This window comes from Myotis myotis, unplaced genomic scaffold, assembly GCF_014108235.1.
Source record: "Myotis myotis isolate mMyoMyo1 unplaced genomic scaffold, mMyoMyo1.p scaffold_m19_p_7, whole genome shotgun sequence".
Taxonomy (NCBI): Eukaryota; Metazoa; Chordata; class Mammalia; order Chiroptera; family Vespertilionidae; genus Myotis; species Myotis myotis.
In genome coordinates, this window is record NW_023416379.1 from 22,906,604 (window position 1) to 23,020,518 (window position 113,915).

At 39.7% G+C, this 113,915-nt stretch overlaps 1 protein-coding gene and 1 pseudogene across 1 annotated transcript; both read right to left on the reverse strand.

Annotated features, from left to right (window-relative positions):
* Positions 1–11,785: 11,785 nt before the first annotated feature.
* On the reverse strand, positions 11,786–88,550 carry LOC118660169. The gene is made up of 4 exons (XM_036317284.1): positions 87,914–88,550; positions 55,378–55,593; positions 17,042–17,117; positions 11,786–12,102 (listed from the first exon to the last, which is right to left on the reverse strand). The coding sequence occupies exons 1-4, from the start codon at positions 87,980–87,982 to the stop codon at positions 11,786–11,788; spliced, it is 678 nt and encodes a 225-aa protein (XP_036173177.1). The 5' UTR covers positions 87,983–88,550.
* Positions 17,537–17,646, reverse strand: LOC118660916 (annotated as a pseudogene).
* Positions 88,551–113,915: the final 25,365 nt, after the last annotated feature.

Sequence of the window (113,915 nt, forward strand, 5' to 3'; positions counted from 1 at the left end):
ACCCAGCTAATCCTCTGGATCCCACCCTGCCTCCCCTCACTGTAACTTTCGGCAGAGATTTTGTGCTCTTTGTTATTTGAATCTCAGGTGCCTCTCTGGACCTTGAGTTCCTAAATACTGGACAGTACAATTCATGTTTCTCACCTACCTAACATCCTCCAACCACATCCCTCTCTACTCGCCCTCTTTTCCCTCTCCCCTTTGTCCTCCAGGCTGATGCCATCCTGACTCTGTTCCTTTAGCAGCACAGCTTGTGTCTGCCTTGGGGACATTGTCTGTGCTGTAACTCCACCTGGAATGCTTTCCTCCTGATACTCACAGGGCTGGATCCTACCTGCCATTCTGATCTCAGAGTAAATACCACTTACACAGTGGAACCTAATGTAGGCAGCTGGCTGTCCTTTGTCACTCACCCTATTTCAATTCTCTGCATATTAGTCTATTATCTGACATGCTTCTTGGGTTTACTGTTTGTCTCCCCAAACTAGAAAGTAGTCTCTAGGGTTGGGATCTGTCTTATTCTCCATAGCATCTCTATGCCCAGAAGAGTGTCTGGCCCATAGGAAGTGCTTAATAAGTAAAATGGTTTAATGATATTCCCCATATATATTTCTGGGCACATTACTGCTTCTCAATTAACTTTAGTTTTCCTTCCTTCACATAATCAAGGGTACATTTCCCTTGCAGTCATTTTGTAACTCACTATAAAAAGCAAAACAGCCTGGCCAGTGTTGCTCAGTGGTTGAGCATCAACCTATGAACCAGGAGGTCATAGTTTGATTCCTGGTCAGGGCACATACCCAGGTTGTGGGCTCAACCTCCAGGGTGGGGTGTGCAAGAGGCAGCTGATCAATGCTTCTCTCTCATCATTGATGTTTCTATCTCTATCTCCCTCTCCCTTCCTCTCTGAAATCAATAAAAATATATTATTTTTAAAAAGCAAAATGAAATCAAAGCAAACAAAAACCCTTGGCTTTTAGCTATTTTATTACCTACTAGAGACCTGGTGCATGAAATTCGTGCACGGGTAGGGTCCCTAGGCTTGGCTGGTGATCAGGGCTGACCTGTGGGGCAACCGGTGGGGTGATTGGGGCCTGCAGGCTGGGGGCAGCTCCTGCATTGAGCGTCTGCCCACTGGTGGTCAGTGTGCATCGTAGCGACCATTCATTACACGGGTCCTTCTGCCGTTCTGTTGATTTGCATATTAGGGTTTTATATAGATAGATTATGCTACTCAATTGCTTCAGAAATCTGAGGGACAAAATTTTATGATATACAATGAAGATTTAAAAATTAAGGCTATTCTTTTAGTCCAAATGGATCATTAAACAATCATACTGAATAACCATTTTTCAAGAAAACTAAAGTAGATGCTGATATTTTTTACAGATACCACTGAATAGATACTTTGTCAGGTTCAGAGAGTCAAACCATTGGAAGGGAGGCCATCAAGGCTTTCATTCATCCAGCTTTCTTAAAATGTCAGGTTAGCCTCTTGTTTCAAGGACCACAGATAATCTTCCAAGGAGTCAAAAAGACATATCCTCTTTTTCTCTTCTTTTTTACATTGCCCCCCAATTCTCTTTTGCCCCCAATTCTTTGCTGTCTATAAAGATACATTTTTAAAATGAGAAGCCCATTGGATATCATGATTCCTTACTTCAGGTTTTAGCTGAAGGCCCTCTGGCCTATTCTGTTTATGAACCTCCTCAGTTTTGCAGGTGTGGGATGATCATATTTATGAAACATTGGCAGTTGACCAAGGAGAACTGCCTTTTTTAGAGTTTAAAGAAAGTGATAGCAAGCCATCTTCCCAAGAGTGTTCTAGCTTAGTCAGGGAGGCAGCCTTGTGCTCTGCCAGGTCCCCTCCCAGCTTTCTAGGATTATCCTGCATAGCTGTAGAAGCACATGTACCCTCAGTAGGTGATGATAGCAAAATGTCACACTGTATTTGCAGATATATCAGAATAAAGGGAGGGAAAACCCTCTTCATTAACAATACCATCTGAGTTTAATAGAGAAGAATGCTATCAGAACCTGTTTAACTTCTGTTCTTCAACCAACTTTCTCCACTTCTCACCCACGCTGAGGACACGGCATTAACATGGCCACATCACAGTGTTTTATTTCAATCTTGAAATTGTAAAGTTCTTCCATAACTCTCACATCATCAGAAAGCCTGAGTGAACATTTAATACAAAAGCCTTCCACTTTTTTTATTTTGTAAATATCCTTCTCTACACAATGGTAAGACATTGATTAAAGGGCCCCTATTGTGCAGTGCCTGGTGTGCAGTTTTAAACCCATAGCAGAATGACCATTAGGTTGAAAACCTATTAACCCTTATCCCAGAAGAGGATGCAAAGTCCTTGGGGGATGTTTACTCTTCTCCTTGATATCCTGTAACTGAAATACTATGCTGTAAAGTCCCTAATTCTTAAATACCATGATATAAAGTTAATACATTTTATGTTACATGACAAGGGGATAAGAGAGGGAAGAAAATAAAGACATTTACTTCATACACACAAACATATTCATAACAAGTAAGGAAGAGAGATTCATGACAATTATAATCCTTGATTCTATAATTAGTCATGTGGTCATAGCTGGTATTTTTAACTGTCTCCTTCCACTGTCTATTTGTCCTCAGCAAGCACCTCAACTGGTCATGGTTCTTTACCTAATGGAGTGACCCAAGCTTTCATTCCAGACAGGGTCTGGGCCATTTAGAGTCCTGCCTGGATTGGGCTGTTGTGGTTTTCCATTGACTTTATTTACAGACATGGTATTATTAAGAGACACCCTAAGAGGTCTCTTGTATTCCAAACATACTTTTCCTTACCTGCATTGTGGAGTGGCAATCCAAGTTATGGGTAGCCAGGACCAATCATCCCAGCCAGCACACTCCCTCCCTTCTTTGTCTGTTGATTTAGGGTCACAGAGAGCCCAGAGCTGGAGTAATTTCTAGCTCAGTGGAATCATTGTTGTGTCTCCCAGTGGAAAAATTCCTCCCTTTCAAACTAAGACTTCTAGGCGAGCAGAGCATAAGATTGGAGAGACAGGAAGCAAAAATGTTGTTAATAGGTCACTAGGGCTAATAGTGAGTGGCGCCACTCCTATTTCTACACCTTGATTTTTGGACCTGTAAATCCCAGCTATGGGAGAAACAGCACCAAATATGGATGCTAATTCAGAGTATAATAGACTTCCTGGAAAACCATGCCCCAGCCCTGCAAGGTATATTGCCACCTAGCTGGCACTGTAACTGAGTCTTTGAAAGGCCATGCCACCATTGTATCAGGCCAAGTTGCTTCAGAATAGTAGCATGGGTCCCCTGGCCTTACTTCATTCACTGTGAAGTTCGTTCCTTGATCAGAGGCAATGCTGCATGGAATATCATGGTGGTGGATGAGGCGTTCTAGAAGTCCATGAACAGCTGTTTTGGCAAAAGCATTGCACACAAAGAAGGCAAATCTGTATTCAGATTAAGTGTATATTCTAGTAAGAACAAAAAGCTGCCCCTTCCATGACAGGAGGGTTGAATGTAATGAACCTGTTGGTTGATCACTTTGGGAATGGTGTGATATTAGGGGCTCAGTGTTGGTCTCTGCTGTCAACAGATTGGGAACTAAGCAGTGGACTTCGACAGACCAGCCGTGGTTACTAGAAGTGCATGTTTCGGAGACTGTGCATAACACCCACCATTGCCACCAGAGCCGCTTCATTCGTTAGCCCATTTAGTGCTGATGGGGTGGGTCATCCTATCCACATGATCACTAAAACCTTCCTCTGCTGAGGTCACCCTTTTTTTTTTTGTTCTGTGCCCTTGACCGGAATCGAACCTGGGACCCTTCAGTCTACAGGCTGATGCTCTATCCACTGAGCCAAACCAGTCAGGGCAGGAGGTCACTCTTTGACAAGCATTCACATGGGACACATATCCTCACATTTCTTGCCCATTCAGAGAGGTTTATCCATATACCTCTTCCCCAGACTTCATGGTCCCCCAATTTCTAATCATGTTCTTTCCACTTCCAATTGCCTGACCATCCAGCCAAACCACAGGTCGCAGCCCATGAGCTGGTCTATAACCACATGTCTGGCCACTTCTCCTTCCAAGCAAAATGAACAAGCAGGTGAACTGCTCTCAAGTTCATCCCACTGAGAGAATATGCCTTCCCACTACCCCTCAGCTATGTCCCAGGAAGGGACTATAGAATTGCAGTTGTAATTCTATGTGACTTGCTGCTGTCACCCACAGCACAGGGCATGACACACAAACTTCATCTCACACAGAGGTATGAAAATGCAATAACCCACTGGCAGGATACTAAACACTTGGAGTTTTATTTCCTGAGTATTCTACATCTTCATTTACTTCTTTCTTAGTGATTAGTAGATTTGGGTACATTTTACTATTTTTAAAACATTCCTGGCTAGCTTTGATATTTAGGTTTTGTTGCTTTTCCTTGCCTTCCCACTCTCTTTTTAGCTAATAATTTGCAACATTGTTTGAAACCCTAAGAAAACTGGCACTGCATCAGTTTATCAAGCAAAAATTTAAAGAAAGACTACTGTGATGCCTTAACTACACTACCTGACCATCCATTTAATATATGTGAAAATGTTGAGTGAAAATGGATGGAAGGCATTGTCTTGGCATTAGACAACTTCTGTGGGAAATTCTCTTTAGGATTATCCGTTTCTGTAAGGTTGACAGGGACCCTGTAGGGCTCCCCAGGACTGCTATATCTTTTTTTCTTAAAACAGTTACAGAGAATTAGAATTAATATCACACACATTATATTATGCATATATGCACATTACATACAGCATGAATTGTATATTACATATTAAAATATTAATGTTTTTAAAACATTAGAAAGCACATTTACTTAAAGGTGCCATAACTAGACCACTTCTAGGAGTACAGTGTCTAGCACAGGTGTCCTTGTCGGAACATGGTGCTGCTGGATCTAACATCTCATCTTCCCCATATGAACCAATTATTTTTCCTAACAGAGCAATCCTTTCTGATTTTCACAGGTGACTTTTTGATAATTTGTCTCACAAAGAGACTGGGTGAAGGCATGCATGGGGCTGGATAATTGTGGACTCACTGCCATTTCTAAAAATAACTCAACCACCACGCACCTTAGCTCTATTGTATTCACATACTCATGTGTATGAAGACAGTTCAGTTCGTAGCCAGCACACCAAATGCCCATTTCCTCTGTTTTAAAGTTTGAGACTATTGTATATACATGAAAGTTGTTTTTTTTTTTTTTATTCGAATAGCACCGCCAGCCTCACTTCATACTTTTCATAGAATTGTCAATTCTATGAAAGATTCTATTAGTGTTAAAAATGAGGCAGTGTAGGAAAAAGCTAGGAAAATCCCTTGGCAAGAGGAATAGAGAAACTGAGGCAGATAGCTGAACAAATTGGCTGAGGAATGTATAGCTAAATATAGAAGGTCACCAGGGCAGAAAGCACCAGGTGCCCAGCAATGAGCAAAAGGAGCGCTGGACTTCACCCCCAGAGTGGCCTTGCTTTTCCTGGCATATCGCTGATCATGTGGTTAGACCCCTGACCTTCCATATCACTGATCATACAGTTCAGACCTCCTGACCTTTCCTCCCTCAATTTAACATGGAGGCCTCAGTTGTATTTCAGCTCCAGGCCCAGAGAAGCGGCAAAACCAGGACAAGCTACAATGACTAATGACACCCTGCCCTGGCGCTGACCAATCAGTGGAGACCAGGACCCAGAAAGCACACACCTGGAAAAGCCGATGAATATTCTATTAGGATCCTCCCCTATTTCCTCCCCTAAGATCCCAGCCTTTAAAACCTGCAAAGTGAAGGACCCAGAGTGTGTGCTTCTTCCCAGGAGCATACCTGCGCCTTTCCCTTCTCCCTCTTCTTCCCCACAGGTGAGCATCTTCTTAGCTCTAAGGGGCCCCATGAGACTTGCAACCAGGGGAGCACTGAGCAACAACAGCAGCTGTCCCAGGCTAACCCCCTGAACTCTATTTTCTCTGACTTTTCAGTGAGCCAAGCAGCCCAGCCTAGGCTCTCTCCTGTTGCTTCTTCTGTCCTATGTCTTCCTCGTTTCACTGTCCCCAGCTTTAATAAATGTACTCTCAAAATCATCTGGACTCATGTTATGAGCTCTTTCCTGCATGGAGTCAATAACACACAATACCACCACCCAAAGGCAGACCTGCTCTGGGCAGGTTCCTGTCCGGTAACAAAAGGACCTTAGGAACTATGAATATTCCTGATAACCATTTGAGCTCTCTTTTTTTTTTAATATATTTTATTGATTTTTTACAGAGAGGAAGGGAGAGGGATAGAGAGTTAGAAACATCGATGAGAGAGAAACATCGATCAGCTGCCTCCTGCACACCCCATACTGGGGATGTGCCCGCAACCCAGGTACATGCCCTTGACCGGAATCGAACCTGGGACCTTTCAGTCCGCAGGCTGATGCTCTATCCACTGAGCCAAACCGGTTTCATTTGAGCTCTCTTAATTTTTTCTCTAAAATTGCCTGCACTTCTAAGGCTATCTCTATCATTGTCAACTAGCATCAGTTGTTAGGGGCAGAAATAGAAAATTGGGGACTAACTATGAGTGATTTCTAAATAAGAAATATTAATCATGCTCTGTTAACTGTGTTGTTTTATTCTGATTAAAGAAAGCACATTCTAACCTGGCTGGGAGTTGTATGCCCTTGGGACCTGGGAGTCAACCTTGGAATGCAGTCTATCCCTAGTCAAGAACTACCTAATATCGTGGAAAGATTAACAACCTTGTTGCCCAAACAATGGAGTCCTGCCCCAGCTCCTCCCAAGCCCATGTTGCCTACTTCCCCATGCCTGTGATTCCTGCTCCCCCATGTAATCTTTGTCCTTTCCAATATAAGCAGCTGGCTTGGGGGGCTAGAGATCTTTGTGGATGACCTGCTGCTCTCCCATACTGCTGGCAGCATTGGAATAAATGCTCATATATGATTCAACACTATCTCCACCTAATTGGCTCAATTCCCATTGATTATCTGGTTTCAATATTGATAAGCAGAAATGAACATGGTCCTCTCTGTAACTGCCACAATTCAGTGCATCTAATCTAATATTAGACAAACATGGTAATTGACTGTACCTTCCCTACGCCTCCCATTGGCTAATCAGTGTGATATGCAAATTTGCATACGTAGGCTCCAAGCAGTGGAGCGGAGCCTGACGGCCCTGGGCCGGTGGAGCAGCGAGGCCTGATGTTTCTGGGGCCAGCTCCGGCCAGAACTCGGCCAGAGCGAAGGCCTGGGTCCCGGGTGCAGGAGGCAAACTGGTGCCAGCAGCCAGGGGAAAGGAAGGCCCATTGCATGAATCTCTTCCTGCAACAGGCCTCTAGTCTATTATATTAGCTAACACTCAATTATTATATTAAGTGGCAGACACTATGCTTTAGTGCTTTTTATGCAATGTCTCATTTAATCCTCATAATGACCTTATAAAAGCTGCTACTGTCCCTGTTATAGAATAGTAAGAAGCTAAGAAAATTCCAGGACAAGCAGAATAGGAAAACTAAGTTAAACAGCAATTTGCAGCCACCTAGTAAGTCCTATCTTCCCTAAATCAAGGGCACTCAAGAGTAAATGGTTTGTACCTCTTCTCCCCAACCAGAGGGTAAATAGCTTAAATCACCCTACTCTGGGAGACAGATGACAGAAATCCAATTAAATGCCATTTTCAACCACACCCAAGGACAGACAAATTTAAAAGAATATATCTCATTTTGGTTCATCAGCATAAAGCTGATGAATAGTCTATTGATCTGTCCCTAAGACTTCCCCTAAATGCCCAGCTTTTAAAATCCCTAAAAGTGAAAGTCCCAGTATGCCCATACTGCCCATACCATTCCCGTCTCCCATCTCCCAGCCCCATGATGCTTGCCACCAGGGGAGCAATGGGCAGTGGCAGCTGGTCCTGTCGTACAAGGCCCCTATTCTCTGACTTCCCAGTGAGCGAAGGCAGCTCAGCCTAGGCCCTTCTGCCGCTTCTATGCCCTTCATTGTTCCACTCTCCTAAGCATAGTTTCGCTGCCGTCAATAGATTCTCGCTTGCTTTTCTGCACTTTGTCTCCTAATTAAAATCTTCCCCTCCAGAAAACAAGACCGAGGCCTCGTCATCTCCCTGACAACAGTCCCCTTATACATTCTTATGAGGCTTAAAGAGGTAAACAGTTCTGAGACACAACACAGCTAGTAATGGCAAAACCAGGATGCAAAATCTAGGTTTTTCTGGCACCAAAAATTCTGCTTTGAACCCGAATTTCTGATTCAAATGACAGTCTCTCATGAATCTGTAGGTAGCTGTCATTATGTTAGCTTATGCTTACATGTGTTTTATTCATAGTCTACTTGTGTCTGGCTAGGGTAGCTCCCTGTGTTTTCAAAGGCGAAAACTATCTCCTCTATAGAACCTAGCGGAGCACTGAACAGAAAGGGACATGCTATTTCTCACTCCTGTAAAACAAACCCTGCATTTGCCTTAATGTTCCCCTTTTCCCAGCTCACCAGTTTACATCTCACCCTGTGTTTACTGCTCTTTCCCCAAACAACGGTGCCGACATTAAAGCTACTTTCATTGCAAAGCTTCCCTGTACCTTTTTGAAGCTGTAGAAAGAGAACTGGCGGAGTTTCCAGGAAATCTGACTTCAGTTCTGTCTTAGATTTTGTAACTCAGTATGTAGCTTTGGCCAGATCACGTAATAGCTTCAAGTACCCTGAGGCTTAACAACCATTTTGCTAATCCAAAACCCACAGGGCATTTGGAAAGATCAGATGAGATTAGATATGGAAGAATAACTTGAAAACTGTCTGTTATGTAATTAAATACCTATAAGAGCAGTGCCGCTAAACTATTAATATAATTTTTTTTCTCTAAGAGTGAAAATTTTAATCAGTGGGAAAGAGTTGATTGCCTCATATTTCTGAGAAGAGAGGGTCATGGATTCCCAGAGCAACATTGCTCATTGAAGTCTATTTCAAGGGCCCTAGCCCACCCTGAACCACTTTTTTCCCCAAATCCTTCTAATTTTCTTTTTAAAGTCAATGTCTACTTCATAGTATAAAGGAGTTTCAGAATAAGAACCTTAGACTTGATTGGCTTCAACTTTTTTTTTATAAATGAGTTTTACCCTAAATTCTAATTCTGTTCCCATCTTGGAGCCTCCCAGGTTCACACTGACCTATTTCCCTGTGCTTCTCCTGCCCCCATCCATCCCACACCTCCATGCTTAATCCCTCACCCTCCATCCTGCCCCTGCCCTCCTCTGTGGGCCACTTCATTCCCGGGATAGCCTGTTTTCATTACTTGTCGTTGGCCTATTCTCCTTGTTATGCATAATTTTAAAGATGTAAATCAATTTTTCTTCAGAGTTTGAAAACTGTTTATGTATGACTAAGTAAAATGCTTCAGTTATTAAGGGCAAACATCCAAATGTTAATTATTTTTTGGATTTATTTATTTTTCCTATGGTAGACATATAAACTGAAATATTGTCTTATGTACTATGTAGCATGTATCATGGGACACTCTTTTTAGGCAAAAAGAAAGCTGTTAAAGGCTGAATATCCTTCAGCATGTTTAAAATAAAACACATTAGGGCATTTTAACATTAACTGCAACTAAAATTCTCTAGATTTAAAAAATCTGCTATTAATAGTCTGATGCAAACTAATAGAAGGGGAAAAGGCTTATTAAAATATGGGAAAAATAACTTTGCTAAAGGTATGAAGTTGTATTTAATCTACTTTCCTTGTATTTTTTATTTTTATTTATTTTTTAAATTTTTATTGATTTCAGAGAGGAAGGGAGAGGAAGATAGAGACATCAATGATGAGAAAGAATCACTGATGGCTGCCTCCTGCATGCCCCATAGTGGGGGGTCAAGCCTGCAACCTGGGCATGTGCCTGGGAATCAAACCGTGACGTCCTGGTTCATAGGTCAATGCTCAACCACTGAGCCATGCTGGCCGGGCTCCTTGCATTTTTTAAGTGAGAAAATTTCCTAGTGTTACCAGAAAGGGGTCCTGGCCCTGAACAGGGCCAACCCTATAGTGTGGGGTTCTTGACTTCACGTAGGAAAAATGTCACAACACAAGCCCAGGTGAATTTTAGAGACTCATTATTTATTAAAGCTGGGGACAGTGAAACAAGGAAGGGCTGGGGAAATGAGCCCAGGCTGGTCTGCTTTGGCTCACTAAGAAGTTAGGAAAAGGGGCCTTGGGGACAGGTTCGGGGGGGGGGGGGTTGTTTGGGATGAACTACCATAGACCATTGCTGTCCTGGTTGCAAGCCTTGTGGGGTCCCTTAGGTTTAGGAGATGCATGCCTGTGGGGGAAGAAGGTGGGGAGAGGGAACAGCATGCTCCTGGGAGGGAGAGTGAGGACTGGGATCCTTGTTTTGAGAGGGGTTTTAAAGGCTGGGAGTTTAGGGGTAGCCTAAGGGGGGGAGGGGACCTCAGTAGAATATTCATCAGCTTTATGCTGATGCACCAACATAAGGTTTATTCTCTTGACTTCATCTATCCTTGGGTGTGGGTGGCAAATGGCACTAATTGGACGTCTGCTGTCTATCTTCCTAAGTAGGATGATTTAAGCTACTTACCCTTTGGTTAGAGAGAAGTACAAACCATTCACTCTTCAGTGTCCCTGGTTTATGAAAGATAGGATTTACTGGATGGCTGCAAAATGCTGTTTAAATGTCTCAGTTTCCCCATTTCGCTTGTCCTGGCTTACTGGCCTGTCTCACTGGTACCACTGTAACCATAATAATATGTACTCTGGAAATCAAAGACCTCAGACATGAAATGAATGATTTGGATAAAAGGGGAAGAAGGAAATACTGTGTGAAAATATTTTAAAAGAGCCCTGGGGAATCAGAAAGCTCAGCCATTGTGAAACACTGTTAGTTTAGCCTTAAGTAAAACAGCAGAAATAACAGTAATTTTGGTCATAACAAAGAGGAAGAGAAAACTGAGAGGTCAACAAAGGCAGAAACAGCTTTTGCTCCAACGGTAAAGCTTCGGAAAACTACACTTTAAAGGTACACAACCCAAGGGAATAGAGCAGGGGGCTTCTCTGCTGAGCTAACCTGAGTAAGTGGTCACATGTACACACTTGGCAGTAGGACAATCACGAGTATCAGATTTGGCGAACTTCGCTGCCAGACATACTTAAATGCTATATGAGCATGACTCAGTATCTTTAAACATTTCGGTTTTGAAATGACATTTTGCTACTCACTGGAATAAATACAAGTCCATGAACTTGGAACCCTCTAAATCATTGTAATGGTTAAAGTCACGCAAAACTCGACAGATTTTAGCTTATGAAAGCAATATTTTATCTAAAGAACTAAGCGATATCTAAGGTTCTCGCTAGTTTGAGGATATTATGTCCAGCCGTATGTCTATTTTCAGGAAGCTTATCAGTCTGGGGCCTGAGACAACAGAAGACAGTGAATGATGAGCTCTGTGGTTCAGGGAGAAAAAAACAAGGTATAGATCTAGCAAAGTACAAAATAGTAACAGTAATGGCAAAATAAAACGTATAATTCTTTCAACCCATAGTTGGTAGTCCCTATAATAGAGCAGGTTTGTATAAATGATATAATTCTTTCTCCAAATAAGAAGCAGGGCTAACATAAATTGACCAGTAACTATATGCTACATACAGTTCTAAGTACCTTTCCCAGCATTATCTTCTTTAACCCTCACAAACCTCTACGATCTATTACTAATAGTCTACTGTTGCAGGTGCAAGAAAAGGAAGCATAGAAGGGTGAAATCATATGTCCAAAGACACACAGGTAGAAAGCACTGAAGTTGACAGCCAACTCAGGTGGCCTTACTCGAGAGTTCAAGGCACTAAACACAGCAGATGGCAAACTGTTGAGCAGGTCCTGCTGCTCCACCCGGGGCTCACTGGGAAGCTTGGCCAAGTGGCTGGCGGTCAGCTCTGAGGGGAGCTCAGTTGGCTGAAGGAGATGCGGTTCAGGACATCTCCTGAGGATGACTGTGGCTACCTGAACTATGACAGAGGGATTGAATACCAAGTTCAATTTTGAAAAGTGAGTTGGGGAAGTAAGGAAAGTCAAACGCAGCATAAGTGCGGAGTTCCTCTGACTGTGCCCTGTCCTTTCTAAAGGCCATGCCCCTTTCTGCTCCCACTCACAGCATTATGCGATCTTCGGAATTCTTCACTGTGGGTAAGGTGACTTTTATTACTGAGATAGCCATCTTTTTTAGTAGTTAGGACCTCAGTAAATGAGGTCAGTCTGCTTAAAAGATTTTCATATATCCATAGATTTTTAACTCAGTGATTTATCTCTAACAGCAAGTGGCAGAATCTACACAGGCCACCATATATCAGATGGAAAGTTTCCATGTAAACAGATCATGTTTACCATTTGTCATATTTTTCTTTTTGGTTAGATAATGCCATACTTTGAGGGATGAAGCAATTGTTCATTAGGTATAAATATGAGAGTGTTTTTGCTTTATTGAAAAAAAATTGGAAATTATGTTTCTTCACTTAAAAACTCTATATAATGAAGTCCTTCCTTTTCTTATATTAATTCAATGTTCTAATTTAATATTCTCAGAAATAATAAAATATTTCTGTGGCCCATCTGTTTCCAAACCAAATCATTTTATTTCTCCATTTGGTACATAAACTATTACTGCTCCCGAATAAATATGAATATACCACTTTGTAATGATTTCTGCATTTCCAGAAATTTGGGCTGAATTTTAAAATATGGTGAATCACTAGAAAATATCAAGAAACAATGCATAATCTTGAAATATAAGCAAAAACTAAATTTTATCTCTGGGAAAAATTTTGTACAAGAATGATTCATTCTGTTTTCTTGAAAGAAATATAGACATTTTTAACATCGCAGTGCTACAACTGCATGTTCTTATTAAAAGGAGACTTCAAGTAAAAGCCCAGGGAGGACATCAGAGACTTACTTATATTTTCACCTGGCAAAATGAGTGCCGGGGTAAAATCATGGCCCTTGCAAAAGAAACCTTATTGCTTAACCATTTCATTACCTGACTTCCTCTAAGCAAAGAATATGATCTATGTTGCCAATAATAGTACTGGGAAAAACACACATTCTGAAAGTATGGGGAAACCCATCCTACCTTGAAATTCTAATTTAAGAGGATGTTACAGGCCATTGTGAGTACAGCATATGAAAAACAAAGGTATGCAAACTCAAATTTTATAGCTGAAAAACAAAGATAATAGAAAAGAGCCTAAACTTGTGCAGCCTGTTTGCGTATTCTCAGAACAAATGCTGGGAATGCATGAGAGACTCAAGTCCAAAAAAAAAAAGTATGGGAGGTAGGATTATGGGTGATTAATTTTCTTTCTTTTTCTATTTTCCATTTATTTCCTATGATAAACATATGCTACTTTTATATTTTGTTTTAAAAAAACTTTTTAAATATTACTTTTGTTTCTCCAACTATCAATATCTGCATATGGCAACTGAGCATGCCAGGCCTGTTCTCTGGTAGTTGATGCAAAAAGAGAGTGAGATGAAAATCTAGACAATCTCACCAGATTTCAGGGTGAGTTAAAACTTCAATAATTCCTTACATTAACACAAAAATAATTTTTTAATTTAAATTTTATTTTTATCAAGCAAAGTGGACAAGTTGCCTCTAATATTTAAGTCTCCTTAATCTATGTATCAAGAGACCATAATATTAGGTTAAATAAGTAAAATAATTTCTGATGATGTTGGCTTTGACTGGAAATATTCCATTTACTGAAATATATTTTCCATGGAAAATTATGGAATTATTTTATCACAATTATTTCAGGAATTGAAAAGGTTACCATAATAAAATTCATATTGTGACTTGAGTATTGCCTTTGTAACGAATGCATTTACAGGCTCATAAATTTGCATGTTGCAGAAGGATGGCTGTGGAGTTGCTTTAGCTTGTATTTGCATTGAACAAAATGGAAGGCATTTAGGAAAGGTTTTAGTTAGAGTGCTGATATGCTGAAGAAGAAAGGGCACACTGCTGTGTAGAAATCACAATGGAAACAATCGCATCCCTCATTCAAATTCTAGAAGAATGTTTTAACTTCCTAAACCTGAAGGGTATATATCTTAAAATCATAGATCATAGTCTAAACACATTACAGTCAAACTGATAAAAACCACAAGATTAAAAAAAAAATTAAAACATCCAGTGAATGACAATACATTACATTCAGGGTAACAATAATTTAAAAAATCACTGACTTCTTAGAAACTATAGGGATCAGAAGACCATGAAAGAAAAAAAGAATATTCAGAATTCCAGATCTAGAAAACATATCTTTCAAGAATGAAAGATATTTTTTATTTACAACTGCATATCATTAAGAGAAAAGAGAACTAAGAGATAAACATTTCCAGAGAATCATTGCATTATAAGAAATGCTAAACGAAGCTTTTCCACACTAAAAGAAAATTATCCCTTTGGGAAACTTGGATTGTCAAGAAAAAATGAAAAACATCATAAATGGTAAACATCAGAGTAAATATAAATTATGTTTTCCCTCTTGTTTTTCTTGAAATACATTGTACTATAGGCTTTATTTCATATGTAAAAGTAACATTTTTGAAAACCGTAATGTAAAGGATGGGAGGGGGCGTGAGGAAATGGACCTATGCTGATTATTTTTTTAAAAAATATATTTTTATTGATTTTTTTACAGAGAGGAAGGGAGAGGGATAGAGAGAAACATCGATGAGAGAGAAACATCGATCAGCTGCCTACTGGGGATGTGCCCGCAACCAAGGTACATGCCGTTGACTGGAATTGAACCTGGGACCCTTCAGCCTGCAGGCTGACGCTCTATTCACTGAGCCAAACCGGTCAGGGCTGATTCTTGTTTCTATAGTAGTCTTTGAAAACTTACAAGTTATTCATTGTAATCCCTAGAGTCACCACTAAGTCAATAGATAAATTAATATTGATTTCTTAAAATTTTTCAAATAATCTCAGAGAAGTCAGGAAAGGAAGAACAAGCAAATAAAGAAGAGAAGGGATATGAGGAAAATAAATAACATGATGGCATAGTTTTTATCTAATGAGGTCAACTATCACATTAAGTGTAAGTGGTCTAAACATTCCAAGTAAAAAAAACCAGAGATCGTCAGAATTTAAAGGAAAACCTAAGTGTATGAGGTCTGTAAGAGAAGCTCTTTAATTACAAGACACAGGTAGGTTGAAATAAATGGATAGAAAAGATATATCATTGAAGAATAGGCATAAGAAGACTGGCTTGGCTATATTAATATCAGAAAAAGTAGAGTTCAAACAAAGACTTGTACTAAGATAAAGAGGGACAAATCATGGCAATTGAAAAAGTATATATGTGCTTAATATCAGAACTTCAAAATATATGACACAAAAATAATTTTTAAAGAAATTTTTAGATGAGTATTCCTGTTTCCATTTCTTTACATGTTCTGCACTAGTGTTTCTTGTAACCATTTCTCCAGCTCTGAAAAGTGGCCGAGTATCATTTTCCTGGACCTGTCCTGTACAGATCCCCCTCCCATTCCTTTTTAGTTATGGAACTTTGAGAACCATTTATTTTTTTAATTGTAACGTTTTATTCTCCACAGCTTCTTCACAATACATGTGCTGTGGCTCTTAATAGCAGTCTTAGCCAGTGGATGGCTTGCTTATTTTGTGGTTGTTCTACTAATGGACCGAAATGATGGCATTGAATAGGCCAATTCACTTTCATGTTTATTCATCTTTCTTCAAAAGACATAAAACAAGACAGAACAATTCTGTTGACAGACGAAATTGATAATAACTTTAGACCATAAGCCTGGTCTTTGAAAAGAAGGCATCAGAGAGTTTTTTACTCCTCTCCTGAGCCCCTCTCGCTTCTGCTAATAAGCGTGGTCTCTGACTCTCTTTTATGAAGAAAAGATTAAAGCACAAATTTAGCCCACGCTGCTTCTCACAAGAGCTGCTTCTTCCTAGGAAGTGAAATAAAGAACTGGGCATGCACGCTCTTAGTCTTACTCCTCAGCCTCGCATTTTCTGGTTATGAGCTTTAAAGAAGTCGGCTAACCCCTTTCAGCTTCTGATCTCATCTCTCACTCAGGGAGAGGGAGGACAGGCTGCTCTCCTCTTTCATGGGCCTGCCATAAACACTGAATTAGCTTTTTTGTGAATGTGCTTTGTGAAGCTAGGAGGCTTAATACAATTAATAGGTGTCAGCACTGGTTCTCCATTTAATTAGAAAAGGTGAAAGCACTAGTAGCACTCTCTCAATTACTTTAGCTCTTTTTGCTCAGCCTCCCCTCTTCATGTTCAATGTCTTTACTTGATGTAATTAGGCCTATGGCTCAATGTGTTTGTGAAAAGGAATGAAAAGGTATCTTCTATTTCCTATAAGAATTTCCTATTTCCTTTATCTGAGTATAATTATACAACCTGAAGCATATTCTCTGATCTTAGAAAGTGGCATTCCTCTGGTTCTGATTAGATTTATACAACTGGATTGATGGAATAAGTCATACCTGCCCTACACGAAGCATTCTGAAGCGTGACTTACCTGAGGATTTTTAGTCCCTTCCTTTCCCTGGAAGACAAACTGGGATGGGTTTGCTTGCCCTCCTTATCCTGTTTCCCTGTCACCCACTCCAGGAAACAAACTCATTTCTCTGTCCTCCCCCTCCCCTCACAATACTTGAATATACTTTGAAATCCAGAAAGCTGCACCTGATGGTATATATGCTTTAGCTACTGAAAAAGATGTCATAAAGGGTCCTATATCATTAAAAAAAAAAATAACTGTGAAGTATATTCAAGTGATGGACTAGGTATAAACAAGCAAAACCCAAAATTTCCCTTAAGCCTTGTCTTTGTGCAGCACTTTACTACAGAACACTTTCTGGGCATCGCAGGACCAGAGAGCATTTTCCCAATAATACCTGAGTCATCATTAGTCCAGAAGGTTCTGTGATCAGGCTTGGTCAGGATGTTGGCATGAGTACATGGTTCTTTCACCTTGAAAACATAAGGAGAAAAGAAGTAATGTAAAAATGGTTTCATGATTGCAGCTGTGTTGGGAGTACAGTTCTACAGGCAAGATTCCAAGGTTGACCCTAACACACATGGCTCATCTCTACCCCAAATAGGTGAGCAACCACCCCAGGTTGACCAAGACTGACGTGCTTCCCAGGATATAGGGTTTTTAGTCCTGGGCACTACCAGGATGGTTGGTCACCCTAGGTTTGATGCAGTTTTACTGTCAGGGCTCATGGCTGGGTAAGCACATGGGGCTGGGGTTCAGTCCCAACGCACACCCTCCTCATTCTGTGCTTTGTGCAATCTGCTGTATGCAGAGGCCCTGAATAATTAACAAACTTATTAGTGTAAGAACACTCATCACATACAAAAAAGTGTTTTGGATTTCTGCCTAACAACAATGGTACTTGCTTGGAAAATATATATATTAAGGAAGAACTAATTTTAATTCAGTAATGCTTTAAAATAAATTCTTCACTTGATCTTAGCCAAAAGGCCGAGAAGCAATATAAATTCTTCTTTTATAATCATAACTAGTGGCCCAGTGCACGAAATTTGTGCGGGGCGGGGGGGGGGGGGGGGGCAGTCCCTCAGCCCAGCCTGCACTCTCTCCAATCTGGGACCCCTCGAAGGATGTCCTACTGTTGGTTTACAGGGAACAGGCCTAAACTGGCAGTTGGACATCCCTCTCACAATTCGGGACTGCTGGCTCCTAACTACTCACCTGCCTGCCTGCCTGCCTGATTGCCCCTAACCACTCTGCCTGCCAGCCTGCTCACCCCCAACTGGCCCCCACCACCGGCCTGCTCATCCCCAACTGCCCCCCTGCCAGCCTGCTTGCCCCCAACTACCCCCCCTGCTGGCCTCCTCACTCCGAATTCCCCCCCCCCCACTGTCCTTATCACCTCCAAATGACTCCCACTGATGACCTGCTTGCCCCCAACTGGCCCCCCCTGCTGGTCTGCTTACCCCCAATGGCCCCGCCCTCCATCAGCTTGATCACCCACAACTACCCTCCCCTCTTGGCCTCTAACCACTTCTACCTCAGCCCTGCCACCATGGCCTTGTCCAGAAGAATGTCTGGAAGGTCTCCTGGAAGGTCTCCCAGTCTAATTAGCATGTTACCCTTTTATTAGTATAGATAGAGGCCTGGTGCATGGGTGGGGGCCATCCGGTTTGCCCTGAAGGGTGTCCCAGATCAGGGTGGGGTCCCATTGGGGTGTCTGGCCAGCCTGGGTGAGGGGCTGATGGCTGTTTTCAGGTTGGCCAAGCCTCCCAGCAGGGACCCTCACCCCATGGGGGTGTGGCCAGCCTGGGTGAGGGGCTGAGGGCCATTTCCAGGCTGGCCACAGCCCGTTAAGGGTGGGAGGGGGGTCCCACAGGGGTGCCTGGCCAGCCTGGGTGGGGGGCTGATGGCCGTTTTCAGGCTGGCCATGCCCCCCGGCAACCCAACCTCCCAGATTCTCCTTTTTTTCTTTTTCTTTTTTTTTTCAGTGCCTCTTTGAGCGGAGGCCAGGATGGGCTGGAAGCAGGTATCTGGGATTTATTTATCTTCTATAATTGAAACTTTGTAGCCTTGAGTGGAGCCCAGGGCCAGTAGGGCAGGCGGGAAGCTTGGCTTCCTCCATCGCCGGGGGCAACCCAAGCCTCCTGCTCGCTCCAGCTCCATGGCCAACGCCATCTTAGTTGGGTTAATTTGCATACTCGCTCCTGATTGGCTGGTGGGTGTAGCGGAGTGGCGGATTGATGGTTAATTTGCATGTTTCTCTTTTATTAGTGTAGACATTGTATATATATATATATATATTTTTTTTTAATCCTCACCTGAGGATATTTTCTCCTTGAGTTTTAGAGAGAGTGGAAGGGAGAGAGTGAGAGAGAGACAGAGAGAGAAACATCAATGGAGAAAGACATATCGATTGATTGCCTTCCCACATTCCCTGATGAGGGCTGGGGATTGAGCCTGCAACAGAGGTACCTGACCAGAATCAAACCCAGGACCCTTCAGTCCATAGGTTGATGCTCTTTCCACCGATCCAAACCAACTAGGACCAGAATCTATATTTTTAAATAGTAGCACATGTATATATGTAATATGTATTATTTTTTTATAAAGGTTCTGCCTAGTGCACATCCAACTAATAGATTTCTTACAGTAAGTTCCAGGGAGCAGCAATTATCCTTTCTTTTTCAACTCTCTACTATTGTGATGTGTGCTTTTTCAAACATATTCTTAATCAGGGAAATATAAATCTTATTGTTCAAAAGGTCTTTCCATTTAAATCTACTTTATAGTGAGATCATTTGATTACTGTTGAAGTCTCTAGTATTTATTATTTATTGGATAAATTCCTTTCATTACAAAGGACTAAAAAATGTTACGATATATGTTGTTTAGTTCCATTGACTTGTTTTTCCATAACAAGTCTTTATTGATGAGGGAAGCAGTGCATCAGTTTACAATCTGGCACAAACCCTTTCTCCTTTTGTGAACAGGTATCAAAGAATGTGTGGAAATCAGAATATTGAAGAGTTATTTGCACTTTCAGGTTCACTGCAGCATTATTCACAATAGCTAAAATGAAGAAACAACTTAAATGTCTATGGACACATGAATGGACAAAAATAATATAGTAGATACATACAATGAAATATTATTCTGCCTTAAAAAAGGAAACTCTACCATCCACATCAACATGGATGAAACCTGAGGACATTTTGCTAAGTGAAATAAGCCAGACATAGAAGGACATATATTGCTTATAAGAGGTGTCTAAAGTAGTGAAACTCAGAGAAGCAGGGCTTGGGAGGAGGAAGTGAGGAGTTGCTAGTCAATGAGCATAAAGTTTTAGTTATTCAAGATGATTAAGTTCTAGAAATCTGCTGAACAACATTGTGCCTATAGTTAACACTGCTGCATTGCCCACTTGCAAATTTGGTAAGAGGCTAGATTTCATGTTAAGTGTTCTTACAATTTTAAAAAATCTACATCTGCTAAAATATTAGATATGCACATAAAATATTTCACGCATAAAAATGTGTGGGATTATTAGTGGAATTTTATGATAATGTAAAATGTTCTTAATATATAGAAAACATAATTTTAGAAGTAAAACTGTGGTGGAAAATATCATCAAAATGTAAATCTCAAGAAAATCTCAAGCTGCAAAATATCTCTCCAACTTCACTAAGTAGCTTAAGTATAAATTTCTTTAAAGTATGTATGTATTCTACTAAAATATTGCTCCATATTGTTAGAAAGCTCTTTGTTCGTTTAACTGAAATCTGGTTCCTTGAAACTTCCTGCATTCTGATATAGAAAAGCAAACTGATTCTACATAGAACAGACCTAATCTCTGTTTTATAAAATAACTAGAGGCCCAGTTTACGAAATTTCGTGTCCTGGAGGAGGGGGAAGGGGGTCCCTCAGCCCGGCCTGCGCCACGCCCTCTTGTAGTCTGGGACCCCTCCCTCCTTACCGCCTGCCTGCTGGCCACTCCTTACTGCTGGGCTTGCTGCTCCTTAGAGCTGCTGCGGAGGCGGGAGAGGCTTCCACCACTGCCACTGTGCTTGCTTGCTGGGCAGTGCCCCCGCTTGTGGGAACGCACTAACCACCAGGGGGCAGCTCCTGCACTGAGCGTCTGCCCCCTGGTGGTCAATGGGCTTCATAGTGACCGGTCATTCCTCTGTTCGTTACACCGTTCGGTCGATTTGAATATTAGGTTTTTATTATATAGGATATCTCAAATATTTGAAGTAGCTATTCTGTGTCACCGTAGTCTCCCATTCCCAGGTTAGCAGCCCTTTTCCCTTTTGCTGTTCCTTATGAAATGATTTTGTCTTGTTACTGAGATCACTCTGCACCAGAAGTTATCCTCTCTGGCATGTGAGCTAATCCCCTGGGAGTTCCCAGGCAAGGCCAGATAACAGCCAATAAAATAAGGAATTGGTTTCGAGAGACAACTCTTGGGGAAGACTATAAACATTATTTCCAGATGTGAGTAATTAAAATTTTTCTAAGAATTATAAACAATTCTCTATTACTTAGCCACTTTTTAATATTTTTTATTCCAAAAAGTCCTAATTGATTTTATAGCTATAGACCCATTTAGGAAAACTGCTGCATATGAGCATTTTTTCTGCATTGAGCTCTAATTACCTTGTGTCCTTGTGTCAAACAGTTGTCATTCTTCCAAATCTCATTTACTTATGAACGATTTTTTGTCACTATATGTTTGAAATATTTTCTACAGGTTGAAGCTGCTCCTGTTAAATTCAGGGCCATGGAGAATTTATTCTTGCTCTTTGGGTTTTTATTGTGCAATAGAACATGCGATTCTCCATGAACCCCAAGCTCCAAAGTACCTACAGCAAATTATCTATAAAGTACACATAGTGAATTTTCAGCAGGAGTTTATATAAACCCATTAATTACTGTATATACTGCAACAACTTATCAACAATGCCCTACAACTGACTCCTGTAGTTTTAGGTGCTTCACATAAGTGAGAAAATTCATTATCGGCTGTCAATCCTGCTCAGTCTTCACAGACCCCTGTGGCTGAAGAAGTGACTAGCATCTTGAATTTGACCTTTGATCCCTGGCTGAATCCACAGTGGGCTCTTTGGTTCTTTCCTTCTTTTCCTAGGAAAGGATATACAGCAATATATATATACCTTGGAAGTGTGATAGAGAGGGGTGAAAAGGTAATAATATAACAAGAACAGCAGAACATTATGGAGTGTTCAAACATTTCATTATGAACAATTTCAAGCATACACAAAAGTAAACAATATAATATATCTCTATGTAGCTATCATCTAGTTTTAACAACTATCAACATTTTTTCAATCTTATTTCATCTATCCTCCCTTTTATAGAATGGAACATTTTAAAGCAAATTCCAGAATCATGACATGTCATCTGTAATTTCTTTAGGAATGTATTTCTAACAGAAGATATTTTTTTTTTTTTGGCATAACTATCATGCCATTATTACAACTAACAACTTCAACAATAATTAGATTTATTAAAGTTTAATGAGGGTCATTAAAGTTTATTTATTTTATAACAGCATGTGCAGTCTGAAAAAGAAAATAAGTACTTCCACTGTTTTGCATACAGAACCATTTGAAACTAATGAATAAAAATGATCCTTTAACATTGTGAGTTCTACAAAGACAATGGAACTTCTGACTTATGTAAATCCTTATAGGTTTATTTTGGGGAGCGGGAAGGAGCCATCATAAAAAGTCATTTTTCTAATAGAAATGGTATACTTTTTCAACTTATTTCCAATGCATCCTTGGAGAGAAAGGAGATAAAATTTCCTTGCTTGGTAGAATTGAAAGTGTTGGAGTGTGAAGGTGGAAGGAAGAGGGTCATTTCTGGAGGTCACTGTTGATTGCTTAATCCCTATAGTTTTGAAATCCAGAGTGCTTTAATAAATTATTATAACATCGAGTCATTAGAAAGATAGGGGCAATTGAATAAGGAGAGAAGGATTATAAAATTAAAATGAGGGTATATCAGAATATCACATGTAGGGAGATGTGAGATATCCAGAAATTTTGGATAAGCTCTGGGAATAAATCCTTACAAATTCCACTAATATGAGAAATTAACCAAAGTATTAATTCTACAAAATGCCTACAATTGTTGGCAAGTTGCAATATTGGTAAGATTGCTAGAAAGGAAACAGTTATGATCATCTTTCTCTGTTCCCTCTTACCCTGATTTAAAGAACATTGGTCCAAAATCATTAAATATAGATGCCTATCCACATTTAAATGCTGATATAGGAAAAATAAGTCAGAACATATGGACTTCTTCCTGATTTACTTTTGAGTTAATCATAATAATTTGTATATGACTTTCCATAAATCATTTTAGCAGTAAATGCTAAAGTCATTAGTCCTTCTTAAAATATAAACAGAAATTCTCAAAATGCTTGTCTCTTATTAGCCAAGGCAGTTGGTTCCCTCCCATCTCAGGTTACCTGATGTTCAAAAGCAAGCAAGGACTCTTTATATGTAGGAAAATGTAATTTTGCTTCTCAAACTGCTTTAATGAGGCTTTAGAAAATGTCCCCTGAACACTATTACAGGATGTAAAGTGATCCTGCAAATACTAATTTGAATTCAGTTCTGTGCATTCAGGAGAAAGAAAAGTCCTCCTTGATTGTTTGTCTTGGATGGCTTCAACAAGTCTTTCAGGAGCATTTGTTTACTTCCCAAATGCTGCCCTGGTTATTATAAGGACACAAGGGAAACTTGCTGATTGCTAGGACTTTACATTCTGATTTGGGAGCAAGACATTAACATAGAGAAAGTGATGTGGAACCTGATATTAAGTACCTCTAAACTAGTATGGTAGTATGAAGAATAGTAGTATAGCTATTAAATTTCGTCAGCGTTGAAAGGAGGAAGCAATACTGTGGGGAAAGTCATTGAGCAAGGCTTCGAAGTAGAAGGAGGATTTGAATCAGTTTTTAAAATTCTCACAGTATTTGGCTTGGTAGGCAGGCAGCAAAGAGGTATCCAAGGTGAGAGGGAAAATGCAAACAAAGGTCTGGAAGCAAAACTTAAGAGGCATGTTTAAGCAACTGCTGATTGAATAATTTCCTGGAAATAAGAGGCTCATAGGAGAAATGATCAGAAACTAGGTAGAAGCCAGCTCTAGCTGGTTTGGCTCAGTGGATAGAGCATTGGCCTGTGGACTGAAGGGTCCCAGGTTCAATTCTGGTCAAGGACACATGCTCAGGTTTTGGGCTCAATTCCCAGTGGGGGGTGTGAAGGAGGCAGCTGATCAATGATTGTCTCTCATTATTGATGTTTCTATCTATCTCTTCCTCTCCCTTCCTCTCTGAAATCAATAAAAATATATTAAAAAAAGAGAAAGAAACTAGGTAGAAGCCAGGTGGTGAATGTCAATGCATCCTTTACTTTGGGGGAATTTAGCAGTTTCTATGAAAGACCAGTCAAAAAAGAACAAAGCTGAAGAGATTAGGAGGCTGCTTGTACCATCAGAGGAAAATTGTTGAGAGCATGGTGGGGACTGTGAAAATGGAATGAAAAGGATGGTGGAAAGGATAGCTGGAATGATTTGGTAAGATTTAACGAATGACTGAAAATGAAGGATGGAGGAGTCCCACAATTTCTGAGCTTTGGAACTGGGTGACTAGGAGGATGGTCTAATGCGGTCACAGCTGTCCATAGTCTCTGGCAGCTAAAAGAACCGCCCTGTAGTGTACGTAGGTTAGCACGGCAGGCCTGTCGTGCACATGTGGGCCCCTTTTCATGTCTGGGTCTGCAGTCCTTTTGGGAGCACTGGCTGCATCTCTGACCACCCCAGGCCATATCACCCTTGGGTGCTTAGTGGTGTGGCTTCACTCACAGTCATGGGCATGTTGGGTTCTCTAGCCCCTCCCTCTGGGCTACAATCCTCCCTTCATGCATGGCAGGGTGAGACTCCATCCACACTATTTCACTACAGCAAACATTCCCCAGTCTGTGTAACTGGCATCACTAACCCCCACTCTCATAAAGCTGACTGTTTAGACAAGGACAGCAGGAGTCTGGTGGGCTAAGGAAGGAATCTCATCGGAGATCATAGGTTGCTGGGGTCCAACCCCAGCAGGTCCAGGGGTCCCCAAAGGTGTGGACGGAGTCGGCGAAGAAGGAATGACACGGAGACAGCGTTCAGTTGATCAGCAGCCTAGCCAGGATCTCTAGCCAAGTTCTGGTTAGGATCTCCAGCCAAGTTCTGTGTCCATGTTTTCTTGCTAGGTTCTCCAGCCAGGTTCTCCAGGTTCTCCAGCCAGGTTCTGTAGCCATGTTCCCTGGCTAGGTTCTCCAGCCAGGTTCTATCCAGGTTCTCCTGCCAAGTTATGTTGCCAGGTTCTGTCCAGGTTCGGTAGCCATGTTCCCTCGCTAGGTTCTCCAGCCAGGTTCAGTCACCAGGTTCTAGTCAGGTTCTCTTGCCAATTTCTGTAGTCAGGTTCAGTCCAGGATCTTTTGCCATGTTCTCTCGCTAGGTTCTGTCTCCAGTTTCTGTTCTCCAGGATCTTTTGCCATGTTGTCTCCAGCGAAGTTCTTCTGTCTCTAGGTTCTGTGTAGGTTCTGTGTCTAGGTTCTGTGTCTAGGTTCTGTGGTAGGTTCTGTGTGTCTAGGTTCTGTGTCCTGTTGTCTTGTTACATCTGTATTTATACCAGTTGATTCCAATCCTATCAATCTCTATTCCAAAGGTTAGGGCGTTTCTTATCTCCATTCCAGGGAGTAAAGATTATGTAGCTTAAGCATGATTGTTCGTAGTTAAAGTGATTAATTACCCGCCTGGTACTTAGTTAAGGGGTTTTATTCCCTCCCTAACTTCAGGGGAAAATCCCTACCTGGGGAAACAACCTTTCTCGGAGAGGTGACCTTGGTTAAAACACATAGTGCCAAGAAGGTGAGCAAACATATTAAGAACAGTATGCTATATACGCCAGGTCCCTTGAAACATATGCTGTGCAGATGTTTCTTTCCTGCAGCGACTGTGTCAAGCAGCAAGGATGGACCGGCTTCCGGCAATAGGTCTTAAATTTTGATCCCTGCGAGCTAATGATTTATCCTCATTTAGTTGCTTAACATTTATTACATCCATATAACATGGCGCATAGGGACCATTCCTGGCCCCTGAAGAGACTGTGATCCCAAGCCACTAGGCACATGTCCTTCCTTTTGCGGCTTTATTTCACTTGTACTCTTATTGGTTCTTGATATTTTTCAGTTTGGTCCTTGTGACTATGAATTGCTTAAGGCAATTTGCCACCCAACCCACTTATTTCTGATTCCTGCCTGGCCCAGCAAGTGTCTCAGTTTCAACCTCTGGCCTACATAAAATCAAGATATCCGGGTTAAACTTTATCAAATCAAATGTTTTCTGTATTCTATCTCAGTAGTATAGTTCAGAGAAACAGCAATTTGGGGAGCTGACAAAGATCTTTTCTCATCTCTCCGCTGAAGACTAGAGGGCAAGGTACCTTGTTAGTGATGGAATGAAGGTCAGAGTCTAAGTTTGACTGTTATATTTCAAGATGCCAGTTGAAACTGGTATTGGTTTCTTAAAGCTTGGAATTTTCCTCAGTTTTGAAATTGATTCAGTTATACATTTAATTCAAAAATATTTGTGGATAACCTGTTGTATAGTGGGCAATTACTTAGGCTGTTTATAGTACATCCACTGTAGTTAAGAGATGCCTCCTTACATTTCCTTTAGAGCAAAGTTGATGGAAATCATTAGATATCTCTTTAGAGCATGGCTTTGGAGTCAGACAGACCTGCAATAAAAAATGGCAGCCCTACACTTCTATTCGGCCCTGGGCAAGTTACATAGTAATCTTTTTTTTTTTTTTTTTTTTGCCTTAGTCTCTTTGTTGGAAAAATTGGCAAAATTGGAGTTATGGTTAAGGTTAGCTCCTTCAGGGGTCAATAATTGAAGACTTATTTATTATCTCTGGTCATACAATAAAAAATGTTAATAGAAGTATAATGACTTAGAATGGAGGCTAGAAGAGATATAATCTTTTGATAGAAAAAGTTTGCTCTCCACCCTCACTGGTTTGATTCATTGGATAGAGTGTCGGCCTGCAGACTGAAGGGTCCTGGGTTCGGTTCCAGTCAGGGGCACATACACGGGTTGCAGGCTCGATCCCCAGTAGAGGCCATGCAGGAAGCAGTCGATCAATGATGCTCTCTCATCATTGATATTTCTGTCTCCCTCTCCCTTCCTCTCTGAAATCAATAAAAAATATTTTTTTAAAAAGAAAAAGTTTGCTTTGTTAATGGAATTACCATATGCAAATAAGATTGACAAAAGTAAAAATACTTCTTTCCAGGCATAGTGCTTGCGGAGCACTCGGGCCAGAACTTACTTTGCTCAGATAGCTCATAACTCTCATCTCCTTCAGCTATCTGCTTAAATGTCACCTTCTCAGCTTCTGCCAAACAGAAGTAATATGGATTAAGTGGTATTTATCCACTAGCTACAGGGAAAAACTAAATGTAGCTATTTTATGGTCATATTACCATATAAGGGTAATATAAGAAATGATTCCCAGACCTAAGTTAGACGATCAACAAACATCCACTCCTTGTTATTAGTAATTATTATGAAAATCAACAACTCCTTGATTTTACTGGGAAAAGGGAAATGTTTGAATATCTCTCATTGCACAGAACAATATATTCCTTAGTATTTTTCTCCTTGAGCTTACCTCCAAAAGGGTATTTGACAAGAGGAGAAAATTAGAAGTTTGAATCTGAATTTTATGTGAGGTTCTAGGAGAAATGTCCCACAGTTTCCTTACACAGAAGCTATGTGAGATTCAAGGCCAATGTGATTACAATTTACTCTCTGCTATAATTCTTGATGTTTAGTTTTCTTTTAATAAAAATGTCTGATACTCAGTCTTCCAATAACACTTTAGCCAAGTGCAATTGCCAACAAATGCAGTTTCTTTTTGCTTCTGCAAATGGAACGAGACATCTCCATTTAAATACCTACTGTTTGTCTCATGCGGTAGGCTAACAGTACAGTACTTAATGGTCTACAGGTCTAACAATATTTCTTATATGCCTTGGCTTGCACAGAGTGCTTCTGCAAAACCAGTTAATAATCTGGCCATCGCAAGAGTCCAGAATGTTGAGTTAACTTTTTTACAGAGGTTCCCAGATGTGCTGGAAGACTCACTCCTACCAGATCTGGCCAACATTTTTTTAGATTTCATTTGACCTTCCTTGTATCTGATATGAAACACATGTTGAAAACAATACCTGGCCATTATGAAATGTATTTTTTGCATAAGCAAAAACACCATGAATACATCTTTTACAAAGTTTTGAATGGCAGAGATGGGAGGTTTTCATTGCGAAACTGTGTTAGCAGTTAGCCAAGTTAATCATATGTCTTGACAATGATTCCTTATCCAACATCTCTTTGGTATTCAGTGGGTAGGTCATTAGACCCATGGAGAAATAAGTGGGAGAATGTCCAGGGAATAAAAAAACATCTATACAACATGTGGAGAAGTGAATACTTTTACTAAGTACTGAATTTCAACTTCCAGAGGTGCAGGTTCTGATCCCAGCCAGATCACTTGAGCTCTTAACTTCTGGGAAGTAAGCAGAATAACAGTGTGAGGCTGTGAGGGTTCCAGAAGATCCTGCATTAGTTGTTTCCCTTTGCAAGCATTTTCCACATGTGGTTTTTACTTTGACCTTTTTTTTCTGCCTTGATTTTCTTTTCTATTTATTTTTCAGTGGGCTTTGGAAAGTTCTAACATAAATTGAGTTTGTATCTTATCATTTATTATAGAGATCCTACAATATTTATGAAATATAATTGTAAATCCACAGTTTGGCCAAGGGTTAAAGAAACATTCTAGATTTTTAAAGGCAAGAGACTGCTACTGAGGAATGAATGATTCTACCTTTACCAGTTTTTATTTTATTTTTGTTGTTAATCCTCACCTGAGGATATTTTTTCTTTTTCTTTTTTCCAAGGATATTTCTTCCATTGAGTTTTAGAGAGAGTAGAAGGGAAGGGGGAGAGACAAAAAGAGAGAGAGAGAGAGAGAGAGGGAGAGAGGGAGAGAGAGAGAGACATCAATGTGAGAGAAACACTGCAACCAAGCTACATGCCCTTGACTGGAATCAAACCCGGGACCCTTCAGTCCTTGAGCCGACACTCTATCCACTGAGCTAAACTGTCTAGGGCAGCCTTAGTGTTTTTGTTTGTTTGTTTTTAAATCTTTGATTTCTTTATTGGTTAAGGTATTACAAATGTGTCCTCATCCCCTCATTAAGCCTTAGTAGTTTTTAAAAAGGAAGTAAATACTACTGTAATCTGGTATTAAAGTTTGTCCTAGACCTAAAATCTCAAGCATTTAGTCACACCAAATTTTAACATAATAATTACTAATAATATTTTTATGGAGTGTTTATAATGGGCCAGGTACATTTATTATATCATTTAACTAAATTGATTACTGAGGGGAAAGGTAATTCCTGATTATCTGATGAAGAGCCTAGAGAAGAGATGATCTGTCCCCAGTACCACACCCTAGTAATCAACAACAACATTTTTTCGTGGGTTCTTCCGGAAAATATTCATGCATATATACCCAAATATAAACTGAGTGGCCAGATTAACCCAAGTTCAAAGGCTGTTAAATCACGTTGTTTACCCATATCTTCAGGAAAATATCACTTCTGTCGTGGTAAACAACCTGCTTCCCTATTTATAATGGTTTGGCTCTCTAGCAACTTCAGTGTGAAATTATAGCTAATTTGCCTACAAACGTCAGGTGGTCATAATAATCTGGCCACTCAGTGTATATATGAAATAATTTCTTGTGTGCATGTGTGCACATGTGCTTGCTTACACATACATCTCTGGGTTTTATCCTCTGCCGAGAATCACAAGCATGAACCCTCAGGGTCAGGAATAGGGAGCTAGGTAAAAAGAAAGGAAAAGGCTTACTTAGGATCTTTCTAATTTATTTCTTGAACTCATCACTTCTTCTGTCAACACCTTGGTTCCCAATTAAAGCCACTAAAAATTCGAATGCAAGATGACATTTAGTTCAGGGCATAAGAGTTTGTGGTGATAATGAAGAGGACGACCTTGCAATATAGCTGCTGAGTGTGGCTGGAAGATTAGCAGCTCAGAACACAACAGTTTATGTAGCTCCTCAAGAAGAGACAGACTAACCGTTAATGCTACAGAAAATCGGCCTGAGATTATTGTGGCAGATCATAACTGAAGATCGTGCACTGGTTTATCACCACACTCCTCAAATAAGCCAAGCTACCTGTGGAAACCCTAAGTGGTGAGTGCTTTGTCCATATATTTTAAATAATACATATTTGACTTTTTCCCCATATGAAAAAATAGAGTTAGCAATGATGTTACTTTGTTGGGATATTCATGCTTAAAAAGAAAATTATCTATATATATAAAAAGCCAGCAACTGTAATGCAGTAACAACTGGAACGACCGGTCGCTATGACACCCACTATGGCCAGCAAACGGCCCGATCAGGAGATGGGGCTGGCTGGCCAATCACCCGCAGCCCCTCCCCCCCAGCCAGCCCAGCCCTGATCGGCCCTGATCAGGGTGGGCTGGCTGGCTAACCTCTCACCATCTCCTCCTCCCGACAGGCTCAGCCCTGATCCGCCTCGATTAGGGCCGGGCTGGCCAGACCACACCCGTGCACGAATTTGTGTACTGGGCCTCTAGTATTTATCATCATCTATGGAACTAATTTTTAAATGGCAATATTCAGTGTTGGCAAGGGTTTAGTAAAACCTATATTCTCATAGATTGATCACTATATTTTAATTTTTGAAACATTTTCTGAAAGCAATTGTAGTATATTTTAGATGCTCAATAGTTTTACCCCATTAATCTTATTTTAGATAATTTATCCCACATAAATAATTCTTAAATCTAAATGTACAGACGTTGTCTTGACATTAATCAAAATGACAAAACACTGGAAGCAACCTAACATTTAGTGGGGAAATGATTGGGTAAAGAATGGCATAGCCACTATTCACATGGTGTCCCTTAAGTATTTTTAGTAGTAAGAAAAATGTTATCTATATTATGTTAAATAAAATAAATCACAATATATAATTGCATTTCAATTGTGTATAGAAGGACAGACAAGTCAATGAATGAAGCAGTGTTTATTGTTTCACTGTAGTGATAATATGGATGCCTTTCTTTTTTTTCCTACTTTTTAAATTTTAATAATATTTTATATTATTGTCATAATTTGAAAATTATCTAGCATATCTACCTATCATCTATCTCTCCTGCAAACAGAACAGATTTGCCCAAATCTAAGAAATGGAGTGGAGGGATAAATGTCCTAATGATTGGGAAAGTTTCTGATATAAAGTGTTACTATAAAAAAATAAATAAATGATAGGCATTTGGTGGCTGTAGTCTCATATTCTTTCAGCATAGAATTATTGATGAACTTGAATGCATGCATTCCCTACCTTCAGTCTTCTAGTTTGGGGTTCTCAAGTTTCTCTGGATTGTGCAAAGATAAGGCTCTCTAGTAAGAGTTCATGACAGATTCTTTATATGGCACTGGGAAAAGGGGAACAGAGAGTGTCAAAATCCCCCTGTGAATATTTTCCTTTACATCTTATGGGCCTTCATCATTGTTTCTGTTGCCCAGTTTCCCCATGGACCTGGTTCTTTCCCAAGGTAAATAAAAATTCACAAGCCAGGGCAGCACTTTGTTGAACTTCCCAAGACTAGTAGTGGAATGCCAGATAGGGTTATCCTTTCTGAAGGCCTGAATCTTCAGAGGGATAAATGAGATTAATAAACTACAAGTTACATACTTCCATATGTTGTAATTATTTTCAGCCTGCTTTCAAAAAGAAAAGAAAAAGGAAAACAATAAACCTGGATGGAGAAATAATCCAAAACATTCCTAACGCTCTAAATTTGTTCATAATCAGACTGATGCCAAACTAAATTGGCATAGTTATTGTATTAGTATTATGCAGCTAGTTTCTGACTCTTTTTTTTTGGCCAGAAACTTGCTGGAAAATTCATCCAAGATTAAATAGAGGAAAGATATTAGACAAAATATTAAATGAAGAAATAATAAAACTATTTTAGCTACAGTTCTAATTTCTATAAATGCTTCTTGAAGAAAATTTACATATGTATCAGTATTGCATTAAAATGTCAGCTCTGTATAGATAGATACCATTATCCAAAACTAATAAGTTCCATAAAAAAATCCAAATCTAGACAAAAAATTGTTTTTAATACTAGGACACTTAAAAAGACCAATGTAAAAATAAATAAATGTAAAATGAGAGTATGATATGAAGGAGCTATTAGATAATCTCAATTTAGTATTATTCTGAAATGTGAACTCCTGAATTCCATGTTTAAAGGCTGATTGGAGAACTTGGAAATTATTTAGAAGGCAACCACAAAGATGGCAAAATGATTCAAGTGTTGGAAAATAAGACCGATGAGGAGAGGTAAACAGGACTGATATTCATTTTCTTGAAGAGAAGGCTAAATGGTTATTGAATACATTTTTTTGAGTATATGGAGAGTTTTTTTTTTTTTTTTTTTTTTTTAATAAGGAGATGGTTGGCTATGTGCATTGAGTATAAAACAAGGGAAACAGAACACGTTTGGAATATGAAGGCTTTGGTTGTTAGAGCAGTAGCATTTAAATGTCAAAATGAGATGCAGGTTGAGGTTGTGCAACCTTCTCTAGAGCCATGAAAAATAACCTTTGTGTGGCATCCTCTTTAGGTGGCTCTGTTTAGAGGTGAGAGATGTGCAATGTGAACCTTCTCATCCGTGCTAGGTCTAAGATTCAGGTCCCGGTAAGAAATCTTAGAGTCAGGGTCTTAATGTAAACTCTGCAACCAAGTTAGCTGAACCAGTAAACAAAAGAGAGAAAGCAATTAAGATCAAGGTGAAATTATAGCCCCAGGCCCTTTTCAGAAAAAAAGACAATAAGGAATTACTTAAAATAAAATTCATTATAAAAAACATTTAGATAAGTATTGACAGGAAGGAAGTAGAAAAATAGGTATTTAAAATAAAAAACAAAACCAAGTTTTAAACTACAAACTACATAATCAACTCATTTTTTCAAACATAGCATTAGGAAACAACTTTGAAACAGGGAGAGTTTAGGTTGGCCTCCACTTGGAGGCCCTATGCTCAGTGTTAGCACAGGGCCACACATGTGTCCGGCTCCTTAGTCAGTCTTATCTGATTATTCCATTAGTCTCCAACTTTTCTGTATAAATTTTAATGTATAGTGAAAGGGTCATAGTACTGGCAGGTTTGTCCCAAAATAGATTGTGAGTTAGAAAGATTCCAGGAACTAGAGTTTAATAGTGAAGTAGTTTTAAAAAATTACATATGACTCAGTTCCAACACATTTTACATACTATTGGGTACTTTCACTTCCCTATAATTGCTTCTATTGCTTTATCCTTAAAGTTTATTTTTTCTATCAATAGCCTTAGATAAGTGACTTGAAATAGTCATTAACAAATGACTACTTGGGGGTAGCTTGCCAGCAACTCAAATATATGAAATAACCTTATTCCAAGTACTGAATGTTAGTTTTTTAGATAATTATATTAATTGCAGAATAAAATGGTTCCCTACTAGTAGAGTTCCAATTCTCCCCTTCTCAAAAACCAGGAGGCTATTAACTCCCAAGTGCTAATGGGACAGAGTTAGAAGCCACTGCTGCTATTTCCAGCTTCCCTACGCTTCCCACCAACATTACAGCTGAACAACAAAGCACTCACAGCAAGCATCCAACACTGTTATTAGTTTATTTATAAATAAATTCACTGTTGAGTGAATTCATTCCACTGGTGGAATTCATTTTCATTGGCCTTATTTTCATAAAATAAACTCAATTTCATTTATATATACTTTTTAGGTAGGTGTTTTTCCAGTTTTGTTTTCTACTAGCTTTTTTTTTTTTTTTTTTATGTTCTATTGCATAGTCTGACTCCACTGAAATAGCTTGCCACCAAAATATTCTCTCTCTCAAGCAAAGGTATACTGAAGGGAGTAAATGAGTTATGTGTTTGTAATCCCAAAGGATCTAAACGGGAATAAACTTGCCATTGAGAATAATATACTGTAAAAAATTCACATAAATCACAACACTTTATATCAATAAAAGTGTGATTAAAAATCTTACTCTCCACTAGGATGCTCCCTCAGTTTATGTGACTTAATAATTTTTTAAGAGTAGAATTTTTCTGTAGTCCAGAAAATTTTTAAAAAGTGCTTATCTGTATCTCTGGGAAAGGATTGCTTTCCAGCTGGAAAGATAATCTTTCTTCCATTCTCACACCTTTTGCATAGAAAAGTAAGTAACCGACTTCCTGCCTGAGCACACCTGGATTGTTTCTCAGGAGAGTGAGAAATGGGTTGATTTATGAATTAGGACAGTGACCGACTGTAGGTTTTAGAGAATCATGGACTATAGATGGGGGAAGGATCTTGGAAATCTGTTTTAACTTCTTCATAAATGACAAAAATTAGATTAAAAGAAAACAAACAAACCCTGCTTCTGAGAACCCTATTAGCATCAGAAGTGAGGTAAGTCCCTTTTCAGCATTAATTACACTAACTGCTGTATAACGAAGGGGGATTCTGGCAATGAACTACTTCCCAAATGGCAGGAATCCAGAACAGACCTGAGACCAAAGAAGTAGGGTTGAAAGTCAAATGCACTGACCTAAAAACTTGTTTGTTTGTTTGTTTTTAATTAGGACTTCAGAGTATTAATATTTTCACTTGATTCCCAAAGTCATTTTTTAAAAAAATTCCCTCAAAACTTTCATGCATCAAAAGATGGTCCTGGGGTACTAGCATGGAAATAATTAGTACTTTTAATTAGTACAACTGGGAAATAAGGCAGACAGGCCTTAATAAGGGTCTCCAAATCTGGAGCACATTAAAGTAAAAACATTTTTTTCTAATATCAAAGCACATCCTCCTGACGAACACACAAAATGAGTTATTTTGCAAAATGGAAACAGTATAATTGGATTCAGAACAAGTTCAATGTATTAAGAAAGGAGACGCCTGGGAACTCTGGGACCTGGGAATTAGACTGTCTCAGATGTTCCCCAATACATTTCTAGAACCCACAATTCAGACGGAAAGGTTTTTAACTACTTAACCTCTAAATACCTTTACATACTGCACAAGGCCTATTTTGCGGTTCAGAAATTAAAATGGAAAATTAGCGAATATATTAGAAGCAAGCCAAACAACATATCTGAGTACCATCTCACAGCCGAACACATACTTGGCAAGAAGAGAGCTGCAGTCACATTACCCCAGATCGACAGTAGCAGACACATCTGGAATCTTAATGATCCCAGGAGCTTTAGGGCCTTTGGGGGACAGCCATCTGGTGCAAAGGAAATCTGGACAAAGTGTCCCACCCAACAGAAAGGACCTCATTGTGCTGCTATGAAAAGCAGTCGGCCCTACTTCCCTCTGATAACACACAAGTTTCTCAACTAATGAGTGATCAAGAGAAATATATGTGTACAGAGTGTTCACTAACAGACTTAAGTCTACAACCTGGCAGAGAAGAAGTAGTCAGGAATATATTCTTGAAATAAAGGCCTGTTCTATGACTTTTATCTAATTTTTCAGCAATTTCTGTTTACAGGCTCCTCCAGGCCACAGTTTTTTATTTGTAAAATGAAGGGGTGAGCCTGTATACATTTTGTGGCCCCTTCTAATCCTAATATCCCACAAGTTTGGGATTTTACAGAATATATTCTGGGCAGCAAGAGAAAGGATCACTGAGGAACAAGGAATTTGAGGCTGTTTCTGGGAGAGCATGTTAATAGATGGCATCAGATCTTTGGAGAGGAAAGCTGTGCTCAGAGATGACCTCTCAAATGATTATAAATGAGTTTTATAATCCTGCCAGCAAATTAAGTGGGCGTCGCCTTTGCTCTAAGCTATCTGCAAATTATGCACAGTTTGTGGGGTCCGCCACACATTAAACACACAGCAGGAACTGCCAGTGGATGAAGAGCGGACTTACAGCTTCAACACACCATAGTGGCATCTTGCGTGCTGAAGCGCAGCAGTACAAGGACAATGACGGGAGGGCACGATGAAGGAGAAGGGCAGACAGTGGCTGTGAGTGAGATCAAAAGGCAGAAAGCTTTAGTCAAGAACTAACTGCAAAGTTTAAAATCTTGGAGAAAGAGCAGTTCACAATAATTAGAAGACCCAACAAATGACGGTGGCTGTAGGTTGATGAAAAAGTGAAGCTAGAGAGATGTGGTGGAGCTAAAGAGTTCGAATAACTATAAAGTAGGGGAAGATATATTAGATCATTTAAATATGGCTCTGAATCTTGATTCTACCACTTAATATCCTGTATATTCTTGGACTTGCTAAATACTGTATTTTCTTCATCAGCAAATTGGAAGCATTGGTATCTCTTTCTTACAGTGGTTGTGGAGATTAAATGAGATAATGCATGTTAAGTGTTAAAGATATTTATTGGTGCACAGTAGACATTTCAAATTATATCATTACTATTATTGTTATTGTTAGCTGAATTATGAGTGTAAATATTGAATTTGCCCATAATGATTGCTTGTGAAAGAATAGAAAGGAAAATTATAGCATCAGGCGCCAGTGGTTAAAAGGTAGGAAGAAGTGTCTTGAATGGAGGTTAATAGATGATAATAAAGGCTGTAGTATTTTCAGGTCCTTTGTCTACTTTTTGATTGGGTTGTTTGTTTGTTTGGTGTTGAGTTTTATGAGTTCTTTATATATTTTAGAGCTTAATCTTTGTCGGAGCTACTGTTTGCAAATGTCATCTCCCATCTGGTTAGCTGTCTCTTTGTTTTGTTGTCAGTTTCTCTTGCTGTGCAGAAACAGTTTTAGTTTGAAGGGATAAAATAATGCCATTTGCAGCAACATGGATAGACCTTGAGAACATTTTGCTAAGTGAAATAAGTCAGTCAGAAAAGGTAAGAGCTATATGACTTTACTCATATGTGCGATATAAAACTGAAAGTCATGAACACAAACAGCATTGTGGTGATTGGCAGAGGGAAGGGGGTGGGGAGAGAAGAGGGTCCTAATATTTGGCAACAGGAGATTTGACTTTGGATGGTGGGTACACGGTGCAATATATAAATCCTGTAACACAGAAACCCACACCTGAAACCTATATGTTCATGTTGACCAATGACATCGCAATAAATTTAATAATAAAAGAAATAAAACATAAAATTTAAAAAAAGTCTGTGGTTGAGTAAAAGTGGTGAAGTTCTCAAAGGCTAAGTTAGAGAGTACCTGCCAACCTCTTGGCCTCCAGCCATTTCTGCTTGAGGTGTGGCACAAGATGTCGTCATTAGATGTCGTCAACCCAAATATCAACTAAGGCAGCACTTTCCTGAAGATGTTCTTTAAAAGAGCTTTTTGGTCCAATGTATCTGGGGACCAGCTCAGGCTCTGTCTTCTTGGGGATTCACAGAGCACATTGCCCAAATGAAGGCTCTGGGAAGTCTAACTAACCTGGCATTTTCAAAGCATACTTGGCCAACAAGCTCTGTTTAATATATGGCACATGTTATGATCTTGTAGAACAAAGTGAGAGGGCAGAAAGGAGGGTTTTGAGGAAAATTTAATGATTTAATGGAGTTTACTGACAGAAGTCCCAGAGGATGTTGTTTAAAGGGGAAGCAAGGGAATTAATGGTGTTGCTGAGTGAGAAAAAGGATAGACCCGGGATGAGTGGGATTAAGACTGTGAGAGGGATGGAAGGAGCTGAAGTGATTGCCAAGGGAATGGTACTGAGGAATCAAAATTGAAGAAGAAGAGCAGTTTGAGGAATATGGTGGCTGTGTGATGCACTGTTAGTCCAGATGTCTGTCCATTTCAATCAGTGTTGAAATGGAACTTTGAAAGAAGGAAGAGTGAGGGAGATAGGTGGTCTGGGCCAATGGGGAAGCTATTTTGACCAATGTCACCATGTGAAATTTATCCAATGTTGCTTTATAACTCCTCATTTAGAAATTTTTAAAAATTATTAATCTGTTCTTGAGTGGGAACTGGGTTACATAGTGACAGTCTGAATGGGTATTTGAACTAGTGATTAAAAAAAAACCTTAAAAAGATTCTCATGTCTTCCAAATAAAATACTTAAAAATGTTGTTATTGATAGGTTTCCTTATTTAGCTTTTGCCTTCTGGTATAGGAAATACAGAATCACGGATTAACATCTGAATAATAGAGAATATCATGCCATCTTCAATGTACTAATGATTGTTTTATTTCTAAATTGCCTGAATGGAGGCATATTAAAAGTAAACTATATAAGTATAACTGAAATAATTCATTATATATCAAGTTATAGCCTTGTTATTTTTATTGTAATTTACAGTTTTAAAGTAAAATCCTTAAAGAAATTCAATTGCTAGTGATTTTCTGATTTATATATTATCTGGCTTACATTCAGAAAGCTCAAGATGATGCTCATTCATACAAAAATAATTGTTATTTACTCAGGAGTATATTTTTAAAACTCTATTGCATTTTTATCTTTATAGATGAAGGAAAATCAAGTCTTGATGAGATTAAAGTTTAAAATAATAAAATGGACTTTTAGAAAACTCTCAATAACAATAAAAATTCTAGGAGTTGTGGCTTTAGACCCTCATAATTTAGTCTTCTAGTCAGCAATTATCTCCCAGAATTAAAGATAGGAGATCTTGAGATGCCTTGTCCTGAGATTGTATAGAGAATCTGTCCTTCCAGAGGGCAGGGGGGCGTGTGGTGTGTGTGTGGATGTGGGGGGTGCAGGGATGGGACAAAATGCCAATGGAATTCTTTTTAAAAAAATATATATTTTTATTGATTTCAGAGAGGAAGGGAGAGGGAGAGAGACAGAAACATCAATGATGAGAGAGAATCATTGGTTGCCTGCCTCCTGCACGCCGCACTCTGGGGATTGAGCCCTCAACCTGGGCATGCGCCCTTGCCTGGAATCGAACCTGGAACCCTTCAGACCACAGGCTGATGCTCTATCCACTGAGCCAAACCAGCTAGGGCCCAATCGAATTCTTCTTTGGCAAGAACATTCTAGGTCACAGTGAGGGTTGGCTAAATAATCTGTGTGGTTTTTTTAATAGTAGATATTCCAAAAAGATCTAACCTTAAGAATTAGGGATGAGAATCTTAAAATTTTGCCCTAGAGAAATGTAAACTTGAAGACCTTCCTTCCAGTTTTCCTACTGGTTTAGCTTGGGAGATTCAGAAATGAGACATAACAACTGAGACTAGAAACAAGTTGATAAATACCTTGACTAGTAAAAAGCTCACTTGTCCTGCAAGTTATACTGACACAAACTCATTTAATAATGTACTTGCTTTGCAATCTCTAGTTCCTCTGCTGAACAGAAAGACATGGAGCATAGGCTTATGATTAACGTGTTGTATCCAATGGACTCAAATTACAAGGCAAAGAGAAGTAATAGATTGGCTACATTACACACAGTTCAGAATCCCCATATAATTTTCATTGTGTAGGCCTCTTTGATTTCTTTTAGGCTTGGGTTTGAGGGCGGATGGAAGCAGAGACAAATGAAGTAAATGCCCATACGCTCTCTTGTTTGAACCTCACAGCAACCCTTTTAATTTGTATTATCCGTTTTATAGATGAGGAAACTCATGGATATAGCTGGTAAGTGTCAGAGCTGGGCTTCAAACTGAGAGCTGACACAGAACCCATGCTTGATACATTGTAGGCCAGTTATTATTTTCACTATTGGTTTTTATCAAGTAGCATGCTCAGAGACAAGATGGGCTCACCAGAGTGTTCTGGGGGTCTTGTTCTTACTGCCCCTTTGTACCCCAGTGCTCGAACTCACCCTCATCCCCTATCCTTCTCCTCTCCCCATACAGTCACCCATGACAGGATAAATTATTAACTGTTTTGAGATATTTTTGTACTGTAGAGTAGAGGAAGGGGAAGTAAGTAATGTGTTCCAGAGCAGAGGGGAAAATCCCTCTTTTGATGAAACATCCTGTGTGGCAACTGCGAAGCTTGGATTTCCCCAAAGTGAGGTTAGGGTAGCATGCTGCAGCTAGTCACATGGCCTCAGTTCAAAGTCACATCTGCTGTGGCCTTCTGTAAAATTTACCTATATATGGTTCACACAAAGCCACAAACAGAAAACCCAAAATGTCATTCTTTTCTGAGATAATCAACAGAAAGAAATAGCACTGCTTTTATGAATTAAGTGCATGCATGTGCCATGAGGAGGAAATGAACCCTATTAGCTTAAATTTGCACATCCTCTCAATAATTGCAGTGGCTAAGGTTAATAATATGGTTATTTGTGTCTGGATATGAATGTAACCTGACTGATTGGGAAAGCAGGTGCTAGATTGATGCACCATGTCTGTGACCCATGAGTCACATCCCTGATTTGCAAGCTGTCTTTGCCATGAAAATGAAAGCCAGAGCCAACTCTGTGTCATACAATTTATGCCATTCACTGAAATTATAGATAATTTCAGCCTGTGCATTTGTAAAATAGCCTATGCCATTTTTGCTTTAAACATCTTTTGTACTTGGTAGTTCTGACTGGCCTAAATAAATATTATCACCCACAATAAGCATTACCAATCATGAGACCTTGTGAAAGTACATACAGCCTTTAGACTTAATCTATGAAATAAAGCCTACGACTTCTGCTTGTGTCTTCATAAACAGTTGAGTTCTCGCAGCTGCTATGATTTCAATTATGAAGAAAATTGGAACTTTTGATTCTTTGGTGGCTAAAAAATCACTCAAGAAAAACACTTCTTCAAATTCTGTTATTACTTTTCTTCATATGCATGGCAAGGCATGAGTCTGATTAACATAGTTGATTAGAGCATTGTGCTAAAATGCTAAGGCTTCTTGTTCAAGTCCAGGGAAGGTCAGTTAGATTAACCCTCCAAGTCTATTGAAAATTTGTTCTGTTAGTCTTCCATAAGTTTGGTCAAGAGAATATAAACAGAGAAGTACAAATTCAGTCTTTAATGCTAAGAAACACACTTAACATTCATGGTCAGTAATGTCACCTTCCCATACAAAGATTCATGACAGCCATGCAGAGGCATGTAAGGAACATCTGCTCTCCTCCACTTTCACAGCTGTGTGCTTACTCACACGCTCAATCCTAGCAGAGAGAACTCCCTGGCTCTGACTCAGGTGGGCATTGCCTTTTCTCTTTTACCTTTTCTCTTCACTCACTAAATGATGAGGAACTTGGCAAATGACACAGTTTGCTTATGGTTTCAGACTTCTCTTTTAAATCACTTTTCCCCCTACCCCCCATCTCAGTAATGAGAGCTCTTCAGTTAATGTTACCCTTTCTGAAATTTAGAATCCTTGTTTCTCTTTGCAAAACAAGAATTAAGCTTATTGCATTAAAAATCTCAAGCATACTTATTTATTAACAGAGTCAGAGCCATAAACCAAAAGCCAAAGCCATAAATCTCCAATGGAAGAATTTCTGGAATTTGGCCCTTTCCTATCCATTCCTTATGCCCAATGATAACACTGTTGTGACTAAAACATTTCAATGGATCTTTGTTTCCTGAGGACAGCGTATAAATTACTTAAATACCTTGCAAAAACCTTAAAGATCTGAACACTGGTTCCTCAATTTGGCATTACTTTCCTTCCTTCAAATTTACTGTCACTTCAGTCTTCAGACCTTTGATAATTTGTCCCATCGGTCTGGGCTTCTCTTCCCCCCCTTTCCCTACTTCACTAATTTACTCATCCTTCACTTAAAAAAATTATTTTGTTGTTGACAGTATTACAGATGTCTTCCATTTTCTCCCTTTTTGCCCCCCTCCACCCACCTCCCTACCCCAGGCCTTTCCCATACTATTGTCTGTGTCCACGGGTTATGCATATATGCATATATGTTCTTTGGTTAATCTCTTCTTGCCCTCCCTCCCCCAACTGAGACTGGTTATTCTGTTCCATGCATCCATAACTCTGGCCCTATTATGTTCGTCAGTTTCATTCTTCACGTCTTAGTTTAGTTATTCTATTCTGCTGAAGCCTTCATTAATCCCAAAATATGGGCCCCTTTTATGTGTAGGTATAGTTTCTCCTGTGGTAGCATGTATCATGTATTGTAATTGCCTGGTTCCTTATCAATATTTCCTGTCTCTTAGAAGTACTGAATGGGATACCTATCTTACAAACTAGCTGAGAGAACAAACCCAGGCTCCATGGTGAGCTGGGAAGGGATTCGGCAGTCTGATGCCCCATCACCATTTTGTATAGGTGGTCACTACCTGGAAGGTCTGCCTTCCTGCTGATATCAGATTGTTTTAAAAATATCTCAGTGTTGCTGATACATGAAATTCTTTTTTTTTCTTTTCTTTTTATAGTACCGCCAAGTTAATGTATTAAACATTTTCTATCTACAAAAACTCAACCACTTCACTCTGTGTTACATAACAAGGGATTCACCTGTCTGCTTCTTATCTAACCTGGCCAGAGGTGTTGAATTCTTGCATTTTCCCCCAAGTAGAAATCTAGGTGAATCTTTTGAAATGGTCATTTTATTTTATTTTTTAAAACTATACATATTTCTTTAAAAATTTATTTTGAGAGAGAGAGAGAGAGAGAGAGGGGAAGGGAGGGAGGGAAAGAGAAAGAAGAGAGAGAGAGATATCGATTTAAGTGAAATGGTCATTTTAAGATAAACTCAACAGGAAAACAACCTACCAGGGTGAAAGGGAAGAGGGAATTGAGAATAGAATTGTGTGTTTATAGTTAGTAAGACTGATGGACATTGGAAAAATAAACTAAAATTATAGATAGCAAGCTGTGGAGTTTGGCTTGACTTCAAAGGGAGTTTTCATATACAGTATATATTTTTTACCAATGCCTGCTATTCAGGGTCAACAAGAAGAGTTTAAGCCTCTGATGAAGTAATAGCTGAGTCACATGGTATTGGTGGACTTTTGCTGGCCATGATGAGTCTCTCAAGAGATAATGTCACCCAAATTGAGCTTTGTTAGAATCTTGCCTAGAACTAGATTGATTGATTTACTAGCTCACAAGGACAAGGGGATCTAACATAGTGACAAGTGGAAATGGAATGATTTATTTACCCTGAACACCATGGACAAATGTGTATCTTGGCACATTTAGGTGTTTTTCCAAGGTGCTCCCTGTAAGCAGAATGAACAAGAAGCAATTTACTCCATGTGATAAGGAAATATCAAGGTGACAGTAATCATTTTTACTCTTCTTTCTTAAGAGAATTTTATAAGAAGAGACTTTTCAGGCCCCCAAAAGCAAATTTTAGAATTAAGTTATACTGTCTTAAGAAATAATCATAAATATGTTTCTGAAATTCTTTATGTTTTTGTTTACTGTGTTCTTTAGAGAGTAGTTTACACCATAGGGATGCTACTTAATAGAATAAATTTTATCATTTCAATAAGCAATTCAAGGAAATACATATAATTGTAAACTTGGAGAAAACAAGAAATAATGCCCAAAAGTCAAATGGCATACAATTAAACTTCATTTTATTCCTTAAATTCTGTTCTTGCTTGTAAATTTTTAATAGTTTATAAGAATTCTTCTTTTAAAAATTTCAAAATCTCAAAACTACCAAGAAGGGATATTAGTTTAGTGGAAAATAGCCATATGGTTTCTGGGAAACACTGTACTAAAAGGAATAAGTTTAATTAGAAGCAGGAAAGATTTGGTTACATACAAGAGCCAAAACAATATGCTCCAACCCAACGGTAAGTGTAACCAAGGGTTAGAGATTTCCAGGAGAGGACAGGGAGCAACTTTCTTAGAATATTTTATGTCCTAAATAGCCTGGATGGAGTCCCTTATCTCTTCCTAGATTTATCGCCTGGGAAAGAGACATATGGTGGGATGTAACTCATAGGAGAGCTTAGGTAATAAAAAATGAAGCAAACTATGAGTGCAGACACACACTTGTTTTACCCTAAAGTCCTGATGCTAAAATTTAATCTTTGTGATTTGATTCATGTCTTTAAATACAGCAGAAGTGTTTGCCAAGTTGTGGATAAAGCAATCCTTTGGTTAGTGCCTACAGGGGAGAGAGAGTGACTTGGAGTCCATGCTGCCCCTTCCTGTGCCCCGCATCCTGGCAAGGCTCCCCTCCTGATCTAGGCCCTTGCCTCTGGAAGAGAAGGCAGCATTGAATCAGAGAAAGGGGGCCTCCTGGCACTAAGAGGCCTGGAAACAGACTGGAAACATGGAAATACTCCTGGAAGAGTAGCCAGCTTCCCGGTTATCAAGCTGTCTGGCCAGATCAAATGTGCATGTGGCACAGACAGAAAGCCATCATCACCCAGGACCTGGCATTCCTTCACATGCAACCTTTCTTTTGGCAATAGGACCTTTTCTGGGGAAGAGAGTGTGCTGATTTCAGCTTTAAGCTAACATTGGCATTCCCTCTCTAACAGTACAAAAAGCAGACCTGGTTCATTTTTGAGTGTGTAATAACCAAGAACTCAGATTGGGGGGGGGGGGGGCAGGAGGGAGGGGTGGGGGGAATCTGCCACAGATAGGATTAAAAGAAATTTTCAATCTACATTGAAATAATTCAGTTAAATTGATAAAATAAATGCAAAATTCCAACAGATAAAGAGGCAAGAATAGAATGAAACAATTCCCACTAGAAATTACAAGGAGCAAATTAAAAAATGGATAAATTCCTAAACTTTTTGGTAATCAAAGAAATGCATATCTCATCATTTAATTAAATTCACAAAAAATAAAAACATGCCCTGACCTTCAAAGGATGAAGTGCTAGTGCAGTAGATTTATTTAGATAATGCTGGTGGCATATTTTATTGAGTTGACTCTAAATTAGTCTCAAATGTATTTTGGCAAGAACCATAATTATCTTTAAACTGTACGCCACTACTAGGAATTTATATGAAGGTTCAATTTACCCTAAGATCATTCAAATTGAGGGAGAAAAATAACTTGAAGCCTTATCAAGAAGAGAAAAAAATAATAAAATGAAAATGCTAACAGTAGGTATGTGGTTGCATAAAATTATATCAATTTAATGCAATGTTAACCATAATGATAACTAAATATATGTTACAACATACAAATGTTTCCAACAAATGTTAAGTGAAAAAAGGCAGCTTCAATATCATATATACACTATGACAATAATCATGTACAAAGGAAATGCATGCAGGGAAAAGCAAAAAGGCTCCAAAAAAAATAAAAGCAGTTGGTATGTAAAGAAAATGAAATTGTTTATTTTTAAACCTCTCAATAATGCCATTATAATAATTCCACCTCCTAGCCAAGAAGAATTGCTTGAATTGAAAGCTACTTAGGACATTTCAAATCACTACGGAACAAAGGAACAAATATTGAACACTTCAAGGAGAAACCAGAAGAGTTTTCTCTATTTTACATACCCCTATCGGAAACAAACATCTTTTTAAATGCTGCCTTTTGAGGGAAAAGAATTCTAAGCTTTTCTGTGTAAAACTATCTTTTTTTCTAATTCTCCCTTAGTATTAGAATGATAATATTCAGATAAATAATAGAAAGAGTAATTACAGGGATTTTCACTATCCTAAGAGGGCAACTTCTTAAGTCATTTTTAATGTTTCCCAAGACATATTTTCCAGGTAGTATTATTGTTATTATTATTATTATTATTACTAGAGGCCCGGTGCATGAAATTCGTGCACTAGGGGGTGGGGTGAGTCCCTCAGCCCAGCCTATGCCCTCTCACAGTCTGGGAGCCCTGCAATCAATTGCCCCAAAGAGGTAGGCCCCGCCCATCTGCAGAGGGAGGCCCCGCTCACCTGCCACAGCGCCTCAGCTGGGTAGCCTGGGCCTCCCTCTTTGGGACGATCGTGGAGCTCCCCGATTGATTGATCGCCCTGCTGGCCGGTGGCCTGGACCTCCCTCTGCAGGGTGATCATGGGGCGATGGCCAGGCCCCCAACCAATTGCATCGCACCAGCCTTGGCTGGCCTGGCACCAGTGGGCATCATAGCATGGTCATCCGGAAGGTCGTCTGGATGGTTGTTCTGCTGTTCAATTGTTTGGTCGATTTGCATATTATGCTTTTATTATTATAGATTATTATTAGTAGTATTGTAATCACAAAAGCTGGGACATGTAGTGATGATTTGCTTAAGGCTGATTTACTTGCTTTAAGTCTTTTCAGATTTTAGTACCCTTAGGTGTATTTGCCAAACTAATAATATTTCAAATGATACTTACAGTTATTATTTTTCAGAGCTTCCACATGATCTCTCTCATTTGATCCCCATCCTCTCTCATCAGCTAAGTGAGATGGGCAGCACTGTGCTACTCAATACAATATGCAGGTAGGTGAGCCCCAGGAGATCAAATAGCAAGTGTAAGGTCACATGGTCACATGACCTACCAGTGAGGAATAGTTTCCATACTGACTTACTTTCATATGTAAGACAGTAGTTTCCATACTGACTTACTTTCAGTGCAGAGCTAGGTGCAGAACCCAGTCTTTGTCCTAGATAGCATGTCATCCCCTCCATCACATTCTAAGTATGCAGAACAAAAGAAAAGGGCATTTTCTTACTTCTTCTTTAGTAGTCTAATCTTTCATTTTATGCAGTGAGTGCTTCCTCAATGATTGCACGACTTAAAATGTGGTGCAGAATAAGGACTATTGTGGGTGATAAGCTTAGAAATCAGCAGATATCCCCCAGAGACCCTAACACATCATGTCAAGAGCAGAAAACGGGGAAGAGGGCAATTTGAAGCAATATTACTTTATTCCTCATAGCCTTCGTAAGAAAACATTTTTACTATGTAAATTGAAAGAAACCAGAAATCTATAAAGCCTGATTTAAGAATATATTTTACAACCTCTTCTTAAGAAAGATCAGAAAAACTCAAGACAATATGAAAGCAAGTCAGTATGGAAACTATTCCTCAGCTGACCACTTTACCATAAGCTTCCTGGGCTTCAAAGGCACAGCTCAATTTTGAGATGAAATCAAAGGTCAAGGCACACCTCCGTGGACGGTGGGAGCTACCCGATAGAGGTATGGCATCTGAAACACAACAAGCGCTGGGAGGCACACTCCCTCCCAGAACGGTGTGAAGTCAGTTTAGTTAAAAGAGCCTTCTATTATTGTCTTTGGGGATTTGTTGAAGAGGAAGGAAAGGAAGTAACCTTATATTGAATCATGTCAAAGACTGCATGTTCATCTTGCTATTAGTAGGGACTTGGTAATAACTTCTCCAAGTGGGATGGCTCCTCCCAGAGGCCCAGCTTCACTAAGCCTTAAAAAAAAAAAAAAGCACACGCTACCCTGGCTTCAGCCGTTGGCTGCTGACTCAGCGCCTTTCGAGCTGTCTTGACTTGAAAGACAGAGCAGTCTGAGGAAATCCTCACTCAGCCAAATCTATTCCATATGAGAGGGCGATCTTAATGAAAATCAGGCGTGTCTCTGGAATGCATGAGATTTACAGCCAGCACAGGCTGGAGAGTTTCCTCACTCTCTCCTTTTCATGTTAAAAAAACAATTTGCATGAAGAAAATTTCAATTTGAGCTAACAAAGGCAAAGAGAGAAAGAAGGCACATAACTCTATAACATGTATGTAAGGCCCTGGGAGTAGATAGGAAAATAAATACATTAGTTGTTTCTTTTAAAAGATAGGTTAAAAAATGATTAAATTGATTTTTAGAGAGAGAGGAAGGGAGAGGGAGAGAAAGAAACATAGAGGTGAGAGTAAGACTGGCTGCTTCCTGCATGTCCCCTATGGAGGATCAAACCCACAACCTGGGCATGTGCCCTGACTGGGAACCTGCAACCTTTCGGTGCACGGGATCACGACCAACCAACTGAACCACACTGGCCAGGGCAAACATGATACATTTAAGGAGTGCTGGGAGCTTAGAGAATCAATGGACACAGGGCAGGGCAAAATAATTGACAGAAAGAAGTAGAAGCAAGGTGCTGTGAGAGCATAATTATTGTGTGTTTTCCATTTTCTTGTAGGAGTTCTGTGGTGATGGAATGGTTTCATGGTGTGAAACCATCTTTATGATGGTACCTGACTTTCTACCAATAGGATTGAGTTGTAAATACTCATTTTCTACAAGTGAGTCTACTGGTGGGCTTTCTCCAAACCCACAGCTAATACAGTAATATAATCTTGAAAAATTCAATCAATATAGACAAAGCTAAAGTCCTTCTTGACTACTCTCTCCCACCTCATCACCTCTCAAATGTAATGTCTTGAAAGTGATAAGCACCACTTCAGTTTGATGTACATACTTCTAGATTTTTTTAGTATTTGCATTTATATACCACAAGCATGTGATACACAGACATGGAGAGAGAAATATAAAGTCTTAAAAGTATAACTATGATAATGCTAGATACATATTCATTTTTAACTGCTTTCCTGACTTAATATACCTTTGGGATATGTCAGTACGTAAGGATTTCATTTTTGAAAAATATTTTTTTTATTGATTTCATAAAGGAAGGGAGAGGGAGAGAGAGATAGAAACATCAATGATGAGAGACAATCATTGATCGGCTGCCTCCTGCACACCCTCTACTGGGGATCGAGCCCGCAACCCAGGCATGTGCCCTTGACTAGAATCGAACCCTGGACCCTTCCTTCAGTTCATAGGCCAACACTCTATCCAAACCGGCTAGGGCAGGATATAATTTTTAATGAGATTCCATCATATGAATATATCATAGTTAATAATCTCCTATGAGTTTATGATTTTGTTAGCCATATAGTATGAATTAGTATGACTATGCCATAATTCCATAGTATTCCATATATGAATATGCCATAATTAATAATTTCCTATGAGTTACAGTTTTGTTACCCATGAATGTTACCTTTTTTTTTTTTTTTAGCATTTCCAATATTGCAATGGATATCAGTGTACCCATCCTCATTATCACATAAATAAGTACAGAGACCTAGATTTGCTAAATTACAAGGTATGAGATTTGAAAATTTTAAATAGAAGAACATTGCCAAAAAAATCTTCACCAACAGTGTTTGCCCCATACTTTTACCAATACAACCTTTGACAATCTGATGGATTAAAACAAATGGGATTTCATTGTTTTAATTTGCATTTTCCTGGTGGTGATGTAAGCACTTAAATTAGTTTTTAAACTCCTTTTTTATTTTCTGTGTAAGCCCAGAGTTACCAGGAAGGGTGTTCGTGGACTCCAGGTGGATGGATTGTATGGGGATGACGGTTGGCCCTTTATTGTTCTTAGTTTCTAATTTTATCAAATTGTAATCAGCTAGTGTGTATGGTCTGTGTGATTTCTGTGTTTTGGAATTTGATGAGATATTCTTTGTGATCTAATTCTTGGTCAGTTTTTGTAACTGTTCCATGCATGCTTAACGTAATGTGTATTCTTTATTTATTAGAAACAAATCTCTACATAAATCATAGCTAGTCAATTGTTTTATTAAAATCCTCTACCCTTACATATTTTCAATCTTCTTGAACTGACAATTTCTGGGAGAATTATGATAAAAACGTCCCTCTGTGATGTGGTTTGCCAATTTTTCTTTGTATTTCTATAAATTGCTGCTTTAAAGATTTCCATGTTATGTTGCTAAGTGCATAAAGGTTTATGAGTGCTTTATCTTCTTAGTAGATATCTTTTATCAATGTGAAATATTCCTCTTTGTTCCTTTAAAAAGTGCTTTACATAGCACATGGTCTGAAATTTATATTGCTAAAACTCTTTTCTTTTTATTAGGCCTCCCCAGGAGCATCTTTATTTTCCAACTTCAAGGTCCTTTTGAATACATACGCTTGCAATATCCCCATCTGCTGCAGCAGTTCCTTGATGTGATCATTTTGGACTGTGATTTCCTCATCAATCTCATAATCCTACCAAAAGTTTTAATTATTCCTTATCCATACAATAGCATACTTTTTCTTTTCTTTTTAAAATTAAATCTTTATTGTTCAGATTATTACAGTTGTTCCTCTTTTTTACCCCCATAGCTCCCCTCCACTCGGTTCCCACCCCACCCTCTGCCCTCACCCCCACCGCCCCACTGTCCTCATCCATGGGTGCACGATTTTTGTCCAGTCTCTTCCAGCATCCCCCTCACCCCTTTCCCCCCAAGAATAGTCAGTCCACTCCCTTTCTATACCCCTGATTCTATTATAATCACCAGTTTATTCTGTTCATCAGATTATTTATTCACTTGAGTTTTAGATTCACTTGTTGATAGATGTGTATTTGTTGTTCATAATTTGTATCTTTACCTTTTTCTTCTTCTTCCTCTTCTTAAAGGATACCTTTCAGCATTTCATATAATACTAGTTTGATGGTAATGAACTCCTTTAGCTTTTCCTTATCTGTGAAGCTTTTTATCTGACCTTCAGTTCTGAATGATAGCTTTGCTGGATAAAGTAATCTTGGTTGTAGGTTCTTGGCATTCATCACTTTGAGTATTTCTTGCCACTCCCTTCGGCCTGCAAAGTTTCTGTTGAGAAATCAGCTGACAGTCGTATGGGTACTCCCTTGTAGGTAACTGACTGTCTTTCTCTTGCTGCTTTTAGGATTCTCTCTCTGTCTTTTGCTCTTGGCATTTTAATTATGATGTGTCTTGGTGTGGTCCTCTTTGGATTCCTTTTGTTTGGGGTTCTCTGCACTTCCTGGACTTGTAAGTCTATTTCTTTCACCAGGTAAGGGGAGTTTTCTGTCATGATTTCTTCAAATAGGTTTTCAATATCTTGCTCTCTCTCTTTTTCTGGCACCCCTATAAGTCGGATGTTGGTACGCTTGAAGCTGCCCCAGAGGCTCCTTACACTATCTTCGTATTTTTGGATTCTTTTTTCATTGTGCTTTTCTGGTTGGGTGTTTTTTGCTTCTTCGTATTTCAAATCTTTGATTTGATTCTTGTGATCCTCTAGTCTGCTGTGGGAACTTTGCATAATATCCTTTATTTCAGTCAGTGTATGCTTAATTTCTAGTTGGTCCTTTTTCATAACTTCGAGGGTCTCACTAGATTTCTTGAGGGTCTCATTACATTTATCGGCAGTCTCACCAGTCTTTTTGAGGGTCTTACTAAATTTATGGGCGGTTTCTAGAAAGTTCTTGAAAAACCTTAAAAGTGTGGTTTTGAACTCTATATCCAGTAGTTTGCTTTCCTCCTTTTTTGTCATTTGTGACCTGTTTCTTTGTCTCTGCATATTTTATGCTTCCCTGTGTTGGTAGAGTGGCTTTGTGTGCTAGGTGTACTATAGGGCCCAGTGGCTCAGCCTCCCCAATTAGATCTTTGTGATCTAATTCTTGGTCAGTTTTTGTAACTGTTCCATGCATGCTTAACGTAATGTGTATTCTTTATTTATTAGAAACAAATCTCTACATAAATCATAGCTGGACACTCTTGGTGCACCCCTTTGTGGGCTTTGTGCACAGTCTTGTTGTAGTTAAGCCTTGATTGTTGTAGGTATCACTGGGAGGAATTGACCTCCAGCCCAATTAGCTGTGAGAATCAGCTGTGTCTACAGTGGGAGAACTTCTGTGCCCAAGACACCCTTATGAGGCTAGACTTGCTTCAGTGGGGCTTTGATGCTCACTGAGTCTGCCCCCTGAGTGTGTCCCTTATGGATCTGAGGAGTTGTAATTGGATGATCCCACTCTGACCACTGGGTACACTGGCTCTTGGATCTAAGGAGGTGCTAATTTAGCCTCTGCCTGAGGCTACCCAGCAGGAGCTATGAGGAGATCTGCAGATTCCTCTTCCTTGTTTGGGGTTTGGAGGTGCCCAGATGAGGCCCGGCTGTGAAGCAATGCAAGCTTCTGTGGGGCCTTGGGCCTTCTCTTGGAAGTTCTGGGTCTGTCTGGCCCAGCTGCAGTTTGTTAGGTAATTTTCAGATTGCAAAGGGCCAGGGCATTCATATGCAAAAGCCTCTGCAGCCGCCTGGGTGGAGCGGGGTCTCAGGGAATCAACAAGGTGGAGCAAGCAGCTATGGTTGATCCTCAGCCCTGCCCTAAGGGGCCCCGAGTCTCAGTGTCCCGGTAATTGCTGCAAGCACCTTTGAGAGAAAGCCACCCTCGAGTTCTGAGTTCTTCCCGCTGACAGGCAGTCCAGTTTCTCCCCGTATGAGTCTGGGTCCCCAGAGACTCACCCGGAACTGGAGTTCAGAGCAGTCGGGGGCTTGTGACTCCCTCCTGATTCAAAAAGACAGCCATGTCTTTAGTTGCCAGCCCTTGCCGCATGCGCCTCTGTACCTCTGCACTTCCGCATGTCCTCTGAGTCTCAGTGTACTTTTCTCTTTCCTTCTAGTTGTAGAATTTCCACTCATCCAGCCTTCCTGTGGTTCTGGATGATGTCCATTTTGTCTTTTAGTTGTATTTTTGAATTTGTTGTGGGAGGCAGCAATTTCTGGTGTTTACCTATGCTGCCATCTTGGTTTCTCTCTAGCATACTTTTTCTTCTAGCACTATTATAAATTAAAATATGGTGTGTGTGTGTGTGTGTGTGTGTGTGTGTGTGTGTGTGTGTTTTCTGTCATTTAAGGCAGGAGGGAGAGATGACATTGTATGTTTAGGCTGACACCTTGATCCAATCCTATGCGTTGCCTAACGGATTTCCTTCCCCACTCCTACTCTAAAACATTCCTTTCCTCCCCTTCCAACTTGGTTGATCTGGATATTATAAGTGCTGTGAGAGATATGGTGCAGAACAGTTTGTGAATATGTTTAGTTGGCATGCACCCATTGAAAAACTAGTTTGGTTTCCATCTCTTTATGGCCTAAACCAGTAATGGCGAACCTATGACATGTGTGTCAGAGGTGACACGCGAACTCATTTTTTTGGTTGATTTTTCTTTGTTAAATGGCATTTAAATATATAAAATAAGTATCAAAAATATAAGTCTTTGCTTTACTATGGTTGCAAATATCAAAAAATTTCTATATGTGACATGGCACCAGAGTTAAGTTAGGGTTTTTCAAAATGCTGACATGTTGAGCTCAAAAGGTTTGCCATCACTGGCCTAAACATTGATTTCAGACTGAAATGCTACAACTTGAATTCCACTAGCATGCATTTTCAGTTCCATTTACAGAAAGGTCTGCTTAAGTCACAAATAGTCCTCTTTAGTAACAACTAGTAACATTGCAATATTACTATTCTTCTGGGTAATGTATTGGCAATACGTGTATCCTACTTTCTCCCATGGGTGACACATGTTTAAAGGCCAATAACTAGACCATTGGCAAGGCCTGGCCCAAGCTAACTGCAATGTAATGCAGAGATTGTTGGCCATGAAAGGTAGCATTTAGAATGTACTATTTATAAAGTCAGGAAAAAAGATTCCACAATTACTCATAAAAGACTAGTGCTTTATTTGCTGTCTCCATTATTTAAATTATTCTCACTTCATTTTCTATGTTTTATCTTGACACATCCAATACAGAGTTCATTTTTACTTTAGGTTATCAAATTCAAACTGTAGGATTTCAGATTTAAAAAGTTAATTAGGTTAGGCCTATCATCTGATATTTGAAAGGTTTTGTGACTTTTCCAAGTTCATATATTGACCTTGAGGTTGAGCTGGCCCCAGAATGTTGCCTGAGTCGAGCACTATTTACACATATGTTTACATTTACAAGAGATTTAAAAAACCCCATCTCATCTTATTGAGGGAACACTGAGAGGGAAAGATGAATTAATGACTTTCTTAAAATAATCCACATCAGGAGTTGTCAAGGGAACAGGTTGGCATTCTTATTATCAGGCCTCTCTACTTCCTAAAAGGAGAGAGGTACCTTCTCAAGGAAATATTTCATGGTTTAATCCCTACACTCACACAAAATATAGATTCGTTTTCAAACTGTTGGAATAGAACTGTCTTCTTGATTTGTGGTGACTTTAAGAAAAAAAAAATGTCCAGCAAAGCCAGAACTAGGTAATCCATTATAAATTGGAGAATGATTCACCTGTTATCCCAGATAAAGTAAAAGAATGAATCACAGTGTTGTTTTAAATTCTTTCCAGCTTTTTGTTTATTGTTTCTTCTTGCATGGAATTCCATTTATTCATTCATTTATCCCCAGCCCCTAACAAAGGGGGCATGTAGTAAGCCCTTAAGTACACATTTAATCCTAGGTATTTCTACTATGTATTATCTGAAGAGCTCTCTCTCTCTGCATCTGCCATGAATAGTTCTTTAGAATCTAAAGAGTTGGCAAACTTTTTTCAACTCTAAGAGTCTGCAAACTATTGCTGGTAGGCCAGGCACATGTTTCTGTAAATAAAAGTTTTATTAGAACACAACCAGGCCCATTCATTTGTCTATTACCTATGGCTGCTTTTCCTACAAGAACAAAGCTGAATGTAAGTGATAGATACTGTATGGCCTGCAAAGTTTAAAATATATACTATCTGGCCCTTTACAGAAAAAGTTTAGCAATCCTTGCCTTTAGAATCTATTTATTGCCTTTTATGGCCAACCTGGCATGAAGCCAGAGAATAGCTGAACAATAAATGCACATGAAAAATGTTCATCAATCAGCAAAGTGTTCACCTACTTGTGGAAGTCTAATTTAGTGTTATAAAGTCACAGACTTAGCTAATATATAAATTAGCAAACATAAGTACTAATGGTTTGTATTATAGTCAGTAATCTGGCCTTCTTGGGTTAGCAATATTAAGACAAAAAAAATTCTTGGAGTAGCAGAAGAAAATAAATTTTATAAAAATATGAGTATATATGAAAACATGGGCATATGATACAGTGCTTTGTTATGGGTCAAGTTATTTTGAGCTAAATATTTCCGTGGAAGCTACACACCTGTAGATGACTGTTATGATATATTTCTCACACCATACAGGCATTGGTCTCTGTGTGAGCAAAAATGAGACTTTTTAATGGACCAAAAAATTGCTGTATCAGTCTTGTAATGGCATAAAATAGTGCCGGATATTATATGATTCCAACTATATGGCAATTGGAAAAGGCAAAACTATGAAAAACAGTAAAAAGAATCAGTTATTTCCAGGGGTTTGGGGAGAGAGGGATAAATAAGTGGAGCACAGAGGATTTTTAGGGTAGTGAAACTATACTCTGATACTTTAATGATAGATACATGCCATTATAAATTGGTTCAAAACCAGAAAACATACAACACTAATAGTGAGTCTAATGCAAACTAAAGACTTTGAGTGATGGTATAAACATAAGTGCTAATGGTTCATCAATTGTAACAAATACACCACTCTAGTGGGGGAGCCGTTGCATGTGCGGAAGCAGAGATATACAGGAAATCTCCATCCTCTTTATTTTGCCGTGGACCTAAAACTGCTCTAAAAAATCCAACATATTTTTAAAAATTATTTCAATTGGCTAAAAAAAAAAAAAAAGCCAAATTCTATATTCTCTGAAGCTGAATGTACATTAAGATTTTTTCTTTTGGCATATTACAGCATAGATACAAACAATAACAATAACAACAAAAACACCCCCCCACCACCACCAAAAAAAAAAAAAAAAAAAAAAAAAAATCAAAACAAAGGCCTAGAATTCTTTTAGGAGAATTAATCCAGAGCGAAAATAAACTTACTTCACACCTGGGTTGAGTTTCCCATGGACATGACTCCTTCTCCTGAGGGAGAACCCCTCTTTGGAAAGCGTGGTCTCCTAGGCACGTCCGACACAAGGAAGGCTCTAAGTCGGGCTCCCCATGGGGGCTGTGCACCACTGAGGGGCCCGTATACTTCAGGCTGGGACTCTGATGCTTGTCCACACTGACCATTGGATTTTTGATCCATCTTCGTACCTACAATGTGCAAAAGAGAAGAATAAACAAATGCATTTGACCTCCTTTGATGTTTAATTGGGCTTCAGTGGGAAATATGGTGCATGGGTATTCATGAAAGGAGAATTCAGGCTCACAACTTCTCTATCAGGCTGACCAATGGCTTTCCAGGAGTGTATGTTTTTTGGCTTGTTGTTTCATCTCGCTGAGTCTGTCTCCCCATCTGTAGGACTGGGGAAATAGTATTTTCCTTCTTGTTGTTGTGAAGATGTTATCAAACGCCCAAGTGTTTTGTCTGGTGCATAGTATTCAGTAGATGATGACTATTTTACTTTGACTCTCACTATTATAATTATTCTGATAAAATGGGAGTTCATAAATCTCTAAGGTGGGTTATAGTAGTTATTCTAACTAGAGAAAGTACTAACTGCATAGCGTAAGATATAATTGCTGTTAAATGAGTTAACTTATATTTCATCATTGCAAAAATTTTATTACAAAAGAAGTTGCTTTTTGAGAGTTTTCATCAGTATTTCTTGCACTCCAGGGCCCCATAAGCATGTTAATAAGTGTAGTCAAAGTATTTATTTGATTCATTAATGAAAGTCTAAATGAAAATCTGAAAGTTTGAGACTACAGTAGAATCTCTCTTTGTTTTTAGTATCAATTATGTTTTTGATCAATCTAAAAAGTGCTAAATTTTATTAGAGATGAAAAATGTTTTTATTATTTTTATTTAGAGGGTTTTGAGCTTGATGTTTGGTAATTGTTCCTGATTAGTTGCCAACATTGTATTTTAAAAACAATCTTTTATTCTGGCTTATTTTCAATGTCTCTTTTGTCAAATAGATTTAACTTTGGGGTTACTATGAATAGAATTTTAAACAGATATATCTTCAAAAAATTTGTATGACCTGACTGATAAAGAGTCTAGGTATATTGAAATGTAAATCGTATATTTATGAATCACTATATATATATATATATATATATATATATATATATATATATATTTATTGATTTCAGAGAAGAAGGGAGAGGGAGAGATAGAAACTTCAATGATAAGAGAGAATCATTGATTGGCTGCCTCCTGCATGCCCCACACTGGGATGCCAGCTTGAAACCTGGGCATACGCCCTGACTAGGAGTTGAACCCTGACATCCTGGTTCATAGGTTGATGCTCAACCACTGAGCCATGCCGGCTGGCCAGGACCACTATATTTTAAGTAAATCTCATATAATATTATTTTACAATTATTCATTTTAATGGAATAATGTTCATGTGACTGAATCTAACCTTCATTAGGTTATAGAATGGTTTTATCAAAAGACAGAAATTTATATACATTACTAGTATATCCCACTTCAAAGTATACAAATGATTGATACATTTAAATGATCTGTTGGATATTCGAAATCAGAAGGATTAAGAATCTCATAAGGAATTGTCATTTTATTTGGTATCCAGCTAAGAATTCCCAAAATAGTTCATATGGCCTTGAGCAAAGCTGTCAAACAACCAACTGATTTTTTAAATACAATTTTAGAGTCAGAAGAGACTCAAAGATGTTAGTAAGTTGCCCAAAGTCACACTGTAAATTATTAGGTGGTCAAAACTACACCTCTTGGTTAAAGCAAACATTAAATTATTTTCTAGTAGGGTATAATTGTCAAACTGAATGCTTTCAGATGCTGGCAGGAACAGAAAGTTCATAAAGCCCTATGACCAGGGTATAAAAATAGGGAGTGGTGAGGACTGTGGCAAATGTCCCAGTTTGCTAAGGACATTTAAATTTAAATTATAAAACAAATGAAACCCCCAAGCAAACAAACAATGTTGGCCAAACAAAACCCTAGTCAAATTTACCCCACACCTTCATGGGTCACTGTCATAAAGTTATTCTATCAAGTAGAACAAGTATGAAGTGGAATTCTATGAAGTAGAAATAAAATGATTTCACATCTTCTAATTTAAAAAAAGGCACAACAAAAAGACAATCTAATGTTTTCAACATTTTAACTTTCATTTATTCATTCACCATTCATTTTTGAAGACCAACTATGTGTCAGGCATAATCCAGGCATCTGCAATACACCAGTTAACAAAACATCCCACATGGAGCTGGAGTTAGAGTTAAGGGAATACATTTATTTATTAAGGGAATACATTATTTATTTAATAAAATAAATAAACTATAATATGTAAGGAAGAAAACAAAGTAGAGACAAGTGATCAGTATCATTTGGGGTGGGAGGGTACAATTTTAATTGGATGAGAAAGGAAGTTCTTCCTGAGAAGGTGGCTTTTCAGTAAAGACCTGATAAGGCTGTAAGACATCTAAGTGAGCTATGTAGTAGGCAACTGGATCATCAAGTCTGGATTTCAGGGGAAAGATTCAAGCTGCAAATTGGAGACTTGAAACAAATAGCTATATTCTATTTAAATCTCTCAGGGGAAAAACAAACAAAGAAATAAATGGCTTGCCTGGATCTACGTGTGAAGTATGTGTCAGGTATTAAGTTCATATTTCTGGGGCTTTGATTATTATAATCTATATTTCACTTAAACTTACTGCAACATGCATTAAACTCAAGTCTTCAAAGAGTGGGTATGTGTTTTGTTTCCCTACCACATTCCACTGGGGGCAAGGTGTGGGCAAGGCAATCTTTTATTAGAAATGCCCAAGATTTGAATGACCTTCAATGAATAAATCCATCCTGAGCCTTTTGAATATTGGAAGATGATATTCCCTTTCTTTCCACAGAGAATGTGGCAGGGGAAGTGTAGAAATATTCAATTTCTCCAGAAGCATCAGGGAGAAAGGTGTTGCAAAAACAGAGTCATACATTCAGTAACAGCACTGTTCCTGGCATTAATTGCATGATTTGTCTTGAGATGGTTTGTCTGTTTTGGCTAAGTCCTCATACTGGCTTCAATGTGTACCTTCCCTGATACCCCTTCACACATTTCACTGGCTTTGTAGCCTCCCAAGTGGTTTTTATAGGCCAGTGAATGAAGGGTTTATGATGTTTACTTGATCTTGAGAGAGGCTGGTTGTCAGTAAACTCACCAGGCTCTCCTCTGGCCTTAGTCAGGCCGGGTGCCCTCCAAAACTGCTGCGGGGAGCCGCTCTCTGCCCCTGAGGGAATTCAAGCTACAACTGGCCTATTGTGTTTCTTCAGGCGGAGAATTGCTCTGCTGGAGGGAGTAACTCAGAGACAAGTCACAGTGGCTCTCAGAAAGCTGTAGCAGCTGTGTGTGTGAGCAAAATGAATGCCCGGATACAAGTTACAGCCCTGCTCCTTGGCCACCTGGGCCATGGCTTTGTTCAGAGCTAGACAAGCGTTGTGGAGAGCATTGTATACAAACATAGACTGGGGCAAGACATCCTCCTCACGCGGAACAAATCAAGAATTCCTTCACCCTGGCTCTACAGGAGCCTGGTCTCCTGAGCCAGACTAGAAGCAACTACCTCTCTAGACACTGGGGTGAGAAAGCAAGGCCCTCTGTCAACCATACAACTATTACTGAACAATGCATGCAAAATATTAATCTAATTTCTCTGCTAAATCCAGTTGGCTCTGATTTTATTAATTTATTTATTTGAAAAAAAAATAGCTCAAAGCAATTCTCCCTCCGACTACAAAAAAGCCAGATGTGATTAAAGAGATGGGCCAGCTCCTGGAGATTTTCCAAGTGTGGTTTTTTCCCCACTTTGTAATAGTAAACAGATATTCTCCTTAATTTAAAATGGGTTCGCTGATAATAATATCAACTGATGCAGAACAATTCTAGAGTGTTCAGGTACTTACCAGTATTTGTGAAACCAAGGCAGTGCCTGCTAGTCTCATCATCCCTCTTGTTTTCCGGGAGTGGAAACCTAGCTGTCTTTTCCTTAAAATCCAACTAGACGTTGGACACAACTTCTGCAATTTCCAGAGAGGCATATTTATTGCAGAAAACTGACTTAATTTATATGATGCCACAGTAACTTTCAATTCGGATATAGTCAAGCAAGTTTTCCCGTGAAATTATTTGGCTAATTCAGTTGATTATAAACAGGGACCTCCATAGCTACTCCTTTTCAGAGGGTACCTGTCAGCAGGTTGGTGATAACATTAATGTAATTCAGGAGAAGGCACCTGGAAGCAAATTCCTCTCTCACTGGTGCCTGAGGCTACTTCATAGCATGATCCCTATATATATATATATATATATATATATATCCCGATGCACGAAATTCGTGCATTGGGCCCTCACAGCCTTGGCTGGCCCTTGCAGCCCTGGCTTTGTCCAGAAGGTCATCCAGATGGTTGTCCAGAAGGTCGTCAGGACAGTCATTCTGCTCTTTGGTCTAATTAGCATATTAGCTCTTTATTACATAGGATATATATATGTATAGTCTACATGAGATGTGAAGGAAATGAGCTGAAAGGGGAGAGGTGAGAACTGAAACTCCACAGAAAGGTTGGTAAGTGGTCAGTGAAGTATATGCAGGAGAGTGAGATTGTCAGATGTGTCTTTCAATGCAGAATGAGGGATGAATTTAAGATGGTCAAGAACACAGCTAGCTGGCTTACTCAGGAATTGATTATAAAAGAAATGGTAAGGGCCAAGCAAGAATAGTAGTAGTGAGAATGGAAAGAAGTGATGAATCATCAAGTCTATTGATCATTTAGCTCTCCAGTCTACATCCTTTTCTCTATCCAAGTATCAATATTTTACCGTCTTTCTTCTGGATTCCTAAAGCCATGCTTGAAATGGCCTTCTCTTTACTCTGTTCTTACTGAAAGCACGGCATATTTATAAATGCAAACGTCCCAGCTCGTTAGTGGTTCCCTATCAGCAGAAGCAGTGGCTTTCAAACCTTTTTGATCAGGACTGACGTCCTGTAGGAATTACCTGTGCACATATGCATTTATAATAAGTATAAAGGTTCCATCAAACAACCGGTTCCATCCCAAAATTTACCCTTTATACATGAAATTCACTGACATTTTCTATTCTAGTTTATTCCTTTAAGTTGCTGATGGCAACCCACTGACTTGATTTCACCACTAATGGGTGCTACACACATTGACGAACCTCTCTAAAGTGATGAAACCTAAATTCCTTGGTCTGGGATACCAAGTCTTCTAGGATTTGAAGTCTCATCTCCCATTATGTCCCCAGTGCATACAATTCCTCTACAAAATAAGTTGATTGGCATTGTCTTAAAGACTGCTCTCCTACATCCTTGATTGTGTACAGACTCTTCCCTCTGAGCTACTTGTCCATCTGGGAACTCCTGCTAAGAATCACACACTTGGGACAGTCTTCCGTTGTCTTACCACCCCTTGACCCTTTGTGGTATTTATTTAAATGAAAACACACATTTGCTCTGCTTTACTTGTCTATATCCTCTATTAGAACATGAGTGTCACAAAGACAAAGACACTATTTTCTGTCATATTTCATTAATGGGACATTTACAAAGTTTCTTCTATGTGTTTTCTCTTTTTAACCTACCCCCTCTCCATGTTCTGTCTGCCTCACTTGGAGTTGCAGCTCCCAAGGACAGAAGCTTACTCTTACCCATTGCTTAGCACAGCTCCCAGCATATAGTAACTGGTGAAGACATTTTTGTTGATTGCTTTAAAGTCAGGTACTATGCAAGACACAAGGAATAAAAAAAATTCTGGTTCTAGCTTTGCCACTACCTTGAGCAAGTCACTCAATCCATTTGAACCTCAGTGCCCTGATCTGAGAAATGAAGGGCTTGGAGCAGGTGAGCTCTGCAGTCCTTTGTAGCTATGTCACAAATTCAAGGCTATTTATTTACTGGAGTTCTGTGAATATGATTTGGATGCTCCTACTTCCACAGTGTGCAGCACTCAGCCTAGGTTTATTGAATGAACAAGTGACCGATATTGCTTTACCCAGTCACATACTTCCATAAGTTCATGTCACTTATGTTAGATTAACTGGACAAAAACCCCAAAAACCCACAAGGCCATTAATATAATTTTATAGTGTTAAGGACAGTGGTTAGAAAATCCATTTAAATTGCAATGAAAAAAAAACTGACTGCAAGTCTTATTATTTGAACTGTGTACATTACTTAATTAAATTGAAAGTGTTAAATGAAATGGAAGATGATTAACATCCAAATTGGGGGCTTATTACTAGTCCCTGCTGTTTCTGCTTCTCCGCTGAGTCCTCTTATACAGGAGGCTGCACAGCACACTCCATTTCAATTTTATGCAAAACCGATTTTCCTCCAAATGATGCCCGTGCTGCCTTGGTAATTTAGGTTTCTATTTTGGGATTCTATTTTTTCTCACTTCATATTTTATAAAAGAAAATGGCAAGACTTAATTGTTCCCTGAAAACAAGAAGAGAGTCAAAGCGAATGAATAGCTATTTGCTAAGTACCCACTGTGTCCAAGAATTGTGTGAGGTTCTAAAAATGTGGAAGAGGGGAGAATATATTGAGAATGAATTGCAGATGTTTGAAGAGCCCACAGAAATTGCTGAAATTGGAAAACTCACTGTGACCTCTGGACAATTGAGATAGAGAAAAATGATTGTTACTGTGAGTCTGTGTAAGCAGGGAAGGCAAGGAGATATTTTTCAGAACAAATGCATTTTGTAATGTGCAAAATAATAATCATATTAAAGCGAAAGGGTCAGAATCAAAGAAAGGTCCTGGCAACATTACCCCTGGTGATCTCATCCTCTCCAGATATGTGTGACCTGCCAGTGGATATCAATATTGTGCCTCATGGGCTGACTTGTGAAAGAAAAACAATGGGAATGGGGTGTACAGTTTAGAAATATGCATTCATTGCATTACATTAGCATGGTCCTCATTAAATCCCAAAAGGAAATAGCGGACCCTTCAGCTTTATGAGGAGAGCTTTATATACAACATTGTGAATGAAAAGGTGGTTTGTAGAAACTTCTGATCAGCGTTCTGTGACAATCTTTTACCATAAAACCAACATTCAGACAAGTCAGATATTGAGCTCACATACAAATTTGTAATCAACAGATATTCAGTGAGTACTCTGCAATCTTGTAAGCAAGAATGTAAACACTCAGCCTTGCTTAGAAAGTTTAGTGTTGGGGACATTCATTGTTTGTCATTCTGGCACCCTTTCCTCTTTTTATGGTAAAAGCAGCCCCACTCCCATCCCACCTCCACTTTCTCATTTGGAAACTACTCATCCATGGATACCTAACAGGGTAGGTGTGTGATTCAGACAAAGTCAATTATAGAACCCCATGCTTCTGGCCATGATGACTGGTTCAAAGGTTGACATGTGACACAAATGGGGCCAAACAGAATCCTTCTCTGTGATTTTTTTATTTTGAAGCTGGAGGTAGATCTCTCTCTCTCTCTCTCTCTCTCTCTCTCTCTCTCTCTCTCTCTCTCTCTCTCTCTCTCTCTTTCAGGATTGCAAGTTCTAGAGGTGTGCCACCAGCAGCACATCTCTTTTCATGTGGAAGAGCCTGGGACGGCAGTTCCACCTACTGAGAAGCAGAAGTGAGAGGCAGAGACATATTAAACTCAGATTCCAGAATGTGTATTTTTAAGTGTGGACCAAAGTGCAGTTAGATGCAAAGAATGAAATTGCACAGGAGAAATAAAGTTGCTTTTAGATAGATATGCTAATTCAAAATACTTTATAGGCTGAATAGCACAGCACAGATGTTGACTTGGGGTGGGGATGGGGTTGTCCCTCAGGGTCCCTGTGGTGCCAAGCATTACCCCTTTGCTTGCTGGAGTGTGGGGTTTTTGAAGAGTCCTCTGGGACTGACAGAAACAGCTGACTTGGTTGGGGGAAGGGGGCACTTAGAGGGTTCTAGACAATAGCTATTTATTAACCATTCCATAATGGTTATATGGAAATATTTCAATATTTTATTTTACTTATTTATTTATTTATTTATTTATTTATTTATTTATTTATTTTTAACTCTGTGCTCAGACACTGTGATAGGTTTGTTTTAATATTCACACACTACAAACATTTGGGTATGTTTGACAATAAGTAGCAACAAGGTAAGACATGTTTAAAAGACACTCTGAGAGCTATAATTTTGCACCAGAGAACTCCAGTCTGATGTCACTATTTGCTTTGGTTAATTTACTTTACTTAAAACAATAATTGTAAAGAATTAAACAAGAAAAACTATGGACTACATTGCATGCAGTTTTACAGAATTCCATATCCCATAGGAAAAATTAATATTCTTGAAGTAATGTGAGAATCAAACTTTTTATTTTCTTCAGCATATAGAGATGAAAGAAAACAAGTTTCCGTGGTATTAAATTATATGGTCAGTGTCTAGGAAATTTGTTTCCTACAGAAATTGGTAGAAGAGTTTGGGATTTGTCCTACTTTATTCCTGCAAACATTAAGGAGAACTGTTTAAGTACCATTTCAAAAGAGGTCAGAGTGAGCAAAAACAAAATCAGCCACTATAGTGAATATAAAGAATATTAAAATTAAGCTTTCTTATTTGTAAATATGATTAATAGATTTTAAAGAAAATGTCATATGGTTCCAATTTAAGGAAGAATAGAATTCACATTTTAATCTCACAGAGAAATGGGGTTTTGTGTGTGTTTTTTAAATCATGGATAAATAGATTATAGATATTGATGAGCTATTAGTTTATTTGAACTAAAAGTATGATAGAAGCAGAAAGAATAAAATGGGATGCCCACAAAGGCAGTAAACTAACCTTGGACAAGTAAAAGGGCTGTGGTGGAAACAGATTGGTAGGCAAGGCCCTGGAGGTGAGTCGAGGAGAGATTTGAGAGAAGAGATAGTGATGATGACACTTAGGTTAGTTCTTGAACACATTCTCCCACTTGCTAGTCACATGTTCCTGTGTTGTGGCTGGGACAAGCGTTATTTTAAAACCATCATGGCTTACAACGCATGCCAACTAAACATCTGATTTGGGGAAAGAAGAGATGGAATTGGGGCTGCTTTTGTGGAAATGACAGAGAAGACAGTGTGATATAGATTGCACATGGCTATTTAAGAAACCTGTCACATTGCTTGAACTCAAATTGTTCTTACAGATCTGGATCTTGGAGTCTTTCTTTACATCTATTAGTTGGCATCTCTGAGTCCAATGGCTTTAGTGATTTACAGTTTCTACAATTTTGGGGGAGATTGTGGCAAAATAAACAAATAAATTCAATACTAGGTAAGCATAGAATCTAGAACTGAATTTTTAAAAAGTCTATCTTTGAAATGAACAAATGGCATTATGTTGTAATGCCTAATGCTACTGTCTATGTCTCTCAAAACTACTGAGTGAATCTTATGAAAATGACTTCAAAGCTAGCAGGTGACTTTAGAAATCAGCCAACTATGCCTTTGAAATATATACTTTAAGTGTGCCTCATACACCCAATTCTGGGTGCCATCATGCATGCACATGCTCGTGGAGGGCTTCTTTCTTAAATTTTACCTTCCCCAATGTACACTTCATGCAATTGCTTGCTATAATTATTTTTCCTACTCTTCAGCAACTCTGGCTGAAATATAGAGCCAATATAAAATATAATTACAATATAATAATCATCCCTTGCCACTGGAGATGAATATAATGGACTTCCTCATTTAAAATGAGACACCTTTTAACTCTAATCATTAGTTCTTAGATGAAAATTATACCTGTTTTAAGTCCCTGTGTCTAGTTACCTTGTAGGATTTTTTATGTGTTCTAATACTGGTTAACATAATCTTGTTTCTGCTTCTTTTATTTCATTAAATTATATGCAATTATATGAGTTCAGTAGGATGTAGACTTTGATATTTTAAAAATAAATTTTTAAAAGGGGAAAGGTATTATTTCATATCAATCTGTAAAGAAACAATAAACCTTATAATTGAATATATTTTTCACTACTTTCCTAAAATCTCCATGGTGCTCTTAATTATTTGATACTTCTCATTTTCCTGGAAATGAAGAAATTTTTAACAAATATATTTTAAAATCCCTAAAGTTATTCTGAAATTGAAGTTCAATTGATATTAATTTTTTAGTTAACCCAAGTTTTCAGAACTATTGCATAATTCTACAAATAGTAGCTTCTTAAAAAGAAAGCATATTTTAGAATATCAATTAAATGATCAATTCAACTTAAAACATATAAATAGGCAACCAGAAATATACTAACTAAAATTACATCAAAGTCAATGATCATAGAATTTCTTGCTTTCCTCTCCAAGACTAGGAGATTTCTAAGAGAGAAAAAAAAGTCTTATTTCTTCTCAGCAAATGAATAATTTGAACTGGGATCACCTAGGTTGCCTCTAAATAAAACTGTGAATAGACGGTTAGTCGTGGACACTCCTTAGATGTCAGTGATAGTGCCTGGGGCTGCCTGAGGCCCCAAGCCAGGACGTCTATCTCCACTCTTGGCGAGGGGCCCCAACTCCAACCCCACCCCTGCCCCCATACATCACCCAGAGGTCAACCTTAGGAGGGTGGGTCCTGGAAGAGGGCTTGGGGTCATTGGTAGAGGAAACGCCAGGTGGGTGCTGGGGCATGATCAACAGGGGGTTAATGCTTTGGTGGGTGCGGGCCTGGGCTGTAAGCACTCTGCTCCCCACTGGCAGATAAGGCCAACCAAGCAGGCATTACAGAACCTGGGCTCTGAGGGACCCCTACTCCCCCAGCCCTAAGGGCAATACCAAGGCCAGGGCTCCCTTCAACAAACATCACAGATCCTCCCCCCCACCCCCACCCCCTACCTCTGTTCTCTCAACTTCCTCTAGGCTAGTGGTTTGCAAACTTAAGCCTGCAACAGAATCACATGCAGAACTTGTTAAAGCACAGATTTCTGCACCCCTATCTCCAGTAGATCTACGGTGGGGACCAGGCTTTGCATGACTCTGAGTTCCCAAGTGAAACTGATGCAGCTATTCCAGGGACCCCAACTTTAAAACCACTGCTCTGGGCCTTGCAGAGTTCTTGCTTTTTCTGCTCACCGTCTCTCCTCCTCTTCCCTCAAATCAAGCAGGGGTTTTTGTAGCCCTGGTTTCCTCTCTTTCCTCACAATGAATACATACTCTTTTTCTATCCCACAGGCAAAGTTGCCAGTATTTTCCAAAGTGACTATTTACTAATCTGATTCATTTGACTATGTCTCAGCTCTCAGGAGTCTGATGGTGCGAACAAGGTCAGTTTCAAGGTAACAGCCAATTTATGTCTCTTAGTCACAAGTCTCCCTTCAGCGTGTTCCCAGACATAAATTCAGTCCTGTGTCTGTATGTTCTCTAACCTCATCTGTGCTTCCAGCCCTGCTTGTGGTTCCTGGTTTCTCACAGCCACCTTTGCTGGTGACTATCCTTGTGATGCCTTAGCTGCTCAGTGTCAATGCTGGCATAAAGGGGCAATGCTGGGGTCAGATAGCTGGGGGTGGAAAACACCCCTCTGGCCAGCTCTCTGTCTCATTTGGTCATCACCAGAACCCAAGTAGCACAATTCACGAGCAGAGTTCCAAAGCCCATGGAGAACACTACGCTTCAGTGTCTCGTCTGACATCCCCCCTCCACCTCTGCACAGTCAGTCCCTTGATGTGGACAGGGAAAGAGATGCTGGAATTCTCTCCCAACTCTTCACCTTCTCCATTCTCAAGGGCCTATACCCCCTCCTCCCAATTCCCCTATTATTCCTGTGCAGTGCCTCCTTCTTCCTTCAATTAAAAATCAAAAGCACACAGGCATGTCATTTTGAATAAATAGTTACTTATTGAGCAACCCTCTCCCAATTCCATAGATAAAGATTTCATTTGGAGTTTATCTGGGATACTGTGTTATGTTGTCAATGCAAATCTTTTTGTTTATATGCTCATACATTCTTAAAGCTTATTACTTGTTAGGAGTTTGTAGAAGCATAAAAAAATATATGGTTACAGTGACAAGAACATGATTGTTGGCATTTGGCAGGATGGGATTTGAATTATGGCTGGAACACTTGCTGTAACCTTAGTCATGTTACTAAACTTCCTGAGCATCAAGGTTCTTATTTACCAAATGGAAATATTGTCTGACAGGACTATTGCAAGGATGAGATAAAATGTGTGACAGTTACTGTGCACCTAATTGATATTAGCATCTTACTTCCTTCCTTTTATCCCTATTGAGGATTAGAATCAAGAACTCTGGCCTCCTTGGTTTGTGCGTTCTTATATATGCAATCCCTCCTCTACCAGGTGATATTACTATTTTTTCCCTAATAATTATCATTATGATGACTATCATCATTCGGTAACTATCTCCCAAACAAAATAGTTATTGTGAGGATTAATTAAATAATGTTTAGAGATTTATACAAATGTACATTATTATTAAAGGATACTTTGATTTGCCACAAGGTTGTCCTGTTGGCTACCAAATACACTAAAATCCAAATAATTGATTAGGAAGTTGTTTTGTTTTGTTTTCTTTGGCTACTTGATGCCATATATAATCAATGACCATGTACAATGTCATAAATTTCTAAATGATGTAATTTCTGAGGTTATAGAACCTGAGTTTGATGCTTCTCCTCCATACTAGATTCATAAATGTTCAGTACTCAATAAAATAAGGACTCATTTCAGTAAAAATGAAATCAATTTTCTACCATTGTATCCAACAATAATGTCCCAACACATTAAAAGCAGGTTTCTATTTTTGAAGGTCTGCTGTGTCCAAGACACTGTGCAATTATCACCTTTTATGCTGAATACACCACAAAGCCAACATCCTCACCATTTTATAGATGAAAAATACTGATGCTCAGAGAAGTTGCTTGACTTGCCTAAAGTCACATAGCAAGTGAGATGCAGAATCTAGCTCTGATTCCCTTCAGAGTCTTATCTACTACCTCCTGTTGCCTCTCCAAAGAATGTGCTGGATCTCAACAACAAATTGGCAAACCCATTTCAATCCTAGCATCCATCAGATACAGTGTGATTGATGTAATTAAATAAATCATGTCTTTAAAAAAGTTTTCCGAGTTTAGGAATGAACAGAAACAGCACTCCCATACATAGGTATGATACTTGGGGTCATAGAGAGGAACTTATTAGTCCTAGGTGTCTGCCACTCCCTCTTCTCTTTGTGAGGAAAAAACAACAACATGACCTTGTCATGTTGGCCACAAACAATTGTACCGAAACTGGGCGCCCGGCATGGGAGCAGCCTCCTGCCTGAGAGGGACTGGTTGCCCGCTGAGAGGGACTAGTGTGAGAATCCTTCCCGTACTTAATCTTCAGTAGCAAGCTGACAGCATTTTGAGGGGAGTCTGACTGTGAGACTCTCAGAGAGAACCTCGGTCAGTAGCAGGGTGAAGGTACAGATGAACATAGATAAGTAGCAGGCATTTCAATAGTCAGTGAGGAGGCAGGTTTGTTTGAAGCAGAAGGCTCTTCTGTGAGAGTAACAGAAAATAAGCCTGGAGAAAAGTTTAAAACTGAACATCTTTTCTAGGGATAAAACGTAATATCCTCAGAATCAGGTTTGCTAACTGGCAATGAGTTGTCCCCAACCATCTCGTGACTAGAAACATGTTTGTTCATCCTCAGAGGCCCCTCAACATAAAAGAGAATGTGTATGTAGGTCACCATGGGGGAGCCTCCATGAACCCCATAGATAAGTCAGCCAAAACAAAATAATGCATAAAATTACAGATGTGGTTCCGGGAATTCCTAAATGCTTTTTTCTCATACCAGAAATGCTTGGTATCCCATAATTTTTCCTCTGTGTTATGCTTTCTGTACATTTAATAATGTTTCCTTGGTCTATGTCTCATCATTAAAGAGGACCAAGTCAACACTAGAAAATGACCATTAGTAGGAAACCACATTTTATTCAATCACTCATGAACCATAATTTGTAATAATCAGTGTCAGTTTAGCTATAGCAACAGATGTTAAAACACACAGAGTGACTACAAAGGCTCTTTTAATGTCAGTTTAATTTAAACCTTAATCTCAGATTTTTTCCACAGATACAGCGAAAAACCACAAGGATCCTCTTGTCCTAATGTTCCTTCCACAGACTGCAATAAAAGTTCATGTTTTGGAAACAGAGAAACCTCCTGAATCAGCAGTCAGAGCTCCTGTGTTTGCCATGGTCACACCACATGTTCCATACATTAACCTTCTTAGGGCCGATGGAAAATGTGTTCCCCTCCCCCACCCATTGTCTTCACTGTGGAGTTCTGGCCACACATTTCAGTTAGAAAGTAGTGTACTAAAACTGTACAGTACTTTTTCAAAAACCTCGAGAGAACAGCAATAAATTTAAACATTATTTACTGAGTCTTTACTATAGACAAGTTAGTGTGTTCCTTAGGGGGATAAACATGCATAATTGAATAAACACTCACTATTCAGGAAGTGTATAGTCTAAAGAGTGTTTCCAATAGAAATATAATGTGAACCACATTTGTAATTTTACATGTTCTACTAGGCACATAAAATAAAGAGGAAATTAATTTTAATAATACAATTTGTTTAACGTAAATGTATCTAAAACATTTTCATTCAAAATGTAATCCATATAAAATTACCAATGAGTTTTTTGTATTTACTTATTTATATACTAAGTCCTTAAACTTTGGTACACATATAGCACATTTCAATTCAGACTTGCCACACTTCAGTCAGTAATTTCACACGTGTGCTCATAGACACACAGAGCTAGTGGCTTCCATATCAGACCCTCTATATCTAGTCCTTAAAAGAGCTGAGGATATTAATGACTGCAGTAAAAGGTCAATATGGTTTAGGGAGAGAAGAAGATGTTCCATGGCAGAGAAGGCATTGAAGTTGGTGTACTAAACACTGGCTATAAGCTGGAAAGATGAAGAGTCTAGCTCACGCTGAAAGAACTGTAGAAGCAGCAACTTGGTGGGGAGAAAGATTACACGGTATTGCAGTTCCATTCAATAAAGGTGTCTTTTCATTGTGCTTAAGCCAATGACAGAACTTTTTAAGGAAGTCTATGAGTTCCTGTTGAATTTTTCTACTTTACTCTCTAAACTTGTCCCCTGTGTTCAGTCCCTCTGCTTGAGTCCCGTGGTCTTACGTGGCACCTCTCATAAACTACCTTCTTCCCTCCCGAGTCACAAGAACTTCCCTCCCTGGAACTTAATCGGGTTTGGTGCATCATTGCTTCTAGCATTCATCACAGTGCTCAGCAGGTGGTCAGTCCTCAGTAAATATATTTAAATGGGCACATGAATGATTGCAGGGAACGTGCAGAGAAAAAGAAGATGGGAAGGTGGGAAAGGTCCTGACTGAGGTCCTGTTGCTATGGCCATGGGCTCCAGCTTAAGGGTTTGTAATGAATCTTGTGAGCGGGTCAGTTGCACACCTGTCACTGCATATTAAATGTTTATTTGCAGCTCAGCCTGTGGGAGATGGTTTGGAGTGAGGAGTGGTAGATGGTGGAGAGCTCTGTTAGGAGATTTTGAAGGAGCTGATGAGAATGTATCGGGTCCTTACTGTAGGGGAGTGGTGGGTGCATGCATTGCTTACAAATTACAGCAGGGGAGCAAATTATTTCACAGAAATTGTACTTAGAAAAGAACTTCTGCCATTTTACAGGCGAGGAAAGTGAGACTCAGAGAAATTAAGTTACTTAAAAAAATGAAACCTTAAAGAGTTCATAGCTCTGCACAAATGGATTTCATTATAAAAATGGAGCCCAGGGATAGGTCCCATGTTATAGAGAAAGGGATCATTTTACAAACACATTAAGTAGTAAGCACATGCAAGTGGGAAAAACGATGAAAGGGCTCCAAAATGAAAGAAATTGCTTTAAAAAGTGTTCAATGCTAGACATAACTAACCTCAAAACCAGAAGCACATCACCTAGTATTTGGTCAAGGTTTCTGATTTAGCAGCCACTTAAATATTCCCCTTTTTATACCAATACACCTTCACAATGACAGAAATGTCAAAGGGTTTCCATTGGACAGAGCTTTTTTAAAAAGGACCAAGAGGGAAATGGAATGGCAGCACCATGACTAGGAAGCTTCTGCTCTGAGTCATATGTTGTTTGTATAATTAGTGACTCCCTTGTTTCTAGGCTGTGTTCTCAGGTAAATTCCATGGATTTTTGTCTGTCTCAGAAGAAGGTGGGAAGAAGAGCGTATTTTCATTTTTGAAGAATTACACTGTAGAAATCTATACTTTAAGATCTAGACAATGTAAGATGTTTTATAATTTGCTGGTTTTTAATATGCTATAAAAGTCTTACAATTTAATTGAGAAGTATTTGTAAATTTAAAAAAATCTTAAAAAGTTACAGTTAATGTCCAGCCGGAGTGGCTCAGTGGTTGAGTGTTGACCTATGAACCAGGAGGACACGGTTTGATTCCCAGTAAGGGCATATGCCTGGGTTGCGGGTTCAATCCCCAGTGTGCAGGAGGCAGCTGGTCAATGATTCTTTATCATTGATGTTTCTATGTCTCTCTCCTTCTTCCTTCTTCTATGAAATCAGTATCTGTCATCTATCTATATTTATCTATATCTATATCTAATCTATATCTATATTTATATAAAGTTACAGTTAACTAAGATAAGATTACAAAGGAGCATTAGACTTAATATTTCATGAGGCTTTGCTGGTTATAGTGTCCCTAAATGGTGGAACCTTAGGTAAGAGACAAATAAGAGCATTAGATCTCTGTTTACTTATTGCTCATACTCCACTTAAAAAAAAAATTCAGCTACGGCTATACAGTTGACAATGTAAATCCCAAACAGAGTTGATTGGATAGAAGTTTTACTTTATAACCAGTTTTTTTGATATCATGTAGATCAAACTTTAAATCTCAAGATTTGATAACATTTGCTTTAATAAAAACTTGTATTTAAAATGTTGGCAAAACAGAAGTCAGGCCACTTACTAAAGGATTATAATTAGACTTGGAATCCATATTGATTACATTTTGTGAGTTATGAAAAATAAATAGTGTAAAACCAGGCTCAGGGAAGCATGGATATTAAGGTGATTTATGGAGCCATTAGAGATATAAATCAGGTATAATTATCTGATTTTAAAAAAAACTCGTCATCTTCACCTCCTCAAATGGTCTCATAATTCTTTGATGACGCACAGCAGAGAAGTGCTTATGTCAAACCAAAATGTGGACAAGGAAAGATAAGTGGTAGGTCTGAGTTACAATGTGAGATGCAATGTTTCTCTTGAGGATTTCACTCATTGACTGATTTTCAAGGCAGTGCCAGGGAGAATGAAAGGCATCAGTACTCGGGGATTTAGCAATGCACTGGCCATATCAAAAGCTGTACTTCTGTACCCACTGGTCATCAGACGGAAGGTTGGGGTCTTTCTGAATCTTCTTCCACACACATGATTGTGCATGTAGCTCAGGTCCTGAGCAAGAAATCTTTGTAGCACCGAGGCCAGCCTAGCCTCCTTCCTCTCAGCCCTTGCTCTCCCCCCTTCCCATCTTTCTTTTTCTGCAGCACATTTCCCATCTAGTGTGTTTTGCTTTTTTAAAAAAGAAATTGTGGTGAAATATACATCAAATTTATCATTCTAACCGTTTTTAAGTGTGTAGTTTTGAACATTCACATTGTTGTTCAGCCATGCCAACATCCATCTCCAGAACTCTCATCTCCCCAAACTGAAACTTTGTACCCATTAAACGCTAACTCCTCACCCCCACTCCCTCTAGCCCCTGGCACCACCTTTCTACTTTCTGTCTCCACGAATGTGACTACTCGATGTACCTTATGTAAGTGGAATCATACAGTATTTGTTTTCTTGTGATCAGAGTGCTTTACATCTTGTTTATTGACTAGCTCACTTCTTGAGAATATGAACATCGAGGGCAGGCATTTCTGTCTGTATTATTCTGTTCTATGTTCGGTGCCTACAAAGTCCATGGGATTTAGTAGAGTCCCGATAAATATTTGTATGGATGAATAGTTCAGGAGGAGCCACAACACTACAATGGGGTGAGAACAGTCTGCATTGAACAGAGGACCGTGGAGCATTCACTATGTGTTGGGCACTGTGGATACGGCAGAGATAAGCCACAGGGCTGGCCTCAAGGAGCTGTGTCTGTGATAGAGTCCAATGAAGGAAAGGCAGCCATACCATAGTGATATCAGAGTCATACCTGCGGAAAGTTCACTGCTAAAGAAGCAGAAAGGAAGTGTTTTCAGTCTTGGAGGATCAAAGAACAGGACTCTCAATGGTGTACCTAACCAAGCCCTGAAGAATGAGTGAATATGGGCCAGGTCAAGAGTACGGACTTGAGATCAGAATAACATTTTCAGGACGTTTTGGAGCCTTGACTCCTTCTGACAGATTGGTGAAACTTAAGGATTCCTTCCTAGAACAAGTTTTTAATGAATAAAGTAAAATCATAGGGTAATGAAGGCAAATCAATCATATTAAAATACAGTTAGCAAAATATTTTTAAAAATATTTTTATTGATTTCAGAGAGGAAGGGAGAGGGAGAGAGAGAGAGAAACATCAATGATGAGAGAGAATCATCGGTTGGCTGCCTCCTATACACTCCACACCTGGGATCGAGCCTGCAACCTGGGCAAGTGCCTCGACTGGGAATGGAACCATAACCTCCTGATTCATAGGTCGATGCTCAACCACTGAGCTATGCCAGCCAAGCAGCAAACAATTTTTAAAAATATTTTTAGTATTATATAAATACTCTTAGTACTATAAGGGATTCTTTGTTAATGCATTAGATAACAAGGTTTATATGAGAGCTAATAACTACAAAAATATCTCAGTAATGATAAGGATACACAATATATTGTGATACCTTCAACAACTGTCATGTGAATGAAAATATCTGTGATTTCTATTAGCGATAACAAACACAGGTCCATTTTTTTTCAGCCAAGTTTCTGTAAAGGGTTTGTAAACCCCAGGTTTAGCCCCTGGACTGATGGCAGGATGGCACAGTTGGGGAAAGGTAAACTAATCAGCACATTTGGAGAATGGAATTCAGTGGGTGAGGAAGGGGAAGAAGAAGGCAGGGAAAGAGATGAGGGGGCGAGAGAGGATTGGAGGATTGCAAGCACCACATCTTAGTAAGCTTTATATGCAATGCTAAGGAGTTAGGACTTTATTTTGAGATTGTGATGCATCGTTGAAGTGTTGTAAGTGCAGGGATACCAAGCTCCAGCTTGTGTTTTAGGAAGCTCTTCTACACTGCAGTTTGGAGGGCTCCATGGGGCAAGGCTGGCAGCAGGAGGCCGGTTAGGAGGTGGAGGCACTTCTCCAGGGAAGGATCTAGGCCTACTGAGCTAGGAAATGACAATGCAGACAGTTAGTAAGCAAATGGAAGTAAGAGTTAAAAGTGGGTTCCCTTCTACTTCCCACTAGTGAACCCAAGACTCTGACAATGCTAGCATGAAACTGAAGAACTGCATTTCAAGTCTCTGAAGTTCCTACAATAATAGATCGTGAGCATCGAATGCACGGTGAAAACCACACCAGTTGCCAGAGAAGTGATGTGATGTAATGGAAAGAGAATGTCACGTCATCAATTGATGTGGGCCTTTCTATCTGTGTGGCCATGGGGAAGTGACTTAATCTTTCTGACGCCCAGTACCCCTGTTAGTAAAGTAAGGTTAAGGACACTTGCATTCCTGAGTTGTGAGACACAAGGGAGAAAAAAAAATCATCAGACATTTTCTAAATGAAGTGCTATGAAAATGCCACTTGTGCTAGCAGATTATAATCAAATAAGGGGTAATTACTCCTGTAAGTCAGCATTTACTAAGAGGTGAAGAGGTATTTGAAGAAAGCAATCTGAGCAATTCATAGTAGCTGGGTAAGCATCGTGGATCACCTGGAAGTACAGCTGGCTCTGGAAAATACGTAGAATTTAGTTCAGTGTGGGGTCAGTGTGGGGTCAGGGTGCGAGGTGAACAAAAGGAGGACTTTCCAGGCAGAAGAATGGTTAGAGTGAAGAGATGGAGGCCCAGGTGGGGAGTTGTGCCAAAGAGTGCAGGGGAGAAGATGAAGTATGCTAGATGTGTGCAGAATGGGGAGGGCTTTGAAAACTATCCAAAGTGGTCAATTGGCATAAAGTAAAACCTATAAAAAGTATGGTCCCTAACATTATTATACTCTGGCTCAGTAAGCCACCAGGGCACCAGGGGTGTGTGTGTGGAGAGGCGGGGAGGGGCAGTGTCCCAATAGGAAAAAAGATTTTCAATCTGAACTATTCAATGTTTGGATATGTCTGCTTATTCTAGTTTCAAAGAAAGAATTAGGCTACTTCCTTCAGACAGGGTTTTAGAGCCTCTGGTAGCTTTCCCAATCCCCGGGAGTTTCCTTTTTTAGCCCTCCCCTGAGGTAGGTGGGGATGAACAATATAATTTAAATGAAAGCATAATATTAGCTATTCTCAAGAGGGTCTCAACATCTCAGTTCTTCACAAAATAAAATGCTTCTTTTATTCAGGAAAAGAAAATATATCAAGAAGGCCAATGAGACCAGGTAGCCGCAAAATAGTAGCTCTTGGAGACAGTAAACAAGTTCACTGCTACAAAGAAGGAACCTGGCCTCGCAGTTAAGTTTGCCACTTCTCTCGATGAGGCCCCTTCCACTCTCACTGCCTGTTTCCACAGGAAAACCTCCTACTGTGGGAAACTTGTCCATCTGGCTAAGTGCTGTGATTTTTCGTGGGGAAGTCAAGGAGGTGAAAGACAGGAAAGAGTAGATGTGAAGAGAAGAGTCAAGAGGCTCTACAATAAAAAGTTCAGTCAAAAGACAATGATGGGCCCAGCTGGTGTGGCTCAATGGTAGAGCATCGACCTAAGAACCAAGAGGTCCCAGTTCAATTCCCGGTCAGGGCACATGCCCAGGTTGTGGGCTTGATACCCAGTGTGGGGTGTGCAGAAGGCAGCCGATCAATGATTCCCTGTCAGCATTGATGTTTCTCTTTCTCTCTCCCTCTCTCTTTCTCTCTGAAATCAATAAAAAAAATATAAATAAAAAGACAATGATGGTTTGCACCAAGGCCCTGGAGATCAATAGAAGAGGATTTTTTTTTTTTTTTAAATCTGTTTTAGAGATAAACTCAGTAAGATGGGTCGATGGATTGCATTGATGTTGGAAGAAAAGAAAGAAGGATATTTGTAGGTTTCTGGTTCAAACAAATTAGTAAATGACCGTTTTATTTATTGAGCTGGGGGAAACTGGAGAAAGAACAATGCCAGGTAGGGAGGAAGAACAGTGCTCAATTTTGGACGTGATGGGTTCAAGGTGTCTGTGAGACATCTGAAGGGGAAAATTAAGTAGACAACGGGGAATAGGCATCTGGCATTCAGAGAACTGATGAATTTATGGAAGTCGTACGGATTGTATTTAAAGTGTGGGAATGAATGAGCTTGTGTGTTGCTGGGGAGGAGGCAGTGTCCGGGAAAGTGAGAAAGGTGGAGAGCCGAAGTAAGAGGGAAAAGAGAGGAAGAGATGGCGGGGGAATGGGGCTCATTAGCCAGGGCGTGAGCCTCAGACACTGCTCTAACGGAGGCAGAATGGAGCAGAAGCCTGAAAGGAAACTGTCCGATAGCCCGGAGGTGGGAGAGCCTGGCGAGTCTTGTGCCCAGAAACCACACTGAGTTTCCATGGTGGGAGTGGTCCCCCAAGGAGGCAGGCAAAAAAGGGAATCCTGAGGGGGAAAAAAAGTGGATTTTTCACTAAGTTTTGAGTATTTTGTCATGAAACAATAGATAACAAATTTAGTGCAGTTGATACAATTTGGAAAAATCGACTAGATTTTGGTGGGACAAACTGAAAGCACTCCTATACTTTTTACTTTGAGTCCAAGTGGCTTATGTTGTCTATCTGAGATAATAAGTCTACAGGTTAAAAGTTAGCTCTGCTGCAGCAGTTAATTTCATCTGGTCTGAAATAAGCATTTTCAAGAAGAAAAGTTAGTAGAGAAGCACTCCATACTTTAGAACTACACTTTTTCTATGTGTACTGGTTATCGTCATGGTAATGCATTAGTATAATGATGAACTACTTTTAATATTTGCAACTAGACCTTCATAGTTGCTCTTTGCTTTTTTAACTAAATGCCTTTTACATTATTTTTAAAGGCATCAGAAGCAGTTTACAATGAGATACCCATTAACAACAGTTAATAGCACAAGATTAAAACCAAACTCAGCAACTCAGAGTTATTTCTAATGATGTGTCTAATTCGTTCACTAAATTTCCCTTTAAATTTAGCTTTGAGTTTCCTGGCAACTGAGACAGATATGTGGGATTGTATCAGGCTAAATGTAATTTCCTTCAGAAAAAAAAAAAAAGCCTTTAAAGAGGAATTTATTATGTGGATCTTTTCACGAGGGACAGTAAATGATAGAAAACAATGGCTTCAATAGAGGTCTCATTCTCATTTAGAATACAAAAGTTCCTCCCACATGGAGTCTTAGCAGATGCCCTTGTTTAAAACAAAACAGAACAAAATTTAAAGGACTTTTAATTTTTATGTGGGATTTTAGATCAACTCCCTTTCACTCTCCCTCCTAGATCAGATTTTCATAATTTCCTCTTTTTATTTGTTTCAACAAGAATTTATTGATGACCTTCAGGAGCTTGACCCTGGGGTGTAAATGTACAGAAAAGCTCCTGTCCTCATAAAGACCATAGTTTAAAAGGATATTGATTAATGTTAAGGACATTAATTAAAAGCCTATAGCAATATGTGATTATAGATTGGCTGGTGCCATAAAGAAACGTACAAGGACCTATAAAGAGTGTATAACAAGGAGATGTGATCCAAGTTCCTAGGCATGAGGTAGCTGGGGAGAATAAAGAAAAATGTAATTTCTCATACCCCCATTCCTATCATAATGCCTGTCACATGTAGGTGCTCAATTCATGTTGGCTGTCCATGCTGCAAATAAAAAAGAAAAAAAAAAGGGAAGGGGTAGAGTTTCAACACTAATTCTGAACCTGCTGTTTAAAAGTTAATGACTTTAGGAAGAAAGGTACTGATAACTTTTCATTGCTCTATCTTTTGGAAAAGAATGAAGTGTATCACACAAGAACTGACTGTCAAGATATCAGATGAAAAAAAATTACACATTCTAAAATTCCATCTGAATGAGGTCAGGTCTCAAGGGTTTCTCTTGACTGCCTGATTTAAGGTGTGGGCCCTTTTACGTAAAAGCTGGCAATAGACAAATAGATATGACTACTTCATCAAAACTGATAACTAAGGCCCTGAATACAATAAGTGCCGGCTCGGCTCCTGCTTCTTACTATGTAACAGTTAATCTTTGAGGTCAATTAGTTAAAGGAGAAGCAAATTTTTTTTTGTATGTTCTCTATTGATGCTCTTTAGAGAACTTCTTTTACAGATTGTTATTAGTTAGTTGCAAGCTCTTAAGTGCTACATTAGACATCTCATCAATGTAGCTCCTAAAGCTTCATTATATAACATTGAGCAGCAATCTTTTTCCCAATTACTATTCACTTTCCCTTGAACCACATTACCATTTTTAACATTCCCTTGCCTGCCAAACCTCTGTCTTACCTGATATTCTGCAGTGTTACAGATTTTCTGCAATAATGTTTCCCAGAACTTCAAAATTTTTAACAAAGTAAAAAATACTACCTTAGAGCCCATTCTCTTAGGGATGCTCCATTTCAAATAGAAATGGGGCTTCAATGGCAAGGATAAACCTTTGTTAATAGTTAAATTGTGTCCACCCCCAAATTTATATGCATTTGACCCTTGAACAAGACGGTAAAAAATCCGAGTATAACTTTTGACCCCTTCTCCCCAAACTTTATTTTTTTATTATTGTTATTTTTAAAAAATATATCTTTGTTTATTTCAGAAAGAGGAAGGGAGGGGGGAGATAGAAACATCAATGATGATAGAGAACCACTGATCAGCTGCCTCCTTCATACCCCCTACTGGAGACTGAGCCCACAACCCAGGCATGTGGCCTGACTCATGACCTCTTGGTTCATAGGTCAACACACAACCACTGAACCACATTGCCTGAGCAATACTCACAGTTTTCTTTCTTATGATTTTTTTTTTCTGTATATAAACCAAATTAGTACTGGTCTAAAAAGATTCTGGGTTAAAAGGAAATATGGTCTTTTTCAGAAAAGATTATATTTGTGAGTAATAAACATTGAAAAAATATTTATACCCAATGAACATCCCCCTCCCTTGGCATATTTTAATGTTGATCCTATAAAGACTTGAGTCTTAAAATGTTTTAACAGTTTGGGGAACCTTTTCACCTTGCTATTCCTAGAAACAAAAATCTTTGAATGGCCAAGGTGTTCTATATTGGGCGATTTCACTCTAACAGACTCAGGTGGTAAGATGTTCCTGAAGCCACTGGGTTAGAAAAAACACAAGCTCTCTGTTTTCTAAGGAGTAAGAGTCTAGGGGTATTTCACTTCAGGATTTTCTCTGTTTTGCCTTAATGTGAGCTTATCCTCCAGAGATGGGGTGGGGAGGGGGGCTGAGAGAGAGAGACAGAGAGAGAGACAGAGAATGGGGAGGGGGGATATTAAAAAGAAGAGAGGAAGGAAAAAAGGACAGACCCATATGATCAGTCATCCCCAAGCAAATGGCATTTTAGGTGAATTCCCTGACCTAGGAAGGGAAAAGAAACCAAGGTGACCCCAATGCTATAAAAATAGCTAAGTGGACTCTTCCCAGGAAACTGTCCCAGCAGCCTCTGGAAAGCAAATAGAGGAATTTTGGCATCCTGCACTACCAAGGGGAAGATTCTCCTACTGCCCTAGTTACAGCCGTGCCTTTTATTTTTTTCTGCTGTAAATACTTACAAAATTGTTATAGAATGTTGTGAATAAATAGGTGTGAAAGTAAACAAACTCTAACAGTAATCCTTTCTCCAACTGTCGGAGCAGTTGCATGAGGAAGCCAACGTGGTCCCTAATGTGATTTGCTGTTTGCTTTTGTCCTCCTCCTGTCTCCTTCTCCCCTTCCTTCTACACATAATCTTCTAAAATTTGCCAGCTGCACTGTGTGGTCAGTCTGCCAAAGAAGCCTGGCTACTTGCTGGGTATGCCTGCTCTTAGACCAAGGGCAAGAACAGGCGGCTACAAATGCCCTTCTAATTTGGGGGCCAGGAGGGTGCCCTGAGGCTAAGGGCCAGAGAGTTTGCCTTCCCAATAGGAAGAACTTCGAGAGATCCAAGTGCTTATTCCTTTTGCCCTGTGAACTTAACTTTCTTAATCCCCATAGAAGGAATAAAAGTCTTCGTCCCCGTGTTGGTGTGGAGCCAGCAATTCCACACTCAGACAAGCTGACAAGCTAGGAACTGAGTCTTGAGTCAGCAGGCAGGAAACGGCATTCCACTGGCAAGTCTGGAGTTCTGGCCTGATCTGCCAGTGTTAAGATTGCTGATATTTACTACTTAACTTTTTGAGCTTGCTTCTAAAAAAAGTAACTGGTATGCATTTAAAGGAAACATCACACTTTAAAATATGCTTTCTCATCCGTCTGTAGCTTGACCTAAACGTCTAATTAAACTTTTCTACTGACCCATTTCTAATTACAATCCTAACACTTATGCTTTTCTAATCAGAAATCTCCAATTGAGGACACGTATTTTAATGGCCCTCCCCGCCTTCCTCCATTGTAGATTTGCTTTGTCTTAGTAAGCATTGACAAAGCATCAAATATGGGTGAGCTCAGGCTATATATCTTACTCCTGCGTTATATATGAAACCAATACTTCAACACCAGTTCTTAAAAACAGCAACATAGAACTTTCAAAGAACTCTGCTACAATTTTCACTCCAAACATGTCCCAGGTACTACAGCAGAATGAGAGCCTACCTCAGACAGCTTTCTTGAGAACTGCATAGGTGACAGAAGAGCTACTGCCTGGGAATGGCTTCTCACCAGTGTTCCCAAGCAAAGCCAACCCTAGCCAGACAAGGTCACCCTGCTCTGTCCATCCAAACCTTCTGGGTCTTAGTGGTGGAAGTGGAAAAAGCATCTGGAGTTCAAACTTTTTTCATACTCCGTGGCTCCTAAGACCATGTTGAAAATGAGAGGAAATAATCATTGGAAAGATGTTTTTAGAACTCTAGGTAGAATACATAATGCAGAGCTGTATAGTATTGAAGTCAATGATTTGTGTTAATATAAAGCAAAAAGAGATGAATTAATCAATATTATGTCTGTCTTGCTTGGCCTAACAGGAAACACATTATCGTGAAGTTGTGGTATGGGCGTTGGATGAGCAAACAAGCTAAGGTCAAAGTCTCCTAAGTACTTGCCAGCTAAGAATAGTGACATTTGTCTTTGAATCAGATTTATTTTATTTTTCAAAGTCTTTCTTTATATATAATCCATATCCTAACATCGAGAGAACTAAAATGCATTAGATTCCTAAGCCATTTATTTGTTTCAAGAAGGAAGAAGGGAGAGGAGGAAGACAAGACAATGACTTAGGGACAAATACAATAATTCATTCATTCATTTAATTCATACTTTCATTTAACAAATGGGGTTTGACAAGTATGGGATACAGTGGACAAGGGAACAGGGGATCTCTGTCCTTAAGGACTCCAGCAGCAAGCACATGGCCCCAGTCACACTGCACTGCAATATCAGAACTGTTGACTCACCTGTAGCTCCCACAGGTATGCTGTGCTGTTGGAGCACATACAGGAGGAACTCAGCTCAGATTTTAGCTACTTCTGAAGAAAGCACAGTAGAAGCTATTGAAGTAGCCACCATGGTTCCAGAAAGTATGATCAACTATATCTTGGAGAACTCTAAGACAGACTTCTGATTTGTTGGGAAGCATTGTTACTGCCCTCAGGAGTCCCTCGGGAAATGTATCTCTCCATAGCTATAGCTACCAGCCACCTCCACCCTCAGTCCCCTCTGGATCATCTTCACAGCTAGTTTCCAGTGGTGAGAGACAACCCTGCTCCTGTGTTAGCATCACAGAAGTTCACTCCCATGATGCAAATGTGAAGCTTGGTGGTGCCAAAGCTGACCACCTGAGTTTGAATTCTGGCTCTATGGATTCTGGCTCTCCCTAGCACTATGATCTTGGACCACTTAACCTCTCTGACCTTCAGTTTCTTTGTCTGTAAGATGGGCATAATGCAGTGATTATGAGGGTTACACTAGTAAAGTACTTGGAACACTGACTGACCCTTAGTAAACACTCAATAAATTCTAGAGCCTCTGAAAAGATATGGAGGATTTCACATAAGTAAAGGACCTTTGTTATCATTCCAATTCAGATGCTTTTAAGCAGACATAATAGAACAGAAAGGAAAAATAAAATGCAAAGGCATGCTACTGTTCATGGGACAGTTATGGAAAATAACCACTTCAGAGAGCTTTATTTCATTTCTCAGCTCTGTTAGAGTGAACGTCATAACCGGGCTGAAAACCTTTGCATGCTTCCCCATCATGTTTAGAGAAAGGAGGAAGCTGGAGGCAGTCATACCTTTTCACTTCTCTCTGACCAGGCGGGATTGTATAACGTCAACAGGCAGGATAGACAGTGGTTAAGAATATGGACTCTGAAGCTGGGAGCTTTGAATTTAAACCCTAACTCTGCCACTAACTAACTGTGTGAATTAGGGCTGGTTCCTCCACCTGATACATCTGTGAAATCAGGACAACAATAATATCTACCTTCGTGGGTTTTGTTTTTTTTGTTTGTGAGAATTTAAATAAATAATATACTTAAGCCTCTTAGAACAGTGCCTAGGAATATTAGTGCGATATAAGTGATTGTTATTAGAAAATTTATTGTCATTAAAGAATAATACAAAGAATTGTTCACAAAATCATAAAATACCACCTCAAGACAGAAGTGTTTTCCCGAAGTTGTGGTCACTATGCAATTAGCTCTATGAAGATAGGAACTGTACTTTCTTTCTTCTTCTTGTTAAAAAAAAATGCATGAGGCATTTTTTGAGAGCAGAATGAAGAGCAAAGCAGATCAGATCTGGAAGTGAGGTCCAATGAGAGGATTTCTAAGGTTCATTCCAAATTTAAAATTCTATGGGGCTAGATGCCCTTTGACATTTTACAAAAGCTAATGTAATTATGGCTATGGAAGTCTTTTTTACCTACTGTGTTTACAAAATGGATGATCAAGTTGAAGAGAATGCCATTTGTTTGTGTTTTCCGAGTTCCCGTGCAAGAATCTGAATCACAAACAAATCTTTAAACCCATGAAAGTAAATTATTTGTAGCACAACTGATAACTTTTAAAGGGCTTGGATTGTGACACTAAAACTGTTAAGGACATTTTCCCATTCATCTGAAATGATTTTTTAGAGACTCTAGGAGTAAAACATAATCCATAGGTATCCAGTGCTTATTAATGCATTAGAGAATGAAAGTAGAACTCTTACTGAGTTTAGCTTAGCAATTCTCAACTATACGAAAATAAGCTGATTTAGTTGAGCTTTTAAGACATGAAAGTGGAAAGCACGAGGCTTTCGGGGAACAAGTACCAGGACTGCATTTCTTCAGACTGTGTCCCTGTATGCCAGGTTCCCCAGAGCTGCCTGGTCATGGTCATTGTCACAGTCACTACTAGGGCTAAAAGGAGTGTCCAGAGGCTTGTCTGCCTTCACAGGTCTGATAAGCTAGGTAGTGGCACAAGAATTTTAATTGGGGGAAAAACAAGATTCTGTTATAGGAAAAAGGAAGAGAGGGTGATTTGAAATAAAAGTCTGGATTAAGAATATGGGTTTTGGATCAAACAAGGTTTAAATGTTAGCTCTTTCTCATTTTGGCTTATTTCACTTAGCATAATACTTTCCAGGTCCATCCACTCTGTCCCAAAGGGTAAGAGATCCATTTTTTTTATAGCTGCATAGTATTCCATAGCTTTTTTATTCATTCGTCTACTGATGGGCACTTGGGCTGTTTCCAAATTTTAGCTATTATAAACAATGCTGCCATGAACATTGGTGTACATATATTCTTTCTGATTGGTGTTTTTTGTGTTTTATTTTTTTAGGATGTATTCCTTGAAGTTCCATTTTTAATTTTTTGAGGAGACTCCATACTATTTTCCATAGTGGCTGCACCAATCTGCATTCCCACCAGCAATGAACTCGTGTTCCCTTTTCTCCACATCCTTACTTCACATGATCTCACTTATTTGTGGAATCTAATGAACAAAATGAATTGACTAATAAAATAAGACCCAAAGCAGGGAGGCATGGAACAGAATGACATACCTCAATGTGGGGTTGGGGGGATGAGAAGAGATAAACCAAAGAACTTATATACTTATATGCATAGCCCATGGACACGGCAATAGGATAGTGAAGACCTGGGGTGGGGTAGGGGCTGGGAGGAGAGGGGGGAGGGGAGAAAAGGGGAGATATCTGTAATACTATAACAATTAAAAAATACATTAAAATAAATATAATGTATATTTAAAAAAATAAATGTTAGCTCTGCTACTTTTTAGCTACATGACCTTGCTCTGGTTGTTTAAAGTCACTAAGCCACACTCTTCACATACAATTATTTCTTCCTACTTCATAAGGTTACTGTGAAGATTAAATAAATAATACATGCAAAGCACTTGGCCCATGATGTCTAACACAGAATAAGCACTCAATAAATGAATGGTAGCGTCACTTACTCTCCTAAATGAATGACAGGGGCAGATAGTCCATATTCTCTTTGGGTGAGCTTCTCATTTCCTTCTGGAATGTCTCAGAGGCATAGGAAGCACTATCTAAGCTTTCTGTAATCAAAATTTGGGTTCAAACCTCAGTCTTTTTAGTAAGTCCTAAAAAAGCTATGATTTCCCCCTCCCCCCCCCCCCCAAGATCCATTCACGGTTTTATGTGGGCACTGAACAAAGGGTTCATTTTGTAAGACTGTCCAGCTAGGTTAAGAATAAAATATGCAGAAATGTGTGTAACTTTAACAATGAAATGTAGGAAAAATGGATTCTTCTTAGCTGAAAACAAAGGCATCCTAGAATGTGAGTGAGTATGTAAGTTCACAGACAAGGTCTACAAAGCAAGGGCACCAACATTGGTAACAGTAGTTACCTCTGGGGAAGGAAGGAAGATCAGGAGGAAGATTGGTATTGTCTTAACAGCTATTTACATATTATTTGTGTAACTAAAAACCAAAGCAAACAAACAAAAAAGCAAAACCAAAAACAAAGTAATGATTCAAACTGAACCAGTAGACAAAAATCAAGGAATTTATTCCTGGGGTTGTCATGACTGGACACAAAGTCACATTTTGTGTAGTTTGCCATCCTTGAGGAGTAAGAAAAGCAGGAGGAGGGATTCCTGATCCTATCTCTAGCAAATGACAGACACAGGTTCAAGGCAGATGAAGCTGCCTGTCAGATCTTGCTGCAAACTTCTTTCTCATGTACTCAGATAAGACCTCAGTACCCAGGCTAGTTCTTTGCAAAATTCAAGGTCTACAGAGGCACCAACTGAAGGCTATTGGTAAAATTATGCTTTTAAGGGGGAAGGACAATGGTAAATTGGTATATTAATTAGAACATTTCAATAGGAAAAAAAGAAACAACTTTTAAAAATCTACTTGACAGCCCTGGCCAGGTAGCTCAATTGGTAAGAGCATTGTCCTGATATGCCAAGGTTGTGGGTTCAATCCCCAGTCAGGGCACAGAGAAGAAACAACTGATAAATCAATAAATCAATAAATCCAATTTTGAAACAATCTACTTGACAAACACTTGGTCAATTAAAGATCCCTACTGAGGAGTTTTAAATTATCACATCTCCCTGTGTGATAACCCCCTCTCCCCCAATACCACCAAATAAATTCACCAATTAAAAGAGTAAAGAGTTTAAATACTGAAGTATGGGCTATGACAGCTTTTATCCGCAAAACATTTGTTTGCCGTTGGAACTTACTCTTCACAAAGGGCCCTTTCCTTGGAAAGAACTATTTGGGCTACAAGGAAAACTAAGAAAAACCGGAGCTCTGAGAAGTTGCACAGCCTCGCTTTGGTCCGGCTTGCTGTCGGCACCAGAGAGACCGACCTCGCCTGGCACTCAGACTCCTGTCCATGAGCAGCAGCCAGGACAGGGTGGTGTTTGCTTTGGTTTTAACACATACGTTTTGGCCATGGGCCTGGAGGAAGATTTTGATTTACTGAGCAGAGCTCAGTCAAAGGCATGTGGGAGCCTGTGCTGGCCCTCTGGCTGGGCCTGACCTGCTGTTGCCAGCCCGGGTCCATTTAGTGCAGGGAGGAAGTCCAGCCCAGTCCGTAACTCACTGGGTCCTGCTGGTGGGTTAAGTGAAGGACTGTGTCAGGAGCAGCATAGAAAGAACCTGAATGAAGTAGCAATGAATGGAGAGAGCCATTTGGATGGAATTGCCCTGGGTATTAAATAGGCCGGGCAGCTGGGGGCTGAAGGAAGCTTCTGTTGCTTAAGAAACTCTCCATAAGAGTGTCATTCATCAGCCCATTAACAGTTATTCATTTCGTACCTCCCACTAGTGTATACATTTGTAGATGTATGCAGAGCACCAGTGGGACCATGACAATGAACTGAGTTTATTATGAAAAATCTTTTTTTCCTCCTTCATAACCAATGCAACATTAATGCTATGACTGGACAAACAAGGAATTTAAGACATAAATGTATACAGCAGCATGACCTGATATTACCACTTGAATTCAGACCGCCCACTGCTCTCTCTAAGAGATAGGCAGTCATACTAAACAACATGAAGGCAACTTGAGATAGAGGTTTTAAAATGCTGGATCCCATCCTTTCTGGAAAAGGTCATTCCAGTCCTCTGTTATTTTTACCGTGGATACACTCAGCAAGTCCCTGGCTGAATGGATTTGGGAAGCCAGAAGCTGCTGCTTCTGACAATGAAGATAATGCAGCACTTGAGGCTGAGTGAATGAAAGGGGTGGAAAAAGTTGAACCCTTCAAAGATAAGAGAGAGAGAGCTGCCGAATTAGTCCCTGACTAAATTACTAGCCACAACTGTATCCAGGTCAAGTCACTTGGAAGCTGCCTGTAGTCTTGGGGCTTTGATTGGGAATTGCCATTCCCAAATCAAATTCTCCTGAAGGCATCCCAGTCCAACCCCCTCTCCCCAAAGCAACTCTTCCTGGGCATCCCACTCGACTCCCCCAAATTTGCATCAAGGCAGGTGTAAGTCCCTGCTGGACCCCTGCCACCAGAAGCAGGGCTTTCCTTCAGGGCTGGGCAACAAAACCTTAGGCTTCCCACCGGCCAGCAACCAAGGGCGTTGAAGAGAGGAGCAGAACACAAAAGGAACAAACAAGACCTGCCCTTACCCGCTTCTTAAAAAACTGGAAGGCTGAGCATTTCTTGACTGGGAATCCATTCATGTCTTTGTTGACCATTTTCCACAGCGGGAAGTTCACAGTTACAGATCCAGGGTGGCACTCGCCCGGTTAGTGCATCTGGTTCCCTCCTGGAGACCGCGAAGGAAGACGGAGCGGGATGGAGACTCCAGCGGGGCCCCGCAGGTTGTCACTCACACATTCTACGGCAGTGGCGACTGCAGCAACCTCTCCCCGCTTTCAATGGCCACCGGCAGAGGCTTCTCTCTTTCCATCATTGTTACGAAACACACGCATCATTGCTACGGGACCCTGGAATGCAGCGGACTCCCAGGAGATGCTGTGGCTGCTGCAGAGAGCGGGAGAAGGACCCCCCACACACCCCTGCCGCGCCCCCAGCTACCTGGATGCTCTGCGGCGGGTGCAAGTGGGCGATCGCCCTGCTCCAGGTGATGCGCTTCTGGGTGCTGCTCGGGAGGAGAGCTGTTTTTAATTGTGCAAGTTCCACTGGGAGCTGTAGTTAAGCAGCTGAGAGAAGGAGTAAGAAAAAGCAGATGCCAGAGGGAGGCAGGGAGGGAGAACCGCGCCAGAAAGGCACAGGGAGAGAGAAAGCGATGCTGGAAGACAGTGATTCATGAATATCTGAGTAGCGGATGGAGAGAGGGCATCAGCTCAGGACGTGCTGGCTGAAAAGCACTTGACTCCCCGCGGGCGGCGGGAGGGCTACTTTAATAGCTTTTTTTTTTCCCCTTTTTGTTGTAAGGAACCATTGACATCAGAATTTCATATAAAATGCAGATCGTTTTTATTTCGTGCTCATTCAAATTCTTTTGATACCGATTCCTGGAGAAAAGCCTCTTGATGGAAATTTCATCAAATTTATTCCTGACCTGTCCGTAAATGGAGAAAAATGAAAGTGCAAGCATAGGCATGACAATGGACGCTCTCTCTCTATGTGGAGCCTCTTTGAGCATCCTCTCCCTACTTGTCATAACAGTAGCAACAGTAAAGGCAATTGTGTCTTTTCCAATGAAGAAGCCTGTTAAAAAAAAGAACACGTTAGGCATATACAAAACTGTCTTATGAAGAAGCACAAAGAGCAAAGTCCATTTAAAGGAGGACTGGTGAATAAGAGAGGAAAGTATTCTTCTTATCACGTGGAAATCGGCCCCTAAAACCCTTACCTGTGTTATATTTGCACACTAAATTCATTTTTTGAAAAGCCACTTCATTTGTGCCTGTCCTATTTTTCCATGTTTCCTTTTTAATGTTGATATTTTATGGGGACATTTAAAAATTAGCGCTGATATCTAAGTGGAGAGAGCAATGAAAACACACTTGGCATCAGATCGGGCACTGCCCCCAGGACAGCAGTGTGTGGCTTTCTGCCAGCCACCTGACCTCACTGCCTCTCAGAAGTGCCTCATCCATGAAATGGAGGCAACCACTCATTCATTCCTTCATTGACTCCCTCATTCATTTAGTCATTCACTTGTTTGCTGTGTCATTCCATTTGCCCATCCGATCCAATCCAAATGTAGCAACTGTTCCCAGGATGTACAGCCTTTTCACAGTCACCACAAGGGAATATAATCGATAAATAAAGGGCAAGCACAATGCCTACTTGATAAAAACAACAGCCAGCTCATTAAAAACAAGCTACCTAACATTGTTAAAATATTTATACAACAGTCTCTGGTAAGAAGAGAAACCTACCGGTTAACTGGGAAAGAGATGTATTGATTTTATTAAACTGGAATATAAATATTTATAGTTGGACCAGGTATTTTTGTTGTTCCTTTTTTTTCTTTAAAGAGCTGTGAATTCTTATTTGCTAAATGCTTTGAGGTTTCCAAAAGAAAAGTACAATACAACCAAATGATGGCATTATGATCAAGGGAAAAGAAACTATTCATTTTGGAGAAATATGTTAAGTTGCCCAAGATGCAAGGGTCTGTTAATCTGCAACATTGATAGGTTTTGTGGTTTTTCTAAAGAATTCACTTAAAATTCTGGTAGCTAAAGAGAGAATTTTTGAGGATAATAGAAATGTTCTCCATAACAACTATGGTGGAGGTTATATAACTATCCATTTGTCAGACCTCATCAAACTTCATACAAAAAAAAAAAGATTTTTTTCTGTATGTAAATTATAGCTCAATAAACCTGATTTTTAAAAAAATCATGGCCATTCAAATTCTTTCCAGTTCCCCATGTTTCCTTTAAGATTTATTGAGTTTGAGTGATAGGTAGGAGTGGCTCTTTAAGCATCTGGTAGGAAGCCGGTGCTGGGGCCTTGTCCTGATTCCACATGGCCCTAGCAAGCATATTGGGATTAAGTACTGCATGTTAATTTGGGGTGAAGAGGGAATGGTTAATAGAAATTATGAGGGAGGAGGTTATAATTAAATTATATTCCTCCTCCTCCTCTTCACTATATGCCACCCCCTGGAGATGCTGCCACTGTCACCTAATCTATGTAAAGTCCTTTGGAAGATCCTGTGAATGTAAACATCAGTAGTTTTTGTCACTAAGAGAGTCACATCTTAGAGAAGAAACATACTGTGATAAGAATAACGTGTGTGTGTGTGTGTGTGTGTGTGTGTGTGTGTGTGTGTGATATATAAGCATTAACTCTATCTTGGCTTAATGGTGGGGGGGCATGGTGGCTTAGAGTGGGTGGGGAGGCCCACGGAGGTTTCCCCAAAGTAGAGGTTAGGGGTTGGCAGATGAAGAAGCACAGGGCAGGGGCTCTGACCAGATCAGGTAGCCTCTTATTTTGGGCTATATTTTGGTCATTGCAATCACAGAGAAATGTGTTCAGTACAGTGTGTTGGCTACTCAGGGTAAAAAGGCATCTCTCATCTCACTCTTACTTCTATTTTCATAAATAAAGCTGCCTGCACATAGGCCCAGCGTGACTACTATGCACTAAGTGCCTCCGTTACCAGGTGTGTTAATACTTACAAAGAAACACAGACTACTGCTGATGGCAAAACAGAAAATTACCCCTGGCCTCTGACAACATCCTATTTGCACATTGAACTTGTTTTAATTTAATTAATTTATTGACTTACTTCCTTTTCTCATTAAACACCCTTATTCATTTTTGTAGTCCCAGCATGCAGTGGAGTGCTGGGGCCAGGTTAGGTGCTCAATGAATGCTTTTCAAATCAACTAAATAAAACTATGTAGAGCTACATAGACCTGGCACCTGGTGCTGTGTCACATATAGAAATTTTTTGATATTTGCAACCATGTAAAACAAAGATTTATATTTTTGATATTTAGTTTATATATTTAAATGCCATTTAACAAAGAAAAATCAACCAAAAAAATGAGTTCACGTGTCATCTCTGACATGCATGCCATAGGTTTGCCATCATTGTTCTAGGCTATGGTTTTAGCTAGATTACCAAATAAACTGAAATTTTATTTATCTCTATTATAAAACATCCTATATAATAAAAGGCTAATATGCAAATTGTCCCCTCACCAGGAGTTCGACCAGGGCGCCGGCCGGCTGGACCCCACTCATGAACAAATTTGTGCACTGGGCCTCTAGTTTTATATAGAATTACAAAATTTAGTTCCTCAGTTTAAGAGAAGTTGTAACAGCTGTAAAAATGCATCCTGTCTACTTGTATCTCTGCTACTTTCTTTTTACCTGGACCCACGCTGACACCTACATACACATCCCTCTCCCTTTGTCTTTTGTCTCATTGGTTCTATATTATAAAATGTTACAGAACATATTTATGACATGGTCTCTTTTGACACAAAGACATAAAGAAATCCTCTTTCTTGTGGCAATGTGACAACATGTAGCCCAAGGGGACAAATCAATTTGTTAGTAATTGCTCATTTGAGTATTAGTGATAATTCATTCAACATAAACAGTGAATTTTACAGCTTTCCCAGATTTCACACATATGCATTCATTTCCATTCTCTTGTTTAAATCATACAAAGGATTTAGAACCTGCAAAGATAGTTTACTTTGAAGAAAATATATTCTTTTGAGCTCTTTTTTGACCCAACTGTCCTTATTATAGTGATATTTTATCTCTTCAGTCTGGGTATTTCCAATGTTGTAGCAATATTTTGACATTATATAAATCTCCTTGATGGAGACCTGGAAAACATAAAGATAAACAATTCCATACAATCACACATGTACATGGTCACTGGGAATGAAGAGAGCAGGTCAGCAGAGCATTCAACAAAGGTCATTTTTTTATTATTGATTACAGAGAGGAAGGAGAGAGAGATAGAAACATCAATGATGAGAAAGAATTATTGATTGGCTGCTTCCTGCACACCCCACACTAGGGATCGAGCCTGCAACCCAGGCATGTGCCCTGACCAGGAATTGAACCATGACCTCCAGGTTCATAGGTTGGTGCTCAACCATTGAGCCATGCAGACCGGGCTACAAAGGCCATTATTATTTACTAGAGGCCCAGTGCACGGATTCATGCATGGGTTGGGTTGGTCACCCACCCCGATCATGGCCAATGGAGCGGGGCAGGCTTGGGGGAGGGGATGTGGGAGATTGGCCAGCCAGCCCTGCCCCCAATTGGGGTGAGGGGGGCAATCAGGGGTGGGGCCTGGTTGAGGGGACAATTTGCATATTAGCTTTTTATTATATAGGATGAACTGGATTGCCTTCTGAATGACTGAAAAATGAAGGAGAAACTAGGTGGTAATGAATTTTATAACCTTTTTATAAGATGCATTTTTGGGGTATTTTTACTGATTTCTCTCTCTCTCTTTCTCTCTCTCTCTCTCTCTCTCTCTCTTCAACACTCAATCTTTCAGATCAGGTTTAATATAATTCCTTAAGTGAGGCCAGGAGGTCACATTTTTTTTTTTTAAATATATTTTATTGATTTTTTACAGAAAGGAAGGGAGAGAGAGAGTTAGAAACATCGATGAGAGAGAAACATCGATCAGCTGCCTCCTGCACATCTCCTACTGGGGATATGCCCGCAACCCTGGTATATGCCCTTGACCGGAATCGAACCTGGGACCTTTCAGTCCGCAGGCCGACGCTCTATCCACTGAGCCAAACCGGTTTCGGCAGGAGGTCACATTTTTAACGTGACTTGTCCATAAGATGTTCATTAACTACTTTTCTATGTACAGCACAAATGAACTGTGGTGTGGGAGGGCTGCTCCTGTCACTGTGTCACCAGGCTGTGCACGTGATAGAACAGGCTATTGTGATTAGTATTGATTGAAAAGACATTAAAGGAAAACTGGTAGCCGGGTACCAGAGTCTTGTTTTCTATAAGCATGACCTTTGGCTTTATCTCTATGTGCACCATGAAATGAAAAGCTGATTTTTATAATACCTATGTAACAAATTTTCATGAGGAGTTACAGCTACTCATTTTGATGATTTTCCCCATTATTAATTATAAAATCAGTCAAATAGCCTCTCCCTATAAGTAACCTTCATAATCAAAAGAGATGAACTCATCCAGACCTGATTCTGGTAGAGATGAAGAATTTGAGTCATAAGATTTACATTAACCTTTCCATCATTTCCTAAAGTAAAGAGACCTATCTGTAAGGAGTTGGATGAACAGTTTACGCATTTCCAGATGAATTGGAAAACATAATTTTTAGTTAAAAATAGAACAACATTCTGAAGAGAAGCTGGCTACTTTGGAAAGTTATGTGCAACCAAAGTGATTTGAATTGTGAAAAGGCAGACATTGTAAATGATTAAACACATTTTAGTGAATGTGTTTCTCCTTCGATTTGGCTTTTCCTTGCACACTATCTTGTCACTGAAGTACAGACTTGACATTGTGGATGGAAGCTGTTGAACTCGATAGGGGAAGACCAGTATAGTATGTTCTTCTAAAATTCTCCTGTTTAGCCGAAACCGGTTTGGCTCAGTGGATGGAGCGTCGGCCTGCGGACTGAGAGGTCCCGGGTTCGATTCTGGTCGAGGGCATGTGCCTGGGTTGCGGGCACACCCCCGGTGGGGGATGTGCAGGAGGCAGCTGGTCGATGTTTCTCTCTCATTGATGTTTCTAACTCTCTCTATCTCTCTCCCTTCTTCTCTGTGAAAAATCAATAAAATATATTAAAAAAATATATATATATATATATAAAATTCTCCTGTTTATTTAAATTTAAAAATACTTAGTCCTTATCTAGCCTATCATTTTATATTTTTAATTTTTAATATAAGGTTTTACTAGATAGTTCTGCCTAGAATTCCTTCTCAGCTTTGACTGAACAGAGTACCAATATTTTAGCTCTTCTGGAAGGGCTGAAGGTGTACTTAAAGTCGAATGTTCTTATTTTTATCCAATATGTGCTATTTTTATAATGAAGTGGGCCATTGAAAGGTTCTTAAAATGTAATATAAATTAATGCTTTATTGAAGATACTCTATAAAATAAACAAACATGAAATCTTAAGAAAAAAGAAAGTATCTAAAGTAAATCTTCCCCTTTATTTGTAAGGGTCTATGTGCTAAGCTGTATTTATTTATTTTACTAGGAATTTATTACTACTGTTTGGATGAAAAAGGAGAGACAACCTAAATAAAGGACATGAGTTTCACCTCTTCATCTCAAGGATTCAATATGCATATTTAAATCAATACCAGAGTAATAATAGCACAGCGAGTTACTGCATTAGAAGCATTGTGGTCTAATGGCCAAGAATGATGATGCCTAGGTTTGAATGTGTCCACCACTTCCTGGCTATGTGACTTGGGACACATTATGTAAGCCAAGTTTGTTTCCCATCTTTAAAGAGGTGATAATAGTTGTACCTATGTCTCTGAGTTCTTATAATAATGAGAAAGTATACTTTGTGCAAGTTAAAATATTTAACAGAGTGTGTGGCACACTCCAGGATAGCAGTAAGGGTTGGCTATTGTTGTTATTGCTACCTGAAAACATTCATAGAGAAGGTTCTCATTGAATCCAGTGACTGGGAAAGAGCATGCAGAGTGTGGAAGGCATGAAGAGTTTTGAATGTCCTGCCCAGTGTTAGTACTTTCAGACCTAGTTTCCAAACTGGTCTTAGGGTATTAACCCACAACAGTCACCTGCATGTAAGAATTTTCTTAATTATGTTTTCTCTTTTGAAAAAAATCATGCTAATTTTGAGTTACAGTCCATAATATATGCCGGTAGTTGTTACTATAAAAGTAATGTGCCTCCTTCACCTCGTGCTCCAAACCTTCAAATACAGTTTCTGCTCTTGGGGCTGAGACCTACTTATTCTGTGGCTTCTGGCACTCTGTACTTTATGCCAGATGGAGAAACACAAGGAAAAGCTGAGAAAGGGGTCACATGCAGGTTGGAGGCAGGAATTTCAGATTTGTGTCTGGAGGTAACTTTAAAAAAAGATGTTGAATGGAATATTGTAGTACCATTTACAACAGTAAACACTATGTTTACAACAGTAAACACTATGTGAGTGCTTTCTGCATGCCAGACACTGGGTTAGGCACTTTATAAGTAACTCATTAACTACTCACAATATCTCTGAGCAAAAGCGATTGTTTCTGCATTTGCAGAGAACATTGCATTGGAAAGATGGGAGTCCAGAGGCACTGTGACCATTTAGTAGGAGGTACTTGGCCAGATTTTGACTGATAATAATTTAGCTCAAGAGGGTAACAATACAAAGTTTAAAAAGCATATATTTTATTATCTTATTCAACAAACATGGGTTAAATGTTAATGTACCTCATACTGGTGAAAAGGATACTCTCCTGGCTTTGCAGAAAGGTTGACAGTCAATTGCAGGGCTGTTTGATGAGTGTTAAGAAGCATAGGGTATCTGGGAACCCATAGGCAAAACCAGTCCAACTTTGGGAATCTAAGTGCCTTTAATAGACAGATGTTGTGAAGAATAAAATTTTTAACTGAGTAGATGCAGAGCATGGAAGCACACTGGAGTGAGAATACTTAGGTTCAGTCTCTCACTCCATTGCTTCCTAGCAATGTGATCTTAGGTAATTTTCCTAACCTCCAACCCTTAGTTTCCCCACCTGAAAACAGAAATCAAAATAATACTTGCCTCATAGGGTTGTTGTGCAGAATGATGTCAGGTAATATATGAATTGTGAAATAGTGCCTGACCCATAATAAGTTCTATGCAATTATTTGCTTGTTTCTATGGGAAGTAGAAAGAGAAGGAAGTTATGAGTGCAAACATGCAAGAAGCTGATGCTACAATCATATTGATGCATTCATTGATATTTTTTGAGGTTTCTCTCACTATTATAAACTTCACACTCTCACCTCCAGTGTTTGGGCCAGAACTTAAAACTTGTTAAGGCCAAGAGGGTAAAGGAAATAACTGGAGAGTTGGGCACTGCCAGGAAAGGAGCTGAATGGGGCCTTCTGAAAAGGGCAGCTGCCACTCAGCTCCAACCAATTATTGCCACACGGAAATGTCAGTCCAGTGATGCCAGAGCTTCTGACATTTTAGAGAAGCTGCAAAACCAAAACTATGAGTCAAAATAATTGTCTGTAGGCTGGATTTAGCCTTTTGAGACTCTTTTTAGGTTCTCTGTAGCTTCGGGGGATATATAATGGCCTTTTCTTTCAAGTTCTGCACAACAAAGAGGGAGGAAGAAAGAAGTTGCTGGGCTCTGAGGAGACAATTTCAAACAGGCTGTGGTTTTCTCCGGTCTCGGTCCCTGAGCAGTGCAGGCTGGGGTGCTCCCTGGGTTTGGAACCTTACTCCTGCAGGTCCATTTTCTACCTCATCCTCAACAAAGGGTGTGTGTGCGTGTGGGGGGTGGCTGGTTATGTCATTGAATGTCCCACAATGGTGATATTTATTATACAGTGGGGCCTTGACTTACGAGTTTAATTCATACCGTGATGGAGCTCGTAACTCAAATTACTCGTATGTCAAATCATAAAGTGAACGAGTGAGACACATGATGCTGGACTGATGTTGTGGCGTTCACTGTGACGTTTGCTGTGTCAACTAGCGGTGGGGTATCTGAAGCTGGCTCATAACCCGAATTTTAGCTCGCAACTCAAAGTAAAAATTGGCCAAGAGATAGCTCGTATCTTGAAAAACTCATTAGTCTGGACACTCGTAAGTCAAGGCCCCACTGTACTTAAGTGTCAGGGAGCAATTCATATTTGTTACATGTGTAAATGACTAGTTTTAGTACCATTCAGACTCCTATCTTTTCATCCTCAGATATATTTTGCAATATGGAAGAACCAAATTTAGCTTAGAAAGGATGACATTTATGATAACTGCTGCCAAAAGTAGCATTCAAGTCTGTAATTTCAACCAACATTCATTCTATAACTCTTTATTGAGCATCAACTGCATGCTGCTCTCTTCATGCTCCTTCATCTGGTCTTCCTGTGACAAGCAGTGTGACTATGTGAAGGTACAGTGAGTGACAGTGAAGGCGCAGGGGCTCATGTTGATTTGGGTGCATCTACTTTGTCTTAATGAGTCCTTGGTTTTGTCAAATGACCCAGTTAGCAAGACCTCATTCAGAAAACTAAACACCAAAACTGACCATAATTTTATTACTATGTTTCAAGTAGAGAATAAAATGAACAACCTAGAGGTAATTATATTTACCCTGGCTCTAGAAAGAAATCAACAACCAAACCAGGTTGAGAATTTTATACTGCTTTAGTTTTTTTCTTGTTTGATTGAGTCCTATAACTCCTTAAATTTGAATTGCCTGGAAAAAATCAGATTAAATAACAACATTTAATAATCCTATAGAATAAAAGGCTAATATGCAAATAGACCGAATGGTGGAACAACCAAACAACCAGTTGCTATGATGTGCGCTGACCACCAGGGAGCACGTGCAGAACATGGCGGGTATCAGCCGTGGCAGGATGGTAGAGCAGGTGAGCAGGGGCACCAGACCAAGGTGGGGCGCTGGCCGCTGTCATCAGGGTGAGCCTCTGGTGGTTACTGAAAATTCTTTCTCTCATGCAAAAATGGTCCCACCCGGTGCTCTCACCTGCTGCTGGCGCTGGCCCCACTAACACCCGCTGCTGGTGCTGGAGCTGCCGCTCGCACCCACTGCTGTACCCTGTGCCGGTCCTGATAGCTCGACATCGACAGTGGGTGCCAGCGGCGGCTGCTGGCCCTAATTGCCCCTGAGGGCTTCTCCACCTCACACCCACTGACAGCGTCAGCCCCAATCACTCCGTGCCTTCAGGGGGTACAAGTGGGGCTGGCGCCATCAGTGCATGGGAGCAGCGGGGGCAGGAGCAGGGCTGCCGGCAGACAGGGGACAGGGGGCTGTGGAGGGAGGGGCCGGGCAGAGGCATGGAGGATGGGCTGAGACCCGCCCCTGTGCCTACCACAGCCTCGTGGCCCACAGTTCCTTTCAAGGTGCACGAATTCGTGCACTGGGCCCCTAGTCAACAATAATGACAACATTTTTCCTATCAAAATTTACACCCCTAATATGTTTTTTGAGGATACACTGTGTTTTATTTTCCCCTACCACAACAAGTTCATCCTGCTGCCTCTCCACTGGCTTGTCCCAGATCAGGAATTTAATTTACATTCTAAGTAAACACAGTGCTGACATTAGACCATGCACGACTCAATAATCAAACCCTCTAGACTTAGCTAACCACTTCCAATTTGAGAATGCGTAATTCATTTCTACTATAAATGAGTTATACCATACAAAACAGCCATATGAAGGAACAAAGGAAGAGAAATACCTTGACTGCTCATAACAGACACTATCCCAGTGCTAACATATATCACAGTATAGTCCTTCTTGTCTTCAGTTAGTTTCTCCCTACACACAGTTCCTTTGAATCTTGTACATCTTGGGACTCAAACTGCATTATCCTCTGTTTCATCTAATTGAGTGGAAATCCTTTTCCTTGGCAATGGAGAGCTTTAGAGCACTACAATATGCAAATTCCCTTTTAATATTACACAATGTGCTGTTTCCCCTGGGGTGAGTATTAAGACTTTTAATGGGAAGTGACACTAACTGGAAAACTTTATCTTTTTCACTTTCTATTTTGCTCTTTCACTTTGAACCCATTCTTTTGTATCATACACAAATGTTTTCTACATGAATATAGAACACGTAGAGTATTTGTTGTAAGGATTAAGTAAGTTTGTAAAGGACCTAGAACAGTATCTGGTGGCATAGTTAATAGTCAAATATTTACCACCATCATCATTATCATCATCACCACTGTTAATGTAAACTTCCCTCTAGACTCTAGAGTTTTGTCACTTTGTTTCTTTAGGCAGTGTAATTCTCATCTTGCATTTTGGGTCATGACCTCTAGTGACAATACTCAGGATAGGAGGGTTCCCCTATCTCAGAGCTTTGGAGCTAATTTCCCTCCTCTCTTAGCCATGTGTACTTCATAGATGCTTCCAGACTGGGACTTCATCAATGCATCAGCAAATTTTTGGTGAATATGTGTTGATGTAAGGCACAGTGGCTTGTAAAATATCTTTAGAAACCTTCCTTGCTCTGAAGGAGCTGATAATATGTTAGAAAAACTAAATAAAAAATTTATTAAAATACAACAAAACAAAAATTGTACTAAGGCCGAGTGTGCTCAAGAGAGACAAATGAGTGGTGTAGACAGAGTGATTCTGAGGCATCACCTATTAGAATTACTGCTATTAGAATCACCTTTACCTATTATAGTAGAGTGAGAAGGCCTCAAGGGAGAAGTGAGTCTTAAAGTCAAAGATGTGGAGGATTTCATTCAGCATGCTAAAGGGTTACGTCTTGAAATATTAATTTGTGCATTTTCTAGATGTATTCTTCCCTGTGGTAATTTCTTTCTCTTCCAGCCACAGTGAAGCAAAAACAAAGGCTAATAGAACACTTCATCCTAGGCCAGAGCCTTTTATGGTACATGGAACAGAGTTTTATCTCACCCTTTTAATAGAACTGGATCTGCAGAAAAGAGAGGAGAGTGCTGATGAATCATTGAAACTAGAGAGAGAAGATAAGGAATAGGGCAGGGAGCAAAAGAAGAACCTTCAACCTGTACAGTCAGGGAGCTGAGGAGAAGCTAATTTGGCGCAGGTTATCATCTAATGAGGACTCCACAGAGCCTTTGAATGGTTGCCTACTGTTTCCCCTCCTGCTCATTGCCTGTGAATTACCTGCCATCTCCAGGTGCTAAACTCCTGTGGCTCCATTTTATACCTCACCCCCAACAGAGGTGAGGGGGCATGGACATCTTATGAGGAGGAAGAGTATCATGTAGAACCCTCAGATCAAAGTAGGACCCAACAGGACCAATCAGGAATCCCCCTTTGAGTGAGGACGTTGGTGGCCACAGTGACCCTGATACATATAGAAAAGAACAGGTATAGGAACTAGCCCCTAGTCCATTTAGAATAGGTAAATTGGAATAATTCTTAAGTTCGTAAAAAATGCCACTGACAGTTGGGCTGTTAACCTACATACAGAGTCCGCCCCATTAGGCAGAGACTATGTTCAACCACACATAAAGACTTGAGACACCCTCCTCCCCCACTTCGACACACATCTTTATTAATTCCTTTAATCTCTTCTTTTAACCAAATCATAAAACAGTATTCTTTTAGGATTGCCTCTAAAGATTAAGACCACATGGCTATCCTGAATAAGTAAAGAAAATTAACAGGTAGTGTTATTGTCAACACAGGATTTCAGGATTGAAATGGTAGTGTTGGCTTGTAAAGCAGATTTAAAAACTGCCACAAGCAGAAAGAGAAGAGCTGAGAAGTCAGCTTGTCCTTTGTTTACTTCTAGACCTGTATTCTCTGGGTCAGATTCTAGCCAACTGAAAAAATTCATGAGTTCAATGATTATCCATCCAACTACCCATCTATTCATCTATCTATTCAACCATCCATCCATTCATCTATCCATACGTCTATACACACATTTATGAAATGCCTACTATATACTAGGGATTCATCGAAGAGCAGAGATTTTAGCAGTGGGGGGGGGGGAACTCCTTCATCTCATGATGCTTATATTTTAGTGGGGGCAGATAGACAAGAAACAAAATAAATTGGTGTAAAATAAAATAAAATATGGAAAAAAAGAAAATGAGAAAGGGTCATTGGAATTCCAGGGTCGGTAGAGGGAAGGCTTATTTTTTTTTTAATTTTAGGTCTATGAACTTATTAATAACTGTAGATTTCTTTCAGAGCATGAACAATACTGAAAATAAGCAAATTTAAATTCTTATGACAAAACATTTCCACTTCTCCTGAATGTAGTTTTTCCTCACTGGTATTAAAATCAGATGATGAGTTTAATGGTTCTTTAAATTGAAACCAAGCATTGGTTTTCATCACTCTGGTAATGTTCTTTGCCTTAGGATCATATTCAAATTGCTTTGATCTCTGAAGGAAATAGAAGAATCCTTTATGCTGGGAAGCAGCATCAACCAGGAGGCCAATTCTTGGGAAGTATTTTATCACCCACCATGGGTACCCTTTGTACATGGTTTAGATCACTTTGTCAAGGCTTCCATTTTTAAAAAAATGGTCAGGGAAGGCCTCTCTGAGAAGGTGACTGGGTGAATGCCTGAAGGGGCCATGGAGGGATAACTTGGGGAAGTATTCCAGAGGGGGATTCAGGGACAAAGGCCCTGAGCTAGTTTATGGTACATGAAGGCTATTATGTAGGCAACAAACTGAAATTTTCAGATTTTCAATGACTCTAGTAGATTTATAACAGCAAATGACACTGATGAATCTTTTGGTCAAAGCAAATTTATATTTCACTTTATGTGGATATAAATTATCTACTGTCAGAAAATGCTTAAGCTAAATATTGACTAATTTTTCTACATAATATTATATTCTTGTTTGGGGAAAATCTAAATCATTCCAGTAGGATTGGCAGTTTCTCTAATACTGGCTCCTAGGAAGTTGGTGATGATGGCAGTCATTTGTGATTGCCTATTGATAAATTAAAACAGAAATTGTCATGACCTGACCTCATTCTAATGCAAACCCTTAACTACCAAAGTAACAAGGAAACTCTTGTCAGTGTCATTGCCCTCTTCCCAATTCCCCCTATTAGATTTGCATAGTTTTGCCATCTTTCATGGAGGTCAGTACTCAGCATGTTTGGCTTTTAACCGGCATCATTAATCAATGTGACATTAATCCAGGAAGAATAGCTATCACCCTGGGGCAAGTGGTAGGAACTAGCCTTGTTAAGGTGACACTTTTGATTGCAGAGTTTATTCATCCTTATGCACTTTACTCCCTTGTCAGGTCTCATGAGACCTTTTGCAAGGGCTATCTTCAAAACCTTTCTCAGCCTCACTCCTGCTAATAGAATGCAATAATAGCCGGACCTTCAGGCTAAGTGGACATTTGAGATCTTCAGATATCTAGAGACAACATATCATACCTCAGAGCAAGGAACAATTGTCTTCATTTGAAGCAACGTTCCTTGTACTAGCAGGGAATTTTGTTTGAGTGCTTTTATTTGTGGAGCAAAAATTGCAAAGACCTTTGTCTTTTCATAATTGTAATCTATTCATTAGAACAATATAGGCTAGAAACCAGGGCAGAACTCAGTCGTCCTTCCTGTGAGCCAATTTTGGGACCTACTAGACCTCCTAGTTTGTAGTTAAATTATCAGTGAGTGATCATATAATTTATTTCTCATGGTGCCTGGAATGTTTATAAAGAACTTGTGTCATATAAATTACACATCTGGCTCCTCACGAGCTCATTCCTCATATATCTTTTTTGCGGAAGTGAAGCGTGTGTGTGTGTGTGTGTGTGTGTGTGTGTGTGTGTGTGTAAGTGAATGGGCAGAGTTCAGAAGAAATGGGTTTTTCCCCACCCTCACCACACAGTTACTGGAGGTGCATTTCTTCATCCTTCACTTAATCTCTGTCTCAATTTCTCATCAGTAAAAGGATATCTTTTTCTTAAAAGGAGATAAAATGAACCAACATATGTGAAAAATGTAGATTCTCTAAATATTATCACAGTTTTAACAGATTGATGATCATGAGTGCAGACAATCTTCGACACCCCTACCCTCAGGGCTTAACCCCAAACTGCTACTCATCAGGTATGGGAAATTCATATTAAAAATTATCGCAGTTACTCCACGGGGCGAGGAGGGCATGTATTATGCAAATATGCAGCACATTACCCGACAACAGCTCAATAAATAGCAGTATTGTGGTTTTTAGGGGATGTGAGGAGTGTGCCAGAGATCGGAACAAGCCAGAGCCCAGGAACCCAACCTTGGGAGACCTCAAGCTGTGCTGGAAGGGTAGTGGTGTGGCAGTCTCCTGTCCCCAGGGGCTGTGCATCCTGCGCTGGCTCCAGTGCTGGGGACTCCGCCCTTTCCTGGCCTGGCGAGGACACTGGCCTAGGCGGCAGGCGCCAGGGCGGAACCCAGCAAGGCTTCTTGGACAACCCCGCCCTCAGAAATGAATTGCAATGCTTAACTGCAGATTTCATTCATCTTTAACAAAGGACTACTCCTATTCAGTTTGATTAAAATAGAAAACGGACTTCCTAGGAATTATCAATGTGCAGTCATATGTGCCACACATTCGCATATGTGAGAAGCCTGAGGAATAGTGAGTTACTATTTGCAGTCAGGGCCTGGAATACTTGCCCTTCCCCTGGTGTTTCACATGAGGACTGTTGTCTGTGATCATGGAGCTAAAAAATGAGAGACTTGTGTACACTATAGGAACTTTTTTTTAAAAAAACCAAGTTGTTTCCTTTTTCCAATCTGTGCAAATTTATTGAATAATATGTAAATAACTGCACAGGTCAAAAACTTTTTTATTATAATTTGGTAGTAAATCACTTATCAGCATTTTATTTAACCTATTATTGGTCAGACAAGGGCTAGATTGCACACAAAATCATCATATGTTTAGCATGTGGACAAAAAAGGGGCTCTGTAGATAGTAACTTCACAGGGTGATCTGTTCATAAGTTCCTAGCTGAGCAGGTCATGGTAGTCATAGCCCAGGCATATAACTTTTTTAGTAAAAGATTTATCTTTGCCTTAAGCAAGCCCTGTCTGTTTTTCCTGTGTATCTAGTTAACACAGCTTTGAATGAAGAATAATCACCCCCAAGAGATCACACAACCTTGTTAACTATACTGTAATCGAACCCTTCCTCCCACCTTCATTTTCTCTTCCTACTTCCCTTCTTAATATCAAATTCATAAAAGAAACTGAAAAACTGTTAGTCTTCAGATCCCATGAGATCTTGCTTCCCAACAATAGTCATCAGTTTTGGCTCAAGTAAACTCATGCAAATTCTCTACAGGCTTGGACATTTCTTACCTCAACAAGTATATTTAAGCAAACATTTATTGAATGCCTGCTCAGTAACAGGCATTGTGCTTGGTATTGAGGAGACAAAGCTTGTGAAATGGTTGGGGGTGGAATGGGTGGGTGGGGCACAGTAAACCGATATTTAATTGGTAAATGTGCTGGGAGAAAACTCAGCCGGCCATGGAAGCCAGAAGTGGAACTTCCAGTCTGAAAGTTCTGAGAAGACTGCCCTGGGGCCTGAGTCCAGTCTCCGGAGATGAATGGGAGCCTCAAGCAAAATTGACGGAAGGGTGGGGGAGAGAGGGAGGAGTCTGTGGTTGGGTGGTGGCAGGGACATAGCATAGAGATGTGAAACAATACCATGCCTGCAAATAAATGTACAAGGAAAGCGAGAGGCAGAACGTGGAGAAAGATGAGCCTGGAGAGGAAGATAGGCAAAGTTGGGGTCTCGTGCTAAGAAATTTGGGCTTTACTTTAGGACAGGTGTTGGTTGGAAAGATGGGGAGTGGCTTCCTTCGCTTGGCCCCATCCCTAGAGGATCTAGGAATTTTTGCGATAAAACTGTTAAGGCCACCAAGTGCAAAGGAAATGTCGGAAGGGCCCACACCTAGGAAGTATGCATTGATTTTAACAGCTGATAAATATTGTGCCTTCCACACATTGCTCACGTACAATGCTTGCTACCAAATTTTTTTTTTTCAAGTTTCAACTCCAAGTTTTTGTAAGTACTGGGTTGGATTCTTTTTAACACAGTGCTTTACGATTTTTTTTTTTTTTTTACAATTTTCATGTTAAAAGGATGACAGCCCACACTAGGATGAAAAGATAAAGCTGCTCTGAGCTGAAGAGAAATTGACCCTTTACACACCCTTCTTTGGATGCTTCAAGGACAAGGGTGGAGGACAAAAGCCACGTCTTTGGTGGAAACCATTTGAGTTCCACCATTTGGTGGAACCAAGAGTTTGGTTGGAAGGCTTTATTTTCACATCTATTCCACACTCCTCTAATTCTTCAACTCTAATGTTTAGTAAACAAGTATGCATTGTATTCAAAATGACTTAGTAAGTACCTACGATGTTCAGGCATTAGACTGGGTAAAAGGGATGCAATGGGGAGCAAGATAAATTGGGTTTCTGTCCTGAAGGAGCTTAAAGGCCAGTGATGCTGGTGGTTGGGGAGTAAGGTGGACTTGGGGAAGTAATAGGAATTACTACGTAGCATGCCAATGCCATGGTGGGAGCACTGTATCTGGCAGCTCATAACAAGAGCATGATCCTAGACTGGCCATCAGAAAAGACTTTGCCAAAAGGTACATTGGCAAGGCAGGTAAGATTTGGGCAACTAGTCCTAATTCCCCGAGAAAAGCTCAACACATGCTTTAGTCACTGCACCTGAGGGGATGGGAGCTGAAAACCCCACTTCCTGTCAATTTTGGGCTGAAGACCACAGTGGGGCGGTGTTCATTCTCCGACACTTTCAATCAGCTACACAGGTGGGCAGGTGGGTTTTGGGTTCAGAAAATACCCTCAGGTAAAGGAATGCAGTGTGAAGATTCGGGCATTTGGAAGGCTGGTCAATGTGCACTAAAGTGTGAGGGTGAGGACTTGGGCCCACACCACAATATCTGCCGCACTGTTCTAGGGCCCCCAACATCTGTGCCCAAATTCTGAGCCCTTAAACCACACCACGTTGATTGGATTTCCACCAGGCTGGCAGGTGGAAGACGTACAGTTGGCAATGGATAGAGCCTGTAAAGTCACAGATCAATCTGGAACTCTATGCTGAGGCCTCAGTAAGTCTTCGGCCTATGGCTCTAGGCCCATATCTCCTTAGTCACAGCACAGACTTCCCAAAATTCTTTTCTTCACTCTGGAGTCTTGATACTGAAGGGAAACATGCTATTTTGAGGGGCCTAGTAATTCAAGAATGTCAAGTTTAACTGGGGAAATAAATGAGACTCCACAAAATTAGAATTTAGCCAGGCATGGGGTATTGAACAAGGTCAAACGCTTAGCTTCAAACAGCTGGGTAATTAGGGTAAAGTCATTTGGTTTGGGATTTTGGGGGCAATATGACCCAGAATCTTTCCAGCAATAAATGAGTCATAAGATTTGGAAATCTGATATTTAATAACTCAATTTTTAGAGCTAAAAAGTTCATAGTAGTTTATCTTAATGACAATTTTCCTTAATAAAAGACTGGGACAAAGGGAAGAACAGGTTCTGGTCTTTCCTTTTCTTCCTGGATTTCTCTCCTCATCAAATATTCATTGTAGTAGGCAATGTGGGTTTAAATGTCAGCATCATGGTTGAGGTGCTCAAGGGTTCCATAGTCTAGACACAGATTAGGGCACTCTGACTAACAAGCTTTGGGACCTTGGGACAGTCTGTCAGCCTCTCTGGGTCTCAGTTTCATTGAGAAGGATTTTGATGAATGAGATCAGTGATTCTCAACCTTGGCCATCCATTAGAAACATTTTGGGGAGCTTTGAAAGAACTCCTAAGCCTTGGGTGGCCCCACTCTCAAAGATTCTGTCTAACCTGCTTTGGGGTAGGGCCCTGGCACTATTCCGTTTTGTACTTTTCCTTTTTCTTTTAAAGCTCCTAAGGTGATTCCAATGAACAGCTAAGATTGAGAACCACTAAAAGATAACTTTCAAGGTTTTGGAAATGATAGCACTCATGCTTTCTCTGAAGAGAGTTTGCTTCCTGTGTAAGTCAGCAGAAGGCGGAAGATAGTAGCTAGAATTTACATTCCCGAGTAAAAACTGCATGAAGGCAGTGAAGCTCTGGATTAGGTAACCTCATGTTGGCCAGTGCTTGCACTCTGAATAGATAGTTTACCTCAGTAGGGTGCATAGAACCCTCATTCCAGAAATAACAGGTGCCCACATTTCTTTGTCCCTCAGAAGACACGTTCATAAGGCCAACATCTAATTATCATACCAAGAAAACAAAACCTGTGAGGGAGAGCGGAGGCGGTTGGCAGCACCATCGAGTACAAACCATGACTCACTCTTGTCCTAGGCTAAAGCATCTTTGTAGCATTGCTCTGAGAAATACCTAGTGGTTGCTTTGCAAAAGAAAGAAGGCAACATACTTTGCTGTGGGCCAAAGGAAAAGGAAAATCTCCAATCTCCTATATCCTCTGATTGGCTTCAGGCCACACCTCTCAGTGAACTTTCCATGGTCGGAATAGGGAACCATTGGCTTCCACATCCCTGCTCTGGCTTCTTCACTACACTAACAGCCTCTTCTATTATGTACAAGGCAATTAAAGGATGAGCTTAGAAGTTGGCATCTTTCCTTTAAAATAAAAGCCAGAGCTTATGTTGTGCTAGTGACAGTTTCCGGTAAAAGCGAATTTATTATTAGTGATGACGTAAGAGCCATTGGAACTATCTCAGTTCATGGTCCACTTGGAGCCTGCCCCAGGCCCTTCTGAGGCCTCTTTCTGATATGTGTATGGCTGACAAAACCTCTCCCTCAGAGTGCCAACACCAACGCAGTTACCTCACCTTGGAAGAGCCCATAGTTCTCAAAAGGGACTGATTCCTCAGAGCATGTTGAGGAATGACTTGGAGGCATGTTTAAGTTGCTTGTATTTTTTGCCCGGCCAGTGTGACTTAGTGGTTGAACGTCAACCTTTGAACCAGGAGGTCATGGTTCAATTCCTGGTCAGGGCACATGCCCAGGTTGTGGCTCAATCCCCTGTGTGGGGCCTGCAGAAGGCAGCTGATCAATGATTCTTTCTCATCATTGATGTTTCTCTCTCTCTCTCTCTCTCTCTCTCTCTCTCTCTCTCTCTCTCTTTCTCTCTCTTTTTCTCTGAAATCAATAAAAAAATATTTTTAAAAAATTGCTTGTACTTCTTGCTGGCTGTGAAGCCAGCATTGCTCCATCTAAAGCAGTGATTCTCAACCTTCTGGCCTTTTAAATACAGTTCCTCATGGTGTGACCCAACCATAAAATTATTTTCGTTGATACTTCATAACTGTAATGTTGCTACTGTTATGAATCGTAATGTAAATATCTGATACGCAGGATGGTCTTAGGCAACCCCTGTGAAAGGGTAGTTCGACCGCCAAAGAGGTCGTGACCCACAGGTTGAGAATCTCTGATAAAGGAGTGTCTACAAAAAGCCAATGGAACTTCATTCATTAATTCATTCATTAACTCATTCATTGGCAGATACACTTCCTATTTTATCTTCTGCAACAGATTTTGTTTGAGAGAACTTTGTAATGTGTAGTGACCACTTAGAATGGACTTGAATTAGTCAGTTGATTAGAAAGGGGCCCTTAATTTAAAAGAGGGAGAACGATATCAGCTCCATGAAGACCTGGGTGGGTTAAAATTTGGAGTAACATAATCAGCAAAAAATAGCTTTGTAATGTGCTATGTGGGTAGGCAACAAGGACACTAACAAATTGAATATATATTTTTTTCTATTTAAATTATATTATTGTTTGATTTGAAAAGCAATGTATATTCCTATGTAAAATACAGAAAATGCAGGAATAAGATTTTTGAAATCACACATATTCCCCAAAATAATGAGGAGGGCAGCAGCTAATTATATTTTTTCTGGTCTTAGTTATTTATTTTTCCAGGCTAGCTATTCTAATCAAAATATAATGAAATAAAACTCAAGTCTTCTTGAATGGCTTGCCAAATAAAATGCAGAAGTCCCAGTTAAACTTGAATTTCAGATAAATAACAAAAATACTTTTAATATTAAGTATGTCCCAAATAGAACATGGAATATATTTGTACTGGAATATTATTTGTAGTTTATCTAAAATTCTAATTTAACTTGGTCTTTGTTATTTCTATTTGGTAAATCTGGCAACCCTATGAGTATGGTGAGAAAAAGGAAGAGGATCTGTCTACCCTGAATAGTTGATACTATTTTTTCACAAATAAAACATTAGTTTTCATTTCTTACAAACAATCTACCATTTGGTAACAGCTAAGTGAAAGTGAAAAAGAAAAAAAAGAAAAGAAGAGAAAAATAGGCACATGGTATTTATAGTATCAAAAAGGTAAACTGAAGTAATCATATTACACCTAACCAAAGTTATTTAAAATGTATAAAACACCAGAAGGTATTTATGAGTAGCTATTAGTTTTATGTGTTGAAAGTACTATAGGAAATTCATGTTGGTTTTGTAGATGATCATCAACACTGTTTATGTTTATGGAGCAGTTCCAGGCTTTTGCCTTTTCAGATTGAATATAATTTATGGTAGCTCAGGCTTGAAAAGACTTGGGAAATTCAGCTGAGGATTTAGCCAATAGCAAACCATCTGTTGTCAATTGCAAGAGCAATGGTACTAATCAGTGAGGAATGGAGACTCTGCCTAGGCCTCACCTGCAGAGGCCTCTCCCCACCATTTGTACACCAGTGGGGTTTCCCGCAGAGCTTTACACAAGAAGGCATTGTGAGACCTGTAAAGCCTGGAAAAAACACAAAGGATCATCTTTGAATCCTTTGCTGATATTCAGTGGGTGCTATAGAATTTGCATATTGGAGGGGCTTCTAAGAGCCGCAGGAAGCTGAACGGGGCACTTCGTCTTGTCTTGAAGCTGCCATTTAGAGCAAACACAATGCCTTTACTTAGATGCAGTGTTTATGTGGACTAGCTGAAGGAGCAGGTGAAAAGGATGTGGTGACAGTCTTAACCACCTACCTCCCACACACATATCCCATGCCATTGCTGCTGACATTATTGACAGTTGGCATGGGGTTTGAAGCAACAGAAGAAAAGAAAGGCTAGTGCTCTTAAATATAGCTTAACTGATTAAAACAATACTGGGGAGAAACATTTCTAACCAGACTGTATAAACTTCATGCTGTCACTATAGTTTCTCTCATTTTGTTTGCAACCAGAGACATCTATCCAAAATGCAATTTTGACCATGGCTCTTCTGACAGTAGGTATAATACAGGTGGCCCTGGGCAGCTGATGACGTCCAGCTGTATCTGTTCCCATTGTGCCCGGCACCTGCTTGCCTCCTATCATCTTGCCCATCTACTTCTCTGATAATACCGACTTTGCATTTTATAGGATAACATACTATTTCATGCCTCCATTTGTAGCAGCTATTTTCTTTGCTTCCAAGAAAGCCCTAGTCCCCTCAACCCCCTCCACTTTCCCTTACTCTAGTCTAAAGGCTGTCTGGTGACCTCCGATTCCTCCTTCAGAATCACCTCAGATGTCAGTTTCTGCAAGACCGTCTCTTTAGGAATCTGACACCCCCAGGGTTAAAAGCTCTCTCCTTTAAGCTGTTTCTGCATCCTTCCCACACTCCGTGACATCAGATTATTTGTTCATTTTGTTTACATGTTCTCTTTCCATTCTTAAGGTTATACACCTTATTACTTGTCTTGATTTCCCTCATGCATCATAAACAATCACTATGGATGATTTGTTGGATAAATCCTAGAGTTTAGGTTTAGCAATTATCCAGTGTTCAGTTAATGTCAGTTTATTAAATTAAAATAAATTATTCAATACATTTTAAAAACCTGAATTCCCATCTGTACTGAAGGGACAGTAGTAGTGATGCCCTTCCTAGGTCCATACTTTTGAGATGGAAAACAGGGCTATGCACAATCATTTTAGCTCCTGGCTAGGCCTTTGACTCTATAGTTTATGGATAATTACATGTTTTGAATTTCCATTGTATTGCTCTTGTAAACTTTTCAGCTTAATCAGGCAAAGGAAGCAAACACACTGAAGTCTGATTTAAACCTTTTTGATCTCTTAGGACTGATGGTCAGATAAAGAAAGGTTATAGGACAGGGAGATTTAGTAGGGCATGAGATTTTCACAGATAGTGGTAAGACAACACAGTCAGTGGTAAAAGAGAAACAAGAAAATTCTATGTCAGAAACATCACAGTGCTCACATTATAGAGAGCAGCTGCTTTCACACTATCAACACAAACCTTTGGGTGCCTGCTGATCTTCTGATTCAAGTCTTGTTTTGATGTGAAGTGTTATAGTCATCCTCTCTCCTCAAACTCAAGCATAAAGAAATCCTTCCTTGGAAACAAATGGATTGCTTGTCAGTACCCCTCAGAGACTTCCCTCAACAGGGAGTGATTCATTCTTTGTGGCATCTACTCTCTTTGACTAATGTTTAGTAGAAGTTGTGCAAGTGACTAATCGATGGGAAAGTTCTCTGAGAAAGTAACTTGATTGTTTGTCTTGAGTCTGTGTGAAGAATCCCTCTGAGCTGTTTTTGAATTGTTGTGCTTTCCATTTTGATCATATGTTGTTAATTAAAAAATGGCTTAAAAGTGATCTACAATTTTAGGTTTGCTCAAATTTTAAACAGAATATACGCCTTTAAAAAAAATTTATAGATCAAGAGTATATTCCAAAATTAAGCAGCAGTCTCTGGATTTGTGACTATTTTATGAGAGTTGAAATAGAGAAAATGGAGTTTGCAATACCTAGAACAGCGGTTCTCAACCTGTGGGTCGCGACCCCTTTGGGAGTCAAACGACACTTTCACAGGGGTTGCCTAAGACCATCGGAAAAACACATATATAATTACATATTGTTTTTGTGATTAATCACTATGCTTTAATTATATTCAATTTGTAACAATGAAAACACATCCTGCATATCAGATATTTACACTACGATTTATAACAGTAGTAACATTACAGTTATGAAGTAGCAACGAAAATAACTTTATGGTTGGGGGTCACCACAACATGAGGAACTGTATTAAAGGGTCGCAGTATTACGAAGGTTGAGAACCACTGACCTAGAACATGGTTCCTGTATTGAGACATCTTGGGAACAGAGGTCCTTAGGTGTAACTGGCATTTTCTTACTTCCCTCCCCCATTACACAGCTCTGCTCCATCCTGTGCTTTGGGTCAGGAATGTCCTCACTGGCCCCATTTGGAACAACGTGGTGAGCCTGCTATCTCAGTGTAAGTCTGGTATCTACTTCCCTTACAAACACTGACAAAATACTGTATATCTTCCTTCTCTCTCTAAGGACCCTAGATTCTCACTTCAAAACAGAGGGGGGCAGGCTCTAGGTCATCACTTCTAAGAGTAGCCCATCTTTGCTCATGTGCGCACGCGAGCACGTGCGTGTGCACGCACAAACACACACACACACTCAAATCCATGCGTTCATACTGATACCTCTGTTTCTGGTCCAATACCATAAGATACATTTTAGCTAGCCTTTCCCTTTCCTAGTTTGTAACTCTTTTTTTTTTTTTTTTTTTTTTTGATACTGAGAAATCTTGCTTTCATTATCCATAGTAGATTTACTTCTTGCTCAATCCTAATATACACATATAATAGTTTCAGAATTGTTAACCCATACCCATGAGAGACACGGTTTACTTGAGTATATATTTGTGTACAGTTCTTTTTGTCTATTGCATTTTAATATATAGACCAAATACTATATCAAAAGTTACTTGAGTTAACTCATTTCTTTCCCACCACTTGCAGTGTGATTTTGTTATTCATTTATAATACAGAGGTTCATTTGTTATTGTTTGTATTCCATTTTCCCCTACCTTCAATCACTAGCTTTAGAGTGTTCGTTATAGTAGGATTGGGATTATGGTCAAGTTGAGCTGGACTGATAGGTAAATTTTAGGTTTAGTGAAGAAGGTTAATGACTTGTATATACATTATCTCTTCTATTCTCAATTAACCTGGCTTCTGGAGAGAAGTCTCTCTATGACAACCTGAAAGCCACAGCCACATCATATTTGCTTTTCAACCTCTTCTCTTTACCATTTCCCTGCCCTCATTTCCTGGTCTTGTTTTCATAAGCATTTCTAATTAAGAAAAAAACTGGTTTTAAGGCTCCTCCCTAATCCTTTTAATTTAGGATAAAATGTAGGTGGTGGGTGGGTGGAGCAACAGTGGCCAGGTGCAAGAATCATCTATAAAATAGAGAATAGAGCCCTAACTGGTTTGGCTCAGTGGATGGAGCGTCAGCCTGCGGACTGAAGGGTCCCGGGTTCGGTTCCGGTCAAGGGCATGTACCTTGGTTGCGGGCACATCCCCATTGGGGGGTGTGCAGAAGGCAGCTGATTGATGTTTCTCTCTCATCGATGTTTCTGTCTATCCCTCTCCCTTCCTCTCTGTAAAAAATCAATAAAATATATTTTAAAAAAATAGAGAATAGAGATTTCAGGAGAATAAATGGTCTGGATATCCATATTAATTTAGCAGTCATACAATGAAGAATGGGCATGACCTGGGTTGCTTGGTGGGGCTCCATCAGTGCCAGGACACACATCCATCAAGCCAAGATGCCACTAAGATTAGCAGGTTCTTGTCTAAGTAAGTCTCTGAGATTGGCAGGGCCTCATTCCCCATAAAGTTTAGCTGCATGTCCCATTTCTGCTCCTTTCTTAATGTGTTCATTCATTTAACCACCTGTGGACAGACACAGACCCGAGTTCTTACTCTGAGTGAAGGACTTTGTGGGAGATGTATAATAGTGGGGTCTCTTCTAGCCTCCAAGAATCCTTCTGCCCAGTGCCACTGTTTCTGTTTTGTGACCATCCTCATAGTAGATGCATCCACACCAAAATATTGGGGAGTTAAGCAAATAGAAGTCATGGAATTATGCTTAGAGCCAACCATATAAGCAAAAATACTCAACCCTCCTGCAGAGGAAATTGTTT

What these genes read in the sequence shown, in the direction of transcription:
- LOC118660169 (XM_036317284.1), bottom strand. Translation starts at nt 87,982, where the DNA reads ATGGTCAACAAAGACATGAATGGATTCCCAGTCAAGAAATGCTCAGCC. An exon ending in TCCAGTTTTTTAAGAAGCGG is followed by an intron (nt 55,594 to 87,913) that starts GTAAGGGCAGGT and finishes TGCACATTGTAG; the next exon opens with GTACGAAGATGGATCAAAAA. An exon ending in AAACTCAACCCAGGTGTGAA is followed by an intron (nt 17,118 to 55,377) that starts GTAAGTTTATTT and finishes TATGTTTTCAAG; the next exon opens with GTGAAAGAACCATGTACTCA.